Source organism: Protopterus annectens, chromosome 8.part0 (genome assembly GCF_019279795.1).
Source record: "Protopterus annectens isolate FY-2018-M chromosome 8.part0, PAN1.0, whole genome shotgun sequence".
NCBI lineage: Eukaryota > Metazoa > Chordata > Ceratodontiformes > Protopteridae > Protopterus > Protopterus annectens.
Genome location: NC_056741.1, coordinates 1,269,445,082 through 1,269,589,260, shown reverse-complemented (window position 1 = coordinate 1,269,589,260; position 144,179 = coordinate 1,269,445,082).

Here is a 144,179-nt window from a genome sequence, read left to right as displayed (position 1 = left end):
TGGCATATAAAAAAGGAACTTCAGGCTGCTGTCTGGAATCCAGAGAAAAGACACTGAAAAGACTGACAAGATGGAGGGGAGCAGTTATTACCAGAGAGAAGAGGACCTACAGCTTTTCTCACGTGAGACCAATGGAGACAGAGGGACTGTGTCTCTGAAAGTAGTCCTTTACAAAGATGTTTGTAGACACATGGAATAAACTGCTAGAATGGATGGTGAAGAAGAAATCCATAAGGATATTCAAGACAGTATAATACAGGTAGAGATAGGATACGGGGGAACACAGATGTTTAATGAACTTAACATAAATTATATAGGCTTACTGTCTCAGTCTACTATCAAACATATGTAATGTAATACTGTAAGGGAGGCAGACAGAGTGAGGAGTGCACTGGATAGACAACAAGTTAGACGGAGGCAGTGGAAAGGTAACTAGCTGCTCTAAAGAAGGACAAAGCATATGCATCAGATGACTTGTCTCACAGAGTCCTCAGAAATCTGATCAGTGTGCTGGCTGTTTCCTGGCCAATGTGGAAGTGGTGAGAATTGGTGGACAGCTAGCATTTTACCCTTGTGCAAGAAGGTGAGAAAGAAAATACATGGAACTACACACTTGTTAGCTTAACATTAGTGGCAGAGAAAGTCATAAAGGGAATTCTAAGGGAAATACTAGATGTTTTCCTACATGTGAGCGAGCTAAGTGACCTCAGCCAACATGGGCTCCTAACTAGAAGAGGTTGCAGTCAGAATTGATCATCGTTTATGAGTGGATTATGGGATAGCATGACAGAAGAATACCAGTAGATGTGCTATACATGGACTGACTGCTGGGAAAAATAACAGAGGTGGGAGGCAGGTCTGTGGACTGTGGCATGCTCTGAAGGGAGAGTAATGATGGGTTCTGCTCAGAGGATCAATGCCAACAATAAAAATAATGTCTTGTGGGTGTCATGTGAGACATCTTGGGTCCAATACTTGTCAGGGTGCTTTTATCAGACATATGTGAGGGATCAAAAACAACAGTCTCCACTTCTTCACAGGTATATCAAAGACAGGTGCTGCATGAGAACATGTGAGAAGATTCTGAAGAAGAGACTTGGAAAAACTGACAAAGTGGTAAGAAAGACGGCACATGGGGGTTCTCAGTAGATGCATGCAATGCATTTCATTAGGGCAATAACAATAACATAAATGAGAAAATGTAGAGAGACTGAAAACTGATGGAGGCAGAGCAAGAGAAAGGGCCTTCGGGATTTATTACAACTGGAATAAACCACCAAGACTAGAGTGAAAAATCTGTGGTAGCAGCAAACAGAATACTGCGTTATATTCTTAGGCAGGCATGCTCCAGAAAACAAGTAATGCCATTTAGTTAGGCTAAACCTTCAATACTATATGTCATCCCAGAAGTCATAGGAGGAGAGAGATTTAAGATCATTAGAAGAAGTCCAGAGAACATTGTCCAGAAGGGTACATGGGATGGAATAGAAAAGGTATAACTACAGCCTAGAGGAATTATACATCTTGTTACTAGAGAGGAAAAGATAAGGGGTGACATAATATCAATGCCAAAAAGAAAAAAATGTCAGAGTAATGAGAATAGATGAGCAGGATGGCTAGAGAAGAGGGTACGTATGGCAATCTACTTCACGGTTCTGTGAAAGTACTTCTTTGTAAAGAAGGTGGTGGGACCATGAAGTAACTTAGAGGAAAGGTCTGTGGAACAAGAATTCATGAAAGGATGAAACAGATAAAGACAGAGTGAGGAAGAGAGTAATGTTGGGTTGGATGACTATTAAATGCTCTCACAAAGCAGATTAGATAGTCTCATTGTCTTCTGTTGCTATTACAGAAATGGAACATAACTTCATGTTAATCCCAAAACGTGCATCTCATTAACTTCTGCATCTGCTGTCCAGCTATTTCCTAGGCTGGTACATGGTAAAAACATTGCTTGGGTAATAACTTTGTAGCCCTCTGAAAATCAGACTGACAGCTGTGAAGATATTCAACTTTAAAAAAATAAAACACTACGCACAAAGATTTCTGCATTGTTTATGCAAATGGGGATGATGGTAATTTTAGGTGGCACAGAAGCATAGTAACTTGACAGTTGTAGCAATATGCAATTGGAAAGTTGCAAGACGACATACTGAGTGGAGCAACAGAGAAAACTATTTCATTTTCTAAAACAATCCCCATTCATTTCCAAGAACTGAATTATTTTAAAAGTCTATGCAAGTTAAATAATGCACTAAGATTAATCATTCTGATGGGTGCCCATATACTTTCTACCATGAAGATACAAATGAATGTAAAAGAGGTCAAAGTAACTTAAGAATAATAGCAAAACTGCAGTTCCATTGTTGAGGTACAGTGTATTTCCTGTGTGAGTTCTGTGAAAGGGTCCTGTTTTCCAGAGGAATGTGGTATGAAGAATGTAGAGATAATGTGAGTCTTTTATTAATTAGGAGAGGCGAACAGCCTCATAATCACTTGTGTATTACAGAATTATGAAAGGGACAACATGTAATTTTACAGAGAAGGGCCATAATGTCATATTAACATATTTCATAGTGTCTGATGTTTTTGGAAACTATTTCACCTCTTTTTGTGCACTGCAGTTTTTAATGTTTTGTTAAGTAAGAAAATGAAATATGTGCTCTGCAAATGATAAGTGAGACTTTACCTAATGTGTTTGACAGCACCCACAGAAGGTTAACAGTGAACTTTATTCACTAATCTCAATTCCTGGAGTCTTCAATTGTATTCTGCATGATTCTGAACAAATTATTCACGCAGAACTCCCAGGTAAAAAAAAATGCTTGTACTTAATGAGGATATTATCTAGTTAATATATAAAACTAATTATTTTTTTTTTTTTTTACAATTAGTAAATATATCAAAAATCATTTGCATTGTCTTTGTGAACAGAGTAAAGTCAATTTGCATAATAGTCTGCATCCAAGTCCAAGTCTGTGGGATACAGGTATTCTGTAACCTCAACAGTTTATTTCTTTTATTTTATTTACAATGCCATTTATTGTATAACCCACTGGGAGAAACAAGTTGACTATTAAGTGCATGGGATGGTCTTGGTCACATTCAGCTGACCAAACTGAACATCCCAAAACATTTTTCTCTGGAAGTTTTCACTGTCCCTGTATCATCTATACAGTGAAAGAACCCTATAGCTCCACAAAATGATGGATTCAGAGAACACTACGCCTCCCTAAAATGACCATCTTTGTTGCTCCAAAACCTCAAGCTCAGTTATAATATAAAACACTTCGGACGTCCCATTCTCTCAGCTCTTCCTGATAGATTTCCTTGGGCATCCATCAAAAATGCACATCATTTTCAGGGTCACCTTAGCACTAGAGGTACAAAACCAATGACGACTTGCAGAAGTTCTATTAAATAATGTTTCAGGTATTTAAAGTCACTTATCTGTGTTTTTTAGTTGTTGTGGATGAAGGTCACATGTTGGAAGCACTTTTATCTTCTGTATAATTCATTAGCTTTGATACAAAGAAACTATATCTGTAGTAGAAGCTAACATACTTACATACAAAACAGTGGCAGGGATAAAGCACAGAATGTTCTAAACTAATTATAAATATGTACAAAACAAAGGATTAGTGAATATCTCTAATAATTCATTTATAGTTTTTTTTTTTTTTTTATCAAGGTGACATAGATTCATGGGTACACAGCAGCCTTGAATGCAGTAAGCATTTTCTACAGGAATAAATCACTAGGTAAGCCACAAACAGAGATTTACATTAACCATCTATTAAATTTGACAGTGCATTCTTCTTTCATGGGTTGTGCCCCAGATCCTGTCTGCCTAAGCAGACCATTATTTCCCACAATGCCACTATAATTCCTACTCCCTTCAGCATATATGCATATTGTTTTACTTATATACTTCAGCTGTCGGCACAGTTACGTCCCATATCATGGTGCTAGTGAGCAGCAGATATGACACCAGTCACTCTGCCGTGATCTCATAAAAAATAAATAAATAAATAAAATAGACACTTTTTGAACTAAGTGCACTCCAAAAATAAACATATAGTAGCTCAAAGCACACTTACATAAGCAGTCATCGTTCATTACAGACAAACAGCATTCATAAATAATTAAAACTCTATTGCACATATAAAACAATAGTTGATTTAAAACATATTAGAACTTCTCAGCCTAAGGAGGAGTTAATATCTGTACCCTTACTGAGTCCATAACTTTTTGTAGAATCACAAGAAAGTTAACTCTTTAATACACAATGAAATAAAGCATATTCTTATAAGTATCTCTTTGTTTGTTCATTACTTGAATTACTGTTTGATTTTAAACATGAAGAGATTATGAAACCCCGTCATTTATTTTCAGTACTATACTCATAAACTTGTACAGCGTTTTGTCTATACCTTTATTTCTTGTACATTTACTTTTGCCCTACCTTAACCTGTAATGAATACTTTTCATCTGACACTGGTAAACACAATCAGTTTTCTCCTCCTGAGAAGCAGTACCATAGACAGCTCTAAAGGTGGATGGTTGTTGAGACAAATAAGCTTCAGATATGTCATTTTAAATCAAATCTCCTGGTTCAGAAACTGGGTTTCTTATTAAAGATGCTTTTTTTCATCTATCAAGGTTAAGTTACTGTGCATTTACTTCTAGAATATGTTAATTTAGTCACACAGTCTGTTCAATAATGTAGATAGATGTGTGAAAGATAAGGACTCAACACCATTTGTATTCAGTTGGGCAAAGTTTGAAAGACAAAAAAATTGAAACCTCAGTAGCTCATTCAGCTTTCTTAACCTTTGTGATGCTACATCATTAGTCATATTCTCCAGGTTTTTAAATGTATAACCACTGCTTATTTTTCATAGTTTAAGGACAGGAAAAGGGAGAGCTCAGTACAGACTTTGTTTCTGCAGGAAATCAGCAGACCATTTCAAATTTATGTGTGTGTGTGTGTGTGTGTGTGTGTGTGTGTGTGTGTGTGTGTGTGTGTGTGTGTGTGTGTGTGTGTGTGTGTGTGTGTGTGTGCGCACGCGGGTGTGTGTGTGTGTGTGTGTGTATGTGCGTGTGTGTGTGTGTGTGTGTGTGTGTGTGTGTGTGTGTGTGTGTGTGTGAGTGTGTATGTGCACGCATGCATAGGGCATGACTAAGTCTTTTATTTTCTGCCTTAACATGTTTTTGCCAGTGTTCTTTCTGGTATTTCAAAGAAGGTTATAAGGAGTCTGTGTTTGTCTGAGTTTTCTAGCATCTGGTTATCAAAAATACACACACATATGTATGTATGTATATATATATATATATATATATATATATATATATATATATATATATAGACAGAGAGAGAGAGAGAGAGAGAGATATTCCTGATTCAGACAGCAACCAAGAGGAACTGCAAGGAAGCATATATTGCCCAGGCTGGATGATTTCATGATTTCTGGTGAATTCAATCAAATTAAACTGTGATATTTATATAATACACACTCTCTCTCACACACACACACCCATACACATATGCACACATGCACACGCTCAAAGACACACACACACACACACACACACACACACACACACACACACACACACACACACACACACTCACACACGTGCACATATTCATGTATATGGATTACCTGTACTTGAGAAACTAACAATGTAGCCAGTGGTAATGTGAGATATGTAAACTAGTTGATTTTATGTAACATCAATGCCTGATTTTTTTATGCATTTTGCCATAGAAGAGCTTTATTGTAGTTGAACTGTTATGGGGTTTTGGGGGGGTTAAGGGGTATGATCATGTGTTTTTTTGTATGTATGTACATCATGGGTGTTTGTTGGTAGTTTTATGCCCATTTTGATGGCAGCTTTGCTCCCATTATCCTTCTCTCTGACCACAGAATATTATAGTATAGATAATTGTCCATTAGTTGCATTGTTATGTGATGTCAGAATTAATATATATATGTATGCGTGTGTGTGTGTGTGTATATATGGGTCCTAGTCACATCACCGAAGTTCTAGTACACCGAAGTACAAATCACAGAGACTAAATGTCCGAAAGAACAGAAGAACAAAACAGCACTATCCTGAAAAACACAGCACCTAAGCAACACACACAAGCAAAAAACAACAAAGCAGCATAGCCTCAAACATTTTTGCAGGGGGGCAAATACCCCTTCACCCCCCATGTGGGAGGTTGTGCCCTCAGCACCCCCTGCTAATTATATATAGCAACTCCTAGATCACATTACAGTGATAGAAAGGGTATGTTTTTTTGATTGTCACTGTATTGTGATCTCCACTTAAAAGTATGGACGCTGTAGAACTGTCAAAACAGTACATTGTACCATAAGGTACACAAACACAACATACAGTGAATAAGAGCTCTGTCTTGCCTCTTTCAGTTAAATTAACTTCAGGATAGTGCTGTTTTGTTGTTCTGATCTTTTGGACATTTGGTCTTGGTGATTTATACATCAGTGTAGTGGAATTTTGACAATGTGTCTAGGACACACACACACACACACACATATATACATATATATATATGTATATATATATATATATATATATATATATATATATACATATATATATATGTATATATATAGCTACATAGCTATAGATAGATATACAGATCATAGGATCATAGGAAGTTACTAGGTATTAGTCCTGAGGCCTTTACAAGCCTAGCCAAGAATTTATCCCATGTTCCAACAAGTCAGCACCCTCTGCCATTGTCCAGCAGGGACATAGCTGGAATCCCAGGGGTGTATTTTCTGTTCCCTATCCAGTTATCCAGGTTGCGCTTAAAAAGGTTTAATGAGGTGCACTGCTTTATATAGAGAGGGAGTCCATTCCACAAAAGGGGGAGTCTTTGGGACACAAATCTGTCCTGCCAACAAATCCTATTGATGTCACAGACCAGGTTGAGGTTGTGCGTGCAGATTACTCAAATGAAGTTTGACTTGCAGATATGCAGCAGTCCCATCAGGGCGCGGTCTGAGATTGCTTTGTATGCCAGACAGAGGTCACCTCTGAAGAGTCTGTAGAAGACTGAGTTGAGCAGCAAGTGTTTTAGCCTATCTTTGTAGGGTAGATGTTTGAGGCCCTGGATTCTCCAGGTGAGGAATCTCTGTGGTGTCTCCAGCTGCTGCTTGTGCTTTGTGAGATACTTGCCGAAAGGGGCATTGTACTCAATAATGGGTCTTATAAGGGAAGAATACAGGGATGTTATGACCACCTTGTCCCTAGATGAGTTACTTTTGCTAATGAGGTGGGCCATGTAGAAAGATTTCTGTACAATGGAGGCAATATGGTGGTCAAAAGTCAGTTTGTTATCAACCTGGGTGCCCAAGTCCCTCATGACTGATTGCGTACTTAGTACCTTATTATCAATGTGATAATTTGTGGGGAACATCACTCTCCCCAAAAGGGATGATAATGCATTTTTTGGCATTTAGTTTGAGGCCGTGTTTCTGGCACCAGTCATTTGTTTGGGTGAGACCCTCTTGGAGGATGTCCACATCATTAGGGGAATTGATGACAGCACTCAGCTTGCAGTCATCTGTAAACTTGGTCAGCCATAGCCCACTAGATATTGCCTGCACCTCCAATAAGTATATCCCAAACAGCAGAGGCCCCAAGACTGATCCCTGGGGTACATCACTTGTTACAGGTCTACTATTTGAGGTGGCTTCCTCTATTTTGACTAGGTGGGTTCTATCAGTGAGCCAGCTGGCTACCCATCTGGTAATATATGGATTGATGCCTAGTTTATCTATTGTGCCTGAGTGGGGAATAGTATCAAAGGCTTTGGCTAGGTCAAGGTAGGTGGTGGGTACTGTCTTCCCCTCTTCATTGGCCTTGGTGACCATCTCAAAGAAGTCGACCAAATTTAATAGGCATGACCTCCCCTTGACAAAACCAAACTGTGTGGAATCAAGTGTCTGGAGGTTGCCAATGTCCTTGTTAATGAGGTCCATGATAATCTGCTCCATGACCTTGCAGATCAGGCTATTAAGGCTGATGGATCTATAATTTCCTGGATCGGTGGACACTCCACCTTTGTGCAAAGGGATGACAGTAGCTGTCCTCCACTTGTCTGGGATGAAGCTGGTACTCAGAATCTGGTTGAATAGGGTGCCTAATGGTGCTACAAGCTTCTGCCTGAGTTCATGTAGGATGCAGCCTGGGATGTTATTGGGTCTCATGGAGGCTGTATTTTTTGCCTTTAAGAGGGAAGTGATGACTTGCTCTCTAGAGATAAGGAGATGGGGGCAGGTACTGGGGATGTCCTGTTTTACTGATGGGGGGACAGAGGAGTGACATTTTCACTGAACCTGTCTGCCAGCAGGTTGACTATATCTACAGGGTTTGTGTATGTGGTGTCCTTGACCACCAGTTCTGAGCAGATCTGGGTGCTTCCCTTGAAATTGCGGACATATGTGAAGAAGGCCTTATGATTGTCTTTAGTAGATGTGGCCAGTTTGGACTTGAAGTTTGCTTTGCAGGATTTCACTAGTGTTCTAATTTGCTTGTTCAGGCTGAGAGATTGCTTCCAGTTAGACACCTGTTCCTTTTTGGTCCTGGACAGCAATTCTTTTCCTTTTATTTATTGTAGATGTCTACCAGACAGGTTTACTTTTCCTTGAGCAGGATGATTTTGCCCTGTCTGGTATTCTTGATTCCATGCAGCTATATAAATGCTCATATAGCACTTTGGTGTAGGTTTGGACATATAAGCAAGTTCCTATAGAGGGGGCTGTGAAGCTGTTTATACCTTCCCTGAGGAGGTTGTGTTCAGCTTTGGAGAAGTTTTTTTGTTTGACCCTAGCTGGGGAGGGTCAGGGGAGATGGTGACATTGAAAGTGACTGCTTTGTGGTCGGACACTGTAGGGATGCTACAGTGGTTACTCATGTTGGTTACTACCGATTCCAAGATATTTTCACCTCTTATGGAGGTGTCAACCAACTGTACAAGGCATTTGCATGGACGAAATCAAGGAATCTCTGGGCATTTGTGTTTTGGCATGAGTATTTCTTCCAATCTATGGTTGGATAGTTAAAGTCACTCAGGATCAAGCTAAAGGGTTGAATCTTGATAGATTCGAAGAGGTCCAGATAGGTGGAGTGGGCATCTTGAGTCAGAGTTAAAAGCCTATAGGTAGCTATGATTTGAATAAGGGTCTTGGCAATTGTTAATTGCACCTGGAGTGTTTCCTGTGTATCATACTGTTTGACCAGCCTAGAGGTGTGTATGTCTTTTATATATATTGCAACTCCACCTCCTTTTGTTTTGCTGTCCATGGTTTGGGATCTGAATAAATGATAGTATGAGTAACCTGGTATGGCTGCAGTGCTCTCCACAGCTTTTAACTAAGTTTCTGTGACTGCACAAATGTCAGCTTCTTCCTGAGTTAAGAATGCTTGCGATGAGTGCAGTTTCATGTTTAGACTCCTAGCGTTTAGCAGAATGATCTTTAATTTACATTTTGATGAAATTTTCATGTTGGTAATTTTGACCTCATGGCGTTGACTAAAAAAGGCACTATGGGGGTGGCAACAACCTTTACCAGGAGCCTGAAGCACAAGGAAGACAGCTTCAGGCCATCTCTTGCAAAGCATCATGGTTTGTCAAACATTTCATCCCAGGCTGTCAGGTACTGGATCCCCTTGGAATGACACCAGAAAGTAAGCCAATTGTTAAAGTCAATCATTTTCTGTTTGTACTGAGGCATCATTCTGGGTGATGGTAGAATGCTGTTTAAGGCTAGGAAAATACCTGCCTGGGACACATACTCAGCAAGCTCAATCCTGTCTCTCATCATATAGTCCAGGGATGTACATCTCAAGTCATTTATTCCAATATGGACTATAACAGCGTCATAACACTACCTGTTGAGAGACTTGAGTGCATTGATGATATGCCGGATTCTGGCACCTGAAAAACAACTAACTGTGACTGTCTCCTTATCCAGCCTGGTGAGGGACACATCTGTGAATCTCACAATGGAGTCTCCTATGACTAATATGTTGGGTTTATGTTTAGGCCTTAGTGGCTGTGAAACACAGGTGTGTGGACTATGTGTGGTGTGTGGTGTGGTGGGCAGTGGAGTTTGCATGCGTGTATGGCTCAGAGGTCTTTTCTGTTGAGGACCTCCACATATGTGGGGGTGTGTTGAGTAGGCATGGGTGGTGTTTGAGGTGTGGTATTCATGTTGCCAACCTTCTCAGTGCCAGGTATACTGGTTTGTGGGGGAGTGAGCAATGACACTAGGTGCTTGATGTAATTGCATCTCTCACAAATTGTGTTCCTAGGTGGTAGTAGTAGAGGGTTGTCCATGTACATGAGGCAGTACTGTTTCAGGATGCCCATATCAACCAGACTGGTAGGAGAAAATGTAGGAAATTGTCCTTCCATATTTGTCAGAAACTGAAAGAGCTAAGAGGGTAAAGGGAGGAAGGTCTAAGAGTAGTACTACTAGATGATAACACAAGTGCTACTAAGGGAAAATTTGTAGCTGGAATACCTCAGAAAGGGTTAAAACCATGCAGCCGAAGCTCTGGATGCAGCAGACCTGTATCTAGATTATGCTACTCAATTTTAAGGTTAAGAACACAGTAAAAACAACTGACAGTGTAGCACAGATTAATCACTTATAGTCAAAAGAACAGAACTTGCAGTATTAAGATATATATATATATATATATATATATATATATATATATATATATATATATAGATTCACTTTATAATCCTGAAATCCTGAAATACCGAATCTCAGAATTTTGAAAACCATAAAGCCGAAAGCTCTAAATACCAAAATCCCAAAACCGCGAATTTTGAAATTGCGAATCCTACACTAACCAGACACCACACACATACACAAACACACACCTTCCCTCCACACACAAACACACAAACCTACACTACATAAATATTTCAGAATTTCGAGATTATGAAGTGTTCCCATATATATGTATAAATATATATATATATATATATATATATATATATATATATATATATATATATATATGGGTCCACTATAGAATCTTGAAATACTGAAATCCCGAATTTCAGTATTTCGAAATGATATAGCCAAAAGCTTTAAATCGCAAAACCCCAGAAGCGCGAAATTCAAAATCCCAAAGTTCGGAGATTTTGAAATAGCGCTTCTGGTGTTGTGGTGTGTGAATGGACAGGTAGTTCAGGTAAGTATGTATGTGTACGTGTGTTGGTTAGGGGCTTTAGTGTATGTTAGTGTGTGTTGTGGCTGTGATGTGTGTGTGTGCAAGGGGCTATGAAATGCGTGGGTGTGAGTTACCTTTGTGTGTGTGATTGTGCGATCTCAAAGTTAGTATATAAAAGTAGGTGGATGCAGGGTGGCTTGCCCCGCTGCTTGTCTGTAGTGTAGGATTGTATGTTTGATTGTGGGGGGACATTGTGTGTATGTGTATGTGTGGGGTGTATTTGTAGTGTAGGTTCGCTATTTTAAATTTCGCAGTTCTGGAGTTTCGGGATTTAAAGCTTTCGGCTATAGAATTTTGAAATACTGAAATTCGGGATTTCACTATTTCGAGAGTCTATAGTGAACCCATATATATATATATATATATATATATATATATATATATATATATATATATATATATATATATATATATATATATATTTACATAGATAAATATAAATGCATGTGTGTGTGTGTGTGTGTGTGTGTGTGTGTGTGTGTGTATAGATAGATAGATATAGATATATAAAGATAAACATATATACATATACACATTACACATATAGATAGATATGTCACACACACACACACACACACACACACACACACACACACAGACACACACACACACATATCTATAGATAGATAGAGAGGTGTGTGTGTGTGTGTGTGTGTGTGTGTGTGTGTGTGTGTGTGTGTGTGTGTGTGTGTGTGTGTGTGTGTGTGTGTGTGTGTGTGTGTGTGTGTGTGTGTGTGTGTGTGTGTGTGTGTGTGTGTGCGTGTGTGCGTGTGTGTGTGTGCTTCTATACAGGAATAAATATCATGGCCTGAGGAACTGTGTACACATTTTTTTAGTCTACCACTGTTATCGTTCCAAGACAGTTTTAGCCATGTAGTAATTCAAAGCTCTTTCAAACTCCTATGCTGAAAAAGGGCTATAATATAAACATAAATCAATAAAGAAATAATAAAGAAAAATTATGTTATTTGCATAATGAAAGTTAACATTCCAAAGCCTCAAGGAATAGAAGTGAAATGAATCTGAACTATTAACCCCTAATGATGTTTTATGGAAATGAAACAAAGATGTTTATCTTTTTAATGTTTTGACTGATGTGCACCACATACTGATTGGCTATTCCCTTGCAAATGAGTAGCAGATATGGCTTAGTGTTTTTAACTTTCTCAAAAGTAATAAAATCATAAACAAAGCAAAGGTACCTTGATTCAGTGTTGTCCATTTCAGTAATGCCTTTAGACAAAAAAATAAGGAGTAGAAACAAGAACACTGACAAATAAACCAGTCGACATTTTTTTCAATGTCTCAACAATAAAACAATGCATGACGTTATAAGGGAAGCAAGCACTGATTAATGTGCCTCAGAAGGCAAATCAAAAAGTCACTGAAAAATTAAAGACAAAGAAATCCTTTAGCTTGTGCTTATGCAGGTAACCACACCATTACTAATTTTAGCACAAAACCTAAATATACCACTGCAAAGTACAGCAGACAGGATTCCATTGAGTGTAGTCATAGAAAGTAAGTCACCACAGACTCAGAGAAGTGCTTGTAACTGCACACAACACAATCGCACACAACAGTAACCTAAGTTTTGATTTTCACTATTATACACAAAGTAAAACTAAATGAATGAATTTCCATTCCTTTCTCAACAAGTAGACAAAAATAAAAGCATTTTTTTCTTTCTGTTGCTTCCAGGCATCTAAATATTAACAAACATGCCTCCAAGGATACCTTAATTACTGATAAGGAATCTGAACTGAAGATTTAATTTGCAGTGAAATAAATGTTACAGGATCTGCATTCTTAAGTTTTGCTGCAAAGGGATGTAAGCTTTCTGATTCACATATGGACCGTGGAACATTAGAAAGGATTTCAGAAAAAAAGGATGTTAGTTGGAACATTGGCTGAGTGATATGGTCAGTAAATGATGGAAGTCTGAAAAGCAAAGGTACTGTCACAAACCATCCACAGAGTGTATAATGAATATCCTACAACAGATGGGTGGTGTCACAGACCAACTACTGACACTAAATGGATGAGATTGTATTTGTCCAAGATACTAAAGAGGGCTGAGAAAATGGTGGTGTCAGTAGATCAAGTCCAACAGTAAATTTTGTTATATACATCACATGCAGCTAGATGTGTTAATGGCAGTTCCTGATCTGCCGTTGCTATGTATCATCCAGGTAGGCAGGGTCTACAATATAATGATAAATAAGGGGTTAGGAAGGGATGAATCAGCTCAGGTGGCACAGTCAGGCCAAGGATAAAGACTGATGCTTTAGTTGTAGTCATGAGACATACAGTGGAAAAAATAAATGTAAGCATTAGTGTTTAGTGTGCGGCTGGCAATGTTACATTCTGTATAGGAGCACTGCCAGCCACACACTAGATTCCAGTAAAAGGCAACCCATCCTGTAACTGGGGCCAGAGAGACAAAACAAAATGAATATGAACAAAGAAAGAACTGCGTACACTTTAGTATTTGGAATAAATAGATAATACATGTTTCTGAAGCAGAAATCAGGCTCAGCTATGTAATGCAGGCATCAAGCCAATACCAATTATCACAGCAAGTACTGAGTCCTAGGTTATAGCCTATCCATATAAGGATGTGGCAATGTTATGAGACAAGGTGATCTTGTTAGCTTTCAGTTACAATATTTTAGAAAGGGTTAAGCCTCAGAGGCAGAAAGCTTGAACACGGTAGTGAATAGTCTGAGATATCTAGAGACATATTGCAGAAGAGAAGCATTATCATAATTATTATCATTTTCTGAAACTCTTAACCTGATAAAGATATGATGTTAGCAAGCTGAATAGGACTGATCATACATTTCTGTCCTTGACTTCATCCTATGTGATCTCTAATAATTCCCTAAAAAGATGAGAAATATAAATCCCTAACATGTGCTTGTCCTATGCCAGGACCCTCTCCAATGGGAAGCACCCAAGGGAATCTTCAGACGGTGCTAAGACCACTTCACCTGTCTCCACTCATCACAGACGATAATGGCTGCACTCCAAAGTTCTCTGTGATTGCCAGGCTCTTCATTCTGTCAAGAAGAGTGAGCCCATTTGCCATAAAAAAGGAACCTAATTTATGCTGCTTGTGTCTGCGATCACTTCTTTTTGGTTACTGGCCAAAGTTCATGACAATAAGGAAAAGTGGGCACATATGCTGACCAGTAAAATAAAACCTTTATCTTATTGCTCATCTCTTGCTTCAGCACTACAATCTAAAACCTGAAGCACTGCCACTGCTAAAATGACAGGATCATAGACTGGTGAACATGCTCAATGCCTTCTGGCCACCAAGGAGCTTGATGCCCTAGATTCCATGTTGGAACTCGTGGGTACCATCACTGTCGCCATTATCCAATCCCTTCTTTAAGGTATGAATTGAGTAACTGAAATTTAAGATATGAAGTTATGTTTATCAGTACAGCTGATATTAATGTTTATTGAAGCCGAGTGCTCTTTGCATTCAAATCATCAGCGGAAGGTATTCAAGCAAAGGGTTTCAAAATGTAAGGGCTTCTTTAATGTTTTGCATGTCAAGCACAGATCTCCCCTGAAAAGGCGATAAGATACAGAAGAGAGAAAGAGTTGTTGGATTATTTTGCTATAAGACAAGTCTTCATGCCCTTTAGTTGAAATAAATAAATACAATTTACAGCAAAACACAGCACAGACTAGCATGAAGTGGTCTTTGAATGATCAAATTGTGCAGGTCCATTATGAAACAATAAGAGCATCAAAGTAATGCCATTCATTGAAAATATAACTTATCCCCATCTGGAGTAGCATAGCATATCTATAGATAGAGTTACAGATATAAGTATAGATATAGATATAGATATAGATATAAATATAGATATACAAGTGTAACTCACTCCAGTCAATCCATACTCAGATATAAAAATAGGCATGGCAAAAGTATTTTTAAATGCAGATTTCTTAGCATGGTAGGCTGATTTTCCATGACAGTGTTGCTGTCCAGAGATCACACTCCTCCCAATAATGCTTATCTTTCAGTAGGCTGGATAGTATCTGTTATTCCCCAATGATTCAGGATCACTGCCTCCCTTATACTGGGGCATGGGTTGCACATAGTAGAAGTGAATCTGACAGCCTCCATTGCTTTTCATGGCAGAGTTCACATGGTTAGTATAGTGCTAATTTCTCTCACACGTGACAAACATGTTCAGTAGGTATACATGTTATGTATGTGACAGACATGTTCAGAAGGCATACATGTGGTGGACATGACAGACATGTTTAGTAGATATACATGTGGTGGATGTGGCAGACATATTCAGTTGAAATACTTGTGGTGGATGTGACAAACATGTTCAGTAGACATACATGTGGTGGATGTGAGAGAAATGTTCAGCAGGTATACATGTGGTAGAGGTGACAGACATGTTCAGAAGGCATATATGGGGTGGATGTGACAGACCTGTTCAATAGTTATACATGTGGTGGATGTGAAAGACATGATCAGTAGGCATACATGTGATGGATGTGACAGGTGTTCAGTAGACATACATGTGGTGGATATGAAATATGTTGAGTAGGCATATGCATTGTGTATGTGACAAACATGTTCAGTAGGTATAAATGTAGTAGATGTGACAGACATGTTCAGTAGGTATACATCTGGTGGATGTGACAGACATGTTCAGTAGGTATACATGCAGTAGATATGACAGACAAGTTCTGTAGACATACATGTGGTGGATGTGACAGACATTTTCAGTAGGCATACATGTGGAGGATGTGACAGATGTTCAGTAGGCATACATGTCATGTATGTGACATACATGTTCAGTAGGCAGACATGTGGTGTATGTGGCAGACATGTTCAGTTAACATACATGCAGTGGATATGACAGCCATGTTCAGTAGGCATACATGTGTTGGATGTGACTGATATGTTCAGTAGACATATATGTGGTGGATGTGACAGACATGATCAGTAGGTATACATGCGGTGGATGTGACAAGACTATTTCTCACCTCTCTGAGCAGCATAGAATGAAAACATCACTGTCTCTATCAAATAGACACTTGGGAACATTTCCCAGACTCAACTGGGTAAATTGATGCAGTTTTTTGGTTTTCCTTGGTATTTAACCCACAATTCCAACCTGAGAAAGGCAAGTGAGCAAAGCTCCTTCTGTCCCCCACCCTATCTTTCTGATAGAGGTAAGTGGGGAAATTCTTTTTCCATGCCACTTCTAGCAGGTACCTAACCTACTTAAATTTGTATAATTTCTGTTGTAGGCTCCTAGGTTATAATCAGGATACCACTTGTTTAGGTTAGGTGGAGGTGTGCGGGGGGCTAGGACCAAAACAGAATAGTGATTGGTAGTAAATGAGAACAGGTACTGTCTATTAGATTGTTTCTATCCTACACATATGCAAAGAATAAATTAAAAATTAAGCCAAATTGCTACAGCCATAAATTGTGTATAATGATGTATTTCAAAACACCAAACTAATCCAAACTTCTCAACTTTATTTATTTACTTTTTTATTATAACAAAAAATATCTCTGGTGTGTCAGGACTTCACCTTCAAAGGGGTACACAGACACTCTGAAAAAAAATAAATAAATACACAATTAATTGGCCACCACAATCTGCTGTATATTAAAATAAACTTATCTTCTATTAAAATCAAACTAAACAGCCTGATTTCTTCTTTTGTCACTTTAGGGAAAACTAATATATTAAATCTAAGGTAAAGGTAATCCCTTCATGTTTTTCTTTTTTCAAGTGTATTGCTACTGAATGCATCATTATTCTTTGCATCATGGATGTTTTCCTATATCACAGTTTTCACATACCACTTTTTCTGTGCTATAAACCCTCTACAAGGGCCGCATAGACATACACATACAGACACACACACACACACACACACACACACACACACACACACACACACACACACACACACACAAATCCCATATATCAAACTACTTCACTTACAATTAAAGAACTGGTTTTGAAAAGTAAAGCCCACCAGTAATACTTCAATGTTGTGATATTTTTGAACATGTTGAACATTTTTACAGGCTGGATTATTACCTTAGTTTTTATCTCACACTTTTTAATCTATGACAGGACACTACTTGTACCAATAGCTACATACTTTTTGGTCTTTATTATGACAAGCTATGTTTCTGTGGCAATGCTTTTCACAGAATTTCATTGAACAATAAAGCTATGTAAATATGTAAATAGCCAAGAAGAAAATATAGGAGCCTCGCCAAATACGTCAATGTACCCCATGCACTTAGGCAAAAAAGGTATATGTTTGTACAAGAGGAAGCTCTGTATTTTTCTTAGCATAGTTAGTTGTCTGGCCTCAGTTTGTGATACTTTATTATTCACTATCTTATTTAACCATTCTTTCTGTGTATTTATCCAGTAATTTTAACGTGAACTTCTTTCCAGTAATTTCTGTAAAATAAGCATCATTGTCATTTTCATCACTCAGTAGTTCATCTGTCTGATGTTGTCATTTGTGTGGCTCTGAATTCCTACCCTGTTAATGGTACTGACCTTGCATGTTCCATTATTGAGAGCTTAGATAAATGTATTATTCCTAAGTCCATTAGCCACCCCATCTCTGACAATGACTCTCCCATGCAGTATCATTTTTTTAGTAGCTGCTCTGCTTGTAGTACCATTATACTAGAGGAAGGATCTGGTATTGTCCCTGAAGACACATCACATTCTGAATTGCTACATAGTAGTATCTCAAGGGAAGTGCTGTGATTCATACTCTTTGTTCATCTTAGAGTGGTGACTCCAAAGATATCTACCTACTTCCTTGTTCTTTTCTCACCACAAGATGATATTTGTTGAATCCTCCTGAGACTAAATGTTGCTATGTGAATAGTGTTCTCCTTTTTATAGTCATATCTGTCTCTTTTTCTAATTTAGACATGTTTTGCTTTTTTTTCTCATTTAGAAATATAGACAAATCTCTCTTTAAAATATTTACAGTGCACAGCTTCACTGATATAATGGTGTACTGTCACTGTTTGTGTTGTGATTGGTTCACACATTAGGTCAGTTTCATTCTAATCACATCTCCCTCCCTCCTATGAGCAACAGTAATAGTTTACCCGCACATGTATTTATTTATTTATTTATGTATTTGACATTTGTTAACCGGGTTGGTCTGACTGGGCAAAGCCCTTTTTCAGCAGAAACCCAAGGACAAAAGCTCCAGTATTACAATGCATAGACATTTATTAGCACAGACAATAGTTGCAAGTCAAAAATGAAATAAAATGAGATAAAATATTAATTAAACAATGAACATAATAAGTTCAGTTTTTTTAACACATTCTGTAGAAAATTTTGAAAAGTACGAGTCGGAGATATTTTCATTAGGAACTAGCCTGGATAAGTGTCTGTTAATAACAAAGTAAGATAAATTCTAAGTAGATCAGGAAGTGATCTTGTAGACAGGGAAAGAGATATATAGGGAAACTATATTAGTGAAGAATATGTGAGGTGAAAAAGTAGCAAGATATGTAAGGTTGATGTTGGTAAAGTGTAGGAGAGAGGCAGTGGAAGACTACAAGGTGTAGAAGTTAGATAGAACAATGAGCAGGAGGGGTCTGTAATAGGTCTGGTATGATATTAGCTAAGGAGGCACCGTCAGTGGTAGTGTAGGTAGCTTATGGCAGAGGCATGTCCGTGATTTGCTGAAGTAGTTATGAATTGCTATTTTAAAGGTCTTTGTTTCAGTAATACACCTGACACTGTGGGGTAGTTTATTCCAGGCATTTGCAATGGAATAGCTATAAAGTAGTTTTCCAGTATTTTTATTGGGCCTATGTTCTTGGAGAAGGTTCCGTTGAGAGCTGCAGAGGGAACATTTGGGAGTATAAGGCCAGATGAGATTGGAGAGAGAAGGACACGAAGAAGGTTGATGTAGAACTGAATGAGCCATGAGAAGTTGTGGTATTAGGATTTGGTGATGAAATTCCAGCCACTGCAAATTTCTTTGTGTGATGTAGTGGTGGGTGTGGTAAGATAGGCTGTAGGCAAATCAAGCTATTTTGTTATAGGTAAGTTTGAGTTTAGTAAGAATATTTGATTAGAGATGTGTAAGAATAGGGGCTGCATATAGGAGAGTGGGTAGTAGAAAGGCTTCTGCAAGGGAGAGTCTGGAAGCATTTGTGTGGTATTTATTATGTCTATAAAGCAGACCTAGGTTTTGATGGGTCATTTTTATGCACTGCTGAGTGTGTAGATCGAATTTGAGTTGGTCATCTATTATAACACCTAAGGGTTTGGTGTGGGGTACTGGTGAAATCGTAGTATTATTCAGGTAGGAGACAGCAAAGGAAGATTTATGATGCTGCAGGGAGATAGGGAGAAACAAGAGGAGTTTAGTTTTATTTGGATTTAGTAGATGTTGGTGGGAAGTAAGCCATCTTTCAATGGAGTGGAGGGATTCTTGGGTGAGAGTATGAAGGTTTGTGATGTATCAGAGCAGGAAATAATTGTAGAGTTGTCAGTTAATAAAGATGTTGAAAAGGAGGGGACCAAGGATGGAGCCTTGGGGTACCCCAGCTTCGACTGAAAGAAAGGGAGAGTAGTTTGATAGCCATCGCACAGCCTGAAATCGTTTAAGAGGAAGCTGGAGAGCCATGATATAGTAGAGCTTGAGAGGTTAAGAGTGGCAAGTCTGGATAGTAGTAGTCTATGGGAAACAGTATCAAAAGCTTTTGATAGATCAAGGAACAGACAAGAAATTAATTTATTGTTATCACGTGGTAAGGCGATAGTATTGATGAAGGACGTCAGAGCAGTAGCAGTACTGTGCTTTGACCGAAAGCCATGTTGTTTGGGGGTCAATAGATTTTCTTGGAGAATGTGATTAAGAAGCTGTTTGTGGATACATTTTTCGAGCATTTTAGATAGAGGGGATAAGATGGAATTAGGTCTGAAGTTAGAGCGGTCAGTTGAAGTACCGCCTTTATGTAATGGGATAACAAAGAATTTTTTCTAGATATCAGGAACAGAGTATTCCTTGATAGAGCTATTGATTAATACAGAGATAAGGAAAGCAATAGAATTAGCAGCTAGTTCTAGGAAATGAGGAGGTAAGTTGTCAACTGATGGAGATCATGTTTTTAGTTTTGTCAAAAATGATTTAATATAGGATGTGGGGACAGGTTTAAGGGAGAAGGTGGTTGGACTGGTGGTGATTTGTGGTGAGGGATAGTTTGCAGTAGCAGTATTGGTTTTGGTGTGGTTATGGATGGAGTTAATGAAGTGAGAATTCAGAAGTGTAGCAATCTCAGTGGGGGGAGCTGTTTGAGCTGGGATTAGGGGGAAATGAGCTCCCAGGGTGCAACAGGTTATTAACGGACTTCCAGAATTTTTGGTTAGAGTGTGAATTGTTAAGGGGTTTATGGAAAAAAATTACGTTTATCAATGATGACCTTTTTTTGGTTAAATTGCAGAGCTGTCTGTAAGTGAGAAGGTTGCAAATGGATTTGGATTTGTTCCATTTTTTCCAGGCACTATCTCTCTTACTTATTGGGGTTCTAGTGCCTTGTGTGAGCCAGGGGGCATAATGATTTCTAATCCTTAGTTTTCTGAAGGGGCTAGGGAGTTGAGTGTATCTAGGAAAATTTTTTAAAGGCAAGAACAGCATTCTCCAGGGGAAGGTTGTGGAGGAAGATCCAGTCAATTGAAGAGAAGGTTGTGGAGGAAGGTCCAGTCAATTGAAGAGAGTAGTATGTTGGAAGTATCCAGGGGGAGGTTGTGGAGGAAGGACCAGTCAGTTGAAGAGAGTAGTATGTTGGAAGTATCCAGGGGAAGGTTGTGGAGGAAGGACCAGTCATTGGAAGTGAGTAGTATGTTGAAAGTGTCAGGAGTGAAGTTAGAGAGTTTACGGCCGTCTTTGCATAGTTGGGGTTTGTGAAGTTGAGGTGAGTGCCTAAGTGTGTAGATGGGATGGTGATCACTAAGTGCGTCAGGTAAAGTTAAGGGGTTATGGTAAAGATTGGGATTAGAGGTGAAGACCCAGTCAAGGGTGGAGTGATGGTTGTTGTGTTTAGATGGGTAGGGTTAGAGATCAGTTGGGTGATACCAAAGAGGTTTATAGAGGAGTTTGGGCTTTCAGTAGTTAAGGCATTCCAATCAATGTTCACATTGCCTAAGACAACAGTCTCATAGGTGATGTTAAAAGGGAGATACAAGAGAGAATGTTTTCTATGATAGGAATGTTATTCCCAGGGGGAATATAGATGGCAGCAATGGCTAACCTTTTGTGGGTATTTAAATGACAGTTGACTATGAGGATTTCAACAGGGTGAAAATCTGTGGAAGTGATGGAGAGAGGGTGAAGGGTGAGCTGCTTAGAATACAGGATAGCCACACCTCCACCTTTCATTTTGATGCGATTATGTCTTAGGATATTGTACCCAGGAGCAAGGATTTCATTATCTGCTATATGGGGCTTGAGCCAGGTTTCTGAGAGACAAAGGATATCAGTGGTATGTGAAGATACCCAGGCATGGAAAGGAGAGAGAGAGATTTTATTCATGACACTTTGAATGTTCATAGAAAGTATAGTTAGGTTCTTAGTGGAAGTAGATGTCAGAGTATGGGATGCATTAGGTGTGGTGTTGTGTAGTTGTGAGTGCTAGGCTGGATGAGAAGAGCAGTTTGGATGTCTATCTCCAGATAGTAGGAAATTAGCTAATAATTTTGAGAAGGTAATTGAAGAGGTTATACTGGGGGTGGTGTTTTGTTTTGGTTATAATAGATGAATTGTTATGAGGGATGTTTATAAGAGTTGAGGTAGCGAGTATGAAAAGCTTAAGTTTAAGTAATGAGGAAGTAGAATATGTAAAGAGAGATGATGCTATAGGGAAGGAGTGAGTGTGAGAGTGTTTGGTCAGGGGAGAGGTACTAGTGGATGAGGAGAGTTTAAGAGGGAGAGTTCCTATATGAGAGGCTGCTATGGTAGCCAGAAAGAGAATGGGGGGGGGGTTAAGATACAGAGAAGGATGATATTTGTATTAATTGTTTTGAGAGTAGGCATTATGAGTGTATTAGGGATTAGTTGTGGGTTATAGAATTGGATAAGTATAACATTAGAGGGCTGAGGGAGTAATGGGTAATAAAAAGGAATGTGATTGGTAGACAGTTGTAGGAAGGAAGTAGTTGGTGATTGGAGAGTGTTAGGGGAAATTGAGAGGTAGGAGGGGGGTGTGGTCAGGGGATGAGACTATAAATCTAATGAAAAGGGGTGAGTGGGAATGGGGGTAGGGTAGGCGAATGGAGTGGGTTGCACCACGATGACCATGGCCAGAGGGAGGAGAACAGAAATAATCAGCTGCTACAGTGGGAAAACAAGCAGGTCATTTTTGTAGCAAAGAATGCCAGACCAGGAAATTAAGACCTTGTATGTGGTCTGTCGTTAACCCCTATAAGCTAATATACTGAGACAGCCAATTACCTTTATAGTATAGGAATGGTATATCTCTGTAAGGTTTTGTCAAATAGGGAATCCTAAGTAGGGAGAAAAATGAAAACAAACCTCCGTTACAGAGATCACAGAGCTACAGAAATTACTAGACTGGTAAGTTATTGAAAAACAAAAAGGGGGGAGCTCTGTCATCCGACAACAGTGCACACTATTAACAAGACACAAAGGAGAGTCATGTGAGATAAAGAAAACAATTCTACTGTTGCAATATCAGTTTAAAAACATACACTGTAAATTGTGGTAAGAAATGGACAGCAGAGGTTGGTCACACAGTCTTGTAGAGGGCTCTTTACTTGTTGAGGATTTTACTTGGTCCCGGGAAATACAGCAACACAGAGGGGAACTACAAAAAAGAAAAACAGAAATTAATGAGTAACCAAGGAAAAGAACATAAAGGGGGTAAGTGAGGGAGCTGAGAGAAGGGAAAGAAGTAGAAGAATAGCGAGTGAAAGGGGAGAGTTTAGGATAGTCAGAAGTGAGAATAGAGCAGTGAGAAGTGAGAAAAAGATGAGCAAAACAATTAAGTAGATAAACACAGGGTACACTATATTCAAATGAGCAACACCAAACAAGTAATCTGAATACGCAGGAGGAATAACCTAAAAATAATACAGAGATGCCAGGAGAATATCATCAGTAGCACTCAAGTTTCATCTACAGCTAGTGAACAATGCCTTTACGGCAATGAGAATACACAGTAAAAAATGTTTTTTCTCCAACTCATCCTCTGAAAAAGGTGCAGCAATTGGTCTGAGCTCAAGATTCTCACAATCAAATTCAATTCAACTTATTTCGCTATCAAAGTTTATTGTTCAAAAAAATATTCAACTCTTTTTAAAAAGAAAAAAACTGATGAGTTCATAAAATTGCTGAAAGCATGTTGCTTTCAGGGACTCTCAGTACTTAAAATCAGAAAAGAATCTGTGTGTCCCAACTTCATCTGCCATTCTTTTTATATTTATTTATTAAACACTGGCTATTCTATACTGAGCTGCGATTTCAGAGCTCTACTGGAATATTTACAGCTGCAACAACTCACATTCCAACTCCACAACTCAGTTTATGTGACCATACCACAAAAACAGTCCAATCAATATCCACTATGAGACTTACATACTGAAGTATTTTAAAATGATAAACAAGTCTGACATTCTTAATGTTATTTAGTTAATTTTAGAAAATAACCCCTTTCACCTTTCAACATTCTATCTTTCAAAAAAGCATATCCACTCAGAAAATGCAGCTTATGCAAGCATTTAATTACATCCGAATTTGATCAACCTGTAAAAATTTCAATTTAGATATTTTTAATAGTTACTTAAAAATGTTCTTTCCAAATTATAAGATTATTTTTTTAATAAATACACTAATGAATAAGTAATTCATATAGTCAAGGTAATGTATTTATGCTATATGTAGAACTGCAAGCAAATAACATGATAGACTGCAAACTGAGAGTGCAATGTGGTACCAAGTTATTGCCACAGTGTTAAGTCAGACATCCAAATATTTTCATAAATATTGTACTTTCTTACTTTGAAATTAAGTTGATTGCCTTTGTGCATATTGTAAAAAAATTGTAAAACAATAGTCATGTTGAAGTCTGTTGTGATACATTTCCATTACCTCTTCTCAAGGCACCTAAGCTCATAACATAAAATATTCAGCAACACCTGCTCATGTCAAATGAACTTCTGTGTCCAGAAATTGAAATCACATGTATTCAGGCTCATAAGAAATGCAAGCTAATGTAACATGTTTCAAAAGGTTTTTTGCCCCCAGGGGCAAGCCCTTTTACATTCCCTGGGTCAGAAATAAGGCCCAATTCTCTGAACTTTGGTACTTTCACTTGAAAGATATTACACTTGAAGAAAGAGGGATCACTAACAGATGAAGTAAAGCCTGTCTCAGTCTCCCTCTCGGAGTCTGAGACTTTGGCCCGCATTATAACCACACACATATGAGTAAAAGGGCCTTAATTGTATATATCTCAAGAAAAAGTACAATAATCAATTAAAAAGTATCAGTGTAATAAAACAGGTAGCATACTTGAATGCTGCAGAAAGCTGTGGATTTTATTCCCTCACTGGGTAGATGGATTGCTGACAATGGAGTGCATCATAAGGGAGGGTGAATGATTCAACCTTCATATGACATATTAAACCTGGGTCTCATCTGCTTAAGTTAGTGATAGCTCAGTTGGATAAAAAGATCTCATGGCATTTATTGAAAAGAGTAGGATTTCTTTATTTAAAAATGTTATTTACAATACTATATACAAATTATATATTTACATATTTACAACTTATACAGTGAACAATTTTCCATTCCTTTCCATTACTGTCATACAGTCATAAATATCTTACTTTTTCATTATTATGCTAAACTTCTATCTTCATTATCCTTATTTGAACCCCACTCCTTTTGACATAACCACCATCTAATTATTTTTTTTAATTGCTGCTAGTCTCCATTTACCACTAAATATGATTTCATTTATCCTTTCATTCCAAATGGTCCACACAAAGTAAGATAATCCTTTATCTATTTTACTAACATATTCCTTATTCTATGGTTATAACATTCATATATGATCATGTCCATATTTACTTATTTTATATTTTCAAATAACTTTTCTTTATATGTTTTTCCCACAACTTTGCAAGCCATACACACTGTAAGTAAACTTGTTTTATAGCTTCTTCTTTACCACAATATATACAGACTCTTTCACTGTTTTTTTTACATGACATGGTTTCTTTTACTGATAATTTATTAATCAATAATCTGCAAAAAAGTCTTGACATTCTGTTTGCTTATTGCATCATGCTTTTCTTATTTTTATAGCTCTAACGTTTTCATTCACTAGCTCAGCCCAAGCATTAACATAATAATATTATATATCATGATATTTTTATACCACACTTTCCTCTCATTTTCTATTTCATCAATTCCTATTTTTCATAAAATATTTTTTTTCTTGATAAGATCTCATTTCTTTATTTAACCATACTTTTCTTCTTTTGAATTTTTTAACATATCCCAATGCCACTCATATTGGTACTTTAGCAAATTTACTCCTAATTTTTTAATTCTTTTATCAGTTATCCAAAACAAAACTTTATACAGATTCAAAGAAGCAGCATAAACAATTGGATTTATTAATCCTAAACATCCATCTTCCTCGTCTATATATGACTCCTCTCTTCACTTATTCAGTCTTGAACCTATATAAAAGAAAAAAACAAATATTTGTAGTATTTCTTTTTCATAGATTTTTTGGCAACATATAGACACTAGCCACATATGCAGTATTTTCCAGTATAACTGAATTAATCAAATAAGCCTTTTTATTAAACAACAGCTTGCATATTTTCCAAAAAAACAACAAAGCTCCTTTATTTAATCTAATAATGTATTCCATTGTTCCTTGCTTATACTTTTACCCCCAATTCTTATTCGTAACACACAGATTTCTTTCATCTAGAAAGCTACTACTCTTATCTTTACATCACCCATTCCTTTACATTTTTCTTTATTTAAAGTCATGCCTATCATATTTAAACATTGATGTATATAACATATTAATTTCTTTAAAAATAAGTAAAATCAGGAACAAGAGCGAAGCAGAACCAAAACAAAGCCAAGTATGTCCAGAATATGTCCAAAGAACTTTAATAATTCAAACACTGCAGGTCAGATAAGCTCTTTCACTCATGAAAAAGAGCTTTGTCAGATCACATCACATAGACCAATATTCATAGAGGCTATATATATATACATAAATAGTAGTCTCCATCAACCTATCAAACACAGTACCTGCTTATATATTAATGAGATAAAAATACATGCTAGAAAATATATTTTAAAAAACATGTACATATATGCATCCTTAACATGTGTGACACATATATCTAAAATCATCTAATACACAATAAATAAGATCTAAGCACATCTATATGAATATATACAGGTAAATGGTACAGATAAATAAATATATGCATATAAAGACTAGTCATGATAGTGGGTGTATAGTTACCAGGTTTGTGACAGGGCTGTCTTAAGTATGGGCTTACCCATAGAGGCTCTCTCATTAAGACCAGAGCTCCTATCTGCTAAGCTCAGCCTAATTATCCATTTGTTCTGTAGGCATCCAGGTAAAATATCTGACCCAATAGTTGAAGTATTTTTGGTCTTAGAGAACACCTTCAGTATGTGTTGCTTTCTGATATTAGGTTTAATAGTCTCAAGGGCTCTAAATAAAAAATAATGGTCAATCCCAGCCTGAGCCACATGTTTGACCAATTGTAACAATTGATCTGATGTTGTCAGTTTTCATTCATTTCTCAACATATTGGTTTGGATCAGATCTTCGAATCTGACTCAGCTGCTGTTTCACAGCTCACGGATACTACAAGCTCTCCAGCTTCTCCCTTACCCATAATGCAGCAGTCCCCCTCATTTCCCAGATCTTGTTTTCTGCCATTGGGAATGGACATGGTCTCTATAGCTCTTGAGTGTGCTTTGTGAAAAAATTATAAGTTATTCATTTTTTCTTGCTTATAGGTTTTGAACTTATTTGTTATCCTTCTTTTACCTGTTTATTCCTTTGTGCTCACCTCTGGTAGTTCTTAATTACTATCACTGGTAATTGTTCTAGTTTTCTCCTTACCACTTGTTGATATTTCTAGTTTCCCCTTTTGTTCTTCTTACTACAAGTAATTATTAATTACCATAGTTGGTAATTTGTTCTCTCTTACTGCTAGTTGGTATTTCCTAAATTCCATTGTTGGTACCTGTATTATCTTTTTCCACTAGTTCTATTTAAAAAACAAAAAGGAGTAGTAGTGCTTGTAGTATTTTTCTGGTGAGTTTTGTCTTTTTATTCTGGCGTAGTACTGTGGTTATTGCTGTACATTTTTATTATCATGGCAGATAAACTGTTAGGTTTTAAAAAATGTAGCAAATGTGGGCTTAAGATCCAGTTGTCTGATTCCCATAATCTCTGTGTATATTGCTTGGGGCCAGAAGATTTGCCCCATTTGTAAATCTTTTAACCCAAGAGCTCTTATTGACAGAAAAAAACAAATTAATCCTCAAATGCCTTCTTCCTTCAGCCTTGGAGAGTCACTGATTGGAACCAAACCTCCAAATATGAGAAAAAGGAGGCAAAAAAGAGGCCTTCAGAGCATACTAACTTTTCTAATCTTCTTCAGATCTGACCTTGGAGCCTAGGAAGAACACTCAGAAAACCTAGGATCTGACAAAAAACATTCAAATCCGATGAATTCAGACACCAGATCCATCTCTTTGGATCCAATCCATTCAGAGTCTAGACATCTATAAAGAACAAAGTATGTGTCTTCCCTGGATATAGTTCCCTCTCAGCTGCCATTGCCCTTCTGGGAAAGATGCAGATCTCCCTCCATTGCCTCTTCCCATTCATCCAGAAGTCTCACTGAAGTGGATGTGAACAGAATGATGAGGAAGTTTCTTTTGAGACAAATTCAGATGGAAGTTCCCCGGCTCCTACCTCAGTGGGTCCGGAGACTTCTACTCATACAACCCCACCAATTCTGTCTCCTCCAATCTGTCCTTCAGTTTCAGATCCCTGAGATCCAAGAATCCTGGAGCCATCTATTTTGGATCTGAAGATGCCTCCATCTTTGGCTCTGATGTCTTATGTTAGTTTGTCAGCTCCGAGTATTTTGTAGCCAGACAGCACTCATACCTGAAACTTCTTTGTCGATCTGAGGGTTTAGAGTTGACTCTAAAGTTATAGGAGCCATCTCTGCCCATCAGCGCCTCAGCATTTGATAGCTCAGTTCCAACTCCTGTCTTGGGTGTGGTGTCTTCAGGTCAGAGGAAGCTTTTGGTCCAGAGGCATGCTGGTGTCCTTCTTCCCAGGGCATTCTGCCTTCAAGATGGTAGAGAGAGTGTTCTCTTCTAGAGATCAGATGGCTCATCCCCACTTAGATCTACCCTCTGGTTCTCAGATGTCTTTGTGCTGGAAGCCTTAGCATTCTATTCCACAGGGGCAGCCAGCCCAAATTCTCCAGGTGACCCCACAAGGCATAATTATCTCTTCCAATACTTCTCTGGAACATCCCACTGAAGAAGTCCCTAGGAAGAGGAAGTACAAGAGGAGGCACTTGGACTGTCCTCAGAAGTTAGTCACAGAAGATACTGATATTGATGAAGGTGAAGGGTCCCCCAAGATCACCACCTGACATCTCTTTTGGAGACATTTAAGAGATCCCAGAACAGGGATGGATGGTCTACTGACAAACTTTTCAAGAGGAATCGATATTCCTGGATGCATTTGGTACTGGCCCATCTACTTCCTGGATGACTTCATCCACTGATGAGCTCATTGTTTTGATCTCTTAGTGGATGTGGAAGGAACTGGATTCTGTAGAGTCAATCCTCAAGACACCAGATAGGATCCTGGCACAACTGAAGGGAAGGGAATTTTGGAACAAAGGAGTACCAGTGGATGCTATGGTCATGGAAGCAGCCACCAGGAAAGAACTAGCAGAACAGAATTTTTCTGTTCATCCTCTAACAGGGAATCTAGGGTGCTGGATAGGTCTGGAAAGCATATGTATGCATCAGCAACCTTTGCTCTTTGGTCCATGAATTACTTGGCACATTTTACCAGATTACAGAGGGATTTGATGAAGGAACTCTCAAAAACCCTCTCAGGGAGAAGTACTGCTGAGGCAGAGTCTCCATTACTTCACAGTTAGTGACCCTTCAGTCAATTTCAAATTGCTCTATGATGCTTATTTCACATGCAACTGAAGGAGCCTCAAGAGCAGGGGGGTTCAGGCATTTCCATCAGGAGGCCTGCCTGGATGTATCTGTGTGACTTTGCAGAGCCCTTCAAGTCATCCATCGTCAGTGTTCCTTTTGATAGAAGTTCATTATTCGGCCCTAGTGTGGGAGTACATTTTTGACCCCACAAAGAACCTTTTCCAAGAATCAACTACATGGTCAAATGATGATGTTCAGGAAATCCCAGGGTCCATTCCATGATCCATGTGGAAAGAGTTCCCCCAGAAGCAGAGGGGGGAACGCAAATGAGAGATGCCATCCATGCGGCAGAGGAGTCCTGCAAAACCAGGAGTCCAGAGAGTCCTTCTCTGAGAGACTCTATCAGCACTCCTAAAAGGAGGTCCAACTGCCCACCTCTGGAGGCAGTCAGGGTTCACTTATCTCTGCACCAGAGAGCTTGGCTAGATATAATAAAAGATACTTGTGTGCAGAGGATTATTTCCAGAGGCTGCATAATTCCCTTTTCCCTACCACCACCATTATAGAACAAAATTCCTGACATTCCACCCAGTTAGAGGAAAATGGCAGCTTTGAAGATCCAAAAGATTTTAGAAAAAAGAGTCACCCAAGAAGTCCCCCCAGACAAAAAGGATCCAGAACTTACTCAACATTCTTTTTAGTGCCAAAGCAAACAGTGGACTGGAGACCAATTCTGGATCTCAGCAATCTGAGCAAGTTCTGGATTGTCACAATTCAGTCCATATTGCCTTTCCTGCACAAGGACAGCTGGATGTGCTCAATAGGTCTCCAGGACACTTACTACTACATAAAAATTAACAGATGATCCAGGAGACATCTATGCTTCTGGCTAGGGACAGGTTATTATCAATTCAGAGTACTGGTCTTTGGTCTCACTACAGCCTCCAGGGCATTCACCAATTGCATGGCAGTAGTAGCAGCTCACTTCAGACTGCAAGGATTCCGAGTGTTTCTGTATCTAGAAGACTGGCTCCTAACTGCCTCGACCAAGCATCTGCTGATAGCAGCTCAAAACTATGTGCTCCAGATTTGTTCCAACCTAGGCATTACAATCGGACACAACAAATCTCACCGTCAACTGTCTCAGACATTAGAATTTATAGGAGCCATTTTTAATACAATATCAATGACAGCATCTCTCCCATTACCAAAGGTTCAAACCATTTATATTTAAGTCAGAAAGATACTCAGGAAATCAGTATTGCCAGCCCAAAAGATATTACAGACCCTGGGATCGATGTCCACAGCAATTGTACTACTTCCACTAGCAAGATACCATATGAGAATCCTCCAGTGGACATTAGCCTATGTCCACCGAAATCAGTAAAACTCAGGCCTGCAAAAAAAACCTTTGGAGGTGGATTCATTCAGATCACATATCATGGGGTTGTACATTCATTCTCCCTTAGCCCAAGGACATAGTAACCATGGGCACTTCCCAGATCAAGTGGGGGCATTTCCTGGGGAAAAGTGTTCAAGTTACATGGTTTCTCCGAAGTGGCCAACTTGCATATCAAATGAGAGCGGTGCTCCTAGCATTGCAGGTTTTCTGAGACTCTCTCCCTTCTGGAACTATTGTGATTCAAACAGACAATATGGCTGTAGTATGGTACATCAACAAGCAAGGAGGAGCTAGATCTTACTGTTTGTGTCAAGAATCTAGGAGAGTGTGGCAATGGGTGATTTCTTCAAATTAATTTCTGATAGCAATGCATATACCAGGGAAATCCAATGTGATAGCAGACAAGTTGAGTAGGTCAATCTTATTACCTCACAAGTGGTCTCTCAACACTGAAGTGATTGAAATGATGTTCCACCAATGAGGCCAGACATTTTGCAACCTATTTGCATCTCCCCTATCAACAAATGCAGCAGATTCTTTGCCTTACTCCATCTGCCAGGAGTGTCAACGAGAGATGCTCACCTTCACGATTGGCCCACAGGTCTCCTCAGTGCTTATCCCCAACCCCTTAATCCCCAAATTCCTATAGAAGGCATCTTGATTAAAGAGCAAAGTCATTCTCATTGCCCCTTATTGGCCTCGACAGATTTGGTTTCCCTTTCTTTCTACTCATCTAGTTTACCCACCTTGGATCCATTTCCAGACCGCCTGTCTCACCCGACAGACATGACTCACCCAGACATCCAGACCACATGATTTTTCAAGATCCATTGCTAACCAGACAACCAAAGATCTCTTCTCCAGTGTGCCACATTTTTTTATTTTTCTACAAACCTTCCACTAGGAAGATTTACAAGAGCAAATGGAAAAGATTTGTCCTTTGGGCACAACAACAAGACATGGACCCTTTTTCAGCACAGTTATATAAAATTCTTGAATTCCTGTCTTCTGTCTTTAATGAAGGGACTAGTCACTCTACGGTCAAGGTTCATTTGGCTGCCATTTCCAATTTTCATATTGGAGTTGATGATTCTACTTTGGCTTCTTTGCGTCTTTGTAAAACCTTTATAAAAGGAGCTTTCATACTTAAACCACCTTTCAAGAACCCTATGTCACCTTGGGATCTGAATTTAATGTTACAAGCCCTAACCCAGAGCCCATTTGAGCCAGCTGCAAAATGTGAATTGCGGTAACTGACTCGGAAAACTATATGTATCATATCCATAACATTGGCAAGAAAAGTTTCAGAACTTCAAACTTTATCTTCAAGGCCTCCATATTAAGTTTTTCATGAAGACAGAATGTCTTTTCATGTCTGACCTGTTTACCTGTTGGTTTTCCTTCCTTCCTAAGGTGGTGTCAGGATCAAAGATTAATCAGACTATTAACCGTCCTGTATTCTTTCCAAATGTTTCAAACAAAGGTGAATACATTTTGCATTTATTAGATGTTCACAGACAATTACATTTTTATAGTCACAGATTGAAGAAATTTAGAAAGTCAGATCAATTACTTTTATCCTTTTCAGAAACTAGATTGGGACAGCCAGTTTCAAAAGTCAATTCATCAAAATGGTTGACAGATTGCATTTCTTTTGTTTATGAAAAGTTCGGTCTGGCTTTGCCAAAACTTTTAAGAGCCCATTCAACTACATTGATGGCAACTTCATCAGGCTTTTTATCCAGGACTTCCATAGATGATATTTGTGCAGCTGCGACTTGGGCCATTTCTCATACCTTTATTACTTATTACAAACCCGTAGTAGTGGTGCTGCAGTAGCGTTGTTGCCTCACAGCAAGACATTGTCCCATTCTATTCTCAGCTAGAGCGTCTTCTGTGTGGAGGCATGTGTGAATGGGCGTGCCTTTGTTGAAGGTTGTGCATCAGGTTGGGTAACTTGGCACATAAAAATCCACTACCAAACATTAGGGGACCGGAGTTCCGCTGTGGCGACCCCTAACCAGGATAAGCCGAAAGACACAACAACAACAACAAATTGGATCTGGTCTCAAGGGGAAGAGTGGCTTTCAGCTCTGCAGTACTCAGGACTATCCTTCCTTCGAGTCCACCTGAGAATCAGGTAGCTGGGGACTCTGTCCCACATGTTGAAGAATGAATAAAAATTGACAACATCAGATAAAGAAGTTATGTACTCACCATAACATTCCATCTGTGTTGTGCATTTTCATTCTTACTCAACTCCCCTCCCTCCAGCCCCTTGTTCCTTTTTCTATTGAGACTTCTGGGAGAAGAGGAGAACATTAGAGGACTCAAAGTTCCTTCTATTTGAGCTCCAGACAGTGATTTTCCATCTTAAAGCTATACATTTATTCCATCATACAATAAGAAGCTGCAAACAAGATCTGGGGAATGAGGGGGACTGCTGCATTGTGGGTAAGGCAGGAGGTCAAGAGCTTATAGTATCCACAAGCTGTAAAACAGTGGCCGAGTTGGATCCGAGGATTAGAGCCAAACCCATATGTTGAAGAAGAATGAAAATGGGCAATACATATGATGTTGAGTATGTAACTTCTTTTTTTCTACATTTATATCAGGAAGTTTGTAACAGTTTTAAAAGGAAAAATATTTTTTGTTTGTTTTTTTTTGTTTTTTTGTTTTTTTTTAGCTAAAGCAAGTGCAGTAGTGCTCCATGCAGGCAGGGATTGTTAAAGGAGGGTTGGAGCAGGGACACAGAAATGGGACCTGAATGGCTGGATCAGGAGGGTGCATGTTGTGCATCTGGCCACCTGGTTGATGTGCCTGTAGAAGGAACATCCAATGTTTTTTTTTTTTGCTCTTGAATACAAAAGCTGGGGGGAAGGACTGTAATAAGCCAGTTATTTATCATTTGGCATGTTACAGTGAATGAAGTGATTTTTTTTGCTCTTCACTTGAAGAGCTGAGGGGGTGGGATGCTGGTTCATAGTACCAACCCAGGGCACTGGTTGAACCAGCCATTTTTTAGTTATCTTAATGTTTATGGGAATCAGCTGGGTTTAATGCTCTACATTGTAAACTATAATCCACTTATCTGTGTTAATCAGGTCACAAAAAGCTGCATGCCCACAGCTAGTGGGGTTTGGCTTTATTGGTTTGAAGGTACCCATAAAGACTTAAAAATTAAAAAGTCATGGGCATTTAGAAGCTAAGTAGCTGAAACACTGCATGCCCTTAAGAGATCATTTGCATATATTCAATATTCATACATTACAGGTTTAGAGTATTAAACAGTGAATACTCTAGATGGGTTGGATTTTTCCTATAGTATTTACTGACTGTTTTTTCATGTCTGACCTGTTTACCTGTTGGTTTGGATGTTCATTGGGATATTTTGCAGGCATCTTAATGAGTATGGGCATCAGGTGTGTTTACAGTCCTAAGTTTCTAAACTATAGCCAAACCATCTACTTATGCTGTGTTGATGAGGTCACTAAAAATACCAAAACATGCATGTCCACAGCAAATAGGGTTTGACTTTATTGACCTAACTGTACCAATAAAGACTTAAAAAGTATTGGCATTCAGAAGCCATGTAACTGAAACACTGTTTGTCCTTAAGGGGTCATTTGCATATATTCAATGGGCCTCCATTACAGGAGGATTTAAGGTGTTCCACAGTGGAAACTCGAGCTGGGCTGGGGTTTTCTTGCAGTATTTACTGAATGGTTTCTCTCTGTGACTTTTTTACCTTTTGGTTTGGATGTTTGACATAGGTAGGACAAAGTAACAAGGCTGCTAATTTGCTGTTAGGTTTTCTCCTTACAAAAACAACAATACAGGGTGTAAGCAACATGTCCTATGCACAGAGACAAAAAGCCCTATCCCTTTACTCTGTCTCCTACTGACTGTTAAGGGGTAATCTATGCCTAACCTACAAGGCACTCACAAACCCAGTCCAAATGGAGCTGTTACAGCTTAGCAAGACAAACTACATAATTATCACCTGATCTAGGGATCTAAACTTGGTCTGTGACATGAACAAAACATGATGGAGAGACAGATATGTGTCTCAGAGATTACCCCTTCTCTGGGACAGGCTTTCTGTTCATGTAAAGTAGAGCCCTTCCCTGATCCTATTCAAATGCAGTTTGGATCAATGGATGGGGAATCATACAGTCACACCTGGGGTGGTGCCGATGTCCCTTATGGACAGGGGCAGTCTGTAAAATACTCAAAGGCATAGGCACAAACCTAAACCATCCTCTAGGCCTTAGAGATCGAAAACCAAATAGAATTCATCTAATAAGGTCTAGGCTTATAACGGCTCTCAAGTTGTTAGCCTAGTCATCTCCTACGAACGTATGAACCTAATTTTCTCATATAAAAATAGTCTTTTATATATTAAATATGTTTCATATTTTTCCAGTTTCCAGGTGTGGGTTCTTTTAAGTGCAATACTTCTTCTGAAGTTTTAAGTGAAAGAAAATGTTTTGATTCTCAGGGTTTATTCACATTTATAATATTCATGACAAAGGTGCTTAAAAACACAGCTACGCATAATTATTAGTAGAGTCAAAAGCTGATTTGAACTTCTGAGCTATCTTATGTTCCTAGCTGCTGTGGAATAAATAGGTGAATCGCTTCATGCATATTACATATAACACAAAGCTTAATGGGCAGTCCTGTGTTAACAAACCTGAGGTTTTGCTACAATGTCATCCTGCAAAGTTTGAGAGGATAACCACCATAACAGCCATGAGACAGAAGCACAAACCTATGAAAAGCAGAGGAAGTAAGGATTGTGTGGCCCTATTTGTCTGCTTAAATGCTTATTTACAGTGCTGTCCTTTCCATGTGGAAGTTTCCATCTTGTCTGCATGCATATTACACTGATTCTAGTGTGCCAGCCACATATGTACTCAAGCCATTTTTTATACTTCAGTACCTATATCTGTGCAAAGAATCGTAATTAACAGTGCATGCAGCAATACTGCTATAAAATAAGAATCTTCAACAGCTGATTTTTTTGGTGAAAACATTTCAGTAACACTGTGCACACTAATATCATATGCCAGTAGTGCATTTCCTACAATGTATTATACAGGTCATCAAGATGAATTTTAGTACTTGAGGAGGTGACTCTTGGTGCAGTGTTATACTGCAGCAGTGCAGTATTCCGAATTATGCAACAGCTGTGTGATAAAGTATTCACTCAGCATGCTGAGTCTTTAAACACCAGCACAGCCGGCATAACCCAAGCCCCCCCCCCAAAAAAAAAATAGACAGATAGGCAGATAATAGGATAGATAGGTAGATATAGACAGATGAAACGTTTCCTTTTCTGAAGGTCCCTATTCTTTGGAATAAATTACATTTGTTGAAGAAGAAAATTTCCTATTGAAGGTCACACTTTTAAAGCAACCAACGTTTTCTTGATTTCTGCATCTTGTTTGTGATGGAGAATCCATTATATAAGGGTACTGCTTCAATTTTATAGCTTAATACAGAGCAGTGCATGTAGCAATTAGGACATCATGGCCTGGAATTTAGTTAAGCAGTAACAAGTTGAAATATAGTCCTGAAAACGAAAGCTTGCATCATTTACCACAAATTTAAAAGTCATTACAGAAACTGCATGTGCAAGTTAAGTCTTTTTCATCCAAAGTACAAGTTGTATTTATTCCTGTAGAAAGCAATGATCCCTTATGGTATAAAATAATAAATTAAGCTATTTTGTGTAAGGGCACATTGTGTTTACCTTTCCATTGCTATGCTGATTAATATAACCTTAAGAGCTGTGCAAAAGATTACCATAGTCATTACAGGAGGCATTTCCTGAACACAGTGTGCTGTTATGGACTTATGTTCCAGGCATTCTGCACATTTGAAGCACTTTTATAGACCTTTTTTCAAAGTTTTTCCAATGTAATTGTGATGGTAATATTCTAAATTAAATTAAATTAAAATGTTAGCTTTCCCTGAGAGATGGGAGTAGGTGCTAGATTATATCTGTCCATATCCTAGCAAGGCAGAGAAATAGAGCACCTTACTTCAAACGCTTCAGAGGAATTACCTCCCCCATTACTTAGTTCATCAGCAGTATTTAATCATGCAAAAGTATAATAAAGACAACATTAACAATAATAGTCACAAGCACAGCACTTCCAGTTCATAAATGCATTATGCAAATGCTGTTACATGTAGGGTATGCACTTTCTGTTTTTTTTTTTTTTTATTTGTTTTTTTCAGTGTCCAGCTCTTTTAAGATAGATAGGAAATCATACAAGTATGACAGCTAATAATGCACAAAATAAGAAGTATGCCAAAAGTGGCTTTCCAGTTGCTTTCTCACCTGTGCAGGTTTTGTCAGATATGAGCAAAAATAAAAAGTTGGTTCCATGGTATAAACGGAGGAAGCCCTGACTGCGACCAGGCAATCTGAGTTTGTATAGTGATCCTAGCACTTCAGCCAAATGGGGGACTGGAATTTTACCAGCTTGTCCATCCCACAAAAGCAGGAGTCATAAGTAGAGACTAGCCCTGTGGGTGACACAGGGACTATACATTCCATGCTTAAAAACACAGGGGCTCTACACCCACAAACTCTGTCAGCCATAACAGCCATATCATTGAATACCGGGCACTAAAAAATAAAAAAAAAATCCTTGTTGCTTAACTATGATGCAACACTGGGACACCTCAATCTCTTCTAAGACAATAAGATAGTTTTGGATTTGGTCTGAGGGTGGTCAGGAGTGGTTCTCAGTATCTGAGATGTCGGAGAGACATGAATAACAGCTGATAGTATGCTTCATAGGGTCCAAATTAACCTTTATAACATATGTGCCACAGCCTTCTACAATGAGACGTATCTCCTCCATGCCCTAGTGGAGCTGTGATAACAGATTCCACATCAACACTATCTGCTCCATTTCCTGTGAATTTCATTATTTTAGTTTTATTTTACTTTATTTTTGAATTTGATAACAGGTTAGGTGAGCTGATCTATTGACCCTTTTCAGCCATGAACTGGGTGGTAGAGCACAGTAAAAATCAGTTGACAGGATCACAATTTGATAGTAAAATCAGTGCATACAAATGAAAGGTGTATTATTATGAACTAAATTAAAACACCAAATATTGGAATCCTGAAACCTGACAATAACAAATATCCAACCTTGCTCCACTTCTGGGCCCATGTTAGCACTTGCTCCTACTTCCAGAGTGGTAGGGTGTTCAGGAATTTGAGGTATATGTGGGATTGTCAGTTTTTGGCATGTTAAGTTTTGGAGGTCTATTGTGGTTAATGCTCCGATCGAGGTTACACTTCTCAAGCATTTGATAGAAAGCCCAAATAAAATGCATCATACAATTTATAATGTAAATGTAGGAATAAAACAAAACAACATTTAAAACACAGCATAATAAAATATTTATAAAATATACAAGTGGAAGCATTCTCATACAAGCTTATCCAGTGTCAGGAAAGCAGGTACACTTAGATTTGGTTTGCAAGTGTTGCCTACAATTTTTTTTTAAAGTTTGAAAAGTTTCAATATTTTTTATGTCAGCAGGTAGTTGGTTTCCCTGTAGCAGGTCCTATTCTGGAGAGGGCATTTTCTCCATTGGTGAGTTTGAATCTAGGTATGAACAAAGAAAAGTATACCTGCTTGGTTGTTCCCAAGGAAGTAGTGTCATTCTCTGATTTGGAGTAACCATTTAATGGGTGGGCAATATCCTAGAGATACAATTTTGTAAATCAGAGAATTCAGTTGAAAAGTGGCTGTCAGTAACAGGTAGCCAGTGTGCCCTTTCATTTAAGGTACATCGGTGACAATTCCTATCTACATGCAGAGTAAATCTAACAGTTTTATTTTAGTCTACTTTAATTTTTTGTGTGTTTTGCCCTGAATGAAAGGTAATAAGGGGAAGGGCAGATTCGGTCTTTGGCATTAGGACATTATTGGCTAAAGCCATCTATGCCACTGGGGAGGGAAGCTGTGAGAGGTGATAGCATAGTTTTAGTTATGAAAATGCCTTTGTGGCAATGTTATCACTGGGAATTTTTGAAGTGTAGTGAGAGCTTCAGTATTACACCAATATAGTTTTGCTATGTAAAATTTGGTATAATGTTCACTATTACATCTAAGATTAAAGGAGTTAGTGTTGCCAATTTCTTTGCTGTAGAGAAAAGCTTGGAATTAGTTTTGGTACTGTTTATTTGGAGTTTATTATTGTGGAGTTATTTGCAAAGGTCTACAAACTGACACTGAGTTGCTTGTTGCAGTATTTAGGGAGTTTTGAGTAGAAAAATGCCATCCGCTTACATAACTACCTTTTGTTTGGGTAAGTCAAGCGTAACATCATTCAGAAATAGTGAGAATAGAAGAGGTCCTAGGACAGTCTTGTGTAACTCCTGTGTTTAGATTTCTCATTTCGGATACTGAGTTATTAGCAAAGATTTGAAATGGACTATCTTGTAAGTATTTTTTTTTTAAACTAGAGTATGTTGTTTTCATCTAAACTGAGTTTGTGCACTTTTTTGAGTAAAGGGGCTTTGGGTTACTGTTTCAAAGACGTGTTGTGTCTACAAAAACATCTGCAGTAATGAGATGATCCCTAATGCTACTATAAATTTTATCAGAAGGTAACAGTGATGCATTCTGAGTACTAAAGGAGTCTCTACATTTCTAAAGCCATGTTGAACACAAAACAATCCACAGTTAGTTATATTTTACACTATGTACTGCAGCTGGTAGCGTTTTTGCCTCCGCTTTGATACTCTGCTGGGGTGCCTTCTGTACAGAGTCTGTTTGTCCACCCTGTGTTTGTATTGTTTTTCTCCAGATGCTGCAGTTTCTTCACACATTCCAAAGACATGTATTAGGTGGACTTGATGCAATAAATTAGCTGTACATGTGAGCGCATGCATGTGTGTGTGTGTGTGTGTGTGTGTGTGTGTGTGTGTGTGTGTGTGTGTGTGGTATGGAAGAACAACCACTGCTGGGCTAGTGACCTGACAGTATGAATACTGGATCTAGATTATGGTAACTGTTGATGCGACACCCCAATTCCATATGCAAAAATGGGAAAAAAGGGTTATGGATGGACACATTAATGGAATTACAGGAAATAAGGGATATATGTAACACCTTCATTAAAATATACTGCTTAAACATATATAGAAACCAAACATCAAAAATGTAATATGAGACTTTTCAATACTAAATCCAGTTTAGAATAGATTATCAGCTCTCAAACACAATTTCTGTCTTGGAACCCTACAAATACAGCAATCTCCTAAAGACAGATTAAAATAAGCAAGTAACAGAAAGTATACATTTTTCAGCTACCCTGAGTAGGCTTTTTTTTTTCCATAGTTTCAGTACTGAGAAGAAAAGGACAAGTGTGAAGATGAATAACAAACCAGCAATTTTACAGATTATTGGAAACAGTATTCAGCAGCAAGCCTGAGAATACTTTACACAGTTTGCTAAACCAGCTGTTTCAAGTGCATCTGTACACTAGAGGGCACTGTGGTCTTCAGAGTAGAATGTAAGCTGCAGCAAAAAAAAAAAAAAACACCTTGATGGCATGAATTTCACACTACAAAGGCTAGTAGTATACGATGAGGGGCTATCATGCTTCTCAACTATTCAGATTTTACCACAATATCTAGATTTTTTCCTGAGATTTTATGGGGAATCGGCCAAAAATATTTATTTTTGGCAAATCATGAAGATTGAAGTCAGAAAATAGTGGCAGACACTTGATTTTCAGATTCTGTTCCCGTCAGAAAATCCACGCTAATGCAAAACCTGTTATTCCATCTATTTTCTAGGTTTATAAGAGCAATAAAATAAAATTGTCCCTATTTTTGGAACCTGCCCCCCACTCCACCCCATTATTTACGGCTTTGCCCAGATTTCCTGAACTAAGAGCTTGAGAGGTATGGCAACAATTCCCCAAATTGTTGTGCTCTTCCATGAAACAACTCTGACAAAAAGGACTAGAGCACCACCTGCATGCCAAAATCATACCAGAAGATTCTTTCAGTGAAGACATAATGCCAGCAGTAACTTGAGTGTGGTAAGGTACCAGTAATGTGTCAGCAGCTAACAAATAGTCTATGAAATGGGCACTGCAGGCTAAAAGTAAACCTATCAGAGCTTAAATATACAACTTACAGTGAGTCACTGATGCACAGACCCAAAAAATATTAAAACAGATATCTGAATCATTCTTAAATACAGTCAGTTACAATGAGTGTGCCAGCCATTTTTCATTCTTTCTTCAAAGATATACAGTTTAATTGTCATTCATCTTTGCCATTTTAGACAGGTTACAGCTGCTTGTATAATGTTACTAAGAGAAGGTCATTAAACACTACATTTAAATTACCCTTGCTGGTTAAAGAACTTCTGGCAGTGAAGTCATCAATGATGCAGTATATTAAGAAGGCAGGTACCACCACAAAGGTGGAGAAATCAAACCATGTGTTAGATGAGGAGGAATCAGTGTTTATGTTATATATGCTGCTGGGTAACAAGGTCAACCCACAGTATGCTGTGAACTAAGTTTACATAATTAATTTGGTTGCTCCTCTGATGAAGAGTGCTGGACATTTGTTTTTTTTTTTTTCTGCTTTACAAACTACTTTGGCCCTGCACCTTGCAGTACTTGTGTGAACTGCGTTTTGGGAATTTACGCTGTGGGCTCAACGTCAGCATTCAATGTTGCTTTGGCTGGTTCATTTGTTTCGTTCTCTGCCTGCATAACCATATATTTAATGGGCTTACTGATGGGGTTGGTGGCTGACAAGGATGATGTCAAGAATTTTGACGAGCTAGATTCTATTTTGCCTTCTATGATGACGAAAGGTACTGTCAAGGCTCAATCTATTTATTGTATACAAGCCTTTAAACTATTATCTGGAGACATGAAAACTTTGCGCTCTAGTGTTTGACATTTAAAACTACTTAAAGCTTATGAGATTAAAGGCTATTGCCCTTGGGGTTTATTTGTAGGCATACAACTGATGGTTAATAATATAGATGCGATATTAATAAAGGATTGGTTTAAGGTAGAGAAAGCTGTTTCCATGATGTTTGTAAAAATATTGGTGGCTTTTTATGAGAGGCAAGTTTCCAAACTTATGTCAGAAGTTACTCAATTTTGCAAAATCATTAAATCCTTTCAATCGGGGCTATATTAAATCAGCCAACGCTTAAAAAAGTGAACGCTGATTTATCGACCTCATGTAAGCGAAAGCTTACAATCCTGAACACTTAGAACAGCGTTTTTTTTCCAGGGGAAAAAAATCGCTGTTCCAAAAAAAAAAACTTTAAAACATTACATAAAGTGGGGGTCTTTGCCACCCACACACCCCCCCCCCCACTTAAATATACCAACTCCGAGATTGCACTACAGTGATGAAAACGGAAAAATAACGAAGGCGGCCAAGCAATTTCTTTCCCAGGGAAAGAATTAGCTTATATGCCATTTCACACTTTCAAGTTCTATCAAGACGTCTTCAATCATATAATAGGGAACCTTTCAATCCCATGATAGTTGCAAAGTGTAGGTTTTGGATGTCATGGTGATGAAAACTGATGATGGTACTTTATCTACTTCACGTTTCAGAAAGGGACGTAATTTTAATTCTTTTCTGGATGCCACTAGTTGTCAACTCCCATATATAATTAGGCCTATTCCCAAATCTCAATTCTTGAGGATTAAGAGAATTTGTTCTTCTGAAAATTAACTCATACAATATGAGTTAGATTTGTTTGAAAGATTTCAGGCCAGGGGATATAAGGTTGTTGATATTCAAAATGCCCATAATCATACTAGGTCAATAGCAAGGTCTGAGTTGTTAAAATATGGTAAAAAAAGAAGGAGGTCAATGGTTCTTTATGTATGGTTACCAGTTTTGGCAACAATTCTTCAGCATTTCATGGTTTAATTGATAAACATTGAGATATTCTTTTATCAGATAAAAGGTTGGCTCAGTTGTTACCATCTTACTTTCATTTTTCTTAAAGATGTGGAAAACAATAGGTAATCAGTTAAATCATTTTTAAAAAGTGGTTCAACCAGATTTTGATGCACAGCAAACTACGGATGGTGTACAATTGGATGGCTGTTATCCTTATGGAAATTGTTCTGCCTGTAAAGTTATTGGGAAAACTTAGCATTTTTCTTCTTCCAATAAGTCTGATTTTTTATATTAAATCAATTAATGCTTGTATTTCTGAATGGGTAATATATTTGGTTGAGTGTAGCTATTCTGCTTTTTATGTGGGGCAGACCTCCCGACAATTTAAAACACATGTCTTTGAACATCTTAGTGACATTAGGAAATGTTATCCTTCTAGTGCCTTACATAAACACACTCAAGCATTCTGCTGCCACATTTAGGTTCATTTCTATAGATGGGATATGTTATTAGGGTTCTAATAATTTGGGTTGGCATGGTATATTAAATAATAAAAAACATAGCTGGATAGTTCATTTGGGTGCTTAAGTTTCACCTAGACTACGTGGCATTTTATGATTGGATATTTTACTAATTTGAGGAGGGATTATGGGGGTGATTTATTTATTTTAAATGCTGTTTATGACATATTTGTAATTTTGCTGTAGCACTGAAGAGGACATTTAGGCCGAAACCAGTAAGCCGTATATGGATTTACATATGTAAACTTTACACAATAAATTTGGTTGCTCCACTGATGAAGAGTGCTGACAGTTTTTGTTTTTTTGAGCTATAATAGAGTCCCCCATGACATCAATATCCTACAAGAGGGTCGAACACAAACAATTGATTGGTGTGAAAGCCAGAGATTAAAACTAAATACAAAGAAATGCATTATAGTGCCCTTTTTAAAATCATCCACCCAAACTAATTATTTCATCAATAAAACACCCCTAAGAGTTGACTTGATAGTTAGGGACCTGGGAACATATCTAGACAATAAATTGGCATTCAACCAACACATAGGTAAGACTTGTAAGAAGGTCATTCAGTGTTGCCCAACTCATAAGCAAGGGTAGGGCATCCAGGTCAAAGGAAGTAATAATACCACTCTTCTCAGCCCTTCCCAGATCCATCGTTGAGTACAATGTCCCCTCTGGCATGTACCTAGCTTGGCAGTTACAGCAGGTGGAATGCCCACAAAGATTCCTCAATGGGAGAACTCAGGGTATGAATATCCTGTTGTACACAGATCGCCTTAAGGTTCTGTGTCTGTACTCAGTCTAGTACAGGTTACTGAGAGGTAATCTATGTGTATCATGTAAGGTGTACTCAGATCCAAGTCTGATGGATCTCTTGCACATCTATCTGTAAGTCAAACTGCACCAGAAACACTAGAGTTTTGACTGTAACATAAATAAAACCTGCTGAAAGGACCAATATGCATCTCAAGGGATCCCTGCCCTATGTAATAAGTTTCCCATCTACGTGATGCAGAGTTCATTGGATGGAAACTTGCAAATTTATCCCTGGTCTGGCCGTCGTGTCTTTGATGGGCAGAGGTTGACAGTAAGTAAATTAATCTCCAACTAATATACTCCATCCCCCACATAACCCTTAACTATCTCTTTGCAAACATACCCTCTGTATAAGTGTCCAAGGAACTCTGGGACAAAACTGAGTCAGGATGCATGGCTAAGCTTGGAAAGACCCTGGTGATCATTAGCCAAGTATAAACCTATGATCCTATGAACCTATGATACTGGTACTTAAGGTAGTGAGAAGAAAGTGTGAAGGAACACATTTAAAGAGTTCAAATAAAAAGGAAGTGTAAAGGAACAAATTTAAATAGTTCAAATGAGAAGGAAGTGTGAAGGAACAAATTTAAAGATAAATGCTCAAGAAAGTTAATGTCAGCTCAGCTTTATTCACACACGCACTTTCACAGATAGCTTCATCAGGTGCATAATACATGCTGATTAGAACACCTATTTATACTAACAGTCAAATCATGTGACAAGACTTGTATTCCAATTAAGCTAAAATTTCAGGGAAATAAGAATGTGCTATTCATTTCAGAATGAAGGTATGAGCTTCAGTGATGACATCAGAAACTACTTTTACTCAGAAAGAGTAGTGAATATGTGGAACAGGCTATTAGAAGAAAATGTGGGCTGTAAGATAATGGATACCTTCAACAGAGCCTGGGATAATGGATTGACTGACTTGTAGAAAAGACTTGTGTAGGGCAGCTGCTAGCTTCACAAAAAAGCAGAATAGACAATATTGTCTTTGTGTTAACACTAGTACATAAAGTAGGAAAACATGAAGTGAAGCAATGCTTTTCCAAACTCATCCACTAACAAAATATAGCTATCTGTTTTATGTATATCAAAAGTAATGTCATTTTGCTTGACTTCTCTAACAGCCATGTTATCATTTTTCCTCCACTAGCCCTGAACAAAATACCCATATTATCCCTACGTCCTACGTCCTCATCTCCCAGCATAAAACGTCAGTCCCCTACCAGCACAGTAGCAATTATGTCACCTTTAACCTACTCATAATATGTCAGCTTTAAACTAGTTCCTCTGAGCTTCTTTTCCATTTAAGTTTGCATTCAAAGTATTTAGTCATGAATGTGGTATTACAGTGTCAGTGTAATACTGTAATATTACGTGGGACACAAGCAGCAAGAGTGACCAATCAGGACATTTCTGGAACCTTGAAATACTATATAAAAATTACACTGTGGAGCAGGTAGGATCCAGTTAATGGTGCTGTATTCATGAGGATACATCAGTAACACTGTCCTATCACACAGCAGTGTAAAATAGAACCTCCTGACTAGATTCAGACATCTTGCTTGTACTGTGTACCAGCCATGGGACAGATGGTACTTCTGGCACAGGACTGAGGGATGCATAATCCAAATATATAATCATATGCCCCTCATCTGATGGTACATCCAGTCACAATGAATAGCACATAGCAGATCTTCACTGCAGTGAGTGCCATACAGTAGGAATAAAGTAAGTTATGGATGTGAATCATAACTCAATGCAGGCTGGAATTCTGTGCTCCAGTACAGGACAGTACAACAGAACATGTGAGCATTTTGAAGAATTAGGGTTTACAGTAAGGTGACACTGTGTACACTATTGCAGCACTTTGATGCTCTTAGGGAACATTGACAAAGCAAAGTGCACAGCAAGGTAGCATTGTGCGTTCTACCGGATAATATCACCGAAGGCATTTGCAAAGGGGCTACATGTCAATATTGTGATGCACAGATGTGAGCTCCATGTACTTTATATTTTAACAGCACAGACGTTTGAGACAATAGTCCATAATAAAACTACAGCACACACATTGCACAGCAGCATGAGATGCAATGGAATGGAGGGTTATATGGTACATGCTCTGCACTTCACATAAGCATGTTTAGTTTCAAAGAGCACCAGGAATGAAGTAATAGTACAGGCTTGGGCCATTGTGGCTATGCTATTATGTCGAGTGAGCAGCACAGGCCAGGAAGGTTCTGAACTGCACACTGCTCATTAACCTTTCCTGCACACTAAAGAAAATCTGTGTCTTATTTAGGTTTTCTGTGCTTTAACAGACATCACAGAGCTATAACAGCTGTACAGATTCCTCACATGAAACAGCCCATAATGGACTCTACCATGCATATCAACATATTTATGTTGCAGCTGTGATCAGATCTCCATGGGTCACATGACAAACATTACATATGTAATATATATTAATAATACACACACATTTTTTTACAACATGTGACTATGAGCCAGCATCATTACTAATACATATAAACTAATACATATAAGGTTATGGCACAAAGATCTGATATAGTATTTCTTCCATTTCTTTACTAATTCGATGTAAAAGATTATACCTTCACTTGTGTTCTCTTTTGTCCTACATAAAGTATTAACTTCTCATTGTGCCTTTTTAAAAGTTTATGTTTTACTTGTAAGTCCATCAGTAAATCATGATTACTTTCTTGTCTTAAAGGGGAAGGTGTAGCTTCTTCTACCAAAAACCCTGAAACTAGCAGAAGTAGACTTAGACCTCTTTGCTTTCCTTCCTAGCTCACATCTAGTACGTCCTTAATTTTGAGGGTCCTCATTTAGGTACCTTACTTCTTCTGTGTCTATTTTAATTTCTGTAGTAGTCTTTTTTGTTGACTTCTGTGTTGTACTTGTTTTTACTTCCGAGTTTCTCTATCATTGGGATGTGCTTCTGAAAACAGTAATGATCTTTTTTACCACAACTAAATTCTGTCTCCATATTTTGGCAATCTCCTTCATTGGGTTTTGATTCTAATTTTCTGTATATGACTGTCAATGCCTTCCCTTAACCACCATTCTTATACTGAATGGATCTATCAAGGTGATCTTCCCGCTTAAGTGTACTAGCCTGCCACACTGTGTTTATGGATTCTCACTCTTCCCACACTTTCCATAGTAATTTTAAATGAGGAAAACTTTTTCCTAATATTATATCACGAGTAATATCAATGGTCATAGTCACAGGATGTCACAGTTCCCAAGAACTGTCTGAATTTCCACTTGTGTAAGGGACTATTTATTTCTGTCACAATGAATAAACATTACCATCATTTCTGGTTGTTAATAATACTATGCTTAAACCTCAGGAGACACTAACAAATTAAGTCATACTTATATTACCTTCTAAAAATACATTGTCACAGTTTTTGAGCTCTGGAGACAGTTTCTCTGTTATATTTATTCTTGTTCATTTCATGAGACATGGACCCTTACAATACCTCTCCAACCCTACAGCTGATGGAGAAGACAGATACTACAGCCATGCTTATATCTTTGGTGATCCTGGCATAGTGCTTATGGTGTGCTTAGTCTTATTCATGCTAATATTCTTATATTTTCACAATGTCTTACCACCCATCCAGCTTACAGGAACAGCAGCCTCCAACACCCTCCCCACCTCTGTGGATCATTGAGCAGTGCATCTGATGTACTTATTCTCGTCCACTCCATGACCCTCCCCACCTCTGTGAATCATTGGGTGGAGCCTCTGATGTGCTTATTCTTGCCCACTCCATGACCCTCCCCACCTCTGTGTGTTATTGGGCAGTGCTTCTGATGTACTTATTCTTGTCCACTCCATGACCCTCCCCACCTCTGTGAATCATTGGGTGGAGCCTCTGATGTGCTTATTCTTGTCCACTCCATGACCCTCCCCACCTCTGTGAATCATTGGGTGGAGCCTCTGATGTGCTTATTCTTGTCCACTCCATGACCCTCCCCACCTCTGTGTGTTATTGGGCAGTGCCTCTGATGTATTTATTCTCGTCTACTGCATGAGATTTGGACCTTTACAGTACCTCACCAACCCTGCAGCTGTCAGGAAAGCAGAAACTGTAATGCTCAAACACTCTGAGAGATCTTTGGAGAGTGCCTCTATTGTACATAGTCATATCCAATCTATGGAGCTTAGACTTTTCATAGGAAATGCAGCCTCTACAACTTCTACTCTGGGGACCTTGAGACACTGCCTTAGGCATAGTTAGTCTTGTCTATTCCATGAGACTGGGACCTGCATTACACCTCACCACCCCTGCAGCTGACGGGAAAGGCAGACATTACAAACCCTCACACTTTTGTGGATCTTGGAAGTGTAGCTGTACTGGTCTCCTCCATTCTGTATGGCTTGGATCTTCACAAAGCCTCACCACCCCTGCAGCTGATAGGGAAGGCAGCCAATACACCCTTCCTCTCTGGGGAATTTTGGACAGTATATCTGGCACTCGCTGGTTTTGCACTGTTTATAGTTATCTAAAGGCACTGCCTTTTGTTTCAAATGCAAAAATGATATATCTGAAGTCTGCTTAGTTGCCATTACTAGAGGTATTATTGTCCACCATCCATCTTGGACAACATGGGTTTTGGTGTTTTGTATCAGAGACTAGCCCTAAAACTATATTGCCTTCAGCAAAGTAATAAACTGACTACTGTCCATAGGTTTGCAGTGCAGTACATTAACAAAAAAATTCACTCATTCACCATTACTTGAGAATATAAATATCTTACCCTGCCTCCTTCTTCCATGCAGTATGGTGGTGTCTGAGTCCTGCACATGCACAGACTGATTAAGCCCTGTTACCACATAACAATAGTCTTCCTTTGAGATATATTTTATATTTCTATTTTACTTTCATTTTTGTAGTATTTAATCCCTGCGTTTGTGTGGGTTTGTGTTTGTTTGCACATCATGCACCACTGCTGCACTGTTTTAACCCTTTCCGAGGTATCTCAGTTGCATTTGTTTCCTTACCACCACTCCTGTGTAAGTGAAGCCCTCGCTTGCAGCTTCTGTATTGATTTTATCCTGCCCTACTCACACCTATAGGTACTCTTCTCAGATAGTACCCACTCTACTATTCCTGACCTCTCTTTCACAGATTCTGACAACCATGGATGGACAATTTCCAGTGGTTTCTCCTGCTAGAGTAGCTGATATGGGTATCCTGAGACAGTGTAGCAACTGCCTCATGCACACAGACAACCCTCAACTACTACCACCTAGGAACACAATATGGGAGAGATGCAATTACATTAATAACCTAGAATCTTTGCTGTCTCAGTCGCAAACCAGTACATCTGTCATTGGGAAGTTTGTCTGCATATCACACATGCACTCAAGTCTCTTAACAACAGGTACTGTAATGACTGTCATAGTCCATTTTGGTGTGAATGACTTGAGATGTACCTCTCTGGACTATATGAAGAGAGACATGATTGAGATAGCTGAATATGTGTCCCAGGCAAGTATGTCCTTAGCTTTAAGCAGCATCCTACTATCACCCAGAATGATGCCTCAATACAAACAGAAAATTATTGACTTTAACAATTGGTTTTGTTTCTGTTGTCTAGGAGGACATGATTGACAGATCACGATGCTTTGCCAGAGATGGCCTTCATCTGTCTCACGCTGGGCTTCAGGCTTCTGGCAAAGGCTCTTGCCTCCCCCATAGTGCCTTTTTTAGGTAAAGTCATGAGCACAAAATTATCAACTTGAAAAATTCTTTTAAATGAAATTTAAAGGTCATGCTGCTAAACGCTAGGAGTCTTAGTATGAAACTGCACTCATTGCAAGCATTCCTTACCCTGAAGGATACTGACATTTGTGCAGTCACTAAAACCTGGTTCAAAGATGTGGAGAGCACCCCAGCCTTACCAGGTTACTCATACATAGAGTGGAAGACCTATTCTAGCCCAAGCATGAATGCCCAGAGATTCCTTGACTTTGTCAATGCCAATACATTGGATCAGCTGTTCGACACCCCTATGAGAGGTGAAAATATTCTACACCTGGTACTAACCAACATGAGTAGCCACTGTAGAACCCCTACAGTGTCATCCTCCTTGGTAAGATCTGACCATAAAGCAATCACCTTCAAAGTCACCATTTCCCCTGACCCCCCCTTGTCAGAGTCAAACAAAAAAACTTTTCCAAAGCTGAACTACAATCTCCTGAGAGGAGGTATAAGCAACTTCTCAGCCACCATCCCTTCAGTAGGAACTAACACTAATGTTCAAGCCTACACCAAAAAACTATATGAACACCTACATAGCTGTGTGGACTCAGCAATATTTGATAGGACCAAATCATCTTCCTCAAGAAAGAGTAAACCTGTTTGGTGGACAGCAGCAATAAACAAACTATAATAAAAGGAAAAACATTGCTGTCCATGACCAAGATGGAACAGGTGCCATGTTGGAAGCAATCTCTCCTTTGTTTGAAAAAGCTAATAAAGTCATTGGTGAAATCCTCTAAGGCTAACTATGAGTCCAAATTGGCCACATCCACTAAGGACAATCACAAGGTCTTTTTCACATACGTCTGCAGCCTAAAAGGTAACACCCAAATCTGCTCTGAACTGGTGGTCAATAACACCACATACACAAACTCAGTAGATATAGCCAACCTACTGGCAGACAAGTTCAGTGAAAACTTCACACCCCTGTCCCCCCATCAGTAAACCAGGACACCCCCACCAGCTAGTAAACCAGGACATCCCCATCACCTGCTCCCCTCCCCTCATCACCCAGGAGCAGGTGTTTAATTCCCTCTCAAAGGCAAAAAATACAGTCTCCATTGGACCCGACAACATCCCTGGCTGTATCCTACATGAACTCAGGCATGAGCTGTCATAGAAACCCTACTCAACTAAAGCCTGAGCACCGACTTCATCCCAGCCAAATGGAGGACAGCCACTGTGATCCCTCTACACAAAGGTGGAGCATCCACTGACCCAGGCAATTATAGGCCCATCAACCTAAGTAGCCTGATCTGCAAGGCCATGGAACGCATTATCATGGACCTTATAAACAAGGATATTGGCAACCTCCAAATGCTTGACCCCACACAGTTTGGTTTTGTCAAAGGGAGATCGTGCCTGTTAAACTTGGTCTACTTCCTCAAAACAGTTACCAAAGCAATGGACGGGGGGAAGATGGTGCACACTGCCTACCTTGACCTAGCCAAAGCCTTTGACACTATTTCCCACTCAGGCATAACAGATAAACTCTCCCAGCTAGACATCAACTCGTATGTTACCAGAAGGGTAGCTAACTGGGTCACTGATCGAACTCACTCAGTCAAAATAGGGGAAGCCACCTCTAGTAGTAGACTCGTAACGACCAGTGTACCCCAAGGACTGGTCTTGGGGCCTCTACTGTTTCGGATGTACTATTCTGAGGTGCAAGCCAAAACCAGTGGTCTGTGGCTGACCAAGTTTGCAGATGACTGACTGGGCACTGTCTTAAACTCCCCTAGTGATGTGAACATCCTCCAAGAGGGCCTTACCCAAACAAATGAATGGTGCCAGAAGCATGGCCTCAACTGAATGCCAAGAAATGCATCATTATCCCCTTTGGGGAAAATGGAGTCCCCACTAATTATCACAATAATAACAATGTACTAAGCACGCAATCAGTCGTGAGGGACTTGGGAGCCCAAGTTGATAGCAACCTGACTTTTGACCAACATGTCGCCTCCATTGTACAGAAGCCTTTCTACATAGCCCACCTCATAAGTAAGGGTATTTCATCCTGGAATAAGGAGGTCATAACATCCCTGTACTCCGCCTTTATTAGATCCATTATTGAGTACAATGCCCCCTTCGGCATGTACCTTACCAAGCACATGCAGCAGCTAGAGAGACCACAGAGGTTCCTGACCAGGAAAATCCAGGGTTCAAACACCTGTCTTGTACTGATAGGCTAAAAGCCCTGTCCCTCTACTCAGTCTCGTACAGACTGCTCAGAAGTGACCTGTGTCTGGCATACAAGGCCATCTCAGACCTAGCCTTGCTGGAGCTGCTGCATATCCATAAGTCAAACTCCACTCGCGCGACCTGCACACAAGGTCTTAACCTGGTCTGTGATTTTAATAGAACTTTTCTGTGGGATAGATTTCTGTCCCAAAGACTCCCCCATCTATGGAATAGACTCTATAGCATTGTACCTCTCTAGCCCTCTTTAAGAGGAACCTAGACGACTGGATGGGAAAAAGAAAATACACCCCTGGGATCACACCTGTGTCTCTGCTGGACAGGGGAAACAGGTGCTGACTTTGTGGGAACATGGGCAAAATTCTTGGCTAGGCTTATAAGGGCCTCTGGGCCAATAGCTTAGTATCATCCTATGAACCTATGAACCTATAGTCTACTATAGCAGTTTAGTTACTTTAGCACATATGGGTCAGTCTGCATAAGTATTTTTAATAATGGTCCCACTCCCTTCTCCCTATTATATATCTGTGCTGGAGAACACTATTTACTTTACAATTTCCACATCAACTTCCCTACCGGCAAGCAATTAGTAGATCTCTTGGGACTGTTATGCAAGTCTTACCAAACCATTGCATTTGGTTTTCTTTATTCTGTAGATCTCTTGTTAACTATTTAGAATGTCTTTTATTTATTGTTTATGTATCTAGAGACAGTGCCTCTACCTCAGTGTTTAGTTAGCAGTTCGCATGGCAATATACTGGAAATCAGCATTATTATTTTTGTCTTCACATATTAGTGTGTCTGGGGGGTGAGGTGATATTTAGTCAGACAGCATCTAAAACATTTGCTGCTTCTGTTTGTTCTCATATTATTGATGAAGCTGAACATAATGCCAGACTACATGGTAATGGTGACTTGGTTTCCAGTTGCCATGTTATTGTTATTTAATACTCAACGCATTAAAACTTGAATGAATTGGGTTGATGCTGTTACCTTCATGTATGTATGCTTTACTCCTCTCTGTTTTCCTCTTCTTCCTTCTCCTGACTACAATCTATTTTGGCACCATCTAGTCTCAACCACTTCATGAGGCTTGGACTTTCACAAAGGTCTCACATCCCATGCAGCTGATAGGAAGGTCACCCATTAGAATCCCCTTTATACCTCAGAGGATTTGGGAATAGTACGTTGGTGCACTTAGGTATGCCCATGGCTGACTGGACATAATTTCGGCACTGATCATACTTATCTAATTAACTTTTGTTTTATTTCTGGTATGAAAGTTATAGGTCTGAAGTCTATATAGTGGCATCTACTAGAGCCACAAACAGTCCACCAATCCAAATTAAACAGTGGGGGTTGATGTTTCTCATCAGGGGGCGACTCTTGAACTATGCTGCCTTTAACTAAGCCATAAACTGATTGCTCATAGGTTAACAGTACAACACAATAACATGAAAAGTCTGTCATTTACCATTAGGTGTGCACACAAACTGCCTTGTAATGCATGATGGAGTGCTGTGATTAGGCTCCACTACTGGGTAAAGGAGACCTGACCTTAACAATTGTTCAGCATCCCACTGGAAACTGTTAAAACTGAGTCTAGTGCTAGGCACTAAGAACTGACAGTGCCAGAAAGCAAACAACAGAGGCAGAAGTCAAAGCAGGTTAGTTTCTGCCCATAATTTGCACTTGACATTGTCTCTTAGAGCTTTTCTTTCTGTAATTACAAGTTCATGAAGCACAGAATGAACTATGCATTACGAAGAATTATGATCAGACGTCTGATCCTAACCTACTATTACATGTTCTCATCATGGATGCCAATGTTCACCTCTTGAGCTCTGCTGTCATGGTCAACTTCTTGGTAAACATGCATCAAACACATAATAATACTGTTAAGATTGGAGACCGAGCATAATTCTCTGTGTATTGCATGGAGCACGTCAATAATGCTTTGAAATCAGGAAATATAAACTAGTTAAGGACATTTGCAGCATGATAACCCATTTTGGCAGTGCTTAGGAGTGTTTAGCAATAGCTGGTTAGGGACACCTTAGAGCTATTAAGATTGGGTCTCATACTAGTTACTAACAGTGGACAGTGCCAGCTGGCAAAAGACAGTAGCAGAAGGTAAAATAGCTTTTAAAAGCTGTTAGAGCTTCACTCTGTCACACTTATAAATAAAAACTGAAGTATTTTCATGGGCCTCCCAGTGTTCTTTTATGTAGTAGACCACAACCCATTATTACACTTGCTTCATTTAAAAGGAATCAGCTTCCAAGCAACAACTTGGTTCAGAGCATTCCTTAGAAATTGGCAATTTAAGGTGCAAACAGATTCAACCAACTCTCTGTCAGCCCCACTTCATACAGGTAGGTATTCCAAAGGGTGCTGTGTTATTTTCCATTCTGTTCTCATTATTTATCATCCACCTCCAAGACACACACACCATAATCTAGCTGCGGTGGTAGGATTCCTTTGCGTTTTCCTCCTTTACCTTATTGGGAAAGGAAGTTTGAGTTTCCTTAGAAAAGAAGAGTATATAGCCTTAGCTTTTGTGATATGAGCATTGTGTGCAAAGCCGCGACATGAGACTAACCAAATAGCCAGGTATTAGTAATGCTGCACTGTTTCAATTACCTTTAGCTTATTATAGGTAACATCATGATTTCCAAGAAATATGCCCAACATTTGTGCAGTGCCAGAAGCACATTTTTGGGGGGAGGGAAGTAAGTATGAGTTATGAGTGTCAAGCCAGTTTGATAGCATGGCAAAGGTTATCTTGTAGCTGGGTTTTTAATAATATGAATGAGCTTGCTCTGTGCAAAACCATTATCAGCATACAAAATGACTGGGAAGTGAGCAAGGTCTGTGTGTGTGTGTGCGTGTGTGTGTGTGTGTGTGTGTGTGTGTGTGTGTGTGTGTGTGTGTGTGTGTGTGTGTGTGTGTGTGTGTGTGTGTGTGTGTGTGTTAAGGGGTTTGGGTAGGGGCTGTGGGTGTTTGTCAGTGTATGTTGTTGCTGTGATGTGTGTGTGCGAAGAGAGAGTAGCTTGTGTGGTGGTGTTTTGTGTGTGTTTGTATGTAGTGCGACCTCGGAGTGAGAATATTTAAGTAGGGGGGGTGTGAGTGATTGCGTGTTTGTGTGGTGGATGGTGTGTGTGTGTATGTAGTAAAACCATGAAATTCAAAATCTCCGGTATTCGAGGTTTTGAATTTCGCGGTTTCTTGTTTTCGTTGTTTTGTGGATTCAACTTCTTGGACTCGAGATACTGAAATTTGCGATTTCAGTATTTCGAGCTTCTGAAGTGAATCTATATATATATATGTATGTGTATATATATATATATATATATATATATATATATATATATATATATATATATATATATATATATATATATATATATATATATATATATATATATATATATATATATATATATATATATATATATATATATATATGTATATATATATATGTATATATATATATATATATATATATATATATATATATATGTATGTGTATATATATATATATATATATATATATATATATATATATATGTATATATATATATATATATATATATATATATAGGTGCAGTGATGCAGCGGTTAATGTTGTCATCTCACAACAACAAGTTCTCTGGTTCTGTTCTCCCTGTATTATTTGCGTGGGTTTCCTCCAGGTATTCTGGTTTCCTCCCATTATCCAAAGACATGTGTCTGCAGTGTTTCTCCCCACCGGGCCTCTGCTGAAAATAGGCTCTGTCCTAATCGGTCTTTCCTGGTCAACAAAATTATAAATAAATATATTTACATATATATGTGTGTGCGCGTGTGCGTGTGTGCGTGTTGAGTGTGTGTGTGTGTGTGTGTGTGTGTGTGTGTGTGTGTGTGTGTGTGTGTATGTGTCTGTCTTGTTTAGTGGTATTATTAAGAACGGATGTTCAGCACAATAATTTGCAGTGCTGAGGTTCAGGACATGTATAGTGTTAGCATATATGAGCAAAGGTGTGACAATATTATGTGCAGATGTCTGTCTATAAATGTTCTGTTCAGTAACAGTACACAATTGCAAATAGATAGATAATACAGAATATCCAATATAAAGTAATGTGAAACAATTCTGAAGTTTTATCTTTTATCTGTCTCAAACCTCAAACTTCATCAAATATGCAATCATCAATGTAGGAGCATATTATGTGGCTATCTTGTCAGAACAGCTAGCAAATATGCCCACCTAAATGTGCTCATGTCAAGCTGTCAAGCTCTGACACAACCATTCATAAAGTCTCCAATTAAAGCTCTCTGCACACAGTACAGTGCAGCCTTCTACAGTCTACCAGAAGCAAATCAGTTCACTAAATGTAATTTTGTTGAACCTAAAATGATCAAAGTAAGTTCACTGAAACTACATTTGGTGACAGAGGAGTTTGTCTTTTTATCCCCTGTTGCTATATATAAGGTCAGGGGGTTGTGGGGGTTACTTGGAATGTTTACTGAGGGCAGTTTTGGCAAACATTTTTTGATGTTTTTACGTTCAACAAAACTGCCTTCAGCAACTCATCATGAATCCATTCTAGCCGTGTGGCATTTTAAAAATGTTATGACCATGTAGTCAATATACATTTTTACTGACATCAGTATATGCATTCATCTATAAACTCCTTTCTTGTACACATCATTTTGTAACTGTTTGGTCAAGTAGGTTACCTATAAAACTTTTGTAGTGATTCTCTAAACAAATTATGCCCACAAATAAATGAATATATAAAGTTTTCATTCAAGCATTGAACCAGTCTAGAAATGCTAGCTTAATTAGTATACCCTTAATTAGTATACCACTCATGTACCCAATATGTGAAACATATTGAAATATAAAAATTATTCTGTCATTAGATTTATCAGTCTAGAAATACTCAATTAACAACTTTGTCCATCTGTGAACTGTCACTCAGATAAATGGTACAATGCACAATGCATATATCCATTTATAAATTTCCCACTTAATGAATTAATCTTCCTGTAAAACTCAACCAACAGATGCACATCATTACAAGTTCCATTTCTTCTTAAAATGGCATCAGTTGAAACCATCTTTATACAACTTTTATCCAGTGATATCTCTTACTCTGTTTACAAACTCTCCCTGCAAACTGAAAAAAAAATTGCTATAGGTGTCGCAGTCTGTGGCATCATAACTTTTTGTGTACCAACACTTCCTCACACAGACACACACACACAAACACACACACACACATACACACACACACACACACACACACACACACACACACATATAGACAGATGTACACACTAATATACAGACAGACAGGCAGCCATACGTGTACCACACAAACATATACACAAATACACAAACTAATACAGAGACAGATAGGCAGACATACATACATACACACACACACACACACACACACACACACACACACACACACACACACACACGAATCATGCCATTCAAGTAATTGTTTTTTGGCTTAATAATGCTGCCAGTAACCTTGAAATTTTTTAACCTTCACTCTACTGAGCTGGCCTCAGGATGTTTCATAAAGCCTTTAATGTACTCCACCAGAAGGATTTGAAAGTGTTAGTTTGATTTGATATACTCTGCTTCAGGAAGCTATTGCTGGGGAATTTTACTTCTTATTCTTTCCAGAGATATGAACTGTCACATATTTTATATTGTATACTAAAATAATCGCCAGTAATCCTTCAGAAGAAATACTAACAGAAACTCATCATGTTCCATGCATACAGAAAACATTGGGCAGGATTCACGAAACCTCCGTGTAAGAGTTAGCAAGTCTTACACGGAGGCTGCAGTTAAACGGTGTGATGTCAGCATGCCATGCATATTCATGAGGGCATGCTGAATCACACCCTAGGCTAACACGGTCCATGTAGGAAAGTAGGGGGCATGTCCGCACGGCGAGTCCTGCAAAGGGACACGCCCCCAGAAGAGTCACAGTCCTGAAAGGAAACTCCCACGAGCGAGTCAGTGGAAATGTCAAGAAACACAACACCACACATGCCCCCACAGACTATAAACCCAACTGTAATGTAAAACATAAAAATTAACAGTTTAATTTTTTTTTTATAATTTCAAAAATGTTTGCCCGTAATTGCGCTCGTTTGCGTGGGTGTGCCCTTTGCTCAGCCACAGTTAGCAGTCATTGGAAAAGCATAAAAGATCTAAATATGCAAATTAAGCCACGTAGCAATAGCGTAGCGGTAGAGACGTTGGCTAAAGAGGAGGTAGTCACGGTTCGAGCCCCAACAACATCATTTTCTATTTTTAGTGAAATAAGCATGAAACAATCCCCTGACATATATGTACATATATATAACTATAATTTAAGTAAAATGTAATGAAATGGGCCATGTATTTTTGAAGAAATCTGATACAATAAAAAAAAAAAAATTATAAGTGCCCATAGCTGAGCAGCGCTCTACCAAGCTGAGTATGACTGCCTGCAGGTGAGCAGTGGTTTAACAGGTGTAATATGAGTGCCCGGAGTTGAGCAGCACTTTAACATGCTGAAACTGTGCGCCTGTAGCTGAGCAACACCTCACACAGCGTAATATGCGTGCTCATAGCCAAATGACATGTAAACCAGCGTTACCCATTTGCGAGGAGCTGCGCAAAGCGCCAACCAGCTTACCGGCGGGCAACATAGGGCAGACTGTATCAAAGCTGCCTTTACACAGACACACCTCCTAGCCTGTGTAGACAGTCATAAAATAAAAAAAGAAATGCCCAGGCTCGAACCCAGGACACCATGCACTATAGTCAAAGTACTGAACCACTAAGCCATGACAGTTGTACTAAGAAATGCAGTATTAGCATATATATAGGAATGAATGGAAATAGAAGCATGACAAAGCAGGTTTTTTTAAGCTGATACATTTCCAAAATGGCCAATCACAGATAAGTGCAGGAAAAACGGCATATATAAGCCCCATAGGCGGGTATACACAGCTTAACTGATTTTGGAACCTATTTGCAGTCAGGATGGCAGGTGTAGGAGAGGGCAGTCACTTCCGAGCACAGAGGTGGGGTGTTGAGGAGTCCAAGTATATGGTTTGTCTCCTAATCCACGATCATGAGGCTCAACTCATGCAGGGCCAGGTTCTGTGGGGTGCATACAAGGCAGAGGCGTGGAACCGGTTGGCACATGATCTCACCAGTGCCACAGGCATACCAAGGACTGGTGAACAGGTCCGTCACCACCATGCGGACCTGAAGAGACGAAAGCAGGACCAACTGAACCGTTGGATCCAGGAGGCCCGGCAAATGCCCAATGCCCCACTACTGAGTAAGTATCCATGTAATTACGTATGTAAGAAATTATCCTAGCTGATATTATGGAGATGTATGTTCCAATATTACTTCATTTATATTACAGCTGCAGGTGTGCGTTCCATGAATCGGCGAGCCTATGGTGATAGGCTGTTGCGGTTGCGCCACCAGGCAGGTTAGTAATTATTTTTCTGTAATTGTTATACAATATAAGTGAGACAACTTGTAAAAGAGTTCAATGTAGTTACATATTAATAAAGTTCAAATAACACTAAAAGAAAGATTCTGCTAGTACTGTATGATTAGATAAGTGATGCAGCCTGTAATCCAGAAATAAAAATTACACAAGTCTGAAATAGAGATTTTCCACCTGTATTGTAATATCAGATAACCTGCTGCAGCCTGAAAATTAGTGGTAAACAAGCTAAAGACAATATACATGTGTCAAATAAATCCCCTTTTAAAATCTGCCATATGAAACAAGTGAGTCTGTTGGAAAGGATTGTTGTAACCAAGTAAGACATGTTAATAACGCCTAGAATTAAGTACCATCTTGAATTGTAAAAATAAAACAAGTGAGAGTGTGAGAAAAAGGTATGAATCCACCAAGAAAGCTGTAATTACTCTTGAATAAAGTATACTGCAGTCAGTACATAATGAAATGAATGAGACAGCCACAACCAAACAGTAAAATGTTTGTAATAAAGTACTGAAGCTGGAATGTGTCTGTCCCACAATTTGGATATGTTGCTGTACCCTTGCAATATGGAGATAGTATGGTTGTATGAAATAATGAACATCCACAGTTGTCTAGAGCCATATAAATCAAATGTAGCAGGATGCTGTACCTGAACACAGCCAGATATGAATGTGTATGAATAAAAATGCAATGTATATTAATGTAGCAGTAACATTCCCATCACCAACATTCCAAAGGTTACATATAGGAAACTGTACTAAGACCTGTAGGGTATATATATCTGCAGCTACTAGAAATGTACAGCATATGTAGAGGTAGTTGAAGTTGTTAATGAAATATTTCTTCACCCTATCCTATATTCACAAATAATGCCATTCCACACCAAACTGGGTATGTGTATTCACAATTAATTCCTATGGACATTTGTCCTGTTGCTTCATACATATTTGCATGTACGTTGATGCATGTGCCCTGTTCACATATCCAAACCTGATGGCCTGTTGCCATCAATCAACCCTGCATGCTGTTGGATTGTGTACTGTTGTTCACAATATGCATGTGTTATGCTTGCTGTTCAATGTTTGGAATTCATGGGTGTTTGGTTAATGGGAATACTGATGCATGCTGTTACAACTAATTTTGAATGGTATTGTTTGTTACTAACCCAAAATGTCATAAAATATTGCTAAACATAGGACAACAGGGAAGGCGGGTTCCAGAGGACCCACCTCTCCCACCTCAGCTGGCGAGTACCCCTGGCACTAGTGCCCAGGCCGGAACCTCCTCCAGTGGCCCTGTGCCACCTTCGGGTGGAAGCACTGCAGGGGATGGGGCTCATCCCCCCTCTGCAAGCATGGCCGGAGGAGAACGTCCACTCACCCTCCAAAGTGTCCAGTCTGTGGTGCATAGCGAGATCAGGCATTCTGTGCTTGAACCCCTACGCCAGCTTGAGGCACAGGTGGCGCAACTCACGGGTGTGCCTGCTGCCCATCCTACACAGCCCCCAGCACAGCCCCGTCCTAGGCAGTGAAGGCGCAGTGGAAACTGCCCATGGGTGGGGATCTCAGTTCCACTGTTGCCATCTGTGGGCTCATGGGCTCACGATATCCAAACATCCGTCCCCGTCAATTGTGTCCCCCCCACGTGTCATACTCCGCCCCTGTATGCATCTTGTTTGTCTTGTCTGTTAACCTCCCCTACCTACCTCCCCAAATATACCTACTTCCTGTACCTCACATTCCACTCTCACCTGAAAAAAAAATAAAAAAAGGGCACTCTGTTCCCACAAAAAAATTACGCCCCATACATAGCTGCCCATTTTGCAGACATGTCTGCTGGACATGTGAACTGGTAATTACAATTGGCTGTACAACATATTTTGTTGTCCTCACCCCTCCCTCTCTCAGGGGCGGAAGGTTTCAAATTTCACACCAAATTACACACATATGCACAGCGGTTGCTGATAAAGAAATGGGCAGCTATGGGCCTTTCCTACATCCTTCCTGCAAATCCCAAGCTTGTTTTCCTACTGTCCTACCCTCTTTGTGCCCCCTTTTTCACCACTTTCCTATCTCCCCATTTTCTTTTCTTTCAAAGAAATTAGCATGAGTGTGCGCGAGAGTAAGCACTTTTAAGCAGTTGTAAGCAGGTGTGCGCTTGTGTGCTATTAGCTAAGCGTGTGTGCGCAAAGCTAAGCGACAGTGCGCATGCGTGAGCACCGCGCAAACCAGCACTAACCCGCTTACAACTACTTGAAGTGCCTTAGTCAATCTGAATGACAAGGCCTGTAGTCTGCTCAGCAGCAAAATAAAATTCCTCTGTTAGTCTCGAACCAAGGACCTTGGAAACATTAGTCTTCATGACTTACCACTAAGCCATGACTGATATACAAGAACTTTGTGCTGAAAGCAATATATCATGAAATAGGAGGACTGAATGTAAAGGGAATATAGGAAGGCTATTACACAAAGCTTTTCTTGTATCTTTACTGGCAATTCTTGTGGATTTGCATTACATTAGTGTGAGAAGAGAAACAGCCATGCTAGTAGGTAGCTAGTAGGTAATAATGTGACAGTAGCACCTTGCAAACCACACACACTATCAGAGCAGGATAAACACCGCCATATTTGAATAGGTAAGAGGCCAGAACTCACAACTGTGACTGATTTACAGGGATGTTCCTGATTTGCAAACAAATGTTAACTGTGCCCCACTGACTCCCTGTGAAATGTACTAACAGTAGGCAGAAAGGTGTGGAATCCCAAGTAATGGTAACTGTCAATTACTTAAAGTATGCACTACTTGCATGTCAGAAATGGTGTAGTAATACATATGCTCAAAATACCCCACAGTCACAACTGCAGAATATCTGAAATATATCACGGGTGTATCCCACTGATATGTACCATTCCCTGAGGCTGCTAAAAGATACACCTGAGAGTATCTGAGGCCTGCAAGTGTCACAAACTCACAGGCATATCATTCTGTCTGCTGTCACACACTCTGTGAATAGCTGTAGAATTGCTTCCACAAGCACACCCTCATGTAGGAGTACAACCCAGAAATATCAAAGGATGTAGCCAACTAATAAAATAAGGACAGTATAGCAGCTTACAAGCGCTGCATGTGCCTGATATCCATAACTGTTAGTACAAAGTACAAGGCCCCACTACTGCTCAGCAGCAAAATAAAATACCCTTGTAGGTGTCAAGCCCCACACCTTGGCCAGACCAGACTGCATGCAGTACCACCAAACCACATCAAACATATAAGGAATTGCTGCTGAAAGAAATATAGCAAGCATTACAAGGAGTGAATGTAAATGGAAAATAGGAAAGCCATAGCAACACATTCCAGTAAAGACACCTAGCAGGCCTTCAAGGAGTGAATGTAAAGGCTAAATAGTGAAGCCATAGCAACAAATTGCAAGAGCCACTGCTGTATACCAGTTAATCCACAAGTCCCACAGGAAAGCACTTACTCCCATTTAAACAGTATTAGTATTATTAGGTGTCAGTTAACATACACACTGAGAAGAATAAACTGGAAGAAGCAACAGTCAGGTGTCAGTGCAACATGCATTTCAGTGCCTACAACACAGCCTTAAATATGAGAGACATACCAACCTTTACACTCACAGAACAGTATCCACAGCATACCAGCATGGTCCCCACCTTGAAAATCTGAAAGGGCTACGCCTACCTAACCTAACATTTTATAGCACTGTCCTGAAATCACAGTGAGAACTGCAATTACAACACAGCAGGCTGCATGCAATTAGTAAATGCTGGCTAACAATTGGTGCAGAGGCCATCACATGCACATGTGCAGATACCTACAAAAGCAGCCTGTACTCCCAGTCCACACATGCAATAGTTTCATTGCAACAACTGGAGGGAGAGACAGAGAGAGAGAGAGAGAGAGAGAGAGAGACCAAAAATAAATAAATAAATAAATAAATAAAAATAAAAACCATCAAGCCAACCATCAGCAGGCCAGCCAGCAGCAAGCCATCCCAAACAGCAATGAGAAACAAAGGTAATGTAAACTACATAATCTAATAATCTACATACTGTGAACCCTCCATATGTGTTAGCAGTCTGTATCTATATATATATATGAAGATGTGCATAGGGCAGGGGACATACTGCAACTGTTAGTGAAGGCTGGACATACATATGTATTTGAAGGTTGCTATGTGCACATATCAATGTAGGTTGTAGTACAATGTACAATGTAGGTTGTACAGTAATGGATGTTTAGCAGTATGTTAGTGTGTGTATTTGTATGTGTAAATAAAAAAAATATATATATATGTATATGTATATTTATATATGTATATATATATATATATATATATATATATATATATATATATATATATAATATGCATATATGTGTACATAGAGAGGGATGTATAAATAGATAGACATATATAGATAGAATATGTATATACATATGTATGTAATAGACACATACATATATATATATATATATATATATATATATATATATATATATATAGATACATACACATATACAGACAGATATGAATGTCTAGAGATATGTATGTATATGAATATCTCTCTCTCTCTCTCTCTCTATATATATATATATATATATATATATATATATATACTGAGAGAGGCACATGTGTGCAGATGTATTGCAACAGGTGCCTGGTGACAAAGGCATGGACTGAACACCAGTGTGGATACTGGAGTACCATACCCCATTCCAAAACACTTTCACCACTAACCACCACATAGGTGGTTGCCTGCCTACTACTGGATGTGTCAGAAGGGAACATGGGAAACAAGTGTACAATAGCCTCCCCTTTGATATTCACAGTGGCACACTAGTCTTGTAATCCCTGTACATGGTACGTGTCAGCACAAATGGTGTGTCAGCTAGGAAATGTAGGTCACTGTACCCCTCTACACCTCACAATGTCCTACATGGTATGTACCTCCCATGACAACTACAGAAAGGGAGAAGGACACAGTCATACCTAACAAACAGTGATAATGCCCTCAAACACATTACCTATGCAAAGTGACTGACAAAACCACAGATAGAGTGCCTTTCATACTACCTACACAGAGGTTACCACTGCTGGATATACATAGTTGTCACACCCATAACAGTTGTCCAACAACCATGGTAACACCTCACAATATCCACAGCCTAAATGACCTATGTCTGTCATCCTTGGCACCACAGTAAAGAGCACATGGTGGAGGTACAGGTTCCTACCCACAAATAAGCCATACCCTGGAGTAAACCACCCAGCATTAAGAAGCAAGGCTCCTCATTAGTAGATGTCAGACATACCCCTGTTGAATGTTATGCAGATAGGTAATATGCCATATGAGTCACCCTGTGTATCTGTTTGACAGGAGCAAGTACAATCACATTACATGTGTCCCAAGGGGCAGGGTAGCATAACAGTATGCTGCTGTAGGCCCAGGGCCAATAGCATACTACCTACTTATGACACAATGCACACACACATGTACTCATTGCAATACCAACTATGTGAGGTGGAATGAGTGTGCCACTGACTGTGTGCAAGGTCTGTAATGGTGTGATTGCTCAGCATTACTTTGTGTCTGTCAAGGTAGTGTGTGTCCTTGGTGTGAGGCCAGAGAAAGATGTGTCAGGTATTGGGATACAAATATACTACATTGCCATATGTTGTGCTGTGGTTCCCTGTATATGACTGCAGTGTAGGTAGGGGTATGGCCGCAAAGACTAGTGTGCATTACCATTGAAATTTTAACTGTGCATTGCATGCATTGCATGGGATGACAATGTTCCCCCATCCATTATCTTGATACATACCCCCAGTGTAAGGTTGTGCATTGGACCTCAAACAGTGTGCCGACTGCTGGTGTATACTAGTTTGTTGTATGGAGTGTGCCAGGCACTGTCACACAGTTGTTGGCTGAGCACTGATATGTGGTCATTTACATGTGTATCCCCCGATAGACAGACAGATGCTATATATGGCAGTTCAGTGATATCACTACAGTAGAGTATTATATGAGCCATATTACTTGCTCACATATTTTTCTTTTCCTTCCAGGGCGATGGTGCACCAGCGCAACCCCTTGTACTCGGCTGCAGAGGATGAGGAGATACACCGGAGCCTGGTGTGGGATTTTGCCATACTCTTTTCCCGGACCAGCCAGATCCAACAGGAGAGGGCTGCACTGTGGCAAGACCTTGTCCGTCGGGTAAATGACATAGGCATGCATAACCGGACATATGAGCAGGTACGCCATCACTGCAGTGATTTAATTAGAAATGTCCATCAGCGTGCATCTGATATCCACAGGCAACAGCTTGCCACAGGTGGTGGGGCAGCTATACACCCCCCCTCACCAGACTGGAGGAGCTCCTCCTAAGTGTTGTGGCTCCAGCCCAACAACAACAACATCCAAAGACATGTGTAATGATAGAGGCTGGAGCCACCCAGAATGTGGACTTGGAGCGTGCAGGTAACATGCCATATCTATAGTTGACTGTTCTCTACACTGGTAGTTTATGCATGTGTGAGATGTGTACTGTGTTTGTAGCTGTTATCCTGGAAATTATTGTGCAAGATTGATATTCTCAATATCAGCAGTAGACCTGCGAAAGCCAACTGTTGTACTACTGTACTGTATCATACTCACAGTATCAATGGCACAGTTGTGCCCACTGACAATAAATGTCTTATTTGTGCAGGTCCCTCTGGAGTAACAGCAAGGCAGCCAATCCATGCTGGTGAGTGTGTAATAACAATACTTTTAATACTAATGATAATAATAGTAATAATACCCTCAAACAGTATTGCTATGTGTTGGATTGCAGGTGTGTTTGCGTTTGTATCTCATGTACTGAGGAGTATGCATGTGCCCATGTGTGCATATGTGCATATGTGCATGTGCGCATGTGTGCATTTGTGCATGTGTGCATGTGTGCATGTGTGCATGTGCCCATGTGTGCATGTGTGCATGTGTGCATGTGCATGTGCGCTTGTGTGCATGTGCCCATATGCCCATGTGTGCATTTGTGCATATGTGCATGTGTGCATGTGTGCATGTGTGCATGTGCCCATGTGTGCATGTGTGCATTTCTGCATGTGTGCATGTGTGCATGTGTGCATGTGCCCGTGTGCATCTGTGGTAACATTGTGTACACATTGTAAACTGTGTTTCCTGTCTTCCTATCACAGGTTCTGGTGTTGCTCTGGTGGTGTGCAGCAGGGAACCTGAAGCCACTGCTGGGGATAGTGATAATGATGATACATGTGTAATGGCACAGGGAGGTGTGACAGGGTCTGTTGTTGGTCAGCCAATCGACAGTACACAGCAGACAACCCCATCAATGCGCACAGTCATCCTGCCAATACATCCATTGTCACCAATGTCCTTAGGTGAGGGACAGCATACAGTGGGCATTGACCAGGGTAATGTGGTATCAGTGGCACATGCATCCCCTCACAGCAGGCATGGCCAGAGTCCTGACATGGTACCACACAGGCAGATGTTCAGGGGTTCTCGTGGGAGCATCCGTGGTCATACTGCACCTGTCAGACGTGCCCACAGAGGTCTTTCAACCTCAGCTATGTTCCGAGCTGTAATGCAGGCACAGGCACTTATGGAACGGTACACCAGACAGGATCTGAGGGAGCTTAGAGCACATCGCACTGCTATGAATGACACTATGCGTGACGTTGCGGCTGCCATCCGTAATTTCACCGAGGTCATTGATAGACATTGGGGGGGACATTAGATCTGTTCCACAACTACATGTCCATGAGCCAGGGCAATGCAGGACGGTTGAGGCGTCGACGTGGACGTATGCCAGCAACATCAGCAGCTGGCAGTCATCACGGACGACAACAAACCCGCAGCCGCTCCCATAGTGCCAGTACCAGCCCCAGCAATGCTGGGTCTGTGCTGTCATCAGACCGCCCTAGGAGACCACATGCACGTGGCTCTGGACAGTCCCAGCAGGGACATGTGTCCAGCCATCAACCAACTGCTTCTGATGACAGTACCCAGTCTGGCTTAGTACCTGATACTGTCCATAGCACCCCTGCCAGGCACAGGTAGCGTGTCCATGGCCAGAGACAGTGATCTGTATGACCTGGTAGGTACAGTCTGTGGCTGTCCACAAACACCCGTATATGGCAAACACGAGGTGGAACTGTGTGCATGCATACACACATGCATAATGCTAACACCTAAGGCTAACACATACATGCACACACCGCATCAACATTGCCCCATCTTGTACTGTTGTTCCTCACTAACACACACACACACACATACATGTCGATTGGTTGTATCAGTGGCAGACTCAGGCATACCAAGTACACACCCTGTGCATATGATGAAACTGTGCCACCTCCTGCAATCTGTAACATTGATGCAGGAACAGGTTAACATGGTGCTGAATCACAGGGTGACTACATAGAAGTGTAGTAATACTATCATGTTGTTAACAGTACAGTGTAATGATATCATTTTGGGTATATCCCAGCATGCCTGATGCATTAACAGTATGATTGTCATTGTATTGTTTGATACACCCCTATTAATTACCATAGTGTAATGTCTGCACATCTTTGCATTCTGGTGGTAAGGCTGAAAACACAAGGCCACCTACATAGGTAGCACAGGGGATAAAAAAATGGAAGTAATGATACTCAATGCCAGACATGTAAACCGCAAGATGTATGCAGTCCAAACTCTACTCAGCATGGAGAATGTTGATATCTGTGCAGTAATAAACAACAGGTTCAAGACTCCCAAGAGCACCCTAGCACTACCAGGTTACACCTCATACCATGCTTGACAGCCCCAAAACACAGAACTAACTATGACAGCAGGGTGAGTCTCATTAAATGTCAAGGATACTGTGGTGGCAGGACAGGTAGCTTACATCCTTCTAAGTTGGGAACTGCTGATTGAGGGCTCAGTGTCTGTTATTCTAAAAGTGTATTAGTTCTGGTTTAAGCACTTGGGCTTCAAGCCAGTTATTTTACATTAAGAAGGTTCATGGTCTGCACTCTTGTGGGAGGAGAGGCTGGACTCTGCCCTTCTGAGTTGGGAATTTCTGGTTAAAGGCTTATAGTGCCTGCATATTTGAAGTGTTTCTTACTGAAATTGGTACACCTTGTTTGCTGTAGCATAGACTAGATCCCGGCCTGCTGAATGTAGCTTTGTTTGTATGCTTGTTTGCTTGTTATTTCCCTGAAATGCTAATTCCACCTAAAACACGGCTTTTCAGAGCTTCTGTGGATCCCTAGTGACATCTGCATTGCTTACTGTACTTATTTCCTTGTTTTACTTGAAAGAAAGTTACTGTTTGTCATTTTTGCATTTAAGTTACCTGTAACACATTGCATTTAAGTTACCTGGCACTTGCTCACTAAAGCAATTATATAAGTCAGCACTAAAAAATTAAAAGCACTACACCCTCACAAACTCCCCTTGAGTACCTTGTTCCCCATTGGCCCTTTTTTTGTCAATTATAAAGGAATTCCCAGTACTATTCTAGCATGTCCAAAGATCAGTTGTCAATCTCCTCTCCGGTCCAGCTGGTGAATCTGGGAATCTTGAGGCAATGTTACAACTGCCTCATGTACACAGACAACCCTCTCCTCCTCCCAACAAATTCCAACACATGTGAGAGATGCAACCATATAGCCAAACTGGAGGCTAAGCTCTCTCAACTCAGTACTGGTGAAACCTGTCAGGAGGAGAAGGAAACCACACTCACTACAATTCCAGTCTCACATAGACCTACCATGACAGCAAACCAAACATATAAACACACAAAAACATACTTGGAGGCTCTAAATAAAAATCTGCCTAAGCAGCAGAGACCTCCAAAGCAGACACCCAAGCAACCGCTACCCCAAAACAAAACACGTGTAACACATAGCTCACAAAGCCAGTGTGCCGAACAGTCACAGCCCTTAAGGATAAGCAACACACCTGATACACTTTTAATAGGTGACTCTATCGTCAGGCACACTGACATCCCGCTCACCAGGCTGAACAAGGAGAAGGTCACGGTGAGCTGCCGGTCGGGTGCTAGGATCCACCACATAACACAAGCACTCAGGTCACTCCAAGACAAGTACAAATATGACTCAGTCATTGTCCATGCTGGTGTGAATGACCTGACACGTACCTCCCCGGACTACATGAAAAGAGACATAGAGGAGCTCTCTGAGCATGTGGCCCAGGCCGGTATGACCCTGACCTTGAGTAGCATCTTACCCTCACCAAGAATGATACCACAATATGAAGACAAGATGATCAATTTCAACAATTGGCTTAAGTATTGGTGTCATTCAAAGGGGATCCAATGCCTGTCAGCCTGGGATGACATGCTCGACAAGCCACGATGCTTTGCTAGGGACGGCTTGCACCTGTCACCCCTGGGCTTTCAGATATTGGCAAAGGCTCTTGCTACCTCCATAGTGCCTTTTTTAGGCAAGGGTCAAAAGACAAACCCACCTCCATAGGTATCACAAGGGATAAGAAACTAAGAGTAATGCTACTCAACGCCAGAAGTGTAAACCTCAAGATGCATGCACTGGAAACTGTCCTTAGCATGGAGAACATTGATATCTGTGCAGTAACAGAAACCTGGTTCAAGGATCCCGAGAGCACCCCAGCACTGCCAGATTATACCTCATACCATGCTTGTCAGCCCCAAAACTTGCACCGAACCAGAAAAGGAGGGGGGGGTATCAATATTCGTCAAAGATACCCACACCTCAAGGTTGGTGGCACAGCACGAAGCATCAGAGACTATCCATGTGCAACTAACAGTGGGTAAAACTGTCTTCCAGTTTATAGCTTGCTACAGACCACCCTCCCAAACCCAGGAACCCCACTCGGCCTTCCTGAGAACACTGGAAAATATGAAGGTCTCTCCAAACACCATTATATTGGGTGACTTCAACTACCCAAACATAGACTGGGAGCATTACTCTAGCTCCAACACCCTAGCTCAGAGGTTCCTAGAATTTATAAACTCAAATGCTATGGAACAACTTGTTACCACTCCCACAAGAGAGGAAAACATACTGGACCTGATCATCACCAACATGGGGACTCTATGCTCCAGACCAGAAGTGTATCCCTCACTGGTAAGATCAGACCATAAACTAATCTCACTGGATATTCACATCCCGACCCCACCCCCTGCCCAGAAAACCACAGCGAAAAACTTCTCTAAAGCAAATTTCAAACTCTTCAAAACTGAGGTGGAATCCTTCAAAGCCCCCGGGCCTGTGGAAAATACGGCCCAGACCACAGAATCCTTTATAAATGCATTCTATGAACACCTTCAGGAATGCATGGATCATGCAACCCCAAATAAAACCAAGACCCAATCCTCCAAAGGCAGGCGTCCTCTCTGGTGGACCCCAGCCATAAACAAACTATACAATAGAAGGAGGAAGCTACTACATGATAGAGCAAAATCCAAAAAAGGGAAGGCATCTCTGATCAGTGTTAGCAAAAAACTACGGGCACTCATAAAATCGTCTAAGGCCAGCTTCGAGAGAAAAATTGCACAGGACACTAAGGATAATCACAAGGCTTTCTTTAGTTATGTTAGGAACCTGGGTGGGAATTCCCAGATATGCTCAGAATTAGTCCAAAATGACACAAAATACACCAAACCCACAGACATTACCAACATCCTAGCTGACAGGTTCAGCGCAAACTTCTCACCCCCCTCCCCACCAGAAGGGCAAATATCTATCCCAGCAGAGTGCTGCCCCCCTGACATCTCAGATGCTCAGGTAAGAGCCACCCTCTCCAAAGCAAAAAACACAGCATCAATGGGACCAGACGGTGTCCTGGGCTCGCCCTACATGAACTGCAAGAAGAGCTAAGCCCAAGCATAGAACTACTGTGCAACCGCAGCCTTACCACAGGATATGTACCCAAAGAGTGGTGTACAGCAACAGTGGTCCCTCTACACAAAGGTGGTGCCTCAACGGATCCTGGAAACTATCGCCCCATAAGCCTGACTAGCTTGGTCTGCAAAGCTATGGAAAGGATCATCATGGACCTCATAAATAAAGATATTGGGGACCTACAGACACTGGATCCTACCCAGTTTGGCTTTGTTAAGGGCAGATCCTGCCTCTTAAACCGGGTTGATTTCTTTGAAACAGTCACCAAGGCCATTGGCGAGGGGGAGGTGGTCCACACAGCCTACCTGGACCACGCAAAAGCCTTCGATACAATACCCCACTCGGGCATTGTAGATAAGCTCACCAGCTTAAATATAAACCCCTATGTCACTAGATGGGTTGCAAACTGGCTCAAGGACAGAACCCACATGGTTAGAATTGCTGGAGCCATGTCAGACTCCAAACCAGTTACAAGTGGCGTCCCACAAGGCTCAGTCCTGGGACCTCTCCTGTTCGGTATATATTTCTCGGAGGTACAGGCCAACACAGAAGGACTGTGACTGACCAAGTTCGCAGATGACTGCAAACTGGGCGCTATAATCGACTCTCCAGCCAACACAAGTATCCTCCAAAAGGGCCTCATAGAAACAGACAACTGGTGCCAGAGCCATGGCCTCAAGCTAAACACCAAAAAGTGTATAGTCATCCCCTTTGGCAAAAACAAAGTGCCCACAAATTGCCACATAGGTGGTAATCCATTAAGTATGGAAGAAGTAATTAGGGACCTGGGGACCCAAGTTGATAGCAATCTCTCATTTGACAACCACATGGCCAAAGTGGTTAGAAAAACATTTTATATAGCCCATCTAATCATGAAGGGATTCACATCTAGATCAGGGGAGGTCATTGTGCCTCTCCCTCATCAGGCCCATAATTGAGTACAATGCCCCTTTTGGGATGTACCTTACCAGACACCTGCAGCAACTGGAAAGACCCAAAAGTACCTCACCAAGAGGATCAAAGGGCTCAAACAGATGCCATATGCTGCCTGGTTAAAGAAACTCCAGCTCTACTCAGTGGCATACCACCTGCTCAGAGGCGATCTGTGCCTGACGTATAACGCCATGTCCAACCCGGAATTAATGGACATGCTGCACCTCAGAAAATCCAAATCCCATCGGCTACGCTCAAGAGACTTGAACCTCAGCACTGACATAAATAGGACATGCTGGAGGGACAGATTCATAACCCAGAGGCTCCCTTCACTCTGCAATAAAATCCCAGTCCAGGTTAGGCAGAGTCCCTCATTGACTCTCTTCAAGAGGAATCTTGATGAGTGGATGGGGGATCATAGGTTTACTCCGGGTATCACTTCTTTGTCACTGTTAGATAGAGGCACAGTATACTAACCTCGAAAAAGGGCATAGCAACATTAATTTAAAATGGGTGGCGAAAGCCAAACACACTCTGGCTTGGCTTATAAATGCCCTAGGTCAGATAGCCTAGTATGAACCTATGAACCTATACACACACCCCCAGGTTGTTGCCACAGTGTGACGCATCACAGACTATCCACGTGCAACTAACAGTGGGTTAAACTGACTTCCAGTTCATAGCCTGCTACAGACCACCCTCCTGAACCCAGGTAACCCACTTGGCTTACTTAAGAACACATGAATATATGCAGGTGTCTCCAAACAACAATATATTGGGCAGCTTCATTTACCCACACATAGACTGGGAGCATTACTGTAGCTCCAACACCCTAGGCGAAAGGTTCCTAGAATCCATACACTCAAATGCTATGGAACAACTTGTTACCATTCCCACAAGAGGGGAAAACATGCTGCACCTGATCATCACCAACATGTGGACTCTATGCTCCAGACCAGAAGTGTATCCCTCACTGGTAAGATGACACCATAGAGTACTCTCACTGTATATTCACATACCAACTGCAGCCCCTGCACAGAAAACCACAGTCAAAAAGTTGTGTAATGCAAATTCCATGTATTCACATGAGGAAGGCTTCACACATGGGAACTATTTAAGGTCACAGGTACATATGTCTATGTGGCACACACATACCTCATGTGTGCATTGAAATTACTGATATAATATATGTTATACAATATTAAGAGCAACACCCAGCACACTTGGACAAACTGTGTGACAAAAACACACATGGCATTTGTAGGACTCAAACCCCTACCTAACTATGTTATGAAACTTGAGAGAGACACATTAGCAGAGTGTGCTATTTGCATTGCTGGGAAGTTTCCCTTCTCCTGCTATACTTATAGGGTGCTGACATCATCAGTGTTTAGAAAGAGGAATGTACATCATGTAGTGATGTTGTTCTAGTTTCCAAAAGGGACATTTCTTTCAAACAGAATTGCACCCACACTAACCCCCCCAAAACACACACTGAGCATTTGCAGGATTCAAACCCCTACCTAACTAGGTTATAACACTTGAAAAAGATGCATTAGCGGAATGTGCAATTCGCATTACTAGGAGGTTTTCTTTCTCCTGCTATACTTATAGGGTGCTGACATCATCAGTGTTTAGAAAGAGGAATGTACATTATGTAGTGTGTTCTTCTAGTTGCCAAAAGGGACATTTCTTTCAAACAGAATTGCACACACACTAACCCCCCCCCAAAACACACACTGAGCATTTGCAGGATTCAAACCCCTACCTAACTAGGTTATGACACTTGAAAGAGACACATTAGCAGAGTGCGCTATTCACATTACTGGAAGGTGCCTTTTCTCCTACTATACTTATAGGGTGCTGACATCATCAGTGTTTAGAAAGAGGAATGTACATCATGTAGTGTGTTCTTCTAGTTGCCAAAAGGGACATTTTTTTCAACCAAAACTGCACACACACTAACCCCCTCCCTTATCACACACAGTGCATTTGCAGGATTCAAACCCCTACCTAACTATATCATGCCACTTGAGAGAAACACATTAGTGGAGCGCGCTATTTGAATTACTGAGTAATGTTTCTTCTCCTGCAGTATTTATAGTGTGCTGACATCATTATTTATAAAGAGGTATGTACATCTATTACTATCTGTCAGTAAGGGGGATAGCATATATATGCATTAACAGACGCCTACTTCAGGGTCACATATGCACATCAGCACTGCCAGGTTATGTTTTATACCATGCTTCGTGACCACAGGACTTGTAACACACAACACAACCAGTTCAGACCACCCCTCCCATATCCAGGAACCACACTTTGCTTCCCTGGGAACAGTGTAGGATATGAAGGTGTTCACATACACCATTACAGTGGTTAACTTCAGGTACAGGTATATTGAGTGGGGGAACTACTCAGGCCTCAACAACATCACCCTACAGCCACTACAATTTGTGAATCCATGTGCTATGGCAGGACCAATCACCACAGCCACAAGGGGAATACATATTGGACCTGACCATCTGCAACATGGGGACTCTATGTTCCACACCAGAGGTAGACCACCATTGTTAATATCTGACCATAACCAACTTTCCCTGGACATCCATATCCCATCCCCACCCCCAGGCAAAGAAGTCACTGCAAACAAAGTATTTATCAAAAGCAGACTTTGCACTTGTGAAGACTGGGGTGGATGACTTCAAAGGACCCATGCTGGAGGATTACACAGGACACTCTGCATAATCCTTGACAATTGTATTCTATGAGCATCCGGAAGGTTTGCATTGATCATGCTATCCCAAATAAACCCAAGACTCCTCCACAACAGGAGACCTGTCTGGTGTATGCCAGCCATATATAAGCTGTACAACAGAAGGAGGGAGCTAATACATTACAGAGCAATATCCCACAGAGGGAGGACGTCTCTGAACAGTATTGGCAAGACACTTCAATCCCTCAAAATCATCACTTCAAAGTGTTGACAGTGATATTGTCCAGACACTGCAGATAAGGTTCCCCTCAGTCTGTAATTGATGCCCAATTACTGTTATAAGTCCTCGCCAACCCTCTTCCAGCAAACTCCAGCCACATGGATGTGACATTGCAAATTCAACCCCTGGGATCTCCACTGTGTCCCTGCTTGATGGAGGCACAGCACACTAGCCTTAAACGGTGCCTTCTGTGACCTACTTTACAGAGGCACAGTAGCCTACTGTACTGGGGAGGCAGACACCAAACACACTCTGGCTAAGCTTATGTATTCCCTAGGGCAAACAGCCTAGTATTGACCTCTACACCCATATGTTTAATTTTCAGATGCACAATATTTGTTGCTGATAAACTGTTTGCAGGTCTTTATTGCCATAGCTTTCCCTGTTTCTATGAACAACTTGTGTATCTGTGGAAGATGTTTGAATATGAGAGGGATCCACTATTTTACTTATGTCTCTGTTGTCATTTAACTGTGTGCACTGGGCAGATTGCTGTATTGTGGGAGGTTCCTGGCTTAACACATACAAATGCCAGATATGTGTGTCCAACTGCTAAACTGAGACATGGCCTAAGTGTGTGAGCATGCCCAGTTCAGGCTTTCCATGGCTTGTTGCCTGACATATGTCTCATTTATCAAAGTGTGCGAGCATGCCCAGTGTGAGCTTTCCATATGTTGAGATCTGAGGTCCACCACATTTGTGGTTGTATGTGAACTTCAACAATATTTCACATTTATAGTTGTGTGTTGGAAGTCATGTTGTATTCTTACTGCCCAACTGCTTTGTGTCTGAACCCAACAGGGATTATACTGTGCCTGCAGGGTTTCCATGGGATAGTTTGCATACAGTTGTCAACATCCTTTCATACTGACCAAACACTGTAATATCGTATAGTGTACTGGTTCAGTACTTTCACTGTGGTGGACAGTATCCTGCGTTTCAGTCCTATCACTGCTTTAAATATTCATAGTGAGCACACCAGACTGGTTAAGGGCCAGTTGTGCAAATATGACCATGTTGCATTTTGTTCAGATATGGACTACTTAAACCAGGCTTGTCCAACATTGGTAGTGTATTCCGCAACTTGGGTGGACATTGACAAACACTAGCTATGTGCCCTAGGCCATGTCTAATGCTAGTCAGAGAGTGTGTTTGTCCTTCAACATACATTGTAACTGGAGTTTGCCATGACATATTTCAAGGTTAGTATACTGTGCCTCTGTCTACCCGTGACATAAAAGTGATACCCAGGGTAAACCTACCATCTCCCATCCACTCATCAAGATTCTTCTTGAAGAGAGTCAATGAGGGACTCTCTAGCTAACCTGTACTTGGGGTTTACTCAAGAGTGGAGGGAGCTTCTGGGTTATTAATCAATCACTACAGCATGTCCTATTTATGTCAGTGCTGGGGTTCAGGTCTCATGTGCATAGCTCACTGGCATTCAGATTGTACAAGGTGCAGCATGTTCATTGATTCCAGCTTGGACATGGCTTTATACATCAGGCACAGATTGCCTCTGGGCAGGCAGTATGGCACTGTGTGGAGCTGCAGTTTGTTTAATCAGGCAACACATGGCATCTGTTAGAGCTCTTTGATCCTCCTGGTGAGGTACTTTTGGGGTCTTTCCAGTTGCTGAAGGTGTCTGCTAAGATACATCCCACAGGGGCCATTGTACTCAATTGTGAGGCTGATGAAGGGTGACTAAAGAGGCATGATGACCTCCCCTGATCTAGATGTGAATACCTTCATGATTAGGTGGGTATATGGTATGTTTCTGTAACCACTACGGCCACATGGTTGTCAAATGCAAGATATCTATCAACTTGTGCCCCCAGGTCTCTTATTACTTCTAAAGTACTTAATGGGTTAACACCTATGTAGTAATTGGTGGGCACTTACTGTTTTTCCAAAGGGGATGACTATACACTTTTCTGCATTTAGCTTGATGACATGGCTTTGGCACCAGTTATCTGTTTCTATGTGGCCCTTTTGTAGGATGCTTGTGTCAGCTGGAGGGTCAGATATGGTGCCCAGTTTGTAGTCATCTGCAAACTTGTTCAGACACAGTCCTTCCATGTTGGCCTGTACATATGGGAAATATATACCAAACAAGGGAGGTCCCAGGACCGAGCCTTGTGGGATGCCAGTTGCAGCTGGTTTGTAGTCTGACATGGCTGCAGCATTTCTGACCATGTCAGTTCTGTCCTTGAGCTGGTTTGCGACACGTCTACTGACATAGGGGTTTATATTTAAGCTGGTGAGCTTATCTATAAGGAACAAGTGGGGTATTGTATGGAAGGCTTTTGCAAGGTCCAGATAGGCTGTGTGGACCATTTCCCCTCATCAATGGCCTTGATGACTGTTTCAAATGAGTCAAACATGTTTAAGGGGCAGGATCTGCCCTTAAGAAAGCCACACTGGGTAGGGTCCAGTGTCTGTAGGTCCCTAATATTTTTATTTCTGAGGTCCATGATGATCCTTTCCATAGCTTTGCAGACAATAGGTGATAGTTTGCAGTATCCATTCAGGCACCACCTTTGTGGAGAGGAACCACTGTTGCTGTACACTGCTCTTTGGGTACATATCCTGTGGTAAGGCTGAGATTAAGCAGTAGTGTTATTTGGTGTTCCATTCTTCTTGGAGTTCATGTTGGACGCAGCCCAGGACACCATCTCGTACCATTGATGCTGTGTGTTTTGCTTTGAAGATGCTGGCTGTTACCTCAGCATCTGCAATGTCAGGGGACTAGCACTCTGCTGGGATAGATATTTGGCATTTTGGTGGGGGGGGGGAGTTTGCACTGAACCTTTCAGGTTGGATGTTGGCAATGTGTGTGGGTTTGGTGTACTGTTTGTAATATTTGAGTAATTCAGAGCATATCTGTGAATTCCCACCAAGGTTCCTACCATCAGTTAAGAAAGCCTTGTGATTATCCTTAGTGTCCTGTACAATTTGTATCTTCATAGGTTCATACTAGGCTATCTGCATTTATAAGCCTAGCCAGAGTGTGTGTGGCTTTTGCCACCCCTTGCAATGTGAATATTATGCCCATTTAGGGTTTACTTTACTGTGCCTCTGTCTAGAAGTGACACAGTGATGACCCCCGGTGTAAATCTACGATCTCCCATCCACTCGTCAAGATTTCTCTTGAAGAGTGTCCGTGAGGAGCTCTGCCTAACATGGACTGAGATTCTGTTCCAGAGTGTAGGGAGCCTCTGGGTTATGAATCTGCCCCTCCAGCACATCCTATTTATTTATGTGTTGAGGTTCAAATCTCTCGCTCTCGCGGCTCTGATGGATGTGGATTTTCTGAGGTGGAGCATGTCCATTAATTCTGGATTGGACATGGCGTTGTACGTCGGGCATACATCGCCTCTGAGTAGGCAGTATGTGACTGAATACAGCTGGGGTTTCTTCAGCCGGGCAGCATATGACAAATGTTTGAGACCCTTTATCCTCTTGGTGAGGTACTTTTGGGGTCTTTCTAACTGCTGCAGGTGTCGGGTAAGGTACATCCCAAATGGGGCATTGTACTCAATTATGGGCCTGATAAGAGAAGAGTATAGGGGCACAATGACCTCTCTTGATGTAGATGTGAATCCTTTCATGATAAGGTGGCCAATATAGAAGGACTTCCTAGCCACCTTGGCAATGTGAGTGTCAAATGAGAGGTTACTGTCCACTTGTGCCCCTAGGTCCCTGATTACTTCTTCCGTACGTAATGGATTACCACCTATGTGGTAATTTGTGGGTACCTTGTTTGGTATTTGGAGAGACATTCATACTCTCCAGTGTCTTCAGGAAGGCTGAATGGGGTTACTGGGTTTGAGAGGGTGGTCTGTAGCATGCTACAAACTGTACGGCAGTTTTGCCTACGGTTAGTTGCACATGGATGTTCTCCGATGCTTTGTGCGTTGTCAGTAACCTGAGGTGTGGGTATCTTTGATGAATATGGATACTCCCCCTCCTTTTGTGGTTTGGTCCAGGTTTTGGGGCCGAAAAGCATGATATGTGGTATAACCTGGTAGTGCTGGGGTGCTCTCAGGAGCCTTGAAGCAGGTTTCCGTCACTGCACAGACATCGATGTTCTCCATACTGAGGAGGGCCTCGAGAGTGTGCATTTTGAGGTTTAGACTTCTGGCGTTGAGCAGCATTACCCTTATTTTTTTTCCACTTATGTTTTCTAGGGAGGTGGGTTTGTCTTTTGAGCCTTGCCTAAAAAAGGCACTATGGAGGTGGCAAGAGCCTTGGCCAATATCCAGAAGCCCAGGGGTGACAGATGCAAGCCATCCCTGGTAAAGCAGCGTGGCTTGTCAAGCATGTCATCCCAAGCAGACAGACATTGGATCCCCTTGGAATGACACCAGTAATTGAACCAATTGTTAAAGCTGATCATTCTGTGTTTGTACTGTGGCATCATTCTTGGTGAGAGTAAGATGCTGCTCAGGGTCAGGGTCATACCGGCCTGGGCTACATAATCAGAGAGCTCCTCTATGTCTCTTTTCATGTAGTCCAGTGAGGTATGTTTCAGGTCATTCACACCAGCATGGACAATGACTGAGTCATATTTGTACTTGCTTTGGAGTGACCTGAGTGCTTGTGTTATGTGGCGGATTCTAGCGCAAAACAGGCAGCTTAATGTAACCTTTTCCTTGTTCAGTCTGGTGATTGGGACATCAGTGTGTCTGACTATGGAGTCACCTATTACAAGTGTATCAGGCATGTTGTTTGTCCTTAAGGACTGTGACTGTTTGGCACACTGACTTTGTGAACTATGTGTTGCATGTGCTATGTTTTGAAGTAGTGGTTGCTTGGGTTTCTGCTTTGGAGGCCTCTGTTGATTTGGTAGATTTTTAATTAGAGCCTCCAGGAATGTTTTTGTGTGTTTATGTCTTTGGTTTGCAGTTGTGATAGGTCTATGTGAGAATGGGATTGTGGTGTGTGTGGTTACCTTCTCCTCCTGACTGGTTTTGCCAGTACTGAGTTGAGAGAGCTCAGCCTCCAGTTTGGATAAATAGTTGCATCTCTCACATATATTTGTATTTGTTGGGGGGAGGAGGGGGTTGTCTGTGTACATGGGGCAGGTGTAACATTGCCTCAAGATTCCCAGATTCAACATGTTGTAGCTGGCCTTAGAGGATTTTATGTGTGGCCATAGTTTTTTGCCATAATACTTATCAGAGATTACTTCCCTTTTTGGGTTTTGCTCTATCATGTAGTAGCTTCCTCCTTCTCTTGTATGGTTTGGCAATGGCTGGGGTCCACCAGGCCAGATGCCTGCGTGTATGGAATTGGGTCTTGGTTTTATTTGGGATTGCATAATCCATGCATTCCTGACAGTGTTCATAGAATGCATTTATAAAGGGTTCTGAGGTCTGGCCCATATTTTCCACAGGCACAAGGCCTTTAATGGATTCCACATCAGTTTGGAGAAGTGCAACATTTGCTTTACACATCATTTTCACTGTGGTTTTCTGCCCAGGGACTGGGGTCAGGATGTGAATATCCAGTGTGATTACTCTATGGTCTGATCTTACCAGTGAGGGATACACTTCTCATCTGGCCATAGAGTACCCATGTTGCTGATTATCACATCCAGTATGCTTACCTCTCTTGTGGGAGTGGTAAGTTGTTCCTGAGCATTTTGGTTTATGAATTCTAGGAACCTTTGGCCTAGGGTGTTGGAGCTAGAATAATGCTCCCAGTCTATGTTTGAGTATTTTCAGTCGCCCAATATAATGTTGTTCGGCGAGACCTTGATATTTTCATGTGTTCCGAAGTAGGCCAAGTGCGGTTCCTGACGTTAGGAGGGTGGTCTGTAGCAGGCTACAAACTGGGAGGCAGTTTAGCCACTGTTACTTGCCCATGGATAGTCCATGCTGCTTCTTGCTGTGGTACCAACCTGGGGGTGTGGTTATCCTTGACAATTATTGATAGTCACCCTCCTTTTGTAGTTTGTTCCATGTTTTGGAGCTGTAAAGCATGGTATGAGGTGTAACCTGGTAGTGTTAGGGTGTTCTTGTGAGCCTTGACCCAGATTTCTGTTACAGAACAGATATCAACATTTTCCATGCTGAGGAGAGTTTGGACTGCATGTATCTTGCAGTTTAGACTTCTGGCATTGGGTAGCATTACGTCTAGGTTCTTATCCCTTGTGATACCTATGGAGGTGGGTTTGTGTTTTGAGCCTTACCTATTCAAGGCACGGTGGAGGTGACAACAGCCTTTGCCAGTATCCAAAAGGCCAGGAGTGATAGGTGCACGCCATCCCTAGCAGGTGGAGCATCGTATCTTGCTCAGCATGTCATCCCAGGCTGACACGCATTGGATTCCCTTTGACTAACAGCAATACTTAAGCCAATTATTGTAATTGATCATCTTGTCTTCATATTGTGGCATCATGCTTGGTGAGGGTAGGATGTTAGTCAGGGTCATCAAGTTTGCATATACTACATGGTGTTACATTGCTTAACACATGGCAATCATGCCTCAGGTGGTGCTGCAGGGCTGTCTATGTTGGATGCACATACTACACTCCCTGTACATGTTTGAAAGCAGGTTGTGTCAACTTAGGCATCCCTTTTACTATATGTGTGAGTCAGAGAGTGGTATCATTTCCAGGATTCCAACTGAGCCAGTGTATGTGCTATGCGTTGCCTCTTTGCCAAGGCCAAGACATACTGGGCACACCTCCTTCTGCCTACTGGGGCAGGCTCAGGTTGTTCCTCCTCCGAGTCATGCTCTGCCTGTGATTGGCTTGGCAATGGTGGGGGGCTGTTTGGTCCAGCCCTCTGCTGGTTCTGCTGCAGCTGTTTTCGCAGAATCATATTATGTAGAATAGCACATACCATGACAATTTGGGTACATGTAGTTGGTGAGTACTGCAAGGCTCCACCAGATGTGTCCAGGCACCGGAACCATGACTTGAGCAGCCCAAACACACGCTCGATTACATTTCGTGTTTGTGCGTGTGCCTCATTATGGCGTTCTTGTTCAGGTGTGTGTGCATTTCTGATGGGTGTCATCAGCCACGGCTCCAGTGAGTAGCCAGCATCCCCCACTAAGTGACCATGTGGGATGTCCCCATTGGCAAATGTCTGGTACAGCTGCGTCAAATGCCAGATATGGGAATCATGGTAGCTTCCAGGGCAGCCAGCACACACATTCATTATTATGCCCTGGGCATCACACACGACCTGGCAGTTGATGGAGGGAAGCCCTTGCGGTTAATGTAGGCCCTACCCCGCTCACCAGCTGGTGCTTTGATGCGTATATGCGTGCTGTCTATTGCACCCACTACCTCAGGGTATTCCATTATTTGCTGGAAGAGATGCATATTGCTGGCCAATACCTCACGGGAATTGGGGAAATATACATGATCACCGACATGTGCTGACATGGCATCCAGGAACTGGTGCAGTACCCTGGATGCTGATGCCTTTGATATCCCCATCATATCACCAGTTGGTCTCTGGAAGGTACCTGTTGCTAGTATTCTTAGGCCAACACATACCTTGGTTTCCACTGGGATGGGTTCCCCTCTGTTGGTTCTGTGTGTGAGGTGTGGACTGCACAGCTGAACAATTTGCTGTAGGAGGTCTCTGTCCACTCTATAGCGCTCCACTATCTCCAGCTCATGTAACCCCTGGTAGGTGACCCTGGGCCTGTACACTCTTCTCCATCTCCTCACTGTGGGTTGTCCGGCAGCATTTGCATAGTCACCACCCTCAGCAAGTTGCATATTTCTCCTTATAACAGCTATGGCAGCCCCTAGCATTTTTGGTCTGAGTGAAGCTTTTTCAGTTTTCACTTCTAATAGCTTACTCCTCTGTTGCAGTGTCTCTTGAGAGAAACATACTGTACTGTTGTTTGCAGAGTTTTAAGTGCTGGACTGGGCTACTGTTCTGCCTGTGTAATTGATTGCTTCTGATTCTTTTCACCTGCTAGCTCTGCCAGTATTCCCTGCTAGCTTCCTACTATTTCTCCTGCTTCCTTTTTCCCTTCTGTTTCCTCAGGGGGGAGTGACGCGCATACCAGCAAAAACACGCTCACAGCGGTTAACATGCACGCACACATGCTTAGACGGACTAGAATCTGTTTATTCGGGTTAAAACGCGCACACACCAGCGCAAACAAGCTTACAGGTGTTTAAACAGGCTCCTACATGCTTATTCTGCCTTAAACGCGCACTCACGCTTACACGCGCGCACTCTCTCTTACTTGTGCCTACACGTGCGCATGCACGCCCTGCAAGAAACTTTGGTGTTATCCATAGTGTACACCTTCCATTTCTTGGCTTTCCCATGCCTACTTGTTGACACTCCTCTTTCCATGATATGTGACTGACATCTTTCACATGCCACTGTACTCCAATGAGCTTCATTTCTTTCATACATTCCCCCCTGTGATGTCACCTATCTCCTACTCTGTTACTCCCCCTTATCCTACTCCTACACTGCACTGAATGTGCTCACTTGCTATGTGACAGTACGATTCACTATCCTACCACTCATTTACATAGGATTGCCTACTAATGCTTAGTTACATGTCTTACACTCAGCTTCCCCCCTTAGCAACCCCTACTCGGTGGCCATGTTGTTTTCAGCCTGCTATTCCCTTACATTGTAAATTCATGCTTTGCATAAAATTTTATTTTTCTGGGTTTTTTATAGCACAGCCCATTTGCACGGCACTGTGCTACATTTAAACATCGGCGATCACCAAAAAAAAAAGCATTTTTATTTTATTTTTGCATCGGGGTACGTTGCCAGTGGCCACATATTTGGCCATTGGCATGCTGCCTGGAACATATGCAACCTTTATTTGGAGCTGACAAGGCTCCATTGTGTTATTTGCAGAACGGTACTCAGTTGTCAACTGAGTACATTTCTGCAGATAACACGGATCTTACACGGGCAGGTTTCTGCTTCCTGGATCGCAAAATTACCTCATTTGCATGCCTTTCGGCTGTAATTAGCATATCCACTCCCTGTCCGTGTAAGAGCCATTTTAGGTGCTCTCTTACACGCACATACAGGCTGTTCCTGGATAGCGATGGTTGCATGGAGTCTTACACTACTCTTAGACTCCGTGCAAGCCATCGTGAATCCTGCCCATTATTTCAGAAATGGTGTCCCCAGTCACAGAAGTTATATACTTGACTATACATCCAGTCGCATAAACCCTATTTAGACTCTGAACTTTAAGTATTATATAAAGGACTCCAGTACTGTTTTATTTATTCAGTAGATATATTTGAGATACAGATGCATCTGATGGGTGGAAACTTTGCATTGCAATAGCATTATATAATAAGAAGGGGAAATATGTGATTCATATTTTTAGTCTGACGTGCAACATCAAGAATCATTGAGGCTTTCTTGCCATATATATATATATATATATATATATATATATATATATATATATAAAGAGAAGGAGGGAGCTTCATGCCAACACAAAGTGACACATACCATCTAATGACTGATAAAAATAATTACTGTTAGGATATACAAGCTCTATATCCAACAAATATGTATCACTCAACATATTTTGCAGAAGGGAAATATAAATATTGATATGAGCCCTGATAACATCTCTGGTTTACTGACTGATCTAGCAAAATTTGCTAGAGCCCCTTGTATCATGGATTTGTAGCACCAGAGCAGAAATTAGATCATTTGTGAGAGGATTCAGAAATAATGACATTCTTCGTGTTAAGGGTTGCAGTAAAAAAGCCCTGTTGACACAATGCAGTATTTTATGATTCAGAGACTCTTTAGTCATCATGGGGACAAACTTTCCTTTTGGCTAATTTTCTTGTCTCTAAATTGCCATTAACTACAGAGAGTGCAACTCATACAGACACCACTTATTTTATTTATTTATTTATTTAGCATTTGTCAGCTGTGTAGGTGAGCTGGTCCAAGGACCTTTTTCAATCATGAACCAGACGGTGTCCCAGGCTGTGTCTTACACGAGCTCCAAAATGAACTAACTCCTCACCTAAACACACTGTTCAAACTCAGCCTCTCTACAGGCTACGTACACATAAAGTGGCACACAGCAACAGTTATCCCGCTCCACAAAGGTGGAGCCACAACGGACCCCGGGAACTATCGCTCTATAAGCCTGACTAGCCTGGTCTGCAAGGCTATGGAGCCCATCATCATGGAATTCATTAACAGAGACACTGGGAACCTTCAAACATTAGACCCTATCCAGTTTGGCTTTGCTAAGGGCAGATCATGCCTTCTAAACCTGGTGGACTTCTTTGAGACAGTAACCAAGGCTTTAGATGAGGGATAGAAGGTCCACACAGCCTACCTAGACCTCACAAAGGCTTTCAACACCATTCCCCATTCTGGTATTATAGACAAGTTCACCAGCCTGAACATAAACCCCTACATCATGAGATAGGTTGCCAACTGGCTCATGGATAGAACCCACATGGTGAGAGTTGCAGGCTCTAGGTCTGACTCTAAACTAGTTACAAGTGACATCCCCCAGGGCTCAGTCCTGGGACCCCTCCTGTTCGGTATATACTTCTCAGAGGTACAGGCAATCACAGGAGGACTATGGCTGACCAAGTTCGCAGACGACTGCAAACTGGGGGCCATAATTGACTCTCCAGATGATACAGACATCCTCTAGAAGGGTCTCACTGAGACGGATACCTGGTGTCAAAATCATGGCCTCAAGCTAAATGCCAAAAAGTGCATAGTCATCCCCTTTGGAAAAAACAAAGTACCCACGAACTACCACATACGTGGTAGTCCCCTAAATGCAGAAAATGTAATAAGGGATCTGGGGACCCTAGTAGATAGTAATCTCTCCTTTGATAATCATATTGCCAAGATGGTTAGAAAATCCTTCTATGTTGCCCACCTAATTATAAAAGGGTTCGCATCTAGAACAAAAGAGGTTATTGTGTCCCTCTACTCATCACTCATCAGACTCATCATAGAGTACAATGCCGCATTTGTGATGTACCTTACAAGACACCTGCAACAGCTGGAAAGACCACAGAAGTACCTCACCAAGAGGATTACTGGCCTCAAACATATGCCCTATGCAGCCTGACTGAAGAAACTCCAGCTGTACTCGGTTGCATACTGCTTACTCAGAGGTGATCTCTGCCTGACATACAAGGCCATGTCCAACCCAGAATTGATGGACATGCTCCACCTAAAGAAAACCATATCTCCTTGAGCCACACGCTCTAGGGATCTAAACCTCACCACAACAATAAATAGGACGTGCTGGAGGGATAGATTCCTGTCCCAGAGACTCCCCATGCTTTGGAACAGGATTCCAATCTACATTAGGCAGAGCCCCTCACTAACACTCTTCAAGAGAAACCTTGATGACTGGATGGGAAACAGAAAATTTACCCCAGGGATCACTGCAGTGGCTCTGCTGGACAGAGGCACAGGGAACTAATGGCTCTGCTGGACCGAGGCACAGGAAACTAATCTAAGGGGGCAGCAAAAGCCAACACATTCTGGCTAGGCTTATAGATGCCCTCGGGCAGGTAGCCTAGTACTTATCTATGAACCTATGAACTATGAACTGGGCAAGTGAGGCCAGATAATGCAAATAAACATGCAACAGAATGAAAAGCTATTTCCTAGCATTGGCAGCTACATACTTGTAGACACAGCAAATTTTGAATTTTCATTTAGGAAAACAGATCATTTTGACTTTTCAGATAGGTACAGTTCATTACTGACAGAGCAAATTGGCTTAGAGTTCAATTCCAAGGAAGTATTTGAATGAGAATGATAAGAGCTGGATTAGTATTAAGCCATTTGACTGAAATACACAATTGCTCCTTGATTTATAGATGCTTTTAGCTCATATCTCTGAAGCACTTACAAGCATAATGTTTTAACAGGTAGTTTTGCACAACTGCCCTAACACTACCTGAACACTAAACTGCTCAGCTCATATCACTACCATGATGGATGATTGATGACCATTTGGTTGTGTTCATTACTGTGAGAGGCTAAGAGTGTCATTGCAATTTATTCAGTTGAGCAAGGTCTGCGGGGAGAGCACATGGCTAATTAGCATCTGCCTCTCCCTCAAAATGCCTCATTGACATCAGGTGAGTAAGCTCTGTGGAGAGACACATGGCTAATTAGCATCTGCCTCTCCCTCAGAATGCCTCATTGACATCAGGTGAGTAAGCTCTATGGAGAGACACATGGCTAATTAGCATCTGCCTCTCCCTCAGAATGCCTCATTGACATCAGGTGAGTAAGCTCTATGGAGAGACACATGGCTAATTAGCATCTGCCTCTCCCTCAGAATGCCTCATTGACATCAGGTGAGTAAGCTCTATGGAGAGACACATGGCTAATTAGCATCTGCCTCTCCCTCAGAATGCCTCATTGACATCAGGTGAGTAAGCTCTATGGAGAGACACATGGCTAATTAGCATCTGCCTCTCCCTCAGAATGCCTCATTGACATCAGGTGAGTAAGCTCTATGGAGAGACACATGGCTAATTAGCATCTGCCTCTCCCTCAGAATGCCTCATTGACATCAGGTGAGTAAGCTCTATGGAAAGACACATGGCTCATTAGCATCTGCCTCTCCCTCAGAATGCCTCATTGACATCAGGTGAGTAAGCTCTATGGAGAGACACATGGCTAATTAGCATCTGCCTCTCCCTCAGAATGCCTCATTGACATCAGGTGAGTAAGCTCTGTGGAAAGACACATGGCGAATTAGCATCTGCCTCTCCCTCAGAATGCCTCATTGACATCAGGTGAGTAAGCTCTATGGAGAGACACATGGCTAATTAGCATCTGCCTCTCCCTCAGAATGCCTCATTGACATCAGGTGAGTAAGCTCTGTGGAGAGACACATGGCTAATTAGCATCTGCCTCTCCCTCAGAATGCCTCATTGACATCAGGTGAGTAAGCTCTGTGGAGAGACACATGGCTAATTAGCATCTGCCTCTCCCTCAGAATACCTCATTGGCATCTAGCTTGGCCATGGAGACACCCCACCTCAGTGTCACACATCTTCATGAATGTAGAAAGGTTATCATAAGGTGTACACATCATGTACACCTAACAGTAACCTTTCTGAATTGAGACCATTGTTCACATTCATAAAGGTGGTCACATGGACCTAGCTCAGATTTACTATCCATTTAGTCTTACAACAATACTTCATATGTCTTTAAGATGTTTGTTAAGTTTCCTAGTGATTACTAGCTAGTGTCCATTACTAACCAACACTTCACAACATTATTTTTTTCCCAAGAAATATCATTCCTTACATGACTGGTAGAGTCTTATGCGCCCATTTCAATTACACTTCCAGTCATCATTATATACTTTGACTTTGCTAAGGCATTTGATTCTTTGCTGCAAGATGTTATAATTAACAGCGGAATGTTGTTGAATGTTGACTTATTTATAATACAATAAATTAGTGAGTGGTTAACTAACAGGTTTACTGCAGTAGCACTTTTGGACAATAATTCATAATGGATTAGAATGGACTAGGGTGTCCAACAAGGGCCCATCTTGAGACTTGTTTTGTTTAATTTTGTTTCTTTATTATTTCCTATAACATGATACTGCTTGTTCTCAAAATACACCAAAAATGATATTAAAATGTCGTCCAGTATCACTACACATTCAGTTGTAATGACAGTGAATGATTACTTGGACAATGCCCTCTGGCAGTTAGCATACAGGATTAATGAGCAGCTAACTTTAATCAGGGTTTGATTCTCTCCACTATCATTTGTCTATGGTGTGACTCTGAGTAAGTCACTTAACCAGACAATGCTCCTGAAAAGTCTACATGGAATGGTGCTCTACCTGAGTTAAAAATACAAATAAAATAAATGAAAGGCATGACAAAGGTGCAAAGATCTAGGCATTAGTGTACAAAAATGCAAGGTTATGTCTATGGGGAATTGTATACCTAATGTACAAATAAAGCTTAAAGTTCTATTGAGGTGGCAAAGCAACTTACCTTTCAGAGGAAAATGCTAATTTAGTTAGATGAAAGGCATTGGGTGGCCACGGTGGTGCAGTGGTCAGCATTGCTGCCTCAGAGCAAGAGATTCTCTGGTTCAATCCTCGGTTGGGGTGACTTCTGTGTGGATTCGGCATGTCCTCCCTGTGGTAGTATGGGTTTCCTTTGGGTGCTCTGGTTTCCTCCCACATCCAAAAGACATTCTGTAGGTGGATTGGACACTCTAAATTGGCCCTAGGTGTGCATGTGTGTGCCTTCTGTGGAAGGTTGGGCACCAGGCTGGCAACTCGACACTGTAAAACTCCACTGCCAATCATGAGCGGACAGGTGATCTGCTGTTGTGACCCCTAAGCAGGAAAAGCCAGAAGAAGAAGTTAGATGAAAGGCATTAAAGATGGTGGGACTAATGTTTAAGTCACTTTCATCTGAAGATGGTACTGTCATAACTAACACCATTTGACATTTATTCAAAGAAAAGACTGCTTTATAGTTTTTAGGATTGATTCAAAGGAAAGTCACCAAATAGATACCAGTTTGTTGAGATATAGTATATAATAAACTATAATACCTTAAATAATACAGTTTAATATTTTGTTAGATTAGTGGAAGGCTCTGTTTAGTCTATAGTGTAACAACTTACTTATAGTGACCCTATAGATGGAACATTATATTACTTCAAAAACAACCATGCAAACTGTATCCCTCTGTACTACAACTTTATGTAGAAAAAATCTGTGTAAAAGGTTTATGTAACATTGTATTCCATCTCTGTGGAATCAACAGATATACTATATTATGAAATCTATTTTGATAACTTTTTTTAAAAGTCACCAAGATTCCTGGGTTGGTATGGGAGTTTGCATTCCTTGTTGGACTTTGAGACTATACACAGGGTCCACTGATCTGTGAACCTATTAACCTATAGCATTAATAAGCCTGTACAGAAAATGATATCACCAGCAAACCATTTTTTATTATTTTGCCCACCCTTAATACATTTATTTGCTATATCTATTTGCTCACCACTTAATGAGTGCACAAAGGAAGTTGCCCAGACTGATGATGAATGTATTCATTTGCATCCACATCTAATGACTATCAATATACATACCTTATGTAATATCAGTTGCACTTTATATGTCCTGCTTACTGAATTTACATATTTGTAAAATCCACAAGAATAGATATACCTTTTAGCCTCTTACTGAACTACTGTTTGGCACTGTCTGCATATAAAAGTATATATGCACCTTATATACACACACACACACACACACACACACACACACACACACACACACACACACACACACACACACGCACACACACACACACACACACACACACACACACACACACACACACACACACACACACACACACACACACACACACACACACCACACACACACACACACACACTTACACATGGGGACTGAGAAGTATTATGTAACACATGTATACACATGCATACAGGGAAACACAGACACGCACACACACACACACACACACACACACACACACATACACACACACATGCACACACACACACACACACACACACACACACACACACACACACACACGCAAACACACTTACACATGGGGACTGAGAAGTATTATGTAACACATGTATACACATGCATACAGGGAAACACAGACACACACACACACACACACACACACACACACACACACACACACACACACACACATGCACACACACATGCACTAACAGATGGATGCCACCAAGCACAAACTCAAAAATGCAGAGACTGAAATGCAAATATAGTGACCACTCAGAAACAAGAACAGTTTCATATGCCTATAATTTTATATACTTTTATTTTATACATAATTTTATAAAATGCAGATGAGACGTGCAAATAAACATGTCTGTAATCACACACTTTCATTTGGTTATGTGCATTTACCTATGTTAACTAGACAGATACATTTATTCAAAAGACTCAGCTCATAGCCTTAGCAGGTGATAATTAGATTAAATGATACACTTGTAATAGGTGACTCTATCGTCAGGCACACTGACGTCCCGCTCACCAGGCTGAACAAGGAGAGAGTCACGGTGAGCAGCCTGTTGGGCGCTAGGATCCGCCACATAACACAAGCACTCAGGTCACTCCAAGGCAAGTACAAATATGACTCAGTCATTGTCCATGCTGGTGTGAATGACCTGAGAAGTACCTCCCTGGACTACATGAAAAGAGACATAAAGGAGCTCTCTGAGCATGTAGCCCAGGCCGGTATGACCCTGACCTTGAGTAGCATCTTACCCTCACCAAGAATGATGCCACAATATGAAGACAAGATGATCAATTTCAACAATTGGCTTAAGTACTGGTGTCATTCAAAGGGGATCCAATGCCTGTCAGCTTGGGATGATATGCTCGACAAGCCACGATGCTTCGCTAGGGACGGCTTGCACCTGTCACCCCTGGGCTTTCAGATATTGGCAAAGGCTCTTGCTAACCCATAGTGCCTTTTTAGGCAAGGCTCAAAAGACAAACCCACCTCCATAGCTATCACAAGGGATAAGAAACTAAGAGTAATGCTACTCAACGCCAGAAGTCTAAACCTCAAGATGCATGCACTCGAAACTCTCCTTAGCATGGAGAACATCGATATCTGTGCAGTAACAGAAACCTGGTTCAGGGCTCCCGAGAGCACCCCAGCACTACCAGGTTATACCTCATACCATGCTTTTCGGCCCCAAAACTTAGACCGAACCACAAAAGGAGGGGGAGTATCGATATTCATCAAAGATACCCACACCTCCAGGTTGGTGGCAAAGCACGAAGCATCAGAGACTATCCATGTGCAACTAACAGTGGGTAAAACTGCCTTCCAGTTTATAGCCTGCTACAGACCATCCTCCCAAACCCAGGAACCCCACTCGGCCTTCCTGAGAACACTGGAAAATATGAAGGTCTCTCCAAACACCATTATATTGGGCGACTTCAACTACCCAAACATAGACTGGGAGCATTACTCTAGCTCCAACACCCTAGCCCAAAGGTTCCTAGAATGTATAAACTCAAATGCTATGGAACAACTTGTTACCACTCCCACAAGAGGGGAAAACATACTGGACCTGATCATCACCAACATGGGGACTCTATGCTCCAGACCAGAAGTGTATCCCTCACTGGTAAGATCAGACCATAAACTAATCTCACTGGATATTCACATCCCGACCCCACCCCCTGCCCAGAAAACCACAGTGAAAAACTTCTCTAAAGCAAATTTCACACTCCTCAAAACTGAGGTGGAATCCTTTAAAGCCCGCGGGTCTGTGGAAAATATGGCCCAGACCGCAGAATCCTTTATAAACGCATTCTATGAACACCTTCAGGAATGCATGGATCATGCGATCCCAAATAAAACCAAGACCCAATCCTCCAAAGGCAAACGTCCTGTCTGGTGGACCCCAGCCATAAACAAACTATACAATAGAAGGAGGAAGCTCCTACATGATAGAGTAAAATCCCAAAAAGGGAAGGCATCACTGAACAGTATTAGCAAAAAACTACGGGCACACATAAAATTGTCTAAGGCCAGCTTCGAGAGAAAAATTGCACAGGACACTAAGGATAATCACAAGGCTTTCTTTAGTTATGTTAGGAACCTGGGTGGTAATTCCCAGATATGCTCAGAATTAGTCCAAAATGACAAAAAATACACCGAACCCACAGACATTGCCAACATCCTAGCTGACAGGTTCAGCAAACTTCTCCCCACCAAAAGGGCAAATATCTATCCCAGCAGAGTGCTGCCCCCCTGACATCTCAGATGCTCAGGTAAGAGCCACCCTCTCCAAAGCAAAAACACAGCATCAATGGGACCAGACGGTGCCGGGCTGCGTCCTACATGAACTCCAAGAAGAGCTAAACCCAAACATAAAACTACTGTTCAATCTCAGCCTTACTACAGGATATGTGCCCAAAGAGTGGCGTACAGCAACAGTGGTCCCTCTCCATAAAGGTGGTGCCTCAATGGATCCTGGAAACTATCGCCCCATAAGCCTGACTAGCTTGGTCTGCAATATAAAGATATTGGGGACCTACAAACACTGGATCCTACCCAGTTCGGCTTTGTTAAGGGCAGATCCTGCCTCTTAAACCTGGTTGATTTCTTTGAAACAGTCACCAAGGCCATTGACGAGGGGAAGGTGGTCCACACAGCGTACCTGGACCTCGCAAAAGCCTTCGATACAATACCCCACTCGGGCATTATAGATAAGCTCACCAGATTAAATATAAACGCCTATGTCACTAGATGGATTGCAAACTGGCTCAAGGACAGAACCCACATGGTTAGAATTGCTGGAGCCATGACAGACTCCAAACCAGTTACAAGTGGTGTCCCACAAGGCTCAGTCCTGGGACCTCTCTTGCTCGGTATATATTTCTCGGAGGTACAGGCCAACACGGAAGGACTGTGGCTGACCAAGTTCGCAGATGACTGCAAACTGGGCGCCATAATCAACTCTCCAGCCGACACAAGCATCCTCCAAAAGGGCCTCATAGAAACAGACAACTGGTGCCAGAGCCATGGCCTCAAGATAAATGCCAAAAAGTGTATAGTCATCCCCTTTGGCAAAAACAAAGTGCCCACAAATTACCACATAGGTGGTAATCCATTAAGTACAGAAGAAGTAATTAGGGACCTGGGGACCCAAGTTGATAGCAATCTCTCATTTGACAACCACGTGGCCAAAGTGGTTAGAAAAACATTTTATATAGCCCACCTAATCATGAAGGGATTCACATCTAGATCAGGGAGGTCATCGTGCCTCTTTACTCATCCCTCATCAGGCCCATAATTGAGTACAATGCCCCTTTTGGGATGTACCTTACCAGACACCTGCAGCAACTGGAAAGACCCCAAAAGTACCTCACCAAGAGGATCAAAGGGCTCAAACAGATGCCATATGCTGCCCGGTTAAAGAAACTCCAGCTCTACTCAGTGGCATACCGCCTGTTCAGAGGCGATCTGTGCCTGACGTATAAAGCCATGTCCAACCTGGAATTAATGGACATGCTGCACCTCAGAAAATCCAAATCCCATCGAGCTACGCTCGAGACTTGAACCTCAGCACTGAAATAAATAGGACATGCTGGAGGGACAGATTCATAACCCAGAGGCTCCCTTCACTCTGGAATAAAATCCCAGTCCAGGTTAGGCAGAGTCCCTCATTGACTCTCTTCAAGAGGAATCTTGATGAGTGGATGGGAGATCGTAGATTTACCCCGGGTATCACTTCTGTGTCACTGTTAGACAGAGGCACAGTATACTAACCTCGAAAAAGGGCATAGCAAAATAAATTTAAAATGGATGGCGAAAGCCAAACACATTCTGGCTAGGCTTATAAATGCCCTAGGGCAGATAGCCTAGTATGAACCTATGAACCTATAACATAAAGTATATAACTAAGTACATATAACTCATATGGACTATGATGTAACAAACAATAGTGACACACTTAGAAGGAGTTAGTCAAAAAGTCAATGCAGACAGTTAAGATAAACATATGACTTTTACAACTACAAATAAGACAGACACATCAGTGAAAACTGTTGTAAATGCAAGAGTGCCCATCATTTCCTACTATATGGTATATTCTGTATGAGTAATAAGACTTTTTCAGAAAAAAAGGACAACCTTCCTCCAAACAATTTTCCCTCCAGAGGTTGTTAAATTATGTTCACATGACATATGATATCAAGAAAAGTCAGCACTGGGGGCTGGGAAGAGGAAGAGGTGGATTTGCAGTTTCTATAGAAACTGATGACATCATTTCTATTTTAGTCCTTGCTCACTTTCAGCTGTCATCTTTTGTTGTAGTAGTTAGTAAGATCAAACCTTCATATGAAAAACTGGGTCACAATAGATGTTATATTATGCTCTGTGTAACCCTGACAGTGCCTAAGTAGAACCCATATCAAGGCATGTACAGGGCAAAATACATGCAAGCATGCTATTTACAGACTGAGTTCTCACCTACTACCACTAACACACACACACACACACACACACACACACACACACACACACACACACACACACACACACACACACACACACACACGCTCATGCAAACACATTGAGATATAAGGGTCATCCTGAAGTGTTGAAAACAAATGCCAGTGCAATTATTTTTTTCTTGCTTTCTTGTACTTATTGGTTCCACTGACAATCGTGTATGTATTTACTGTACTTAAGAGCTTAAAAGACTATATTATATGCAGAAACTCACTGCAGGAGCAGCTAAAGTGAAAAGCAAAGTCTAAAGAATTCAGCATCCTAACAAAATCATAAACATTAGTCAGTGAGGAGTGTGGGCATTGTGACAAACGTAATAATCTACAGAGGAATAATCAACAAATAGATGAAAAAGAGAAAGACAAGAACAGTGGAATAATATATATCTGGAAAGAAATGCCTGGTTACCTAAGCACAATGGGAAATGCTGAGTTGCAGAAAACATACATCCCAAACACATAGGGCTACATTCGTGCGTAAGCTAAAGAAGCAATAGCATTGGGCCTCACAGTCTGAAGGGGCCTTTCAGTTTTGCAGATTTTTTCATTTGTTACAGTTTTATTATAATTACATATATGAAAGTCCCCATAAATAGATTTCTTATTAATACATGTCTTGAAATGGAGTAATAAAAGGCATGTTTTTTAAAGTTTACATGTCTTGAAACGGAGTAATAAAAGGCATAGTTTTTAAAGTTTACATGTCTTAAAACAGAGTAATAAAAGGCATGTTTTGAAACGGGGTAACAAAAGGCATGTTTTTTCAAATTGTAATGAAACAATCCTTCACCCACCAGCACTCACCAAATAATGTCTCTGCATCTCTTCATCTCTATGTCTAAATGAACCCTGCAAACAGGTGCTACAAACATAGTCCATCCAGCCAGAATATGCTTCAGCCAGGAGACAGGCCGATGCTGTCACAGTGGCCTTTCAAATGAGCAGATGTTTAAATTCATTTACTGAAAGCACTGGCTACTGAAAGCAGAAGAGGTAAATCTCTGAAATTATACAGCTGAGTTTAGGAACAGTATGTTTGAGATTCCCTGCACAATACGCTGTGTGGGCATTTAGATTATCCAATAGGAGATGAAAGACTACAGAAACAGGGACTGACTTTTTGTTTTGATATGAAACATCAGGCCATTTTAAGTAACTTGTGGCTTGGTTGATCACAGAAGATCTGGTAGCACAGAATACACCTGCAAAGGATTTCTTAATCTATACAGTGATATTATTTTACAGCCTAATCCAATCACAAACTGGGACACTAGTAGAATTAGTACCCGGCCAATAGTCCATTAGTATTCTGCTTGCCCAGAAATGGCAGGATTAACACTGCATATAAAAGAAATACTGAGAGGAACTTACCTGAATTAACTAGCATTTAAAACCTGAAAAACAGAACCAAACACGCATACAAGGCTAATTTTCTTGTAGGGGTTCCTTCCACTGGTGTCAACATACCTGTTTATGTTATGACCACTGTTTTTACTGAGTCCTATTTTACTGGTTTGCTGCTTTGTTTTGTTTTTTACTGACTATTTTTGCCAATTACACCAAACCAAGGAATACCACTGTTTCTTCTAAAATACACTGTGGATGTAGAGAAGTTGATTCTTTTAGTCCAGATAAATGAAAATCCATATCAAATAGTCAAAAAAGCCTAGTTTTGACAGAAAGCCCACCTTCTTAAGTGAAATCCAAAGTGATTGTTTAGAAAAAGCAGTGTTGTTCTTTGGTTTGGTGAACTCTTGCCTGAAACATTATTTCATATCAGTGATATGGCTGTTGGCTATGTGGGATTCTTCAAGATCCCTTAACTATCAATGAGAAAAATGAGTGTTGATCATATGCTTGTTTGTGTGGGCTAAACTGATTGTATTTTTGTTGTGTTACTATTTGCCTTTTTTGCTATCTTTTATTGAAATGTGTTTTTCAACATATCTGTATGTAAGTGACTGAAAATTAATTCCAAAGACATGCAGTAGGTTGATTGGACACTAAATTCACCATAGGGGTGTGGGTGCATGCACAAAATGTGCAAAAAGGAGAACAGGGGTTGTGGGTTGGTGGATGGATGGATGTAGGTATTTGTTATACTAACTCAGTTGCTTATCTGCCTTTACATGGATAGTAAACATTTACTTCAGTGGTGAGATCAATGCATATGAAGAGCCTGCAACATGTAAGGCACATTAAACCTGTACTTACTGAAAGCGTTACATGCACATGTTACAGGAGCTGACTACAATTCTTTCTTTGCATTCTAGATTTTAAAAAATAATGGGTAAAAGCCTTTTGGATCATAATCATAGCAATTAATTTCTATTTTATGAGAAAAATGGCAACATTGGCACAGTGTTTCAGTTGGTCATGGTCTAACTATGTATGCTTGCTCAATTAAAGCAGTTTTTTAGAAAAATACATATGATTAAAACAGACTGAAACAGTTAATGAGTGTTAATGAGTTAAAAATAGTATAATGACTGATAGCTGTATTATTCTTAAGTGTAGTGCACTGCCACTAACTAAAGCTATGAATTAATGTGCTTTGTCCTGTATTCCAGAATTTGATTCTCTCTGCCGACTCTGTAATTTTGAGCAAGTAACTTAATCAGATAGTGATTAAGCTGAGTCTGAAAAAAAGTTTTTGTTCTGTGCTCTACCTAGGTTAGCAAATAGAAATAAATTATTGAAATATACCTCCACCACTTTCCCTAATATTCCTGAGTTATAACCATATTGAATTGAAAACAGGGCAAACTAGATTTACAGGTTTAATTCTCAATCTTATGAACTAATGGTTTTCAAGGAGCTTATGTTCCATAACCTCATGTAATGTTATATTTTCCACTTCTTATAAAAGTATCAAGATTAATTTGAAAGAGAATAAATGAAAGACTGATTTTGGTTGTAATAGTAAGCTTATCCCATTATCTTGAAATACATTTGTAGTGCATCTGTCATAACTTTTTTTCTGTTACTGGTATTTTTTTTTATTCTAAGTTCACTGATCTGGTGTTTTGCTTCCTCAGTAGCATGTTCAGTTTATAGACTTTCAAACAGAAAGTACAGTTGTGCAAAATCTTACCATAATGGCAGATGTCATTGCTGCAGTATTCTTAACATATGGGGATTTCCTGCCATGGAAGCCCGACGTCCAGCCAGTCTACCAAAAACAGTCTGCTGATTTAAATGTATGCAAACATCATCCAAACTCTCCTTGCATAGCGTAGGGCATAAAGGTGATGTTCAGGCATACCATAGTCAGAACTGATTGACCCAGTAGGAACACCAGTCCAAGGAACCCAAGAGGTAATCTGTACCTCCAGGAAAGCAAAGGACTAGGGGGAATGACGGAGCAAGGGACTGAATTCTGCAGCAGTGAAGGCAAGGACACCTACTGTTATGGTAAGATTTTATACAACTTTACTATGTCCTTACATTCATTGATGCAGCATTCTTAACATGTGGGAGAGTGCCAAAGCTCAAGGGGAAACTAGAGTCAAGGGGAAACTAGAGTCAAGGGGAAACTAGAGTGGGGAGAGGAGCAGGAGGGTCCCAAGTGAAAGACAGCCCCTGAACGTAAGGCAATTGCACGGCTTGAATTCAGACATAGAAACCAGCAAGATAAGCCAGCAAACTGTGATCCTGAAACCAAAATCAGCTGACATGCAATAAAATATTGATTGTGGTTTCAGCATCAGAGTTTGCTGTCTTATCTTGCTGGTTAGTAAAAATAAAAAAGCCCTAGCTCTAGAGATATCATCCAACGTGTAGTGCTTGGTAAAGGTATGCAAAGAAGTCTAGAAAGCTGCTTCAAGAATAGAATTAGTATCTAAGCCCTTGAAAAAAAGCACCAGAGGAATCCACAGCTCTAATATAATGAGCCTTGACTGAAGAGGGAATGTTTTTGCCATGAAAAGTGTAACAAAAAGAAATAGCCTTAGAAATCCAAATTGAAATAGTTTGCTTGGCTACAGCAAGTCCTAAAGATCTCAGATGAAAAGAAACAAATAATTGATCAGATTTTCTAATAGCCTTAGTCTTATCCAAATAAACTTTATGCATGTCCAAAGTATGCAGCACCCTCTCACTGTCAGTTTTCTGAGAGGGAAAAACATAGGCAGATTAATAGACTGATTTAGTGATAGCTCATTAACCACCTTAGGCATAAAAGAAGGGTTAGAGTGCAAGGATACTGTCCTCATGAAAGATCAAAAAAGGAGGACAAGCCATAAGGGCCTGTAACTCAGACACCCATCTGGCAGAAGTAAGAGCTAACAAAAGAACAGTCTTCCAGGAACAACGTTGCAATGAAGCTGAAGCAGCAGGCTCAAAAGGAGCCTGAGTCAACTTCTCCCAAACAAAATTAAGATCCCAGGGAGGAGGAAAAGCCTTCCTGGAAGGTCTAATATTAAGGGCGCCTTTAAAAAGTTATTTCACCTCAAATCTAGAAGCTAAAGGAGGAGAATAAGGTAGACAAGCAGAAATAGCTGATAAGTGGGCCTTAGAATAGGCCAAATCAGCAGTGAGCAACTCACGCAAATAAGAGAGAACCAAAGGAACATCCACAGTAAGTGGGTCCAGGTTATGAGAGAGAGACACCAAATAGAAAACCTCTTCCATTTGGATACGTAGGATTTCCTAATAGTAGGTTTCCTGGCCTCCTGTAGGACTTGCAGAATGTCTTCAGATAAAAGGTGTCTGTGAAGAATCAAAATCCTATCATCCACTTTGTCAGTTGAAGCATGGACAGGAGGGGGTGGATGAGAGAGATCCCTTGTCTTGTGAGAGTAGATCCACCCTGTGAGGTAAGTCATGATGATTGCCCCTGACTAAGTGCAAAAGAAGAGAGAACCACTGCTACTACAGCCAAAAGGGAGTCACCAACAAGATTTTGAGAGCATTCTGTTGAATTTTGAACAGGACTTTTGGAATGAGACGAAGGGGGGGATAGTATAATGAAACATCCCCTTAAAAGAAAATGCAACGACATCTGCCTTCCACACCAGAAGACCTGGGAGTCTGCACAAAACAAAGGAAGTTGTCTGTTCAGAGGGGACACAAAAAGATCCACTTGAGGAGAACCCTGCTGGTGGATAATGTCCAGAAACACATCCCTGTGAAGCATCCATTCATGGAACTAAGTTAAAGACTTGCTCAGAGTGTCTGCTGCAATGTTCTGATTGGAAGGGATATAAACTGCCTGAAAGGTCATTTGATACTTGACAGAAAAATCTCACACCAAATGGTAAAGAAGATAAGATCTCATTCCACCCTGTTTGTTCATATACCACTTCACTGTGGTACTGTCTGTGAGCACCTTGATGAGGTTCTGGAGAGAAAAGAGGTTAACAGGCCTGAAGAGCCAGCAGAAGAGTTATCATCTCTTTAACATTAATGTGCTCCTTCTGCTGATGAGGTGACCACATCCCTGAACTTTTAGGTAGCTAAATGTCACCCCCTCCCAATCCCATATCTGAAGCATCTGTGAATAATTCCTGAGAGGGAAGAGGGGGAATGAAAAGAGATCCCTAGTTTCAGAGACAAGTGCTGAATCCAACAGTGAAGTTCCTGTCTGAGACAAGGAAGAAGCGGAACTACAAAGTTTAGAGGATGTGCATGTTGAACCACACTGAGTTCAGAAACCACTGAAACTTGCTTCTGTTTAAGCTCCACTAAGGCCTTACCCTTATCCTGAAAGGACTTAAACAAACCAGCAGCAGCTTCCCCAAACAAAAACTTAGAATCCAGAAGAACATCCATCAACTTAGCCTTAATATCATCAAGTAGAAGTTGAAACCTAAGCCAAGAAAACCTCCTCATCACTGAACCAAAAACAGCAGCCCTAGAAGAGGCATCTGCCACATCATAACTACATTTAATAGAATGACAAAACTTGAGAGGAAGTCCCTAGCAAGGAAAGAACAGAAGTTTTACCTTCAGAGTCTGAAAAATCAGAAATAGGTTGACAGGCCTGAGAAAGAAAAGCCAACACATACCTAGACAATGTGGGTCTGATAATTAATAGCCCTAAAAGCTGCAGTAGCAGAAGGGTAAGTTTTCTTACTCAGCATTTCCATAGCTCTGCTGTCCTTGTCAGAAGGCAATAACTTGGGTGAAGGAAACAATTGAAACTGCTTATCAGAAGCTGTAGACACTACATAGGGGTCAACAGCAAGACATTTATATAAAAAAATAACAATCTTCAGGCACCCTATAAAACCTGTCAGGTTTCTTGGGAGCAGGGGGCAGAGAATCAGGCTCATGAGAGGAGCATCCAGCAAAGCAGCCAAAACAGGAGGAACAGCAGGTTTAGGAGATTCCATCTTCAGCAACTCATAGTACCTCTTATTGATATTAGAGACCTGAGCACAATCCCACTTAAAAAAATCCATCATCCTACAGAGTGTGCCCCCAAAGGAAATTTCCTCAAAAGGATCATCAGGGCTAATAGATTCCCCCTCCTTGGCCTTGCAGTCCAAAGGAGAAGGAATTTGAGTATAATAAGCCATGGATTCGTCATTAGAAATCAACTCATCCTCAGAAGAATCCTGTTTTCTAGGCCTTTTAAGGGGAGTAGGGGACCAAGCAGAAGCAGGAACAGAAACCCCTTGAGGAGGCTTTAAGGACGTTAAAGCAGTAAATAGCCCCTGAGTAAAGACTGGCCAGTCATCTTGTGGATCCCCAGGAGCAGAAGAAACATATTTAAGTTTTTGTTTCTTTTTTAAGGGACATTTCCTCCAAAAAACTGAGAAGAGTCAGACCTAGAATGGCAGTAGAGAACAGTAGTAGGAACTTCTTCCCCAACTAAAAATGGAGGAACTCCCTTAGGCCCCTCGGAAAAAAATCAACCATGGTTCCCCCTGAACATCCAAGACAGATGCCTACAAAGTCTCTTCAGACATGCTGTCAGTTAGATCGTCACCTGCCTTCAACACAGTTGCAGCAGAGAAATCCAACAACACAGTGGGGCAAGCCTCCGGGTTTGTAACAACCTCAGGAGAAACACCTGACAGAGACTGGACAGTGGAATATTCCAGTTGTACCTTTTTCACCTTCTTCTTCCCTAATGCCTGACCCTCACAGCAGGAGATTCCTTCCATTGTGTCTTTAGCGAGAAGCTTAAGGCGTTGGTTCTCAAGATACAAGGAAAGGAAGAAAGTCTACTGCAAAGGGTTTTTGGGATGAACGCCTGACAAATTAAACAAGACACATGGTCATGAGAAGCTCCTAGGCAAAAAAGACACATCATGGAGGTTGTTATGGGGAATCTCTCTGCCACACTGACATTTACCCTTCCTAGATTACATTAATCCCAAGAAGCACTAAACAAGACAAGAAAAAACAAAATCCCCAATGGGGCAATTATCTGGAACTGCAAAAAAAGTCAGCAAACAGGCGTAGGTAGTCACTGGAGAATGAAAATGTGTTCAACTGGCAGAAAATGGATGCAGGTAAACAGACCGATGGCAAAAAGATACGTTCAGACTGGCAGCAAAGAAGTTCTGACTGTTGTAGATATGAACATCACCTTTATGCCCTATGCTACACAAGGAGCATTTGGGTTATGTTTGGTGTACCTTTAAAGTAACAGGAGTTTTTAGTAGACTGGTCGGACATCGTGCTTCCATGTCAGGAATCCCTATATATGTTAAGAATACTGCAGTAGTAAAGGCAAGGACATCTACCAGAGTGATAATTAGGTCAATCCCCCAATCCATACCAATTAAAAAAAATAAGGACCAAAGAAATTATAGAAAACATGCTATAATGCTATTATTTTTTCTACATAATAGCACGTTTTCAAACTATGGTAAAGAGATATGCTTGATTCACTACAGTTTATAGCACATACACACTAATCATTTACAATGGCCATTACTGAGATTTCACCTATTTAACTTACTGCCAGTGCTACTACCCAGCAAAGCAGTCATACAACTGCATTGCACGGACCAATCAGCACACTCCCTTCAGTGACAATCACAACCCTAACAGTTTGTGCCTAGGACTGTTGACCTCTACACCCTACAGCTTTGAGAACCACTTCAGACAGTGCCTTAAAGACCAGGCAGAAGTCACTGCTCAGTAACTGTAAGTTTATTCTAATAACACATCACTGTATTTCTTTCAAGCTGTTCCAGCTACCTTGTTTAAAGGCTACAAAGCATAACATTGTGATTAATAATGAGTCATATCAATGAGATATAAAATGGTACAATGATCTCCCTGGAGTGCCTGGAAATGACCATTAGAATTTGATGGTTGCAGAGTACGTTTTTCTAATCGTGATAAATGCACATTGCTCAAAGTTTAAATTGTTTTTTATGACTATCCCTAGATATTTAGGGATGGTACCATTCTTAATGATTTTACCATTAATTTTGTAATCCTAATTTATGTTCCTTTTCCTAAACTCTCATGATAGGATGTTCACTGGCATTAAGAGTGAGGTAATTACTGCTGCACTGGGTGTAGAATATTTATAGTCTACCTTGTAAAGCTTTGCTAACTTTTACTAATGTAATTATCCTACCCAGTTTGCAGTCATCAGCATATCTGTTTATCTGCAGCTTATTCATCACAATTAGAACTGAGAAGAATAGTCCAAAAAAGGTGACTAACAGCATTCTGTGGCGCACCAGTGCTAATACCCACAGGGATAGGCAGGTAACCACAATACGAATTGTTATACTTTCGCTTAGTCAGTGTTTCACCCATTTAATTGCAACTGAATTGACACTTAACACTTATGCATGCTTTTTGCCTTCTTGTCTATGAATCATCAGCTCCATAGTTCTTAAGTCATTTCCCATCCAGTGGGAGCCCACCACTGGACAGGAAAGGGCCAATTGGTGAGAGACTGTCATCCAGACCAGCATGATGGTGTCTTGTGCCCTTACTATGCCCTGCCTCTGTACTACTTCCTGGGGGCCTGAGACTGTGTTTTTCTCTGCTAGACTGAGGGCCATCCAAGTATCACAGGAAGGACTAACACTATAAATTGGTTTTGAGGTCTCAGTACTACTCAGTGTCTCGTTTCCATGTAGGGTGGATCATATATTACTCTATGGTAAGGGACATTTTAATGTTATCCATACATCCTTCCCTTGTAAATGACTTATACAGCAAAATCAAAGTGGGATTCTATATTACTTCCCTGCTCATGTATATATCTGTGCACCTGCAGCATAGACTACCATCACTGTCTTAACACAAAGAAGCATATGTCCCAGCTGGTGCATACTATGTGCTTGCTCTCCACTTGATTCTAGTATTGTAGTAATTAAATTATGCCTACCCGCAAAGATAGACAAGCCAGCACTGGCTTCTGCCTCCAACTCTTGTCTTGTCAACTCCTCAAGTGCCAAGGCTGTTAGTTGACTTTGGTCATATGGATCACAGAAAGGACTTTATGCCAATGTGCCATGGAGCCAAAGATATATTTAATTATTTTAATTTGATGATTATTCTCATATGTGAGCTAATGTTAAAAACCTTAGCAAGATCAAGGAGTACACACAGACGTTGTTATCTCTGTAAAGCATGCCACAAGATTCACATATCTGCATTGAGAGATGGCTCCTCATAAAGTAATGTTGTTATCTCTGTAAAGCATGCCACAAGATTCAGAAGGCTGCATTGAGAGATGATTCTTCATAAAGTAACGTTGTTATCTCTGTAAAGCATGCCACAAGATTCAGAAGGCTGCATTGAGAGATGGCACTTCATAAAGTAATGTTGTTATCTCTGTATAGCATGCTACAAGATTCAGAAGGCTGCATTGTTAAATGGCTCTTCATAAAGTAACGTTGTTATCTCATCTCTATAAAGCATGCCACAAGATTCAGAAGGCTGCATTGTGGGAAGGCCCTTCATAAAGTAACATTAGCTCTGTAAAGCATGCCACAAGATTCAGAAGGCTGCATTGAGATATGGCTCTTCATAAAGTAACCTTATCTCTATAAAGCATGCCACAAGATTCAGATATCTGCATTGAGAGATGGCTCTTTATAAAGTAACATTATCTCATCTCTGTAAAGCATGCCACAAGATTCAGAAGGCTGCATTGAGAGATGGTTCTTCATAAAGTAACGTTGTTATCTCTGTAAAGCATGCCACAAAATTCAGATATCTGCAATGTGAGATGGGTCTTCATAAAGTAATGTTGCTATCTCTGTAAAGCATGGCACAAGATTCAGATAACTGCAATGAGAGATGGCTCTTCATAAAGTAATGTCATTATCTCTGTAAAGCATGCCACAAGATTCAGAAGGTTGCATTGAGAGATGGCTCTTCATAAATTAACATTATCTCTGTAAAGCATGCCACAAGATTCAGATAACTGCATTGAGAGATGGCTCTTCATAAAGTAACATAGTTATCTCATCTCTGTAAAGCATGCCACAAGATTCAGAAGGCTGCATTGAGAGATGGCTCTTCATAAAGTAACGTTGTTATCTCTGTAAAGCATGGCACAAGATTTAGATATCTGCATTGAGATATGGCTCTTCATAAAGTAACATTGTTATCTCTGTAAAGCATGCCACAAGATTCAGAAGACTGCATTGAGAGACGGGTCTTCATAAAGTAACATTGTTATCTCTGTAAAGCATGCCACAAAATTCAGAAGGCTGCATTGAGAGATGGCACTTCATAAAGTAACATTGTTATCTCTGTAAAGCATGCCACAAGATTCAGAAGGCTACATTGAGAGATGGCTCTTCATAAAATAATGTTATCTCTGTAAAGCATGCCACAAGATTCAGAGGGCTGCATTGAGAGATGGCTCTTCATAAAGTAACATTGTTATCTCTGTAAAGCATGCCACAAGATTCACATATCTGCATTGAGAGATGGCCCCTTCATAAAGTAACGTTCTTATCCCTGTAAAGCATGCCACAAGATTCAGATATCTGCATTGAGAGATGGCTCTCCATAATGTAATGTTGTTTTCTCTGTAAAACATGCCACAAGATTCAGAAGACTGCATTGAGAGATGGGTCTTCATAAAGTAACGTTATCTCTGTAAAGCATGCCACAAGATTCAGAAGGCTGCATTGAGAGATGGCTCTTCATAAAGTAACGTTGTTATCTCTGCAAAGCATGCCACAAATTTCAGAAGGCTGCATTGAGAGATGGCTCTTCATAAAATAATGTTATCTCTGTAAAGCATGCCACAAGATTCAGAAGGCTGCATTGAGAGATGGCTCTTCATAAAGTAGCGTTGTTATCTCTGTAAAACATGCCACAAGATTCAGAAGGCTGCATTGCTCCATAACAATTACATGCTTTCCCAACAGAAACACAACCTGGTGTCATTCTGCATAAGCTTTACACAGTACACTGCTCAGGCTGCAATAGCTTTAAAATTGTAGGGGTTCTGATGTGACACTTCCCTTTTGTGAAATGTTGCCATTACAGAGTATCAATGTATGTTAATCACATGCCCACATGAAATAGTTTGTTTAACATGACTAATAAGGGTTTAACTAAGTTTTTCTTGATGTCTAGGAAATGAACAGGTACGTAGCTGCCTCCATCGAACATAAGTTTTTAATTCTACTGAAGGCAATTATCATGCCTGTAATTTAGAAAAATTTGGAAAACTGAGTAGCACCTTGTTTTTTCTTTTGTATATAATATTAATTATAGCCAAAAAAACCCCAAAATATAAATGAACAAAAAACAAACAGCAGGACCACCACGGTAGTGGGCATAAACATTTAATATAGACAAGTGCTTTCACATGAAAATAACACTTCCTCAGATCTTAATCCAAACTTAATTTTTTGCATATAATATTAATTATGCGAATCAATCAATAGAGATTATTTTAACTGTATTTATTTATTTTATTTATTTATTTATTTATTTATATGTCATTTGTTAACCAGGCAGCTACACTGCTCCAAAGATCAACATAATCTGGGCAAACTAGCAATAAAATGCAAATTTGGAGGAGGATTGCAAGCTGCATAGCATTACAAATATATAGATGATTGTACAGTTAGTTCAATATTAAGACAGTCATCACAATTTTAAAATATGTTCAAGAAGAACAGGCGGTACATCAACATTGCCATACAGCTTTAGTAATGGTTTGGATTCCACTTTAAGGAGAATATATACTAAAAAAAAGCAAACATGACTCACTGTGTAACTTCTGTTTAATAAAGAATAAGAAAGAAAGAGAAAAGTGAAACAGATGAAAAATATGACTGCAAAGATTTTAATAAAATGGTGTTAATTGTAAAAAGACTACAGTGGCGATAGCACAAAATTGTTCTGTTTACCTACAGAACCCTGGTCCAAGTATAAAAGAAGCTAAGGAACAGTTCCGATACATAAAACCACTTCTCATCAATAACAGCTCTGAAATACCTATGCCTTACTTGTATTTTTCTGGCTTACTGATAATGATTCATAAATGTAGGCATTAATTTCCTAGAACTCAATGACAATATCCTAAACAGACTTATTTATGTCACTGAGGAAAGTGTCCCTGACTGTTTTAGTAAGAATGTAATTGATGCAGGTAGTTTTGATACATAGAACAAGTTTCCATTTGGAATTCTCATATATCTATGGCTAACAATTTTGATCAATATAAGCCCTGCAGCCATCATCTCTGAGTGAACAGAAATGGGCTGATTGTCTCCCACTATAGTGATGTTTTGTACATTCATTTGCAATTTTCACATGATAATTATTTGTTTAGTGAATCATTAAAGACCATAAGTTGCATAGTCACCATCAGTTTATGGTCCAGTGGTGAAGAATCTCGATAACTGTATAAAAAGAGTTCAGGACACAAATAAAGGGTTTGGGACAGTTCTGCCATCCAATGGGGAGCAGTGTCACTAGAACAGCTCTTATCTTAGCTCTTATCTTAGAGGATCCTGTGAGAGAAATCCAGAGCCTCAGTCACATACTGTGCAATTGATGATCTATATCTTTAAAAATAATAATTAGTTTTTCAGTATGAGTCATGTGACAGGATGTAGTTCTGCACTTATGAGTAATGACTTGACAGAGAAGCATCTAAGTGCATGTGTGATCATGTATTCATTGTCTCCATATTCCATCCTGACATATCTCTAACAAGTCTATGTATTCAGTGTCTTCATATTCTATCCTTATGTGTCTCTTTTTCCTTGCAACTCTGATGGGCCTTGGTGTAAAAGCATAAGACTATCACAGCCACAATGATTATGCAACTTCAGCTGCCAACAAGCTCATGTGTAATACGACCAGCAGTAGTGAAACCAGACTTGCCCCTTTACAAGGCTTTGGTAACAAACAAGAACTGAATTGTAGTGGTTTCTCATATTAAGCATCTGATCCCATTTGCGATAAAGGTATAAAGCTAGGAAGATTTGATGATCAATTCAGGTGCATTAACATTGTATCCTGTGTCTGAATGAAGGGTTGAACAATGCTGGTTTTCTTGAAGCATTTAAAGAAATCTGTCAAGTTAAGGCAGCCCTACCTGTACTGATTATATTGTTTTGTATTTCTGACTTCTACTTCTGCTTCTTCACAAAATGGTAATTTTCAGATGTGCAAATTTCCAGTGACATTGTATGTGGAAAGGAGCTAGCTAGACTGTTATTTTCTGGGGATATTATATTTTGCAGTCCAAAAAATGCAGTCTATAGGAGAATCCACAAAGGTCTGTATCAAGCAAGTATTAAAATGTCTTCTTTATCTTAATCTACATACTTCTAAAAGTTTGTTACAGTTTATTCTGCATAAAACACTTCCACTGTTTTTTGAAAGGTATTTAAATTTAAGCATTCAAACATTTAATGTACAAATTAGAAACAAAACCTGAGTCAACCTTAATTTTTTTCAGTATATTTTTTTTTTCAAAAACATTTTTATTTTGTTTTCATTATAAACATACGCAAATGTACATATAACAAATACAATAAAACAATAACAAAACAATTTACAATATTTACATTCATCCATGATAACTTTTCATGGATAAATTATTGTTTATCAGTATTTGTTCAAAAGGTTTTCCAATTTTTGTCATGCTATTTTTTATGAGTAATGTTATGAGTTCTATATCAAATGATTTGCACCTCTTTTTTACAAACAACTTTTGCTAAATTAATAAAATCTTTAAACATCAAATCTTGTTTATTTTTCCAATTCAAAGTAATAACTTTTCTGGCAATTGCAAGAATTGACCAGAGTAACTGAATCTGAAATATAGGTATTACATTAGGTATAGGAACTTTGAATAGGATTAGTGAGTTAGAATATGACAGTTATCAGACCATAAAGCATTTAGAAAATATCTGGTCTTTCCAGTATTGAACAACATTTCTACATTCAATGAACATGTGAACCCAGTTGGCCTCTTGTAATACATCACATTTCCAACATTTACTTTCACTGTTTTTAAGTATAAGATTTATTTCATGTGGAGTATAGAAACTCCTAGTCATACATTTCCATATATGCAATCTCCAATATAATGAAGAAAATGTACCATACATAGAATTCAATAATATTTTTTTTGGATTCATCAGCTATTTGTTCTCCATTAATCTTTACATAGTAATTCCAAAAATCTGTGTCAAACTTTAGAGTGTCTTCTTTTAGTATCTTATAGATAGGTGAGATACTTAATTTTTGATTATCTGTCTTTTTAAGACACCTAATAAAAAGCTGGATCAAACTAAGTATAGATTCAGTCTTTAGGTTGATTGATACTCTCATTTTGTTTTCTATAAACTGCCATAATGAGTGTATAAACAACCATCTGTCTTGACTATTATCAAAACTACATAAAAAAGAGTTTAGTGGTTTAATATTCTTATTTTCAATAAACTGATGCCAGAATATCAGGTTATTTTCCTTTAATTTTTGCATCCCATTGATGTTGAAATAATCTAGGCAATCAGAGGAGTATGCTATAGGGAATATAAAAAATAGCAATTGTTTAATGTTGTAATTAAAATCAATTATATTTTTAAAGTTATTAAATATTTGATTAATGTCATAAGAAAAATGATCCGACTTCTTATTAAATAAACAAAATTCATGTAAAAGCCAATGAACTCTACTTATTCCATATTTTTCCTTAAATTGATTTTCTATAGTTCTGACATCAGTTATATGAATCTCATGTATTGCTTTCCAGCCAGATATATAGATAGGTGTGAGCCACTGTAATATTACATTAATTATAACTGATTTGTAATAAAGATCTAAGATAGAGAATGTTATCCTATTATTGTTCCAAGCTCTAATATGCCATTTATATGCAATCCTAGGTTTTAAGGGGAATCATAAAAATTTAAGTAGCATGGAATCTATTTTTTAAATAAGTTTTTGGAAGGGGCTAGTATCAATGACTGTATATAAAACAAAATTTTAGAAAAAAATTATCATTTTAATTAAAGAGAGCCTATCCTCCATTGTGAAGAGCATTTTATTCCATCTTTTGATTAGTTCACGAATGGTGGTTATTAAATTATTGTAGTTTAGTTTAACAGACTCTTCCCATGTACTCTTTATACTGACACCCAAATATTCTAATACATCATTCTCCCAATTAAACAGACTATTCTCTCTTAAGTTTTTGTTGATTTTTTTTTGTTAATTAGTAATGTTTTAGATTTATTATGATTAAATTTAAGCCCTGAAATTCTTTCCCAATTAAACAGACTATTCTCTCTTAAGTTTTTGTTGATTTTTTTGTTAATTAGTAATGTTTTAGATTTATTATGATTAAATTTAAGCCCTGAAATTCTTTCAAACTTGCTTAAGGTATTTATGACATCATGCAAAGAACCATCAATATCACCCAACATTAACAACATATCATCAGCAAATAACTGTATCTTAGGATAATAGTCCTTATTAATTTGAAAGCCTTTTATATTTTACTTGTTTCTGATATATGTAGCAAAAGGTTCCATTGAAAGAGCAAACAATAATGGTGACAAAGGACAACCTTGTCTAGTTCCTTTGAGGATTTCTAGTGGTGTGGATAGACATGATCCGATTTTCACATAAGCTTGTCCCCCACTATAAATTTTCATTGATAAGTTGACAAAATCTGAGAATTCAAAACCAATCAGAATTCTTTGTAGATAAGACCAACTAATGGAATCAAAAACCTTTTCTATGTCTAGGCTGATAATAGTTAGTTGTTTTTTGTATTTGCATGCTATGTCTATTAATGATAGTAATTTAATAATGTTATCTTGCACTTTTCTATGAAGAATGAACCCTGTCTGATAATTTTGTATTAGATATTAGGTAATATTTTATTTATCTTATTAGCTAATATTGTCATGAAAATTTTATAATCAGTGTTTAGTAATGAAATTGGTCTATATGAATCACAAGATTTGGGGTCCTTTCCTTGTTTTAATATGGGGAAGATTATTGAGTATTTCCATGATGGAGGTGTTATACATTTTTGCTTAATCATAGTAAAGGCACTCATCATTTTCTTTATTATATATTCAGGAAAAATCTTATATAGTTCAGGAATTATTTCATCCAGTCCTGGAGCTTTATTATCTTTTAAAATGTGTATTTGCCTTTTCACTTCTGTTAGGGTTATTTGTTTAGTTAATATGTTATTTTGTTGCACTGACACCCTAGTAGTTATATTTTCTTGAATAAAAATATTTATTACATTATGTCTCCAAATGTGGTGTGTTATTATTTATATCTTTATAGTAGTTTTTGAACTCTTCTAATATGTCCATTAAGTTTGATGTACTCTTAACTAAACCATCACTTTTATATTTAATCTCATTAATAAGATTTTAATTGTTTCTTTTTTTGGATCGTACCACTATTTTATGTAGATATTTGAGATTTACAGCATAAGATTGCAATTTCAATTTTTCCAGGTTTATGGCTACCTTATGATTCAGAACTTCTAAGTCTTTTTGATTTAACTTAGTCATTTTGTTACGTGCTACTTTGTTATTTGGTTTGGCATCCATTTGTATCTTGTCTACTTTTTTGTAAGTTTAAAAGTTCTTTGTCCCACTCTCTCCTTTTTTAAGGTACCAATATTTTATTCTACCATATATATAAACTTTAAATCTGTCCCATAGTATAGTATCAGTCATTTCACCATTATCATTTCTTTCCATAAACATGTCTATTTCTTTCATTATCCATTCCCTAAAGTCATTTAACTTAGTTATGTAAGCAGGAATTCTCTGTAGAAATTTTAAATCATCTGTATGTGTAGTTAATGTAAAGTTTATAGCATTATGGTCCGAAAGTGGACAAGTTATTATAGATGCATCACTTATTTTAGAGTATATATTATTTGATGCAAAGACCTTATCAATGTTTGTTTGTGTACCAAACCAATATGAATAGTGAGTACAGAATAAGAAATAATGTTCTCTTAGACCATGTATATATTTAAGGTTCATCTGGTTTGTAAAGTTATTTAACTTCTTGACTTGAGATGTTAGTTTTATTTTACCATTTTCAGAAGTATCATTGCCGGATAATAGGCAGTTAAAAATCACCTGTTCTATAATTCCCCCTTTTGCATTTAAAGTAATCAGGTCCAGATATTTGTCAGCATATTTAGTACTCAGCCCTGGTATCCAGTATGTATTAATCAAAGTATAATACTTCCTACTGATTTCCAAAATAACCATGCTTAGCATCCCATCTTTATCTGAAATTGTATCTATAATTCTTGGCATAGTGTAAGTATTTTTCCATAGAATAAGAGTGCCTCTTCTCTTAGTCTTAAAACTTGAATCAGCCAGAATGGTATAGCCATTGAATGAGTATTTTTGTAGATCTTTTTTTAATAGATGGTTTCCTGTAAAAAGATGATCTGGGCTTTATGCATTTTGATATATTTAAGCAAACCAGCTCTTTTGACATTATTGTTCAAACCATTAATATTTAATGATAAACATTTATAAGCAATTGACTATAATGTGTATGTTATTACTAACTGAAAGACCTTTCTTCCATGTTGACTTGAAATCTACTGAAAACTTACTTATGGATACATAATGTGTATTAAGCACTACTTTCAAAAACTCAAAACTATTTACAAACATATACATGAAACATAAAGTTTCTGGTTTAGTTAGAAACTTAACTAAACAATCCATCCACCACCTCTCTAATACCAAATGACACAGATTATCCATCTCTGCTTAGAATATAGTATAAAAACAAAAAAGAAAAGCATTATAAAAGCAACTAAAGAAATCCGAATCTATGAAATATGCATTAGAATGAGAGTGTCCAATATATCTGAAGATATATGAATATGTCACATATGATAATAGCACCTCTAATACGTAGATATGCCAGAAATACACAGCAGATCAAATTATGTATAAACATTAGAAGCTGAAGGTTAAGAAGATTGTTATTATTTCCAAGACTTTTCAAGAAACATGAGATAATTTAACCATTTAGTCAGTCATCTATGTAACATTTTTTTACGTAAGGATCTGTTGAATATATATATATATATATATATATATATATATAAAACACTTATTGCAATATAACTATTATATTTTGCAATTATACACATATTACTCATATGTATTAACTATCTATGTTGACATCTTTCATCAGGAAGGGAGAGGCAGAGAGAAAAAAGGGGGGCCTCACAACCCTCTGCTTAGTTACTAAAGGTTTAGTTATATAACATGTCTGATGTTAATATGCATAATGAGTTTTATAATGCAGCTCCTAGTTCACTTGATGTCATTTAGTTACTAATAGTGTCATTGAATCTGCAGAATGTATGCATCTATAAGAGAACATAGGCATTTTCAAAGGAGTTAAACACTTTTATCAGAACTAATTATTTACCATTTAAAGTATCTAATGAAGCATAAAAGAATTTCAAGACAAAATAATTCTAAGTACAACCATTTAACATGTTCAAAAGGTCAAATGATGTCATCACTGCTGTTTCTTCATGCTGTAGCTTCATAAACCTATTAAAAAGTATCTAAATAGGCTCATGCACAACAGAAGTTGTCTCTAGTGAAGAAAAAAGCATTTTCGGTGTGAAATTCAGATCTTGAAGCTTTTAGACTTTACAGAAAGCAAAAAAAAAAAAAAAAAAACCACTCAAGCTGCCTTGTCATTTAATGTCATTAATCTCCACAATGAGAACAGTCACACAGACCACCAGTTTCCTCACAAAACATCAACATCATGAAAAAAGTAACCCTTTCATATAAAAACAGTTACTTAGAAGTAACAACAGCTGCCTCAAATCAGAAATCATATTATAACATTTCAATCATATACCCACCAGTTAACCAGGCCAGAGAGAGAGAAAAATATGTATGTATATATATATATATATATATATATATATATATATATATATATATATATATAAACTTATATTTAGCTAGCTATAAAACACCATTAATGTACTGTATTAATGTTTAAATGTATCTAAACAAAGAGTCTAAAACATCTAGTTAGAAACACTAATCAGAAACACCTTGTTATCCCACCACTGACCCACTAGAAAAAAATGCACTTTGGTATTAAGTCAAATTATACTATTACTGAAGAATTAGAAGACATACATCATTTGTAGTTATTTAAAAGGGAAAAGTATGTAAAGTACTTATAATGGGTAAAAGAGAGAAAAGGAGCGCTTGTAACAAAAAAGAATAGGAAGAAAGAAGAGAGAGAGCGAGAGAGAGAATGTTATTTAAATACTTAGTACTATATATAATTAGAAGAAGTAGATATAGAAAGGAAAAGAGAAAGTTAATAATAAAAATGATTTACATTACCTTATAGCATACTTTCCAAAATCAAATATATTATGATTCATAAAACAAAGCATTTAAAATTAGAAGGAATTTATTCATTTCTCCTTTAGTTTCTTAGTTTTGTTTGCTCCTTCCTTCACAGACCATCCATTTGTTGTTGCCTGTCTCTTCAAACTCTGGGATGCCCATTCTATTTCTTCTTTTGGATAAATTATATTGCTTCTTGTAGGGAATCAAAGATCTTCACTCCTTCTGGCAAGGTAATTCTTATTCTTACAGGGAAAAGAATTTGAGCTTTAATATTGGCTTTTTTCAAGGACTTAATTAGAAGAACGCACTCCTTTCTTCTGGATATGACTGTATCTATGTATCTATGTGTAGTCATTGTCAAAACGAGTAACTTTTTCATCCATCTTGATAGGGGAATTAGTCCAAGCTGATTCAAGCACTAAGCCCTTGTCTTGCAAAGAAAGAAATTTAACTATTATAGACCTGGGGTTAGATGAACTCAGAGATGAAGCTGGATTTTCCAGGGACTGATAAGCCTTCTCAATTCCAAAAGAGAGGGATTCAGCCATGTTTAGTGCTGATGAGAACCACTTATTGAGGAAATGAATCATGTCAGCACTCTCTTCTTTCTCAGGAATTCTATATATTCTTATGTTATTCCTCCTTGATCTACTTTCAAGGTCTTCCAGTTTCTCAATCAGCCTGGTGTTTTGCTTCAGAAGAAATTCATTGTGATATTCATTTTCTGTCACTCTAGTATCCAGGTCAGTTACTGTTCCCTCTAAGGCAAGAATCTGTTCAGATTGTTTTTTTACTATTCCATTTAGAAGTTCCAGTTGCTTACTCCTTTCTTGTTTGATAATATCCATTTTGTTTTCAAATTTGTCCATTTTTAGTGACAGTTCTTGGATGTTTGTTATTATAAGATGTAGTTCTTTCTTCACTGCACTCTCCTGGTGTGGGTTCTTTGAGTTGCTCATCTTGAGATCTCATGTAGGAAACTTCTTGACAGGAATAGTTAAAAAAATTCTCTTGACTATGTATTAATTTTTAGAAAATAATAAAGAGTCTATGTTAATCTAACTTTTAGTATACTTTTAGTTAGATTTTTCTAAAAATTAAAGTATATTTCCTGTCAGGATATTAAAATCTAAGCAGAGCTATGAATTTCTGTTGCTATCAGACTGGCATCTTGGCCACGCCCCAGTATATTTTCAATGCTGTTTGTTGTTATGAGACCAATGGGTATTTCCTGAGTATGGGTTTTATTCTGGAAACATATTAAAGGTGAATGGCCCCTCTCTTTTTCTAAGATGTATAATCTTTCCTGAATACTTGACCTCCTCCTGGAACTGTAGTAGTGCGCTGAAGACTAGATGTCTTTAAGATAAGAGCCACAAAGGATGGATGTGCTACTGTGAATCATGATCTCCTCTGCACTGGATACAAACCTGTGCCAAAAATTACAGAAGTAGGCAGAGTTATTGTACTATCATTATTTTTAGCATCTCAGTTTTGTAAGTTGTACCTCTTTATATTGTATTGCATAACAGAGACCTAATAATTATTGTTAGGTGAGCATGTCACAGTTAGAGAATGAATCCTGAAAGAAGGATTCTTAAGCTGTAAGGAAACATGGCGCAGAGAGTTAAGATTAATGATTGCATTCATAGTCCTGCAGTTCATATATGCATAACAGTAATCTTTAAATAGTGGTGCTATACCCAAAGCCAAATCCAGCACTAGGTAATCGGGGCAGTTGTCAGTAATTCACTGGCTTGTGGGAACAACTGGCCAGGGGGTTGCCACAAAACATGAATGCATCTTGAGTAGTATCTGTGTGTGCAGGATTTTTCACCATGGAGAACTGCCAGATGAATGGAACAGATGAAAGAGACAACAAGTAAACATGCAAACCTGTTGAACCCAACAGCGTGTTTGTATGTGTGTGTGTGTGTGTGTGTGTGTGTGTGTGTGTGTGTGTGTGTGTGTGTGTGTGTGTGCCCCAGTTACAGATGGCAGATAGCTAGCTTATTTGGTTTCAAACCCTGAACCTTGATTACAGGATACCAAAGTGAATCCTCTACACTAACTGCCAAACTGTAATAACCAAGTGCATTTTCAAGAAATGTTGAGTTCCAGTGCATTTTCAAGGAATGTTGACTTCCAAGGGAAGAGAAGATTGTGTTGCTAATGCTAAGTCTGTTTTCATTGTGAAACTGTTTTGTTTAGCAAATGGACATCATCAGTGTTTGTAGTACAGAATTTGAAAGCAGTGTTAGTAGCACAACAGGTAGCATGCTTGCATTTGGTGCAGAAGGCTGTAGGTTCTATTTTCACACCATGTAGATGGAGTGCTGATAGCACAGTACCCTTCAAAGGGGGATGGGGGTGTTGTTCTCCTAAGTGTGCCCTCCTTTGGAAGGGATGTCTAGTAACTGTGAACTTGTAGCAAGTTTGACAGCTATTCCCTATTGCACTATTATCAGCTTATTTTTTTATGTAGCATAGGCAATTTATTCTTCAAGGGCAGCAGGCACTGAATTTGTACATGAAACACTGAAATGTAAAGTTGTTTGCCAACTGCAAACTATTTGTTAGTTACAGATCTCTTTAATGTAGAATTATTCACATGAATTTTACCTCTACAAAGGTTGTGTATATTGACTGATATTTCTTGATTGTAATGACAGAAGTTTGAATGGCCTTTTGTAGTTGAAACTTTCTGCAGTGGGTAGTTTGGTCATTATTGGTTCATGCTTACTGGAAAACTGTTCTAAACTGCAAATTTAAAATATACCTTAACAAGTGGTGTTGTATTATACAAGGAATATAATTTAAAACAATCAGGATGGTGCATCAAAGAACACATGCACGTATGCATGGTCCTAAAAATGTGTATAAGGGGCCTATGGTTTGAAAATAGCCCAAAGGTAAACTTAATCCTCCACTGGTCAGACTCATTTTCTTTGAATGTGGGTTTCAGTTCTGTTTCAATGAATGTGAGTTTCAAGGACAGAGAAGCTTACTGTTCATGCTAAGTTTGTTTTCTTTGTGACACTGTATTATTTTGTTTAGCAAATGGCTATCAGTGTTTGTGATATAAAATTTGAAATAAAAGTTTTGTTTTAAATATCTCGAAACACTGTAGAAGTGAAGAAGAAAATAGTGTACACACTGACAGGTGTGAACAGTGTTTGTGGTAACCGGGGAGAAACAGCCAAGTAATAGGACACTGGAATGGCTGGGTGCGGGATACTGCTGGGGGTCCTCTGGGGAGGGGGGGCTTGATTACAATTTGACCATGATCAACCTCTGGCTGTACCTGTATTTAAATAAGCTAAGTGTGATCAAATAACACAGATGCTGTACATTGTTGGGAAAAGTCACAATGCAACAATGGGCCTCTCACTGAAATATCTCAGAGGAGAACCCATAATAAGCAGGGTTTAATAGGGGTTAAGGTGAAACATGACCTGCCCAGATAAATAATACCTATGTTAAAGGGAAGTACAGAAAGGTGATATGAAGAAGATAAAGAAAAGGAGAGAGAAATGTGAGAGAGCAGATCCTTGAGAAGATGCAACTTGAGCAGAAAGCCCTGGGATGTGATAGTTTTCAAAGTCTGAGGTAAGATTGATGAACATTGTTGGAACCTGGTCAGCCTTAGACAGATGAAGAGATTGCACTCTGGGGAGAGAAAAGGGGTGAGTAACAACAGAGTAACATAAATAAAGCTCAAAACAAAAAGGGATAACTTTTTAGCAGCCTTTCCTGCAAATTATATAAGTAATGTACAAAGAGAATTATATTTCTATTTATTTTTCTCCACATCTGATTTACTGGTTATCACCATGGAATAAAGCTAAGTACCAACAGTTATAATAAGTATTGATTTGCATAAAAAGGGTAGCAAATCAATAGTTGTCTGAGTGACAAACAGGTATTCAGTATCAATGAACATAAAGGCTAATGGAAGAACAAAAAGTAATATAAATATTCATTAGATAAGTCAGATGAAATTCATTTAAAAAAATGGAATGTTAACTATATGGGTACAGTTTGCATACAAGTGTTTTATAAGTTATGGATTATGGATTCATGGAGAATGACCCAAACAGTAAGGGGCAGGAGAGTTTCATAAGAAAAGGATCATAGGAATTACAAAGCAAGTAAGTGAAGATACCATGTGCGCCTTGACAACACTGATCCTCAAGGCATACTTCCTGCTACCAGGGTGGCACAACACATCAGGTCGGGAATGAATACACATATACCTATCCAATCACCTAGTTCCTTCTTGAAAGGTGTAAGGATGTCACTCTATTTATCAGGTAAGTGCAATTTGCTGGGGAACAAGTCTGGCCCTCCAACATGATTTATTTGTAAGATGGTGGAAGTGCAGCTCTTTAGTTTGAGTGTTTGTGGAGATGCTTGCATTATGGAGTTACAACAGAACCAGTATGCTACAGTCATTCATTGCACAGAATGCAAGGCATATGTATACTCATAGGAGCCTGTAGCTGCTAAGGAATTTTTATACCAAAAATCTTTTCAGTTAAGAACCTTTGGGGCTTTTCTACCTGCAATATATGTCTGGCTAGGTACATGATGGCTGAGTAGAGGGGGGGAATGATAACATCTTTTGATAATACTTTTAGAAATGAGTTGGTCTGGATAGGATTTCCTGTCTATTGTTACATGGTGGTTGAAGAAGAGGGAGGTTTTGACCCAGGTGTCAAGGTCCATGACTATTGTGTCTGCTAGGAGTGGGACACTGATTATAATGTAAGTGGTACATGAGGAGAGTTTACCAAAAGTAATGATACTGCATTTTTTTCTTTTTTGCATCCAGTGTAAGCCCTTTCTGGATAATATTGGTTTGTATGAATAAATTCTTGCTGTAGTGATTTTATATCTGGACAGGAGTGAGTGATAAAATTCATCTTACAATCATCAGCAAAACTGGTAATCTATAGGCACTGTTTTTTGGTATGGAGAGCAGAAAAAATTGCAATCCCTCTAATCACATAAGAGTCTACCTTGAGGTCTCTGAGCTTACTTACAGTACCAGCATGGGGTAATATATAAAAGGCCGTGGCCAGATCATGATGAGCTGTGTAGACTGAATGACCATTGTAAACTGCTTCTGTGGCCTTTTCCAAGAAATTCACTAACTTAAGTGGACATTGACCATCCTCTGACAAAACAAAATGGCTGTGAGTTTAGCTGTATGAGACTTTGAATATTATAGTTTATTAAGTCAGAGATAATGCATTTTATTTCTAATTTTCACAGGGGAAATAAAAGTATGTTTTAACAATATATAATTAGCACAGTTTGCAATGGAATACAGAAAAAAAAATCATGAATAAACATGGGCAATAGATGGGAGATACAAGAACCGAAAATGGTGTAGGGAACTTATAGGTAAATGATAGAAAAGTTGCCTTGCAAATATAGGTTACTTTTTATGCTGTTTAATAGAAGTCAAAGGTAATAAACATTTAAATGAATTACAAGGTTATTTTGCTACAGTGCAGTCATTATATTTCTCCTTATGGAAGTGGTTTTAGGCTGGCTCTAGGGCAGTGGGACAATGGTGTAGAAATATTGATGGGTGGACTGCATGATGAAAGATGTCATGGTGTAAGTCACATATTTATTTATGTTTCCTTCCCTCCTGTATCATTCCATGGCACTTTACCCAGTGCCCTATGTCCATTGCCAGACTAAAAGCCACCTCCTTTACCCCTGCCCCCCCACAGAATATCTCAGGTAGAGCTGGGGCTGACTCAGTGCTTAAGGGAATATTGATGACCTGCCCATTCACATCACTTGGTGAGGTCTTATTTTAGGTCCTACTTTGTTACTCTCCCTCCCTTGATACTGTACAATACAATCAAGGGGTCAACATGCAATGGGGAAGCGCAGAGTATTATACCACCTCTGTAGCAGCTCAGCCCTGTCCCTGCCCAATTCCCCCCTTTGGCCTATGCTTCCTAGTGTAATATCCCCAGCTCCAACTAGGCTTTTTCAGATGAGATGCCCATGGAACCACCTGCCCTTCAGGGAAGGGAATGACCATCCTTCCCTGACAATCTGTCAAATGTCTGAGCTTCTAATAAAACCTGGTCATCAGAGTTGTAGTCAGGGCTTTATCCTTTAAGATATTAGAGTGGACAAGTGATGTATTTATATCAGTGAGTGATCCTGGAGGAAGATAAATGCAAACTTAAAAAATATAAGGCACTTAAATCCACAAAAAATAGGTAGAAAATACTTAAAGGTCATACTAAAAGGAAAATGTGATGTGAATACAAACAGTATAAGACACAGGAGGAGTATAATGGAAAAGGAGTGATAAACTCTGGAACTCAGATGCAGTCTTCTACAGCAAAGACAGAATGTCACAATTACTGAGAAAATTACCAGACCATTCTCCTAAAAAGGCAGAACATTGTTTACCTAAAAAGCAAAAATAAGTAGATGAATAAACCACTTACTTTAAATGATAACAAGATAATGTGATTTTCTTCCTTTTGTTATACAACCTGTTGATGATGGGATTCCACCAGAGTGGCTTGGTGTTTGAGTTTCCATTGTGCTTATTTTCGGTAGGTACATCTGTCTCTATGCAGCCATTAGCATGATTGTTCAGGGGGTTTGTGAACAATTTCATATAGGGAGTGGTCTTCTCAGGCTTTGGGGGACTTGACATTTTACTATAGTGACTCTTAATAGCAGGAGGTTTGTCTTAGAATAATAAATAAAAGTTCCAGAGTACACAAGGATCCCCAAGTTTTACTTTAATTTCAAAGGACACATATAGATTTAGAGTCCAACCTAACCAGTGAGGACATTACACTGGGGGATGCAACACTTTTCCATATTTATAAAGACCATGTCAAGGATATTGGCACCCACAGTAGGCATGTGGATTAGGTGGTTCAGTATGTTTGTGTTTACAAAGTCCAGGAATCTCTGGTCTTTTGCAAGGTCGAGGGTCATATATGATTCCCAGTTTATAATGGGGTAGTTAAATTCATCCATAAATATGGTGTTGGGTTGAACGGGGTATATCTCCAGTATGCTTAAGTATGTGTTATAGGTTTCCTGTGTCATAGAGGGGGACTGATAGCTTACAAGGACATTGTATGAGAGACTTTGCCTATGGCAATTTGAATGTGGAAAAGCTCAAGCACCCCATGTTGTTTGACCATCCTCAATATGTGTTTGCTTTTGATGTAAAGTGAGATACCTCTAACTTTTGTCTCTTGCTGTGCAGCAGCTGGTCTAAATGTGTGGAAGGTTTAATCCTTCTGTCTTTTTCATTGCCAAAGGTAGGAAACCTTTAGATCTCTCTAATCGTAACCCTGTCTGTTATGCTTTCTCATCACAGATGCCAAGCTTCACATCTCAGACTTCACTTTTCATTTGAATCTCTTGACATCTGTGTCTCAAAAACACATAATAAGCTAGTTATGACCAAGTACCCAATCTTAATTTTCTATATTTCAAATAAGAGAAACAAAAAGAAGAAATGCCTATAATACATAACACATTTTAGATGAGATCATTACAGACAAGAAGTAAGCTGACACTGTAGGGATGGTATATTATCAACATTAATAAAAACCTAAATCTGAAGTGTACAAAAGTTATTTGTTTGAGACATTGAGACAACACAAAAGAGCTGATACAGCAACACTTTTCCTGTGTTTTCTCAGTAGCTCAGCATAAGGAGATATTCAATTAACATGTATAGGTTCATAGGTATATACTGAGCTAATGACCACCATGTGAGGGAGATTACTACTGTTCTGCCTTAGAACATTTTAGTAGTAAAAAAATAATAAAACATGGCACAGGAATGATGTGATGTCCAGCCAAAGACCATAGCTTGTTGACAGCATCTCATCTGGAGGGGTGTGGTGCACTTCCCTGCATCCCTGGCAGGTCAGCCATGCCAACCGAACTAAGACCTCATTGAGCTTGGCCACCCTCAATGAAGCATCCTCAGTCTCCATCAGGGATTGTCTTAAGAAATGCCCATATAACTGCCCCCCTCCCCAGGATGGGCATGCCCATCACTCTGCTAATGCTCCATCAGTCACTTGAATTGTTATTTGGACCAGGTTCAACCAGGCGTAATCAGGGTTTAACCCCATATTTAAAATTTTATAAAAGCAGCTGAGCACTGCTGAGAATATAATGCAAGGGCAACAAATTTAAGCTATGTTATGAAAGGTGCCATAAATCTCAAGTGATTAAAGAAGTGCATGTCACCCATAATTACAATTTTGATTACAGCTGGTTTTAGTGAATAATATCTAACAGGTTTATTTGCATTTAGGACTACAGTTCTTAGAAGTTCCTTTGTGGAATTATTGATATGTGCTACATCAGGATTCAATATATTGGACCTCACAAGTATGAAAGCTATCGTGAACCAATGAACGCGCATTACAATGTTTTTGTAGGGGCATCCACATACCATAGATGACTTAAATGTACTAGCTCTGAGATCACTTAGTAGTGGAGAAAAGGCTTGAATCACTTTTATACTCTCTCCCAGTCTCTCCAAGGCTCAGTCTACACCATTTTTTGCAACATAATGAATAACATCCAAGTATGCATTGCCATTCACTTAGAGAGTTTCACAGTAGTAGTGTATACACATTGATTTAATGTACTCTGATTAAATGACTTGATAATACAAACAGAGGAACTGCAAAGCAGTAAAATAAGTGCATGTCTCCTTCTTAGAAAATATGCCAGCAAGATATTATGGATGCTGAATTACACATGAGAATCATAACTGAGTTTAAAATTGGTGTGTGGCTTTTACAAGTTGACAGATTTTACTGGGTACTAGACATCAAAGTAATGAAATTTAGCGTTTGATCTGATCCATTTCTTGTACAAGTTGACAGCTTTCTTGAAATAGCAGGATACTGATAATTAGGTTAAGTTTGCATTTAATGTGGTTTCCTAGTTTAGCCAACAAACAGTTTCAGGCCTGTGAGTCATTGCGATACAAGTGACAAGAACAAGCCCTGAATCATTTACAGTACACAATGTATGCAGATTAACCTAGGCACATTTTGTATTTGGTAAAGGCAGCTATGGTGGCAAGATACTAATAAAATGGTAAATAGGTAACTACATTTTGAAATGCCACCTTTAGTGAAGGATATTGTTAGAAGACTATAAAATAGATTCATTAGGGAAATCTTATAGGTTGTAGTGTAATGAACATACAAATCAGTTAATAGGCTAGATTCATCAACACCTACACTAAGTATACACTAAGTGTACATGTTCTGCATTCAAGAACATCCCTTCCACATTGTCTGTGCTTTCCAGCCAGTCGAAAGATTACACTAAGTGACAACTTTAATGAATCCCCCTCATTACTGGCATTCAGAAATTAACACCAGTTTCTGTTTGAAGTAAGTCGTTTGTTATTCTGCTTTTTTTCTCAACTTAGATAAGAAGTGTGTCAGTTTGGGGAAATGCACTGAGTAGCAAAGAAGTTACAGCGCTGATAAACCCAGACTGCAGTTCTAATTCTGTTCATATTGTGACATACAAAAAAATGTACTTCTAGATATAGGCTACAATTAAGTATGTTACATCACTTGAGCAACATTTGTAGACATCTTGCTTTTCAGAACATCATTTAAAAATGAAATGCTGATTTTCATTACGGGAGGAATCTAGTTAAATTTTCTTATAAAATCTGAGCTCTTCATCCTTGTTTTTACAGGTCCTTAGAAGTGAAGGAAGAAAAGGAGATGCCTGTAGATGACTTTTTAATGAAGAGTAAAAGGAAATAGTGTAGTTAAATAAAACAAACGTGCCAGTTTTTGGACTTTTTCTATAGGGAGTGATCATTGTTCCATCCAAAAGGCATTTCTTTAAAAAGAGTCAGAAGTTCAGTAATAAATCATTTATTTCCTAGTATGTTATTAATCCCAAATTAGGATTAAAAAAAATCGGTGTATGTAAATACATCACTCTCTATATATGTGTGGGTATGTATGCAATATGTAGGTATGTATGCAATATGAACAATTACAATGTTGATGTTCAAGATATCAATGTACAAATATCAAAACACAAACTGCTGACACATTGTGAGAATCCCTTTGGACTACCCGGAGCAGGCTAAACCAACAGCCTGTGTTTTTTGCAGAGAGGAAGCCCCCATGCACCCCAAAACAACCTGTTAATTATTGATATAATCTCCAAGATCGCACAGTCCTCAGGGAAAGGAAATATTTCCCTACCCGGGAACTGTTGATCTCTTGCATGTTAACCATTTCTTTCTGTCGACCAAATGCTGTCAACCAAACAGATGTCAACATTGTGATTGTTCAATCACAAATAATTGAGACATATATGTACTTGTGTGTGTGTGTGTGTGTGTGTGTGTGTGTGTGTGTGTGTGTGTGTGTGTGTGTGTGTGTGTGTGTGTGTGTGTGTGTTATATATTTATATATTCTTTCAGTACATATTGTCAGTGGCACAGCTTTTTTATGGTTATGGGATGGTATATAATACCTGCTGAATGAAAATGTGTTTTTTTTCTTTTTTTTTTTTTTTGCTATTGTTAACTTCCATTAAGTTAATTATAGCCTTGAAGTGGCATTATTTCTTTGGGCACAGTTGATGGATTTGGTATATTTAAGTAAAGGGGTATAGGGCAACCCCCCCCCCATGTTGGGGGGTATAGTTAGCCTATTTGATCTTTGTTTAGCTTCTTATAAAAACGCACTAACGAAAAAAGTTTCACATTTCTTTGTATGCATTCCTTTTATCAGTGTGGCTGCCTTCTGTGCATACTAAAACTCAAGAAAATGAGAGGTCATTTGATCCTTGGTGTGTGGCCGTAAAGTCTTTTAGAAAGGTATTGCTGAACAAACAGTTCTCCTGTAGTTAAATCCCATCACATAAACCCATTGTATTTGTGCCAGTAAGCAACTCACAATTACTGTTATTTGGTTTCCTTCTAGTTTAAAAATGGAATGTACCTTCAGTAATGGCCACAAAAGCATTACTTTCCTATAAAGAAGACTGCAGTCATGTCATGTGGAGGGGGCATGCGGCCTGGTTGTCCAATAAATAGTTGGATAAATAACAGGAGATTCCATAATGACTCATCTGGATATATGAAGACTTCTTCCATGTCTAATGGAAGGAAAATATACACTAATAAAGTTAAATTCAGGAACACTATAAAGTGCCATTCTCTTGTCTTTCTCTTTTATTAAGTAATACCTGATTTCAGCTATTGCAGTTTAAAATAATTAAGTCCAATAAAGGACTAACGTAATGATGTTAAAGACTTTCTATTTGGAAATTTTGGTCCAATGTTCAATTAATAGTTATTTATTTATTTAATGTATACTTTTTCATCCGTTTGCAAAATAAAATATTGAAAATATATCATAAAGTTTCACAAATTTTGGTAGTTTTGAATCCTCTGCACTGTGCTGCATTATGAGTTCCTTAACAGCTTTATATTTTCCGCCCATACTATCTGCAGCTATGTACTGTGTTGGCTTTTGAATCAGTAGTGCTATGCTGTATTATGAATGGCTTAACAGCTTTTATCTTTAATATCACTGCCAAACCTCTTGTATCAGAGGCACATGGGATATATGCAAATGACCCTTATGAACATCAAGTGTTTCGGCTAATTGGCGATTCTGAATGCCCATGAATTGTTTCGTCATTTTAATGGACAATTTCAGGCCAATAAAGCCAAACCGCACTAGCTGTGGATATGCATATTTCGGCCTTGTTATGACCGCCTCTGATACAAGAGGTTTGGGAAGTCACTTAATGGAAGTTCTAGCTTTGCTGGAGTTTTCATTTTGTTTTTACTGATTGGCTTTTCAGTGACCTTCTCACTTATTGTTTTAGCTTGTTGTTAGGGATATTTTTGCAGTGACCCTAATGATAATGGACATCAGCTGGGTATAACAGCCCTGTGTTTCTTATGCTAAGTCAAACACTCTGCTTGTGCTATGCTGACAAAGTCATAACAAGGCCGAAATATGCATATCCACAGCTAGTGGGGTTTGGCTTTATTGGCCTGAAATTGTCCATTAAAATGATGAAACAAGTCATGGGGATTCAGAATCTCCAATTAGCTGAAACACCTGATGTTCATAAGGGTCATTTACATATATCCCATGTGACTCTAATACAAGAGGTTTGAGAGGTCACAAAGCACATATTCTCAAATACAGTAGACTGTTATCTTTTTAATTCATCCCACAATTCATTTCAGAAACAAATGGTTTAACAAAACTGACATAGGACTAGAAATAATGTTATCAATTATGCTTATAGTTACAAACACCTTCTAAATATTTAATATTAAACTTCAAATCTATTGCCTATTTGATCATCTCTGAAGCTGACAAACTTGTCAGATTAGTAGAATGACAGTTGTTGAAACAGTAGGAGATCTGGAACAAGACTATTAGGTTTCTTGAATCTATATGAATTTGTGTATTTGTTTCAGTTGTTACACATTTAAATGTCTCTATTTTCAGTATATAGTGTATATTATCTGAACTCTTTAAGAATAAGGGTGATGTGCAGAGCTGTAGTAACTATAGAGGGATTAAATTGATCAGTCACAGCATGAAATTATGGGAAAGAGTAGTGGAATCTAGGTTAAGAAGGGACGTGATGATTAGTGATCAGCAGTATGGCTTCATACCGGGAAAGAGCACTACAGATGCAATTTTTGCTCTGAGAGTGTTGATGGAGAAGCACAGAGAAGGTCAAAAGGAGTTGCATTGTTTTTTTGTAGACTTAGAGAAAGCATATGACAGGGTACCTAGAGAGGAGTTGAGGTACTGTATGAGGAAGTCTGGAGTGTCAGAGAAGTATGTAAGAGTGGTACAGGATCTGTACAAGGGTAGTGTGACAGCGAGGAGGTCCGCAGTGGGTGTGATGGATGCGTTTAAGGTGGAGGTCGGATTATATCAAGGATCAGCTCTGAACCCTTTCTTATTTGCAATGGTGATGGACAGGTTGACAAACGAGATCAGGCAGGAGTCCCCGTGGACTATGATGTTTGCAAATGACATAGTGATATGTAGTGAGAGTAAGGAACAGGTGGAGGAGACCCTGGAGAGGTGGAGATATGCTCTAGAGAGAAGAGGAATGAAGGTCACAGGACTAAGACAGAATTTATGTGTGTGAATGAGAGCAAGGATAGAGGAATGGTGAGGATGCAAGGAGTAGAGGTGGTGAAGGTGGTTGAGTTTAAATACTTGGGATCAGTAGTTCAGAGTAATGGTGAGTGTGGAAGAGAGGTGAAGAAGAGAGTACAGGCAGGATGGAGTGGGTGGTGAAGAGTGTCAGGAGTGATTTGTGACAGACGAGTACCAGTAAGAGTGAAAGGGAAGGTCTACAAGAGGGTAGTGAGACCGGCTATGTTATATGGGTTGGAGACAGTGGCACTGCCAAAAAGGCAGGAGTTAAGAGTTGGATGTGGCAGAGTTAAAGATGTTAAGATTTGCACTGAGTGTGATGAGGGTGGACAGGATTAGGAATAAGTATATTAGAGGGTCAGCCCAGGTTGGAAGGTTTGGAGACAAAGCCAGGGAGGCAAGATTACGTTGGTTTGGACATGTGCTAAGGAGGGATGCTGAGCATATTGGGAAAAAGATGCTAAGGATGAAGCTACCAGGTAACAGGAAAAGAGGAAGGTCTAAGATATGGTTTATGGATTTGTTGAGAGAGGACATGCAGGTGGTTGGTGTGACAGAGCAAGATGCAGAGGACAGGAAGAAATGGAAACAGATGATCCGCTGTGGCGACCCCTAATGGGAACAGCCAAAAGAAAATGATGAGTGTATATTATCTGAATATTAGGTGTAACATAGTTACCATCATTTTTGCATGTTGTTATGTTTATAACAGAATCTTTCTTTTGTAAAGAACATTAATGCACAGCTAACTTCCTCCTGGGAGCAATGGTGCTGTGTCTTGAATTGTGACCAAGAAGAATAGTGGTGTCTCCCTAGTAGTCAACCCCGCCTACTTATTCTATACCCCCCTTGTCTCTACACAGTCCCTGACTACAGCCAAGGTCAAAAGGGTCTTTTTCCCCACTAGAATATTTGCAATAGATACATTACACCTGAAGCATTATTGTAACAATTTGTTTGGTTTTCATTAATTAGACCAATAATATATGTTGCTTTGATAAATGGATTTTTTTATTAGGAAATCTATTTTATATAGCTATGTTTCACAAACAGACAACTTCATGAAAGGCAGATAAGTAAATATGAGAGCATGGAGATATAGATTAGACAACATAAAGTAGTTATGTGCCATACTGTTTCTTTTGTACTTCAAATAAAACATCAAAGAGAAAACTGCTGCAGCAATCCGAAACTGATGTATTTTGGATCAGAGTGGCTCTTTATGATGTTTTATCCCAAACATTCATTTTGACATTACACATAGTCACCAGTTATTAAATGACATGCAGGAGAAAGCTAACGATGCAATAAAGTGCTGTGCAAAAGATGACAGTGTGCTGTTATTTGCGACTTGTAAAAAAGTGAATTAACAGAAACAGAAAAAAATGCATCAGTTAAGGCAGTCTGACTTCATAATATAGTTTCTTTCCATTCTGTGTTGTACTGTCTCACTGGTTTAATGGGATACTCTACAAATGAAATCCCTAGAAAAAGCGCTGCCATATTTTCATTAATATGAACATGTTATTGTCAGAACAACAACGGTTAGTGTTGCTGCCTCACAGCAAGAGGTTCTCCGGTTTGATCCTTGGCTGGGGTGCCTTCTGTGCGGAGTCTGCATGTCCTCCCTGTGGTCATGTGGGTTTCCTTTGGGTGCTCCAGTTTCCTCCCACATCTCAAAGACATGTTGTAGGTGGATTGGACACTCCAAATTGGCCCTAGGCATGAGTGCGTGCATGTGTGTGCCTTCTGTGGAAGGTTGGGTGCTGCGCTGGCAACTCAACACCGTAAAACTCCACTGCCAATCATGAGCGGACAGATGATCCACTGTGGCAAACCCTAACCGGGAAAAGCCAAAAGAGGAAGAATTGTCAGAACAACATTCTCAGCAGAAGAAAATTCTTATATTCCTCCTGGCCATCCCAGTCAAACTGTGCTGGTAGTATCTGTAAAGGACAATATGAAAGCAGAGGGAATGCCAGAAAGTGTAATACAGGAAGATCAAAGTCTGAAGGAATGAAAAGGCAGAAAGAGGAAATGTCAGAACAGCAAAAGCAAGTCAGAGGGAACAAGAAAGGAAAGATAAGAACGGCAAAACCCAAGGAGAGCACAAGTAAGGGAAAGTCAAGAGCTGCGAAACACAAGGAGAGAATAGATACCAGAGATAGAGAATAGTCTGAAGGTAGAAGGGATGGAAGGATAGAAAGAAGAAAGGTAGGAATGGCAAAAGCAAAGGAGAGGGAATAGCAAGAGGCAGGCAAGAAGAATAGTGAAGCTGGAAGGAAGGGAAGGGCAGGAAGCAAATGAGGAGGGAGGAAGACAAGGAGGACAAATAGAGAAAAAGTCAAGTGCAAAAGCAGGGAACAACAGCAGGACCAAAGGAATGAAACATGCAGCGAAGGTTAGACCAAGAGGGAGTGCACCCGATGGGGTGCACGACCAAAAGGTCAACTATTCCAGCACAGCAGTTCACAAAAAGTAATGTCAGTGAACAGTAACAAGTAGAAAACAAAGTGAACCACTAAACACCACAAATGACAATGTATGTCATATTACCACTGCCAGGACACTAGAAACAGACAGCCAGGATGTAGACATCACCCACAGTATTATCTGTGTGTGCAAGCAGGATGACACCTTTGTGTTAGGGAGTTTTAGCCCACAGCAGGACAATCAATGCCTTAGCAGGAGATTGAAAATGACAACAAACACCATGGAGAATTACAAATCTGAAATTTTCAGAGTGACAGTGGAAACAGATGACTACAACCCCTTGGAGCAGTAAGACAGGTGTATGGAAATCTGCAGAGCCAAAAGAGTAAGAAACTGCTGCACCTAGATGGTTATGTGTATATACAGGAACGGGCAGTGAAATTTAGGAAATACTAGGCATGCAAAAATAAATGTAAATAAAACTGTCATGGAAGGGCTATAACAACAGCAGATGGAGAAGAATTGCTACATTCCACATGTCATAAGCACCACTTAGACACTGTTGACATGAAAATATATGGTATGGCTGAAAGACTATGTATAAGGGAGACAGGAAGTATGGATCCACCATGCCAAGTTCTGAGGCATATCCTTGATTGCATGGATACTGATGCTGTACATGGCATACCAAGTAGAAGAGCACTAGTCTGCAAGATTCATCAATTGGGAAGAGTTACCCTTGTGGCTCACCAGGACAGAGTGGACACATAGCATGACATTGTCTCAGAACAGTGGCCACTCAATCTGTAATGAAGAGTCTTGTGTGGAAGTGCTGCTACTGGTCACTGTGGACAACATGACCTGTCTCAGACAAGCAATACATTGGATGGTTGATGGCATATTTGTGATGAAGGGCTACATCATGCATCAACTATATCATGCATGGTATAATGAAGATTAATAACTGCTCCAAGTCCTTCTCATTGGTATATGTGTTGATGAGTCACAAAATACTACACACACATAACATGATGTGGACTTTATTGTTAGAGTTACTGGAGGAATACCATCTCAGAGCTAAACCAACATATGTGACATAACCTCTAAAAACTTCCTAACATACACTCTCCTCATAAATGCTCACAATACCGAGGGACACATCTGGGTTGGACTGCACATCTAGGCTTATAAAGGCCCTAGTAGTCATTAGCATAGTACATACCTGAGAACCTATGAACCTATGTCTGACTTCAAAGGTTCAGCCATACACAGTATTTGAGCAAATCTGCCATTCTCACAGCCTAAAAGTTGTCTGTTCCATTTATTGTAATGTGTATGTCATAAGGTGCAATGCAGTGGCATGGCCAGCCTGAATGGATATGATGTCCACTTCCAACTCAGTGTGAAGAGTTAAGTAGGCTTGGCATTCCTCACTCCAACAGAGGCACCTTGTGCATTTGCAGAGGAAAGGGACTTGTTCCCACATCAGTAACCCCATTGTTTACATATTTTGAAGACATTTTTGTATTGGGGATAAAGCATTGATATGACACTCAGTTATCCAGAGTGCAGATACTTGCATCTGACTATCCCTCAGAGTTCAGGTATATTACTGATCTTTGTGCCAAGGGGCTGCCATGCAGGTAGAATTTTGTGACAGCATGGCAAAAATGACCTACTGTGATTGTTTCGAAAGTGGTAGTCTGAGTTACATTCTGTTTTCAAGGTCCTGCATGGTGAACTAAACCATGTAGTCAGTGTTTGTGCCCAAGCTCTGGTTGGCACTAAAGTTACTCCACAAAAGTGCTGCAACTGTGTATGTGAGAAATAGCTAAAACTATTATGGAACACAAGAAGGAATATACCTGTATGGAATTCCTCAAGAATGTATGGCACACCTTGAAGCTATAATATGGCAAATACCCTGTGATGGCCACACACAGTTGTACCAGTGTAAGATATGCCAATTTTATTTTTTTTCTGGTTGCTTTGATTTGGTTTCTGCATGCATGTATTGCACTAAACAGTGAAGAATGCACATCACTTAAAATTCAACCATGAAGACCATCAGGAAAGTTTAGAGCTGCTCTCTGTTCATACCTACTTCTCACTGCTACTCACATATATACTATAAGCCCAGCTAGTCAGGCCAATATGCAGTCCTTTGCACAGTTTAACCTCTTGCATGTCTAGCTCTATACATATATATATATATATATATATATATATATATATATATATATATATATATAGATATATGTGTGTGTGTGTGTGGGTGTGTGGGTGTGTGTGTGTGTGTGCATGTGTGCAGAAAGTATTACAAAATTAAAACAGATATGCAGACAGGAAGAGAAGCAGGGAGTTTGGGGGTATGTACAGCACTATAAAGACTTGCAGCATCTGAGGGGGGGCTTTGAGCAGTGTCCAATCACTTTGATGCTTCTGGTTCCTCTGTTGCCACAGAGGTTGCCATTTTGTGTGAGCTATCCTGCCATCCTGTATTCCCTTCAACACTGTCAGACTGCATTGCCTAATGTCGCTGCTGACATTCTCCTTTCCTTGATTTTTTACTTCAGGAAGTCGGTGTAATATCATTTAACAGGCTGCTTTCTCAGCATTTATTCTGTGTTTTGCAATCATTCTTTCACTATTCTTCAAATCAGAGATCACCAAATTATCATGGATCCCTGTAAAGATGAATTGCTATTTTCACCATTATTTTATATAACATCATATAGATGCTTAAAATATTTTGTACTCTTTTTCTTCTCTATTATTTAGTCTGGAAAGTTATTCCTTCCACCTGCTTGTCTTACAGATATAGTCTTCATCTCAGATGAATGTCATGTAGTTGTGTGCTTCCTTCACCTAAGGCTTTGCTTCCTTTCTGCTGCATCGGTCATCTGCTGATTACTCACTCGTTCTTTGGCATGTTAACCTGCAGTACTTCTCAGTCTTGTTTTTATTCAGGGCTACATTTTCAAATGATATAAAACACTATATATATTATACACACAAATATATATATATTTACACACACACACACACACACACACACACACAAACATGTATATTTATATATGTATATATTACTTAACTCCAGTGCACCCTGTGAGTTTTCTGTCCATTGGTGCCCTGCCTGCTTTTGTGTGACCATATTATGATAGCTTAAGTTTTCAACCATGATTAAAGCCAACATCCATAATTGCATAGTGTTATATATTTAAACTGTACACTGTTAGCTTCACTTAAATGATTTTGCTATGTTACATGAAAAGTTATTTAAAATGACTGACAATCTTGTCTTACTTACTGAAGCTGACGAAATACAGCTCTGTGCTGGTGCCTAGTAGAAATAAAAGTCTACGCACTGAAACCAAAGTCTAATTAAATGCAGATGTTTGTCAGATGTGCTAAATGCTTCAGTGCCTTGTAAAAAACAAAGTCTGGTTAGTGCACATAAACTTTGCAGATTATAATCTTCTTTGCAGTATATTATTATTTTTTCTTTTTTGCGCAGAAACTAATAACTTGTCTATATAACAGATGGAACATACAATAATATACAATTTGCAGGGTTTACTGTCTTCAAGTTTTCTTTTCATACAACATGAAAGGTGTTCTCCAGTATGCAGATCTCGCAGATCTAGCAAGAAATCAGATTACAACTCACATATATACATTCTTATGAATACGGTATTTTGGGAACTCTCAAGGTTATTTCTTTGGTATTTTCTGATGTCATACAGTCTGTTTATTAAACTTTTAGGGAGCCTTTCTCATTTGAGAATGTTTCTGTGTGAAAGCAGACTTTTGATGATGTCATGCAGTTTGTTAATAAGCTCCTTTGTGTTCTTGTTCAAGGTAAATTACATGACAGTTCACTAAGTTGTTTTTGCCTCCAACTTGGTTCCTTCCTTGCACCTAGGTCCTTATCTGTAATCCTTGAAGCTTTCATTAAACACTGAACATTCAGCTTATCCTTATCAGCATTTTTCTCAAGCTGTACCAGAACCTTTATGTTACATTTTACACATGAATGCCATTTATCTGAGAACAGTTTATCCCTTTAATATATGTATGCTAGCGAACAGAAATACATGCATCTAACTGACTATATTATTCCTACATATATTATAGCAACAGAAGTGTGTATGCATGTAACTAGTAAACAAAAATACATGGATTCAAAAATCTCTAAATATATATCTAACATTACATACATGGCACACCATAGTTATGCTCTAAATTTATTTATTTATTTATTTTTTAATTTTACATTTGTTTACCAGGAGTGTTCAACCGGGACATAAGCCCATTCTCAGTGGAGGCCCAATGAGAAAAGCTCCATACAAACAAAAAATTGTAAGAGAAATACATTTATGACTACATAGGACAATAATACAAAAAAAATGCATCAAAATGCAGTTACATTTACAAAATACAAAAAGATAAACTTTGTCAAGTCTTTTTCTGGTTCAGGAAAGGTGTTTAACAAAATGTACAAGGACCTACCAGTGTTGTTAAGATCTATCCTTGTACAGTTTCCATTGCTGATCACCACAACAATGATGTAAATTTTGCTGTTACTCAGAAAACATGGCAGAACAAAGAGCTATCTAACATAAAACTATTGACAGTTTCTGGGTACTGTCTGCCTAGTGGCACTGAGCATCAATCTGCTTTCAAAGCTGTAAAACACACTACTCTCAAACCCATAATAATTTGTTTATGATCAGAGACATAATCATAATTCTTAATATCTCTCTCTCAATCTATAGATAGGTAGATAGATAAATGTAGCTATAGACATAGAGCTAGATATACTATGTGCTGCAAATTCAGTTTTAATATTGATTTATGTCATTTACATTGCAATCACTTTTACCAATTCCCAACAAATGCACCTTTCCATCAAGCCACCAAGGAACCTGAATGGCATTGTTTTGTTTCAAAGTATACAGTCTTCTTCTAACTGTAAACAGGGTATGGCTGTTTGGAGCCGTTTTATGTCATCACCCCATTCTGTATATACTTGCTCTTAAATATGGTGCAGTCTATCTCTCTGTAGATCTAGTGTACTAAGATACGCAAGAAAGTGCCACAAAATGACCCCTACACTGTACACAAAGGGACACACATGCATGGAGTGCTTATTCTTTTCTCAGTCTTGTCTTGGTGATATAGTGGCTCCAAGACGTACTTCTGGTCTCTGTGTGAGCCTATTCCACAAGTGTATAACATAGCAGAAAAAGTGCAAGTGATATACTGCCATTAAGTAAAGAAATTATCATTTTTATGGTAAACATAATTCTTTCATAAAAGCATGTGGTAAGAGTACTGCCTGTTTTTATGGCCATCCACACAGAGATTACTTTTGAACCTGGTTCAACAGCACAAGCCTAAAGATACAACTTGTGAGCAGATCAGGGAGATGGTAAAGGATCATGTGTGACTAAGACACTGATGATTGTAGAAAGATTTTATTTTAACCATTATAGCTACAGGTCCAACAAAATAGTAATATGGCATGTTGCTGAACTGAAACAAAATGCTGTACACTATGCCTTTGGTTCAAGTTCGAACACAAGTGATGAGGAGGCATGTCTTAGAGAAAGAAAACAGAATCCAAGTCCCTACCATTTTCTTACTATCTGTTTTCAAATATTTAAAGAGTTTGAATTTGGCTCTGTCTTTGCTGACTTACTTGAGTTTCAGTTTCTTTGTTACTTGGTTGAGTGGATATGGATTCTTTCATTTTTGTGGTGTGTTCCAGTTATCGTCATGGCAGATATGGAGACTTTACAGGACTGTTTGCTGAATTTCCCACCCATCCTGTTTTGGATAAGTCCTCAGTGTTTCATGAACAACTTTCTACTTTAATCATCGAGGCTATCCATGAAGGTTTTTCTCATTGTCAAGGGGATCAAGGTGGTGCCGTTAGACAACAGAAGAGGTTTGCTGGTAATGTGATGACGTCAGTTCAACAGTCGTTGGTTCAGTTAACTCAGATGAGTAATGGCGGAGGTAATCTGGTTTTGATTGAAAACTGTAATTCTATTTCTGGGACTTCTGAGCAGCAAGATGTGGTTTCACATGTTTTCTGTGACTTCAGAAATCCTTTTAGGTCGAATTTTCTTGCTCAACAAGTAAGTGTTACTCGAGCAGACTGTTTCTGATGACTTTCAATTGTGTAAGGATGACATCTTCATTCTAGAGAAATTGTTTTTAAAATCTATTTCCCTGCAGTTGGAAGTAGCTTATTTAGAAGAAAGTGTTAGACTTGGTTGTGTTCCCCGTGGTTTGCCCTTGTACAAGTTTCTGAACTGTGTTAAACAAGGGGATGCCTTGTACCAAATGTTAGTTGAGTTATTCAGTGGTACTGGTTTGGTTTTAATGAACATGCTTGTCGAACATTACAAGACTGATTTATCTAAGCTGAGGACCGAGATGGAGACTTTAGACACAAAAATTAGGGAGCCTGAGTCTTTTCTTCAGTTGAAGTCATTGTATGATGGCATTTCTGTGAAAGTAGACAGATAAAAAGCCACTATTGTAAATAAAAAACAGGGCAAACAAGAGAGAACTCACTGCTTATAAAGATAGTACAGCATACCCTTTTTATAGGGGTACTTCTAATACACAGGTGTTGGTTAATACAAGTGTGAATGCAAATAATGGTGCACCATCTGTAGCCTCTACTTCTGCAATGTCATCAGCTGTTTTGCCTGTTGCTAATGATGAGGTTGCCTCTAATAGTTCTGAGCCACAAACTGTAGACCCTTCAACATCTACTGCTACTGGGTCTGTTTCGGCGGACAAGGCGGGGAATCAAAAGACTCCAAAATGGTCCAAGAATGCTGAACTATTTAATTTAACAACTTTTTTCCTTTTGAAGACCATTTTGTAAAAATGTTTTACCATTCATGAGCTGTATTTTGCAATTGCTGAATATGATTTTATACAGTGATGCTCTATACAGTGATTTTATATTGACAATGCTTGTGGATATTATTGCAAAGGCACTGCAGCCTTGTTTTTTAAATAAACATATATGTCTTAAATGTCAAGCTTTGACTTGTTACTATACATACAAATGAATTGAGGAGCAATTTCTGTGAACAGTTTAAAACTTGATTGCAAAATTGTCCATTTAAACAGATTTATAGAGTGTTGCAGAAAACATGGTTTATGCACTAAAGAATACTGTTTACACACTAAACCATTTACTGTATAGCATACGCTTGCTTGTACAGATTTTTGCATTTGTACATACATGGGCTGTAATGTACACTCAGTATAGTTTACAAACTTAGTATTAAACTGAAGCCTGCTAATTAAACATTACTTGAAACATTAAAATGTATTTTTGGTATGTTTGTTTTACTACTGTACATACTAATGGCACCCTAGAGTCCAGTTGGCATAATGGTTAAGGTCGTTGCCTCCCATGTGCAAGGTACAAGGTTCGATTCTGACCTCCAGTCAATGCCTGTTTGGAGTTTGCACATTCTCCCTGTGTCTCTGTGGGGTTTCTCCCACATCCAAAAAACATGCTAATTGTTTCCATATCAGACTCACCAATGAATGGAGCTGTAGCCAGCAGCACAGACTCTACATGGTGCCCTATAAGGGGAAGAGTTGTACAAGACCAGCCACCATGGGCATCTACTGTGGTGCACAGTATCCTCAAGACAGGAGAACATGGATCACAGACTGCATGCCATGGCAGGGCAAACCACTTGACGGTGTAAAATATGGCACTAGGTGATTCATTCATGTTGACTAATGTCGCCAAAATGGGCAAGCATAGTTACCGGTGATAAGTGAGTTGAGGACCCGGCCTACTCTGACTTACACCAGGGACCCATGCTAACAGTGGGAGGGGTATATGTGCCCCTATTGGCAAATGTCTGCCTGCTATAAAGCCCAGCAGCCCTGGGTCAATAAGCTACTGGCTAGCTGGTGTCTAGTTGCCCAACCTGGGTTATGTGGAATAGCTTTGTTGAGCGAAAGCTGGATGTCAAACCACCTAACCTGCCAAACATGACAAACCTGTCAGTGAACCTATGCTTTATGCAGTTTCACTGACAGGATGCAGCTTGGAAGTGGATGACATGATGATACAAAGGAGGCTGGACATCCTATGTATCCAAGAGACGAGATGAAAGGGCAGTGCAGCAAAACCACTTGGCTTGGGATCCAGACTCTACTACTCAGGAGGGGGACAGGCTAGAAATGGTATAGGAATTGCAGTAAGAGAGAGGCTTCAGAAGGCAGTGAGGGATAGCATCAGAATTAATGACAGACTCATGGCAATCAGACTCCAGTGTAATGATAGGGCAGTGTTCATAATCTCAGCAGATGCCCCACAGCTGGGTTGTGATAGTGAGGAAAAGAGTGCATTCAGGCAGTGGTTGCTGGACCTACTAGATGAAGCAGGCCAACATGAATTGGTGTTGATAATGGGTGACTTGAATGCACATATCGGGATAGACAGAACAGGATATGAGGACTGCCCGGCTCCACATGGGTGGGGCAACACATGGTTCAGGAAGAGAGACAGTCACAGGATCACATACAAGAATAGCCAACATGCAACTCTGGTAGACTTCCTCCTAGTAAGGAAAAGGCACAGGGGTAGAAACCATGATTGCAAAGTCATCCTCAATGAAACAGCCCACAGCATAAACCATTAGTTGCTGCAATCAGCTGCAAGCAGTGGTCAGAGAAGGCTCTAAGGTCAACAAAGACCAGGCTGAAGACCTGGACGTTGACTGGAGAGAAAGTACAACAGTTCAAGGATTGACTTAGGGCTCTAGCACCCCAAGACGAGGAGGATATAGGTGGGGTTGAAGAAGAATGGCAGCACCTAAAAACAACATGTGTCAGGACTACAGAAAAGATATGTGGCTGAGATAGGTATGGAAATAAGATACATGAAAGCTGATGGTGGAATGCAGAAGTCCAGGATGTCATCAACAGAAAGAAGGAGTGCAGGAAGAAATGTGAGATAGAACAAAACTGACCAGGCTAGGAAGGACTTCTGGTTGGCTAACAAAGAAGTTAAGAAAGAAGCTGCAATAGCAAAGAATAGGGCATCAGAGGCACTCTAACAACTTCTGAAAGTGACTCAGTAAGTGGCACAAAGAAACTATATCAGGCCACAAGGCAAAGGCAGAAAGATAAAGAAGATAGACACCATTCATAAGGGATGCCAGCGACAACCTGCTCACCAATCTGCAGGGCATCAAAGGCAGATGGAAGGAGTATATCCAGCAGCTTCTGAATAAAGAAAACCCAATAGAAGCTGTACTGCCCCAGAAACAGCCCTCAATGAGAGAAGAGGAGAAGCCCACCCTAAAAGAAGTAAGAACAGCACTAAGGAAAATGAAGTCAGGGAAAGCAGCAGGCTCAAATGAGGTCACAGCAGATATGATAAAGATGCTGGGTGAGATGGGGAGAAATGGCTCCTGAGGGTACTCATAGCAGTGTGGAAAGAAAGGCATATCCCAGATGACTGGAGAATAAGCATACTTGTGCCAGTGTACAAGAACAAAGGGGACATCCACAACTTTGGGCGGTACAGAGGCATCAAACTCCTATCACATTACATGAAAGTTCTGGAGAGATTGATTGATAAATGGATATGCAGAGTAGTAAAATGGATAATGGGAGATGAGCAGTTTGGATTCAAATCAGGATGCAGCACAATTGATCCAATGTTTGCCATGAAACAGATACTTGTGAAGAAGCTAGAGATGAGGAGAAAGTCCAACTGGGAATTCCTAGACTTGGAGAAAGCATATGACAAGGTCCCAAGAAAGCTGATCTGGGCAGCACTGCTGTGGTTTGAAGTCCCAGAAACATTAGTAGAATTAGGGTAGGCTATGTACAAGGACCCAATGACTCAAGTATGAACATTGTTTGGCCTCACAGAGGGGTTCCCAGTGGGAAAGTGTGTACACTAGGGTTTAGCTCCTAGCCCATTGCTGTTCATACTGGTGATGGACTATTCTAGCAAATAGGTTGGTGGGAGCAGATCAACAGAGTTGCTGTATGCAGATGATGTGGCATTACAGGCAGACTATGAGCCAGAACTTCAGCAAAGGATAGGATAATAGAATGCAAAACTGAAGGCACATGGAATGAAACTAAGCACAGATAACACAATGGTAATGGCAGTAAACTGGGGAAATCAAAAGAAGTTGAGAATAGAGATAGAAGGGAAGACAGTAGAACAGGTAAATAGTTTCAAGTATCTGGGAGGGGTGGTTGAGGAGAAGGGAAGTCTGAATGAAGAGGTCATAGCTAGAATCAGAGAGAATGCAGCCAACTGGCATAGAGTGTCTGGTGTAGTCTATGACATAAGAATGCCAAAGAAGCTGAAAAGTAAGGTGTAAAAGACAGTGGTGCAACCAGTACTACTGTATGGTACAGAAACCTGGGCAGTAAAGGCAGAACAGTTGAAGAAGCTAGAGGTGATGGAAATTAAGTGACTGAGAAAGGTGGCAGGATGCACACTGTGGGACAGATGATGAAATGAGGGTATAAGAGCAGAAGCCAAGGTAGCCAATTGCAGAAAAGATCAAAGAGAACAGATTACGGTGGTTTGGACATATGCAGAAAAGCATAAAACAATCTGGTGAGGAGGATTTGGGATAGGCAAGAAGAAGGTAAGAGTAAGCGAGGACGTCCAGCAAAGAGGTAGATGGATTGTGTGAAAGAAGATCTGTGACAGTCAAGCATGAGTGTTGAAGAAGGAAGGAGTGTGGCACTGAATCAAGAGAGTTGACGAAAGTTAACATGAAACCCTGACCCCATGTAGAAAAAAATGGGAAAAAGGGGGCTGACGATGATGATGATGCTGATAGCACCCTAATCACTTAATGACAATAAAAAGGCAAGGTTGTCTTTTAATAATTACTGAATCATTAACACAAACCAATATGTTTTTTTTTCTTGTACCTTTATTTTAGTCCCTTCTGCAGTACTGTTTACACAGTCAGTATAGAATAGTGCCCTTCCCTCTGTAGTATGCAGCTTTTTATTCTAGTATTGTTTATTTGCTTTATGCTGTGAGAATTGAAAAGACATCCACTACTACTAGTAGGTATTTGTACCCTCCCCTTTTTGTCAAGGGACCTGCATAATTTAACTGAGGTTTTCCTTTTAGTATTTACTTGCAATCAGATTATTAATGACATGTATGCACAATTGTGAAGTTTTATTACAATTACCAAACAGGATTTCTATAGACTCTCTTGCTTTTTGCTTAGTGCTGCATGTGAATACTTAACAATTATGTTTTAGTAACAATAATGTTTTAGAAAAACATAAGCCATCTGGCCTGGCAACCAGTCTTGTTTTTTCTCCTTATAAATTTCATTATCAGTAAAATTTTATCTCCAGCATTCTTTGTAACTACTCATCTCACCCTAGGAAGATCTGAGCTAACATTAAACAAAATGTTTTGCTTTTTTTTCTTTTCTGTGCATTTCAGAATCTGTAGACTATAGTACATCTCTTAACCCCCTTCAGCACTTTTTTTACCTTCAGTTATTTGTTAATACACTTGAAACTTGTTATTAGAATGTAGTTGTAAAATATTTAGAATTATAACAAGTATTTGTAATTTGCATAACTGCATACATTTTACTGTTTTTGCTAGAGTCTCTGCTATTTTTGATGCTATTATACAATTACAAAACATTATAAGAAACAAAAGAGATATTGGCTTAACTAATGCATGCTTGAAGCAGATATATTTACATTATTTACATCTGCTGTTGTCTTCATTTTGCTCTTGTGCATTTTAAACAAATGCAGTTTAGGTGAAAAGAAAATACATGCATGTCAGTTTTGTGACCTCGTGTCTTTACTGCTTTTAATTACTCTCATTTATTTTTATGCACTAGAACCATTGTGTTATTTGAAATTATTTTGAAATTATTTAACAGTTTATCTTGAGAGGCTGTTCCTATGTGTATGTCATAAGAACATCAGTTATACATCTTACTTTACTGTTTAACTGATAAAAGTCGTCCCATGGTACACACAAACTTGTACAGTTTTTTGTACAAAGGGGATGTGGCTTTTTGGGTTAAAGAAAATAGTTTCTGAAGTCTCGGCTTTATGTGGTAATACAGCTAGTCCCATTTCATTGGGTAGAATGAATTTACATTTTACATCAAAGCATTATTCAGTTGGCTTTGAATTAGTTTTCCTTTACCAATCTCTGATGGCACGAACATCATTAGAAACATTATTAGAGAGAACTGGAAGGTTCTTTTAGGTCATTCAGATTTGGTTAAGGTCTTAGGCAATAAGCCCTTGTTTACATATAAAAAAGTGGTCAATATTAAGACCATCATGGAGAAAGACATGCCCAAATTTAATATTGGTTGGCAAGTGTCATTTGGTACTTTTGCCTGTGGCCGTTGTAGGCAATGTAGATTTATTGCAAATTCTGGTTCAGTTGAACTTAAACATTATAAAATATTTTTTGGGCCAGAAGTCATTATAATTGTGATTCTAATAATCATTCACAACTATTTGAAGGTCAAAATTGATTAAAACATACAGCCAAGTGACGTCTCCAAGTGTTTCTGCAGTTACACCCTACTGCTCCTCTAGGCGTCGAATATTGCCTGTTCATATTTGCATTAATAATTCCAAAACCATGTTACATACAAGGTATCGGAAAATTTTATCTTGAAGCATACATGATAGCAAACACAATTTTATTGATATATGACCTCTATCAATGGGTATTTGTTAAAAATGTAAGGTGATAACTTCAATTTTTAAATGCTGAAGCCACGCCCACTAGGAGTTAAAGGTACACACTCAAAAGAGCTTAACTGGAGGGAATGAGTTAACAGAAAGATAATTCAGGATTTTATTGGAAATTAAAAAAATGACTACATTGCTTTTGCCTCCACTACTGATTATTAGGAAGAAACACATAT